At 39.8% G+C, this 144,179-nt stretch overlaps 1 pseudogene; it reads right to left on the reverse strand.

The window, feature by feature from the left end:
• Positions 1 to 47,377: 47,377 nt before the first annotated feature.
• Positions 47,378 to 91,430, reverse strand: LOC129460223 (SHC SH2 domain-binding protein 1-like; annotated as a pseudogene).
• Positions 91,431 to 144,179: the final 52,749 nt, after the last annotated feature.

Raw genomic sequence — 144,179 nt, forward strand, 5'->3', positions numbered from 1 at the left:
ACTGGTGACAGTCTCACATTCTGACTTTTCTGACACTGTAGTCTGGAAAAAACTATCCCCTATATGCAACGCAGCCATTAAAACACACACACACACACACACACACAGAGAGAGAGAGAGAGGAACGTAATACAGTAATATTCAATATCACCGACTTTGCCTGTTACCATGGTAACCAGCAGCATTAAGTCCTGATGCTAAAATTTCAAGAGCAGATGACATGAACTATTTATGTATAATTGCATTTTATAAAGAGAAAGAACTTGTCTTTCATATAAAATATGACTGAGTCTCAGACGAGATGGGTGATTATATCACACTGCTGTCAGAACAAAGGTAGCAAGTCCCTTGTCTCCACGCCCTCTGCCCCAGTGCATGCTACTTCCATATGGAAGTGGAAAGCAAGATGGCAAACAAGGGTTAGCCTCCCACAGAAAGTGCCTGACCTGATTTGAGCTGGCATCACTGCAAAGACGCTCAGGGTTCAAGTGTTCACTTCTCCAAATTGAGTTAAGGGATTCTTTTTCATTTCTACTCTTACAAGCTTATGCACCTGCTGTCTGTCCCCTGTGCTTGGCTTGTCTTGAGCCACAGCCACTTGTATAAGTCATCAGCATGGAGTGGACACAGACCAGGTCAAAAGTCTTCATCTCATAGGTAGAGATTGAGAGTGGTCATAACTGGATGTTTCTGGAGACAGGGTTGTGCTCAGTAGTGGCATCCATTCACCAGCAATAGCACAGGCCTGAACTAGTTCAGCACTGGATCATGTTAATTTTTCCCTCATCCAGGGGTTTTCTGCAGACATTCTAATGTCACTTTCGCAGACCATCATCCTTCCTGAGCCAAGCTATCAAGGAACAAAAACAGTAGGTGTAACCTATGTGGGACAGTTCCCACCCTTGAGCACTGAGCCTTGTTCCTGAGCATTGCAGCACTGTTCACAGCCAAGTGAACTGTCTTCAAGAAGCCTTCATCACTCATGTATTCAGGACCAGGAAAAAAGCTTATTCAATAACTTAGTAAGGTTATGTGATTATCTCTTTAATCACATCTTAAGTAAGTTTTCTGGGAATGGTAGAGGTTTTAAATGAGAACGTATTCAACCAAATAACGTTGAGCTCCTTAAGGGAAGAAACAAATTCAATGTTTTATTCAAGGTGTGATTCCAATTCTGGGTACAGAGCCCCCCCAAAAATGGCTCTGCTCTAATGTTTGTGGGATGGGTGGGAAGATGGACAATGCATGGATGAAAATTCCCAAACAGGAAAATACATCTTGAGTGAATGAAAATACTGATTTTAGAAAGGAGGGGAGGATGGAGAGATTATCAGGGCAGAGAAGATCCTGAAGGAAATGAGCAGGCTTTGCTGAAAGAGTTTCTTGGGCATGGGAAAGACCCAGATGGGGTCGGCCTGCCATTTACCCCTCTGCAGGAAACTCCTCTGGGCCACACCACACCTTCTCTGATTTTCTCAGCTGCCGAACCTTGATTGAGCTGTGTTCCCTGTTACGATGCCAGAATTGAAAAGGAGAAAACAAATGAGAAAATAAATTATGATAATTTCCCCTGCCTTAACAAGACACTTGCATTCACGTGCTGTGTACCTAAGAAGGGCAGTTACCAGTGCAGTTCTGTAGCGAAAAGGTTTCTTGAGCCAGGGAAAGACCCAGAAATGGATCCTTGCTGGCCATCTGGACAAAGCCCTTAATCAGCCATCTATGATGCCCACTTGCTAGTCCTGCATCCAGGTTCATGGGAAGTCTGCAGCCATGACAGGCTCTGCCTGGGGTTGGCCCTCCACAAAAGGGCCTCTGGTCCTTGACTCTTGGGGCACAGACCCCTACTGCCCCCAGCCTACTGATATGCCCCAGGCCCCTGCAGTCTTTATCATCACCGCACCGTGCAGTTTGGGTGGCATCTGGTTCTAAAATGTTCCCAGGCTTCTGCCTTGCTTCTCAGGTGCACCAGTCTTTTCACATATGGCTGGGCTTCTCTGAAGCTGCTGCAGTTACTTCCAGTGGCCAAATCATTTCTTACTTCCCTTAATAAACAAGGCAACAGGGTTTTGATTAAAGTGTTTCTTCTTTGGAGGGCAGAATAGCTTCCTTCCCTTGATTAAAATGTTTGCCAGCTGTTTCTCATTCTGGTCTCAAGGTGGCTTAAACCTTCAGGAAAGTCAGACACTTCACTCACTGGTAATTATTTTTCCTTATTAAAAATCTATTTGCCTTCATGTGACCAACATGCTACTCTCCATCATGATGTTGAGCTATTCCCACCTCTTCCATCCATCTCCATTTCAATTTGGTTTTATCATCTGATCCCACCAGGTAAGGGAAAGCAATTAGCCCTCCGCCCTTGAAGTTTGACCCCTACAAGATTAATCCGGTTCCTCAGAGTGTCTGAGGACCTGGTGAAAACAAGCAGGGCCTTTTGTCAGGTCTCTCCTCACACCTGTGAAGGTCTCTGTTCATGACTCTGGGGCGTGACAGCATTCACAGCACAAAACACTTCACCAACATTTTAAGTATACCCTTGCAGCTAAAAATTGTCAGCACTTGAAGGTTTTCCTCTTCAGAGATGGTCTTATCACAACAGCACTGTGCGGTCATTCTCCTGAGTGCTGCTGCCCTGCAGATAGGTCCAAAGCCCAACTTGCAGAGTCACTTCTTCACCTTGCTGCCCAAGATGCATAGGACTTCTGAGGTGCTGAGGTTGAGGAAAGACCGGATACAAGAACACCTCAAGAATTTTGCACCCAGAGGGCAGAGCCCAGGCATAAATCTTTTAAAAAGAAAGATTTTCCATGATCTTGGAAATTTCTAGGTCAGATTGCTTTCACACCTATTTTGGAAAAGGGGCCTACTCCATCCTTCATCAACCATAGCAAAGAAAGTCAACAAAGACCAAAAATATATCTGAACGAATGGGTTTTCATTTATTCTTTTTTTTTTTTTTTTTTTTGAGACGGAGTCTCACTCTGTTGCCCAGGCTGGAGTGCAGTGGCGCGATCTCAGCTCACTGCAAGCTCTGCCTCCCGGGTTCACGCCATCCTCCTGCCTCAGCCTCTCCAAGTAGCTGGGACTACAGGCGCCCACCACCACGCCCGGCTAATTTTTTGTATTTTTAGTAGAGACGGGGTTTCACTGTGGTCTCGATCTCCTGACCTCGTGATCCGCCTGCCTCGGCCTCCCAAAGTGCTGGGATTACAAGCGTGAGCCACCGCGCCTGGCCCTATTCTTTCAACAATTTATTGGTTGATTACTCTATATCAGGCAAGGTTCTAGATGAAGGCACTAGAGCCTCTATTTAATCTGAATTTATCTTTTCAATACATGAGCCAAATTCTGCTGACTGGGAAGCACTAATGAGACAATTACACAGAAGTCTAATCTAGAGTGACTGGGGCAGTGCTGGTTCAGTTTGGTTAATCAGGGCAGGCTCTCTAAGGAAGCCCTTGAAGACATACATGGGAGGGCCTGCTCTCCCTTGCTGGGCCTGGCCACCTCTACCCCATCCTCCTCTAAAAACAGCGTTTTCAAGATCAGAGAGGCTAAACTGAAACCACTGTCAAAATCTAATTAAAACTTCTCTTCTTCTAGTAAAGATGTTAATACTGGATAAAGCAGATCTTCATCCCCAACAAAAAAAGAACTTGTTTTAATTAAATATCCAATTTTAAGTTGGTTTTATTTCTATTGTTGTGTTTTTGTTTTCATTTGCACCAGACAGAGGACAGGAAGGCGCAATCTCTTACAAAACATATGAACATATGTCCTAGAAGGCAAGATCCCTAGGCATCTTCCTCTGAAGTCAGTCACACTCTCACTCACAGACCTCTGCTAGGGTGGAGGGACTGTCAAAAACTTTTTCAGGTAATCTGGTGAGATGTATTCAAAGACTTAAAAATGTATCTTTTTTTTTTTTTTGCACTTGTCTTTAATTATTTCCTTAATCTCTGGAAATGGAATCTATCTGCAGTGAGGTTCATTATAGTGCCATTTGCAAAGGTGAAGGGCTGGCAACAACCTAACTGTCCAGCCACAGGGGATAATGATGCATTCATCTACTGGGGCATGGGGCACGATCCCACGAGAAGGTGACGTGATTTACAAGAAATCTAGAATGTGCTGTTGAGTGAAATGGTATGGACCAGTATGATCGCATTGTCATTGATTTTTAACTATATATCCATAAGCTCGAAGAAATCCAGACAGTTAAATCTCAAAATGTTCAGAGGAGTGACATTGTGGAAGATTTTTATTTTCTCAGCAATATTTTCTTATTTTACAAACATCACATATATGACTTGAGTAATTTTATAAAGTTAATGTTTAAAAGAGAACAAAATAGTTGCCTAGAGTAACCCTGTCTTCTAAGTATACCTCCTACCCCAAAGTGGGCAGTAACTGGCTTGTCTGGCACCCATGGGTGATCTCGTCTAAGCTTGCTGCCCTGTTCTTATGGTCAGGGACTACCTGGGTATTAACTTGAGTCTGTGGATTGCGGTGAAGTCCTTGAGAAGGAGCACAGGCCTTCCCAGAATGCAGACACACTTGACCATGCAGTGCCCACCCTGCCAGGACTCATGGGAGAACCAGCCATTCTGCTCAGCTCCTGGTTAGTCAGTCCCTTCCCTGCTCAATGTGTCCAAGCACCCACCCTCAGTGCATTCACTGAAAGTCCCCTGACCATCAGACAATGACTGTCCACAGGCTGTGAGGGAGGGAGGGGCGTCACCAAGACTGCTGGGCCTGCTTTCACATTGCCTGTCCGTGGCATGGAGGTTCCTCCCTCCCTGATCCACCCCTTGTTCCTCTGCCCATGTGAACACTGGGATTGGGCCTGAGAAAGAAGGAAAATTGCTTCAGCTTCCAAGACTAGCCTTTCTCATGTTTGTCATGAGTGTACTTCTGGCAGAAAAACAAGCTTCACAAACCTCGTGACCCACCTTCATGTTTTCTGCGTGCTTCCCTCTCCCCTGCCTTGTCACACTGATCCCTTGAGGCTCTCCCTCCCCAGCCCACATTTACTCCATAGCTTCCAGTAGAGTTTCAGGTTCCCTGCAAAGTGCAAATATACACAAATTTCTGTGAGTCAGGCAGTACATTAAAGAGGTTCCATCGCACCTGAAGGTTTGGAGTCACTAGCCTGTTTGTGGCGTCTTCAAGGATGAATGAAAGATTTGAACTCTTCAGCCTTAAAATAATAAATAAAACCTGAAAATGAAAAACCTCACCAAATTAAGCTTCTGCCCATTTTAGAAATCAAGGGCAACCACAGAGGAGATGACTCAGTTCTTAAAGACAAGGTTACCCAAATAGGTGCATTGTGGGGTCCAAGAAGGATGCTTCTGAGCTTGTTGAGCTCAGCATCAGCACAGACATCCAGCTAGTCCGGGAACTCAGACAGGGACCAGGCTCTGTCCTGTCGGGTTAAATCTTAAATCTCTATGCAGCCCATTAGTATCAGCAAATGGATCTTTATTTAAGCTCTGATCTTGTATTGTGTGTATCCTTCTCCCCAGCTCTGAGCTCTCTGAGAGGACAGCCTACAGTTTTTCCATTTCTATCTCCAGGGCCTACTCCCAAAAGACGAACCTTCAGCTGTCTACATTGCACGTCTGGGCCTTCAGCATCGCTGATGCGCCAGCTGGCACCAGCTTCAGCAGCCCAGCGCATCTGCTGTGCTTGCATCTGCCATGTCATCATGGGGTCCTGGGCCCCTGAATGCAGCAGGCCAGCTTATGTGGCCCCATCCTCTGCGTCTCTATCTGCCTCCACAGTGCAGATGGCTCTGAAGTCACACCAGCCTAACTTCCAGGCCCAGACCTGGGGGGAAGCCAGATTGCCATATCATTCCTGTATCCAGATCCAGATTTTTCCTGCTGCCTCTGTTCTTCCTAGGCCACCCCTGTTACTGAGGCCATCTCGTCCCACTGCCAACATGAGCAACAAGAACTACATCATTCCATTGCTTTCAGCATTCCCTCCATCAATGGTGGCACTGTACACAGCTGTGTCTGTGTAAAACAAGAGTTCCCCTGCCTGAAGTATGTGGGGGGCCCTTTGCTGCAATCTCTCTTAACTCAGATTCTTTTAGAAGAAGTTTCATTCTTTTCCATGAGGACTTTTCTTTCATCCACAGGCATCAAAAGCCCGTTAGAAAGTTCTCAGTTTGGCCAGGTGCGGTGGCTCATGCTTGTAATCCCAGCACTTTGGGAGGCTGAGGCGGGCGGATCACGAGGTCAGGAGATCGAGACCACGGTGAAACCCTGTCTCTACTAAAAAATACAAAAAATTAGCCGGGCGTGGTGGCGGGCGCCTGTAGTCCCAGCTACTTGGAGAGGCTGAGGCAGGAGAATGGCGTGAACCCGGGAGGCGGAGCTTGCAGTGAGCCGAGATTGCGCCACTGCACTCCAGCCTGGGTGACAGAGCAAGATTCCGTCTCAAAAAAAAAAAAAAAAAAAGAAAGTTCTCAGTTCTGCCTGCATGTCAATGTTCCTAAACAGTCTCATTTTTATTCCTGTTGTTGTGAAATAAATGCCTTAATGTCCCCCTTGCCCATACTGACTGTTGCAATCTGCCTGGCCATGCCTCGACCTTCCCAGATGCCATGCACCTGTCCTATGCCATAATTAAAATTTACTGCAATCTTAGCTTTGTCATCTGGACTGTGCCATATAAAAAGAAAGGCACAACCTCAGAATGTTTTTCCTTCTAAATTGCTGTAAAATTATGAGTAATGGCAACTACAGTAAAACTTCAATTATTCAGATGCACTAGGTGAACATGACCAAATTTGGAATGAGTGAAGCGGCTTTACAAAAAAGCAGAAGGTGCGTAAGGAAAGAAGCGAAATTCAGAGCTTCCCATTTCTGCTACAGGACAATCAGCCTCGTGCCGCAGCAGAGGACACAAGGAACCCACCTCAGAGTAAATCAGAAAGCACCCTGCAAATCAGCTCCCCTGATAGGGTAGGGTGGAAATACACTACTGGAGGGAGGCCTCTCTCCTGTGCCCATGTGAGATGTTGGCTATAATCCCCATCCTGGCCAGAGCAGTGATTTTCCACTAGGCAAATTTAAATGTGTGTTATTGTCTAGTATGTGAGATAACAAAACTGAAGATAAACTTGCACTCACCAAAAACTTGCCATATCTCAAGCAGAGTGTCCTCCCTCTTTCTTGCCCACATCTCACCTTCCTTCTAGTCATGGGTGCTTTTAAACCCTATTCTGTTAGAGACAGAAAGGGTTAACAAGCACCATGAGCCAACACAAGTTCAAGATATCATATACTTTCGATTGTCTGTTTTGAAAACGTTTATGCTGAGGGAAATGTTAAAGCAGGTGTCCGAATTAGAACAAGTGTCCATGTAATGCAAGAAGATGGATTCTGGCTACCAAGAGTCATAAGAGCAGAGAGGGAACCAAAGGCAAGATGACGTGTCAGGAGTTACAACGAAGCAGAAGGCAAGCCACCCACATCTCTTTTAGTTCTTTAGGCATTTAATCAGCTAGAAAAGCTGGTGCCTGCTGCTCCACTCCCAGTGGCCTCTCCATTATCAGTAAAATAATAAATGACAAATTGAGAAAGGCACAGAGGACAGGCAAATGTGAAGCCAAGTGTTGAAGATGGCAACAGGAGGTGACAACCAGCAGCCCTCAAACACCAGGAGGAGCCAGCATTGGCCTTGGGGGCCTCCTCCTCTGGGGAGCAAAGCCAGCTGTCTACATTCATAGCCCACCAGGAAGGGCAGATGAGACAAGCAGGGCTGCAGGACAGTGACAAAGAATTCAACCCCAGAGCCGCATCAGCCCTAAAGGAGCCTTGCCTCATTTCTGCCTGAGTAAGAGCAAGCCCTGGAATCACAGTGAAGGGATTACGTTAGACAGGATCTACGCTAGACAGGAGCAGGGGCTCTGACGCGTGGGCTTAGCTGGGAGCTAAGGGGAGCCGCCCTCTGCAGGCTGGCTCACCAAGCTCACCTGCAGAGTTGGCCACTCAAATGGCTATCTAGAGCCCAGCCTCTGCAGCTGTCCAGCAGTCCCCTGATTTTGGGTTGCAGACTGTAGCACCCAAATTCCAGAATCCTCTTTTGTCTTATGAGCTCATAGGTTAAGGTACAGCCTGGTTTATTATCCTGCACAAAATCCCAATGACTTAAATTAAAAAACAACAACAAGAAACAGAAAGGCTCACCAAGCACCCAGAACTCCCTGGAGCTCCAGCTTCTTAGGTCCTAAATATCAAAACATCATCTTGTGACTTCATTATTCTCTGTGTTTCCATTCTTCCTATAATTCCCTTCCCAACAACCTTCACCCAGGTAATTCCTGCTACTCCTGCTCTTCTTTAGAGACCACCTCGCATACCACCCCTCCTCTCCCGTTACATTAGAGGCCCAGTTGAGCACTTTATTTTACCTTTGGGACATTTACTCCTTTCTTCACTCACTCAGCAAATATTCATTGTGCATCTACTAGTCATAGGCACAGAGCTAGACACTGGGGATTCTGCCATGACCAAGAAAGAAAGAAACAAACAGTCCATGCCTTCTTGGAGCTTGCCATCTAAAGGGGAAGACATCATTAGCAAGACAAAACAAACATCATATGATAGCATGTGAGGTTTAAATGCTAGAAAGAAACAGCACACTGAGCTATGAGAAAACAGCACATGCAGGACCTGAGGTGAGGCCACTACAACTGAAGCACTACCGTAAACTTATGCAGTTTTCCTTCCCAGCCCCACCACCTCCTGACAGGAAGCACTCTCCAAAAGGCAGGGCCCCGTGACCAGCAGCTCACACTGTAGCACAGGGCACCAGGCACGATGAAGGGCCGGCGACGGCAGGGGCTCTTCACCCAGAAGACTCTGAACTCTGGCTTTCCTTCACCTTCCTCTGCACCCAGTCGCACAATTTGTTCCTCATAATTAATCCATTTGACAAGTGAGAAAACTATTTTCAAAGTAAACAAAATAAATCAAAATGGTGCTAACTTCTCTACCTAATGTCCTCCATCAATCATGGATGACTCCAGCTTTGTAAACAGAGAGACTGGGGGAGTGGAGGGAGTGAAAAAAGCTTTAAACTCAACTGTGCTCCCAGCTCTATAACATTAAGATGCTGGAATTGATTTGTCCTTAAAAGGAGAGTTGCAAGTACTATCTATGCCTAGAAAGAGGAGGGAAAAAAATCAATGGTAAATCATGTAATTGGGAGAGGGGTGAGGAAGTAGAAAAGGATGTATTCCTTATTGACTCAGAGAAAAACGCAACAAAGAATCAAAACACCCTCATTTAATGCCTCACTTAAGGCTGCACAAGAAAGATGTAGAAGAAGGAAGTGTTAACTTGTCGGACCCCACATGACAATTGGGGTCCCTGAAAATGACTCTTACCAGCCTCTAAGGGCAGAAGCTGAACTGTTTGCTGAAAACCAAAAACTCACAAAGGAAAAGTGGGAAAAGAGGAAACAAGGATAGCATAGGTCCTCCAGAGAAACAGAGGAGACAGAGCAGCCAGCCTTCCAAATCGGAAGTCACATGCTCACCTCCACAGTATCTGTCAACAACTTTTTTTTTAAGTTTTTATTTATTTAATTTTGAGACAGGGTCACTTGCTCTATCACCCAGGCTGGAGTGCAGTGGTGTAATCATAGCTCACTGCAGCCTGGAACTCCTGGGCTCAAGGAGTCCTCCTGCTTCAGCCTCCTGAGTAGCTGGGACTATAGGCACATCCCACCATACTAGGCTAATGTTTTAATTTTTTGTAAAGGGCAGGCTTTCTCTATGTTGCTCAGGGTGGTCTCAAACTCATGGCCTAAAATGATTCCACCAACTCAGCCTCCCAACGCATTGATATTACTGGCATGAGCCACCACACCTGGCTCTTTAATTTGTGTACAGTGTATTGCTATGTTGCCCAGACTCAACTTATCCTGGCCTCAAGGTATGCTCCCACCTCAGTCTGTCAAGCACTGGGATGACATTCATGAGCCACCACACCAACCTGCTTAAGATTTTGCCATTCAAATTAAAAATAAAGGTAGGCACACTAGGATGGCTACAGTAAGAAATATGGACAATTGCCAGGTGTTGGCAAAGATGGGAAGAAATCAGTGGGAATGTAAACTGGTGCAATCTCTTTGGGAAACAGTCTGGCAGTTCTTCCAAAAGCTAAACAGAATTCCCATATGATCCCAGCAATTCCATGTCTGGGTATAAACCCAAGAGAACTGAGAACATATGGCCAGAGAAAAACTTGTACATATATATTCATTGCAGCATTATTCATAATAGCCAAAAAGTGGAAATAAACCAAATATCCATCAACAGATGAATGAACCAAATGTGGTGCATGCACACAATGGAATATTCACATATAAAAAGGAATAACGCACTGATACATGCTACAATATGAAGGAACCTTAAAAAATGCTAAGACAGTAGCCTGACATAAAAGACAACATATTGTATGATTCCATTTATATGAAATATGTAGAACAGGCAAATCCATGGATACAGGATTTGGCTTAGTCACTGTCAGGGCTGGAGGAAGGAGACTGGAATGAGAGTGACTGCTAGAAGTACAGGTTTCTTTTGGGGTAATCGACATATTCTGGGATTAAACAGCACTGATGATTGCACTCCTTTGTGAATATACTAAAAACCACTGAATTGCACACTTTAAAAGAATTTTATGATATATGAATTACATTTTAATAAAAAGAAAATAAAGGCAGAACACATATGGTAGGAGGCAGTTAACCTACTTGACAAATTATCTCATCATCATAAATAATGCAGTAATCATCAATAAGATATCTATTTAATAAATCATGCCCAATTTAGCAACACCTTGAAGTAGATGGTTTGAGGTTAAGTATTATGGCCCTGAAAATGGTAAAAATGTTACTTTTGAAACATTTTGTAGTACCAATTTTTTAATAAATTCTATCTGGCTTCCAACAGCTATGTACATTAGGAAGGTATTATGGGCTGAACTGTTTCTCCCACAAAATTCTTATGTTGAAGTCATAACTCCCAGTACCTTAGAATGTGACTGGGTTTGGAGATAGGGCCTTTAATAAAGAGGTAACTACGTAAAATGAGGTCCTGTGGTTGGGCCCTAATCCAATACGAGTGGTGCCCTTATAAGAAGAGATTAGGATGCAAACAGGAAAAGGGAAAGACTACGTAAAGGACAGGGAAAAGACAACATCTACAAGCCAGTAAGAGAGGCCTTGGGAGAAACCACCCTGTCAACACCTTCGTCTCAGACTACCAGCCTCCACGACTGTGAGAAAATAAACCTCTGTGGTTTAAGCCACCCAGTCTGTGGTATTTTGTCATGACAACCCTAGGAAACTAATACAGAAGGCGTTCATGTGTTAAATTCAGATTTAACTTTATATTTATTATATGCTGAAGCATATGATAGTGAACTAATAAAGAGTGAACTAACCACTACAAGAGCTATTCCATTTCCTAAAAGCCATCATCAAGTATTTAACTATAAGGGTCCGCCGCCAAAGTAAAACAATTTTTTTTCTTTTTATTAGAGGCAGGGTTTCACTCTGTCACCCTGCCTGGATTGCAGTGGTGCAATCACAGCCCACTGAAGCCTCGAACTCCTGGGTTCAAGTGACCCTCATGTCTAAGCCTCCCCAGTAGCTAGGACTACAGGTGCATACCACCATGCCCTTCTAATTATTTTTACTTTTTTTCCGTGGAGACACGGTCTTGCTATGCTGCCCAGGCTGGTCTTAAACTTGTGACTTCAAGTGATCCTCCTGCTTTCTCCTCACAAAGTGCTAGTATTACAGACATGAGCCACTATACCTGGCCTAAATTCTTTTTAGAAAATTAAAATACTTTTGTGTGTGTGTATGTATGTGTGTGTGTGTATATGCACGCTTTAAAAGAATTTTCTGATATGTGAATTATATATACATATGTGTTTTATATATATATATATACACACACACACATACACACACACACAATAGAATATTACTCAGGCACAAAAAGAAATAAAGCACTAACAGATAAATAAAGCACAACTTTCCTTTGGTATCAATGCGGGTTGCTACGACCTGGAAGAACCTCAAAAACATTACGGTAAGTGAAAGAAGCCAGCGACAGAAGGGTACATACTGCATTATTCCATTTAGATGCTCTATCAAGAACAAGCAAATCCAGAGACAGAAAGCAGATTAGTGGTTACCAGGAGGTGGAGAAGGCAGAAATAAGGAGTGGTTACTTAATGGGTACAGGATGTTTTTCTGGAATTAAGAAAAAAGTTTTGAAACTAGAGACAATTGGTGCTTGTACAACATTTAGTGAACATCCTAAACGACACTGAATTGTACATTTTGAAATGGCAATTGTATGTTATGTGAATTTCACCTCATTTAAAAAATCACACTGCTACCAGTATAGCAGGATACCTCTTCCCACACAGGGTTTAAGAAAATAATCAGCTAAGTGTACAGTCATGCATGGGTAAAAGTGTTTGTTTTAGCATGTGTACTGTTAAAATGTTTTATAATAGTGAAAATTTGCCTAATGTTCATCAAAGAGTAGATAAATAAATCAGGGTTCATCTATATATTGGAATACTAAACGACCGATAAAAATAATTAGGTAGAACCACACAAAAAAGTCCCTTCACTTAGAAGCACATTAAATTCCTAAGTGCTATTAAAAATGTAACTGTTGGCCAGTCAAAATGATACTACACACCTGAGCACTTGCCACCTGTCAGTAGAAAGCAAAGTTAAACTGTGTTCTGTCCCAGCTTTATTTACATGGCTTTGTTCACGTGGCTACAGTTCCCAGAGCAGTGCCTGGCACATAGTAGGTGTTCAATAAGTCTTGGATGAATATCTAGGAAGAACCATTAAATTTTAAGTTTTAAGAGGGAGTTCTGTAGTTCATATATCACGGATATTGCACTTTGTCAATAAATAGAAGATTACAAACAATGTATCTGGAAAGCTGCCATTCTGAGAAATATAGACATATTTTTACCAAGAAATAAGTCTGGAGACATATACATTAAAAAGTTAACAGTGATTATCTTTACGTGGTGATATTATAAATGATTCAAAAATTTTCCTTTGCATGTTGTCTGAGTTTTTCTTTTAACAATAAGCATAGACTACTTTTTTAATCAGGAAAAAATTGAAAAAGCAATAAAGCTATTTCCATGTAGAAAATAAATTTACTTTATTATCTATAATTCAATTCTGAAGACTGCTAATTGGGCATGCTAGATGCTTTCACTGAACTGCTTTGGTTGTTCTGAGTTCTAAATCCATTTAGTTCTCTAAAATAAACAACTGAAATGCAAACCTGCTCAGGAAATACCAACATTAGTAATGTCCAGCCACACCACAGGCATTGGTGGGCCACTGTTGGTCCAATTATTAAGAATCTGTCTGTTTTGGGTGCAATAAGCAATAAGCTCACTGAGTACCTATCAGGCACCAATAGTACCTGCTACTGACGTTAACTGGCGAAAGCCCCCAGTGTGTCATTAGAGGGGAGAAACCACCCAGTCAGTCAATAATCACAGGTTAATGAAAGAACACTCCACCAGCTTGCTATTCCCAAAGACTAGAAAGCTGCTATGCTCTTCAGAACTCTTAACAAAGACGACAACAACAAAAATTGTTCTCCTTGACTCTCACCTTGGGAACAAAAGACTAAACCCAAGTACAATGACACAATAGAGTTTCTTGTATACTGTTTTCATTTTGGTGTCACTTTTGCTTTCTGTGACTCTTACTTTGGGAGTAAACAAGTCATTTCCTCCAGGATCCTGAACTGGTCATACATAAAATCTTCCCGGCAGGACAAGCCTCAGGTGGGCAGGGAGTCTGTGAAGTGGGGAGTCTCAATCCCACCTCCTGCAGAGGCCAGTGTGGCTCAAACCTGGGGACCTCACTCATCGAAGGGACATGAGGCGAGGGGTGCGGGTGGTTAGCCTGTGCCAGACCTACGGGTCCCGCTGCCTGTCAGCTGCTGAGGTGCCTGACTCAGGGTCCAGGAGCCACATCCTCCAGGCTTTAAGCAGACAATGGAAATTCTGATTTTTATGTAAATGCTTGTTTTTGTTCTCTTAGCCACTAATTAGATTTTTTAAACACTATGCAGTCCAAACCAAGAACATCTATGGGCCACCAGTATGCTACACCTGAGCATTTGACCTTGAGTTTGATACTGACTCCAGGCCTTTCTACTCCTGGCAAGTCACCTAAACAGAGGACAGGTCATTATCTTAGGACCTTTGAATTCCCTTTTCATCTTTATTTCGTGAGTTTCCTCATAAAACTCTGGGGGAGACGCCTCTCTTAAGACTATGCTGTTGTTTGGAAATCACATCGATTACAACCCACAATTTTCCCCTCTAGTCAACTGCAAAATAGGATTATAGGTCCTATTCCTAGAAAGGATGCTTAGAAAACCATTAGCAGATGTTCATGGCCTGCATTCCCTTACCCCACATTATCCTGGATTCCAACAAAGACAGGGGAACCAGGGCAGTTCTGAAACCAGGCCTGCTGGAGCGGGAAGTGAATGACTTCCCTTCAGTAGCCCAAAAACCTGGCAAAGAGGAATGATGCCTTGGCCCCAACAGCCACTGCAGAAGCTGGCTCTTACCCCACTGGAAACCTTCGTGTCCTTCCCCTACATGCCTACCCCTCAGTCTGCTGCCCTGCCTCTCCTGCATTTCTCTCTACTCCAAAGGTTCCCATGCAGAGGGCATGGAGGCAATCCAGACTCCCTCTCCAGCCAGTCCCCCAGGCTTCCACGGCACTAAGGAGCAAACACAAATCTCCCTCTAAGCTAGAAGGACGGGACAGGATGGGTCCACACTGCCCATCTGTACTGGATTTGGTAGAAATGAAGTCCATGCACATGTGCCATCTTCCTCGTAGTAGTCCTCGTAAAAGCTCTGAGAGAGGTTTCATGTCCTTTTTACAGAAAAGGAGATGGAGGCTTAGAGAGGTTACTTTAATAAGAAAGAGAGAAACCTTCTTAGAGAAGGTGAACTTCCAACTAGCATCAGAAGTCCCGGCAAGAACGTGAGGGGCGCACTGAGAGAACAGTGAGTTTCCCCAAACTTATCTTTCCCAAAGCACCCCTACTAGAGCCCACCAAGTCCTCAACACTCCAGCCACAACGGCTACCATGGGAGGCTTTAGGGAGCTTCAGCACAGAGGATAGGCTCCTTATACCACAACCAAAGACTTCAGAGCCGGATGAAAGGCATAATGGGAGAACATGGTCAGCCCCATAGCAGACGGTTGGAGAAGACAGCCTGAAAACCAAAACAGCCCACAGGTGCTTAAAGAACACAGGCCCTGCCTAAAAAGAGTTCATTAGCCCTACTGCTCCTGTCCAGGTTACTTCACACACACATGCACGCAGATGCATGCACATACATGTATGTACACGCACGCACACACAAATACACACTCACACATATTTCTTGCAGCAGGCAAGAAATAAGGGAGACTTGAATGAAGTGCAGCAGGGGGCCTGGGAGAGAGGCCTGCAGGAAATTGCTCAGGGAAGAATGCGTGGGATTCAGCAACCCAGAAAGCTGCAGGTGGAGATTGAGGGGAGGCTGTCCGGGGAGGGAGAATTGACTCTTGTTTAATAACAGCACATCCCTACAGAGCTGTTCTTCCTATGTCATGTTTAGACATCTAGTTTGCCCTTTGTGTGGCTATCTGACCCACAAGCATCTCCATCAAAAGTAGGGGTTTGGAGCTAGATGAAATGTCAGTGCTGGAGACATTGCTCTGAGAATTTTCTGCATAAGAATTATATTTGAAGTTGTACATATAGATGTAATCAGCAAGAAAGAGGGTATAGAGCAGAGGGGGAAAAAAGCAATGAATGATGCCAGCAGCAGAAACAGAGACTGAGTCTGGGAATCTCCTACTGAGTATCTTTCCGGTAAACTCCTTTCTGCTTGTTAACGAAGGCAAAGCGGTCTGAAAGGACAGGACCAGAGTAGCGGTGGAGACCTCAAATCAGAAATCGCTAATAACCACTGCCTTTAGGAGAACCAAACCCCCACCATTTTTATTCTTCAGTCACTCTGCTCAGGAACAAGCTTTCAGGGAGTTTGGCTGGGTGGCTGCGGTGATCCACAGACATGTCACTAGAAGTGCTTCCTTAGATCACAGGAAAGTGGCCAATGATTGTCCCATTTTACACAAGAAAATTAAATGGTCAGACCCAGATGACTTGGCAAGACCAGGGCTAACAAATCTGGTTCCCAGGTTCCACTGCTGAGAAGCAGGTCAAGGGCAGTGCGTGCTTCCTGGCCTGGGCCCTTGGGACACTGCCATAGGCTGCAGAATGGTTCTGTGTTACAGGGCTGGAAGTGCTATGATTTTTGTCTAAAAAAACATTACATAACTTCGCATGCTGTGAAAACACTCATTTATTTTACATCTTCATCTCACATTGTTGCAATTTAATTTTATTATTACGGATATCCTTCTATACATTAATCTAATACTTCATTTGGTCCAAGAAGTCAGACACTGTGAATTACGCCCATCACCCAAAATTTTATCCAATTTAACAACCTTGATATGATTTAGAATATAGCCATAGCCCTATCTTTAAGATAATAATAATAAGAGATAAAAATGTTTGAAAAACCCCAAGAAAAAAGATGCCAGGGTATGTTTGATAGCCTAAGTTTGCATCACCTATCTACCTCTTGGCCAGAAGAGAAAACAAAACCTTCAGTGACCATCTTCCCAACACCGTATCCAATGAGAGAGGAAAGATATTTCCTCTTAGTAAAGGCAGGGTGCTTTACCACGTGACCTTAACCACTCATACAGAGACAGCTATACTGATTTTGGGGCCAGGGTATTATGTGTGAGCTTACCTGTGACTACTTATTCAAGAAAGCATTCTCAGCAGAACCCAGACTGTCTTCTCCTTCCCATCTTCTCAAATCCATGTAGAGACAAGGGAAGGTCAAGTGTAGAGCAAATGCTTAAGGGATGTGTTGGGTGGGGCCATGCTCAAAGTTCAGTGCAAGGCACAAGCAACTCATTAGTGATTGCCAAGTGAATGAGAACAACCAACCACGAACTCAAAATACTCTTGGAAAACTTAAAAAATATACCCCTTGGGAATGAAGGATTCCAAAAAATCTTGGGAGGCAGGAATCCTGCTGGCACCCCCAATGCACTATAGCCATGGCCCACTGCAATAAAAGATGGTCCCTACCATGCATCTGCACTGCCTAAAAGCACCTGGGAGAAGGACTTTCCACCTTTGACAAGAGCAGGTAGGCTTAATGAGTTAATGTTTTCAAATATTTTCTGAGTTCTTTGATGGGAGCAGCTGTGCCACTACAAAGCCGCCTTTCATCTCCAGGACTGAAACAGTTTCTCTCTTTCTACCCCCTCTATCCAGCTAAGCCTAACCAACCTCAGCAAGGCCACCCTCTCCAAGACAAAAGGAAAGGGAACAGCTCACACACAATGTAGCCTCAGATCCTGTCTTCCTTTGCCTAATGCACCCTGGCTAATTTTTCCCTAATGGTATCATCAGTGGCACATGCGGCCCTGCTGCAATGCTCTGTGCCATCTGAACAACAGGAGAAACCCTTCTGCTGGAAAATGAATGCAAATAGATTCTAATCAATAGAAAGAGCTCAATTAGAGCAATTCAGCACACTTCAAAGGTGTTGCTATTTTCTTGCTGGCTTATCCCACTCAGCCATTTTGAGGGGCTCGACCTTGGGAGCTGGCTGGCAACAAGAGCTACTCCAGACAACTCTGTAACTGGACCACCAAACTTCCCACCATACTGGATGTCTTCTGCAAGCCAGAAGAGGGGGAAAACTCCTTATTTCAGTTCAGAGCCACATTTCTCCTCTTGCACACCCCAGCACCTCCATCAGGACACTGAGGGCAACTCAGTGAAGACCTATGCCTTGGCCACTGGTCTGAAAGGCCCTGGGGTATAGCAGTGCCCAGATCATTGCAACCACCTGCAGAAAGTCAGCTGCTTCTTCAATCTGCAAGGAACAGACTCCCAGGAGACCTCAGGTAATGAGGTGTTAAGAGTATAAGAGCCGGGGAAGTGAGGCAGAACAGGAAACATGGCCCAAATGCCAGGCACTGTTTTCTGGGTTCAGATCTTGGCACTAACTACCTATCAGCTGTGCAGTCTTGCAAAGGTTACTTAACAATCCTGTGGCTAGGTGCTATTGTCATCTCTGGTTTATAAGGAAACAACGGCCGAGGTGGGCGGATCACTTCAGGTCAGGAGTACAAGACCTGGCCAACAGAGTGAAACTCCATCTCTACTAAGAATACAAAAAAATCATCCGGGTGTAGTGGTGCACACCTGTAATCCTAGGTACTCGGGAGGCTGAGGTGGGAGGATTGCATGAACTCAGGAGGCAGAAATTACAGTGAGCCGAGATCATAACACTGCACTCCAGCCCAGCTGACAGCGAGAAGACTGTCTTCCAAAGAAAAAAAAAGGACAAAAATCCTCTCAATATCTCAAAGCCTTAGGAAGAAAGAAAACTATTTAGCACAGTGCCAGGTGTACAGTAAGTGTTCGATAAATGCTGGCTAATGATATGCCTTCTGCTGCTGTTAGTAATATCGATGTGTTGGAAAATGTTGAGAGGAACTCTGAAAAAGAGCTAGCGGCCAGAATTTTCAGGAAAAGCTGCCTACATCCTCCTCTGTGAGTTTCATAAGGCACATTTCTGTGGTACTTTTTCAGGACTTTTAATGTGTTGAAGACAAGTTTAACTTTGAGAAACACTGAATTAAATTTATATATTTTTGTTACAAAGAATATCTGCAGATAGATCAAGATGGCCAACTAGAGGAATCTACCACTCATCTCCTTCACAAAAACAACATAAATAACTGCACTTTGAGCAGAGTAACTAAAGGAAAACACTGGAAGTGACAAAAACTCTCTGAAGCATGAAAACTTGGAAAGCTAGCATAGGGAGGGAAGCGAAACACCTGGCCAGGATCTGCTCAGGGCCAAGGGAAAGGTAAGCAGGGGATCCCCCATGGTCTCCATAGTCACTGAGGCTGCCTGCCATCCCAGCTACAGGCTAGCCCCACAGTCCCCATAGGCCCTGAGCCCAGTGGAGGAAACTACCTGGAGTCCACAAGGTCACATTGCTCCAGAGAAGGGACACATGTGCTCCACAGTGGGACAGAGCCACTGCGGGAGCGTATTCTGCCCTGGAGGCCATTAGCCCCTATATATACGTCTCCATGTCCCTGGGTCCCTGCCATCATTCCACTGTGCCCACAAAAAAGGCTGAGTGCTGTGATCCCAGCTAGACCTGATGGTGCAGTCATCATGCCTGCCCCCAAGCCCATGCAGTGCTCTACACTCCAGGGAGCAGGCATAGCACAGAGGGAAGGATGCCCCAGAACTAGGGGAGCCAGTGTACATACTGAGCAGAGACCTAGAGCTGACCACCTCGCATCTGCCGCCACCAACAACCCCTCCAGTGGTGGAGGTGCTGCACATGTGTGCACATCCTCCGGGAACTAAAGTGCAGCCAGTCCAGTGATTGCCATCACAGAAGGCCATACTTCCTCCAGAGGTGGAACTGCGCATGCCATGTGTCCACAAGGAGCGACCCACCTGGTGCCCACCAATGCAAGTAACCCCACCCACTCCAGGGCCAGTGCCACCACATGCCATGCACATCCCCCAGAAACTAAGGAGTGACCTGTTCAGCAGTGCCAGCAGCCCCACCCCCAAAAGAACCAGTGGAACCACTGTGCCAGGCGCATCCCCCCAGGGCCTGAGAACCACCTTGTCCTACAACCCCCCTCAATCACAAGCAATGCTGCACCACTGCCTTTACAAACACCTGCAATTTAAGATTCTGAGGAAATCTCAGACACTGCTGGCATTAATTACGGTCAAAGAAATCGGACAGGGACTACACTATGATGCCCATCTAGAACAAAAGCCAAAGCACCCTACCCAACAGACACCATAGGAAATGTCTACAGGAAAAGGTACTTCTCCACAAAAGTGACTCCATATATTTGGAAGACATGACTGTACTCCACCAGATGTGCAGATATCAACGTAGGAACCAAAGAAACATGAAAAAACAAGTAAACATAGCACGTCCAAAGAGTACAACTCTCCAGTAACAGACCCCATAGAAAAAGAAATCTGTAAAATGCCTGAAAAGGGATTAAAATAATATCAAGGAAACTCAGTGAGATATAAGAGAACAGAAAATCAGAAAAACAATTTACAATCCAAATAAAACATTCAACAAAATGATATAAAAAAGAACCAAGCAGAAATCCTGGAGCTAAATAACTAAATGAATGAGATAATCAAGAGCTTCAAAAATAGACTGAGCAAAAGAAAAAGAATTTCTGAACTTGAAGACGAGTATTCTGAAATAACCTAGTCAGACCAAAGAATAAAAAGGGTGGGAAGGGAATTAAAAGAATGAAGACAGTGAAGAAAGTCTACATGACATATGGGACACCATCAACTAAATAAATATTCAAAATTTAGGAGTTCCAGAAGTAAAAGAGATTTTAAAAAACTATTCAATAAAATAATAGCTAAACTTTTTTTTTTGTTCCCTCAAGATGGTAGATTGGAGGCTTTTAACATGCCTCAGCCACTTGGAAATAGCAAAATAGTGAGTAAAGATCAACCCTGAAGAGTTTTAATTCAAGAAGGAAAATGTGAATTCACCAGAATAGTGAAGGATACCCCGAATCCCATTGAGAAAAAGGTAGGCAAGCAGCCCTTGTGATAGCATTTGGCTGATAAACATGAGTGAAGCCCCCGTACATGAAAAGGGCAAAGAGTTTTCCTCTATGACTCACCTTTCCACTTAGGATCTGTGCAACCCATGCCAAGAAAGGGCACCCTGATTCTCCCAAGCCCTGGAACTACCATGAGGAGAGGCTGGGAGACACTGAGAGGGAAAGACACTGGAAAAAGCTGCATGCATTTTCCCAACCTTGGACCACGGGGAAGATGTCATTTTTAATCCACACTAACGCAAAGTCAGTCATTGTTCAGTGACCTAACAATGCAGCCACGCAGGCATTTTAGTCTCAGACTAGAGACTGGAGCACTTGCTTTGGAGTGGGGTAGAAGGCTCCCAGCCGAGATGGAGCAGCTACTGTGGAAAGTGCCCCAGCAGTAGGCACTGGAATTGGGCAAATCTCCCACCACAGGACTAGAGTGGAAGGAGGGTTGCTGAAACTGGTTTCCTCTGAGAGGTGAGACTTGCAGCCAAGAGCAGCTTTGTGACCTGGAACTGGTCTGTGTCATTGCTTGGAGTCCCAGCATTCTCCCCTGAGACCATGGTGTAGGAGGGCCCTCTATGCTCTATGCCCACGCAGATCTCCAGGCATTTGAAGCACCCACTTCCCTACATTAGCAGCCTAAGCTGCCTCACGCTTGCTAAGCAGAGAATTTGGTACAGTGGGGCTCTGCTTCACACTCAGGCAGGTTTCCAGGCATAAGGAGTACCCATCTGCCTGGATTAGCAGTCTGAGCTACTTCATCCTTTCTATGCAGAGACCACGGTGGAGCAGGGTCAACTCCACTCCTTGCCCAGGCAGATCTCCAGGCATATGGAGCATCCACTTGGCTGGATCAGCAGCCTGAGCCACCCCAACCTTCTTCTGCAGAGACCATGGTGCAGCAGGGCTGTCTCTGCTCCACAGTCAGAGATCTCTAGGCACTCAGAGAACCCACTCACCTGATTTGCTTCTTGAGCTGCCCACCCCACTTTCCTACAAAGACCTTACTGCACAACCAATTACTCCACTCCTCACCAGTAGATATATTTCCAGACAATCAAATACCCACTCACCTAGATTAGTAGCCTGAGCTGTCTCTCCCTCCCCCTGCAAAGACCTTGTTGCAGCAACAGTTTTTCCAGGGCAAACTCCCAAGTATGCAGCATGCTTGCTCCCCTGGAGCCTGAGCCACCCCTCCCTTCCCATGCTGAGATCTTGGCGCAGTGGCACATTCTCTGCCCCATGACTGGACATATCACCAGGACTTCCGTGCACCTGCCCCCTGGAATAGAAGTATGAACTGTTATACTCTTACCACACAAAGAACTTAGTACAGCATCACTCCCTTCACTTCACATTCAGATATAACTCCAGGCATTTGTCACACCTGCTCCCACAGATAAGGAGTTTCAGCCACGCTTTGTCTCATGTAAAGACTTTGTAGTGGCAGCAGTTTATCTGCTCCTTCCCCAGGCATATCATCCGACACGGGGCATACCTGCTTTCCCAGAGTAGGAGCTTGACCCACTCCTCCCATTCCCTGCAAAGACCTTGTTTGAACAGCAGTTTCTCCACTCCCTCCCAGAGCATGTGGCACATCTGCTTGCCTTAATGAAGAGCCTGAGCTGCCCTTCCCTTCAGATGAAGAGACCTTAGTACAATGGCACTCTCTCAGCTTGATGCTCAGACATACCTTCACGCATTTGGAGCACCCACTCTTCTAGATTAGGAGTTTAGGGCATTCCCCTCTCCCTTCCAGAAACTTGGGGCAGGGAAAGTTTTCCAATTCCATGTCTAGACACATCTCTGAGTCCTTGGCAGTCTCCACTGCAAAAGCTGGTGCTTGTAACTGCCATTAGGGGACCTGAACGTTGGTCTGCCTAGTTTGGCCCTGCCCATCTTGGTGCCCCTACCTGGGACTGAGCAGGGAACTCAAATCATAGTGCATTCCAAAGATCAGCCCCTTGCTTGAGGCAAAAGAGAGCTTCCTCCACTAAACAAGGATCAAGTATATTCCTGTCAAGTTTGGATGCAGCCAGCTGTTACCCATAAGCACCACCTACTGGCCTGGAGATTGAAAGATAAAACATAACATGAAATCTGAAACAGGTGCACAGTACTAGGGAATAAGATAAGCTTCCTAAGACCTCTACTACCCTGGCCAGAGAAGGGGGCAATGAGCCTGCTCATATAACCAGTATATAGTTACTGCAACCAGCATTTAGCAAAGTTGCCAAATAAAAGCTATCTAAAGCCAAGGAACTTAAAATAGACTATTTGGTACTGAAGACACCTGGAACCAAAGCCATAGGACCCTACATAACAACATATATTATGGATATCTTCCTCAGGGGTAGAAAAAAGATGCCATCCAAACAAAAGCAAACTCAAGAAAGGAAAGATAGTTTATCCACATGAGAAAAAACCAGAGAAACAATTCTAAAAGTATGAAATAAAAAAGTATTACAACACCCACAGAGTGAAACACTAACTCTCCAGCAACAGATCCTAACCAAGATAAAATCTAAATACCAGGTAAACAATTCAAATTATTTATTTTATTTTGTACTTTTTTGAGATGGAGTCTCACTCTGTTGCCCAGGCTGGAGTGCAGTGGCACAATCTTAGCTCACTGCAACCTCCACCTCCCAGGTTAAAGCGATTCTCTTGCCTCAGCCTCCTAAATAGCTGGGACTACATGCGCACACCACCACACCTGGCCAGTTTTTGTATTTTTAGTAGATACAAGGTTTCACCATGTTGGCCAGGCTGGTCTTGAACTCCTGACCTCAAGTGATCCACCTGCCTCAGCCTCCCAAAGTGCTGGGGTTACAGGCATTAGCCACTGTGCCTGGCCTCAGATTATTGATTTTAAAGAAGCTCAGTGAAATCCAAGAGAAAGCTGAAAACCAACATAAAAGAAATCAGATTAGCAAGTCAAGACATAAAAGAAGAGATAGGCTTCATTAAGGAAAAAACCAAACAGAACTCCTGGAAATAAAAAATTCATTGTAGCAGTTACAACATACAGTTGAAAGCTTTAACAACAGGCTATAACAAGTAGAAGAAATAATTTCTGAGCTGTATGATAGGTCTTTCAAATTAACCCATACAGATGAAAGAAAGAAAGGAAAGAATTTAAACAAATCAGCAAAGCCTTCAAGAAATATGTTATGTAAACCAGCCAAACCTACAAGTTGTAGGTATTACAGAGGAAGAAGAAAAAAAGTTAAAAGTATAAAAAATATATTTGGAGAAATAATTCAAGAAAAATTATCTGGTTTTGTGAGAGATTAAGCCATCCAGGTAAAAGAAGATCAGAAAACTTCTGGAAAACACATTGCAAGAAGAAATACACTAAGACATAAAGTCATAAGACTATCCAAAAGCAATGTGAAGGAAAAAATTCTAAGAGTTGTAAAAGAGAAAGGTCTAATCAGCTATAAAGGAAATGCCAGATTAAAAGCAGACTATTCAGCAGAAACTTTACCAGCCAAAAAAATTGGGGGCCTTTTAGCCTCCTTAAAAAAAAATGAGCTGGGCATGGTGGCGCACGCCTGTAATCCCAGCACTTTTGGAGGCTGAGGAGGGTGGATCACGAGGTCAGGAGATCGAGACCATCCTGGCTAAAACAGTGAAAACTCATCTCTACTAAAAATACAAAAAATTAGCCAGATGTGGTGGCGGGCACCTGTAGTCCCAGCTACTTGGGAAGCTGAGGCAGGAGAATGGCGTGATCCTGGGAGGAGGAGCTTGCAGTGAGCTGAGATCGTGCCACTGCACTCCAGCCTGGGCAACAGAATGAGACTCCAACTCAAAAAAAAAAAAAAAAAATGCCAGCCAAGAATCTTATATCCTGCCAAGCTAACCTTCACAGATGAAGAAATAAAGTATTTCCCAAACAAACACTGAGGAAATTTGTAAAAATTAAAATGGCCTTTCAAGAAATACTCAAAAAGTTCTAGACATGAAAATAAAAGGATACTTGCTATCATAAAAGGCCATATAAGTAAAAATCTCACAGATTCTCTAAAGCAATTACACAATTTAAACCCCAGGGGCAACTAGGCAACAACACTATGACAGAAACAAAACTTCATATATTAATATTAACCTTGATTGTAAATGGCCCAAGTGCTCAACTTAAAAGATACGGAGTGGGAAACTAGATTAAAAAAACAAGATCCAACCACCTGCAGCCTACAAGAGACAACACCTCCTGGCTAAAGACAGCTACAGACTCAAAGTAAATGGGTGGACAAAGATATATCATGCAAAAGGAAAACAAAAGAAAGCAAGAGTAGCCATCCTCATATCAAATAAAAGGACCTTAAACAAACAACAGTTACAAAAAAGACAAGAGCATTATATAATAATAAAGAGCTTAATGCAACAAAAAGATATAACTATCCAAAACACATGTTGATATGACTTGGCTGTGTGCCCACCCAAATCTCATCTTGAATTGTGTAGCTCCCATAACTCCCACATGTTGTGGGAGGGACCCATTCGGAGAAAACTGAATCATGGGGGTGGTTCCCCCATTCTGTTCTTGTGGTAGTGGATAAGTCTCACAAGATCTGATGGTTTTATAAGTGAAAACCCCTTTCGCTTGGTTCTCATTTTCTCTCTTGGCTGCTGCCGTATAAGACAAGCCTTTTGCCTTCCACCATGACTGTGAGGCTCTCCAGCAATGTGAAACTGTGAGTCCATTAAAACTCTTTTTCTTCATAAATTACCCAGTCTTGGGTATGTCTTTATCAGCTGCATGAAAATGGACTAATACACACATACATCCAACACTGGAGCACCTAGATTCATAAAACAAATACTACTACACCTAAGAAAACAGATTGATAGAAATATAATAATAGTGGGGGACTTCAACACCCCACTGACATGACAAGACAGATTACTGAGGCAGAAAATCAACAAAGAAGCTCTGGACTTAAATTGGACTACAGACTAAATGAACCTAATAGTCACTTACAGAACATTATATCCAACGATCGCAGAATATCCATTCTTCTCACTTCTGCATGAATGTTCCAAAACTGACCATGTGCCTGACCACAAAGCAAGTCTCAATAAATTTTAAAAACCTAAAAATCATATCAAGCATCTTCTCAGACCACAGACAAATAAAATTAGGAATCAATACCAAGAGAAATGCTCAATACTACACAAGTACACATAAGCTAAACAACTTGCTCCTGAATAACCTTTGGGTAAACAACAAACTTACGGCAGAAATTGAAATCTTTTTCAAAACAAATGAAAATAGATACAATACACCAAAACCTAGGGCACAGCAAAAGCAGTGCTAACTAGAATGTTTATAATGTTAAACACCTACATCAAAAAAAATAGAAAGATGAAAATTAACAACCTAATGTGGACCTTCAAGGAACTAGAAAAACAAGAACAATCCAAACCAAAATCTAGCAAGAGAAAAGAAAGATCAAGCAGAACTAAATGAGATTGAGATCAATAAAATAATTATACAACGAACATTCCAACTGATAATATACAAAAGAGCATCAGAGACTAGTATGAACACCTCTACGCACATAAACTAGAAAACCTACAGGAAATGGATAGATTCTGGGAAATATACAACCTCCCAAGATACAACCAAGAAGAAATAAAATCCTGATCTGACAATTAATGAGTAATAAAGCTGAATCATTACTTCTAACAACAATAACAAAAAGGCCCAAACTAGACATATTCAAAGCAAATTTTACCAGATATATAAAGAAGAGTTGTTACTAATCTTATTGGAACTATTCCAAAGTATTGAAAAGGAAAGATCCCTCCCTAACTACTTCCATGAATCCAGTAACACTCTGATACCAAAATTAGGCAAGAACACAACAACAACAATAAACACGACAGGTTAATATCCCTGATGAACATAAATGCAAAAATCCTCAACAAAAATACTAGCAAACAAATCCAACAGCACATCACAAAGATAATTCATAATGATCAAGTGAATTTTATTCCAGAGATACAAGGATGGTTCAACACCTGCAAATCAATAAGTGTGATTCTTTATATAAACAGGACTAAAAACAAACACCATATGAAAATCTCAATAGATGGAGAAAAGGCATTCAATAAAATTCAAAATCCCTTCTAAATAATAAATCCTCAACAAATTACACATCAAAGGAACGTATCTCGAAATAATGAGAACCGTCTGTGAAAAATCCACAGCCAACTTTATATTGAATGGAGAGAGGCTGAAAATATTCCCTACTAGAACTGAAGGAAGACAGGATGTCCACTCTTACCACTCCTATTCAATGTGGTACTGGAAGTCATAGCCAGAGCAGTCAAGGTGCAAAAAAATGAATAAAATACAAATTAGAAAAGAGGAAATCAAATTATCTCAGTCCCTTAATGATATGATCATATACCTAAAAAAACATAAAAACTCCTCTATTAGTTTGGTAGATTTCAGAAGTGAAGCTCTCAGGTCCTGGGCTTTTCTTTGCTGGGAAACTTTTTTTGTACCCTGAGGTGCATCACTGTATTATTTGAAAACTTTCTACTGTTTTGATGTATGTGTTAATTGCTATAAAATTCCTTCCTAGTGCTACTTTTACTGTATCCTATAGGTTTTGGTATGTTGACTTTCTATTTTCATTTGTTTCCAATTTTTTTTGATTTCCTTAATTTCTTCATTGACCCAATGATTGTCCAAGAGCACGTTGTTTAATTTCCATGCATTTGTACACTTTCCAAAATACCTTTTGTTATTAATGTCTTTTGTATTCCATTGTGGTCTGAGAAAATACTTGATATGATTTTGATGTTTTAAAATTTGTTGAAACTTGTATTGCGGCCTAACATGTGGCCTATCTTGGAGAATTTTCCATGTGCTGATGAGAAAAATGTGTATTCTGTAGCTGTTGGATAAAATATTCTGTAAATGTCTGTTAGGTCCATTTGGCCTAAAGTAGACTTTAAATTCAAAGTCTATTGATTGTTTGTCTAGAGGGTCTGTCCAATGGTGAGAGTAGGGTGTTGCAGTCCCTAGCTATTATTGTGTTAGAGTCTAACTTCTTTTTTACACCTGTTAATATTTGTTTTATATATCTGGGTGCCCTGGTATTGACTGCATATATCTTTTTGGTGAAATGACTCCTTTATCATTATATAATAGTCTTCTTTGTCTCTTTACAGTTTCTGACTTAAAGTCCATTTTATCTGATATAAGCATGGCTACTTCTGCTTTGTTTTGGTTTCTGTTTGCATATTTATTTCTATCCCTTCAATTCAATCTATGTGTGTCATTAAAGGTGAAGTGACTTTCATGTAGGCAACATGTAGTTGAGTCCTGTTATTTCCTTTTTTAAATCCTTTCATCTAGTCTATATGTTTTAATTGGAAAATTTAATCTGTTTGAAGTCAAGGTTATTATTTACAGGTGAGGACTTACCTCTTTCATTTTGTTAATTATTTTCTGGTTGTTTTGTATATTTTTTGTTCCTTTCTTCCTTTCATTTTATTCTGATAAAAGATTTTTTTAACTACAGATGCAATTCCATGACTTGTTAATGGTCTGATCAGGATTTCTATTTCTTCCTGGTTCAATCTTGGGGGGTTGCATATGTCCTAAAATTTATCTATTTCCTCTGGGTTTTCTAGTCTGTGTGTATAGAGGTATTCATATTAGTCTCTGATGCTCTTTTTTATTTCTGTATTATCAGTTGTGAAGGCCCCTTTATCATTTGATTGTAGTTGGAATCTTTTCTCATTTTTTCTTGATTAACCTGCCCAGTGGTCTCTCAATTTTGCTTACCCTTTCAAAAACCAACTTTTTGTTTCATTGCTTCATTGCATAATAGTTATTTTTTCATCTTAATCTCATTTAGTTCTGCTTGATCTCTTTGCTTTCTTTTCTTTTGCTAGATTTGAGTTTGAATTGTTCTTGTTTTTCTAGTTTCTTAAAAATTTTAAAACTCTGATGAAAGAAACTGAAGAGTTCACAAACACATACAAAAAAAAGAAAACATATCCCATGTCCACGGATTGTAAGAATGTTGTTAAAATAACTATACTACCCCAAAAGATATAAAGATTCAATGTAATTCCAATTGAAATACCAACAACATTCTTCACAGAAATAGAAAAAGCAATCCTAACATCCACATAGGGTTGCAAAAGATCCCAAACAACTAAAGCAATCTTAAGCAAACAAAAACAAAAACAAACAAAAAACAAAGTTGGAGGCATCATACTACTGGACCTCAAAATGTACTACAAAGCTGTACTAACCAAAACAGCATGGTACTTGAATAAAAACAGACACATACACAAATGGAACAGAATAGAGAACCCAGAAATAAATCCATTTATTTACAGCCAGCTGATTTTCAACAAAGGCACCAAGAACATTCAGTGGGGAAGGAACAGTATCTTCAATAAATGGCACTGGGATTATCCATACCCAGAAAAATGAAACTAGACCACTATCTCTCACCATATACAAAATCAACTCAAAATGAATTAATGACCTAAATGTAAGAACTGAAGCTAAAAAACTACTACAAGAAAACATAAGAGAAATACTTCAGGCTAATATCCTTAGAAATAAAACCTCAAAAGCAGAGGCAACAAAAGCAAAGATAAATAGGATTACATAAAACTAAAAAGCTCTGCACAGCAAAGAAAACAATCAACAGAGTGAAGAAACAACCTATAGTATAACAGAAAATGTTTGCAAACTATTTATCCAACAAGGGATTAATATGTAGAATATACACAAGGAACTCAAACTACTCAACAGCAAAATAATAATAATAATAAAAATAATCAAAGTAGTGATACAAATGGACAACTATATGAAAAAATGTACAACATCATAATAAGAGAAATGCAAATCAAAACCACAATGAGATACCATCTTACTCCAGTCAGAATGGTGATTATCAAAAAGACAAAAAAATAACAGTTGCTGATGAGGATATGGAGAAAAGAACTTGTACACACTTTTGGTGGGAATGTGAATTAGCCATCATAAAAAAAGTATGGAAGTTGCTAAAAGAACTAAAAATAGAACTACCATATGATCCAGCAATCCCACTACTGGTCTCACTTATATGTAGAAACTAAACAAATTGATCTCCCAGAAGTAGAGAATAGAATAGTGGCAATTAGCAGCTAGGAAGGGAGGAGAGATAGAGAGAAGGTAGTTAAAGGACACGAAAATTACAGCTTGATAGGAGTAAGTTCTAGGGTTCTACAGCATTGTAGGCTGACCATAATTAACAATAATTTACTCTATATTTTCCAATAGCTAGAAGGGAGGACTTTGAATGTCCCCATAAAGAAATTATAATAGTTTGATGTGATGGATATGCTAATTACCCTGATTTGATCATTATAAATTACATACAGGTATTAAAATGTCACAATATAAGCCATAAATATGTACAGATATCATGTGTCAATTTTAAAAGAATACCTGTAAACATCAAGATATATGAATGTTATGAAGATCAAACTGAGAACCGAGAAATCAGCATATTCTCCACTCAGTTTCCTCTTCTCCCAAATAATAACATACATACCTGACAAGACCTTGTGCAACATGTGAGCAGGAACGGGCAGGTAGGAGGCTGAGGTGTCTGCCCAGCTCAGTACGTGGATATTAACCTCCACTGTATTTCACTTTTTGCTTCCTCTAGACTGGATCATTCCAGGCTAGAGAATATTGTTAATTTATCTTCTATTTGCCTTTGAACTGAGTATATTTCAGGGTTTAGTTTTGTTTTTGTTTTATAATATCTAGCTAAATATTTCATCTCTTTTTTTTATTATTATACTTTAAGTTTTAGGGTACATGTGCACAATGTGCAGATTTGTTACATATGTATCCATGTGCCATGTTGGTTTGCTGCACCCGTTAACTCATCATTAGGTATATCTCCAAATGCTGTCCCTCCTCCGTCCTCCATCGCACAACAGTCCCCAGAGTGTGATGTTCCCCTTCCTGTGTCCATGTGTTCTCATTGTTCAAATCCCACCTATGAGTGAGAACATGGGGTGTTTGGTTTTTTGTCCTTGCGATAGTTTACTGAGAATGATGGTTTCCAGTTTCATCCATGTCCCTACAAAGGACATGAACTCATCATTTTTATGGCTGCATAGTATTCGATGGTGTATATGTGCCACATTTTCTTAATCCAGTCTAGCGTTGTTGGACATTTGGGTTGGTTCCAAGTCTTTGCTATTGTGAATAGTGCCGCAATAAACATACATGTGCATGTGTCTTTATAGCAGCATGATTTATAGTCCTTTGGGTATATACCCAGTAATGGGATGGCTGGGTCAAATGGTATTTCTAGTTCTAGATCCCTGAGGAATCGCCACACTGACTTCCACAATGGTTGAACTAGTTTACAGCCCCACCAACAGTGTAAAAGTGTTCCTATTTCTCCACATCCTCTCCAGCACCTGTTGTTTCCTGACTTTTTAATGATCGCCATTCTAACTGGTGTGAGATGGTATCTCATTGTGGTTTTGATTTGCATTTCTCTGATGGCCAGTGATGATGAGCATTTTTTCATGTGTTTTTTGGCTGCATAAATGTGTTCTTTTGAGAAGTGTCTCTTCAGGTCCTTTGCCCACTTTTTGATGGGGTTGTTCTTTTCTTGTAAATATGTTTGAGTTCATTGTAGATTCTGGATATTAGCCCTTTGTCAGATGAGTAGGTTGTGAAAATTTTCTCCCATTTTGTAGGTTGCCTGTTCACTCTGATGGTAGTTTCTTTTGCTGTGCAGAAGCTCTTTAGTTTAATTAGATCCCATTTGTCAATTTTGGCTTTTGTTGCCATTGCTTTTGATGTTTTAGACATGAAGTCCTTGTCCATGCCTATGTCCTGAATGGTATTGCCTAGGTTTTATTCTAGGGTTTTTATGGTTTTAGGTGTAACATGTAAGTCTTTAATCCATCTTGAATTAATTTTTGTATAAGGTGTAAGGAAGGGATCCAGTTTCAGCTTTCTACATATGGCTTGCCAGTTTTCCCAGCACCATTTATTAAATAGGGAATTCTTTCCCCATTGCTTATTTTTGTCACGTTTGTCAAAGATCAGATAGTTGTAGATATGTGGCATTATTTCTGAGGGCTCTGTTCTGTTCCATTGATCTATGTCTCTGTTTTGGTACCAGTACCATGCTGTTTTGGTTACTGTAGCCTTGTAGTATAGTTTGAAGTCAGGTAGTGTGACGCCTCCAGCTTTGTTCTTTTGGCTTAGATTGACTTGGCGATGCGGGCTCTTTTTTGGTTCCATATGAACTTTAAAGTAGTTTTTTCCAATTCCGTGAAGAAAGTCATTGGTAGCTTGATGGGGATGGCATTGAATCTATAAATTACCTTTGGCAGTATGGCCATTTTCACGATATTGATTCCTCCAACCCATGAGCATGGAATATTCTTCCATTTGTTTGTATTCTCTTTTATTTCATTGAGTAGTGGTTTGTAGTTTTCCTTGAAGAGGTCCTTCATATCCCTTGTAAGTTGGATTCCTAGGTATTTTATTTTCTTTGAAGCAATTGTGAATGGGAGTTCACTCATGATTTGGCTCTCTGTTTGTCTGTTACTGGTGCACAAGAATGCTTGTGATTTTTGTACATTGATTTTGTATCTTGAGACTTTGCTGAAGTTGCTTATCAGCTTGAGGAGATTTTGGACTGAGACAATGGGGTTTTCTAGATATACAATCATGTCATCTGCACAAAGGGAAAGTTTGACTTCCTCTTTTCCTAATTGAATACCCTTTATTTCCTTCTCCTGCCTGATTGCCCTGACCAGAACTTCCAACACTATGTTGAATAGGAGTGGTGAGAGAGGGCATCCCTGTCTTGTGCCAGTTTTCAAAGGGAATGCTTCCAGTTTTTGCCCATTCAGTATGATATTGGCTGTGGGTTTGTCACAGATAGCTCTTATTATTTTGAGATACGTCCCATCAATACCTAATTTATTGAGAGTTTTTAGCATGAAGGGTTGTTGAATTTCTCTTTAAAAAATAAAAAGAAAATTGAGCTGAGACAATTGAGTTGTTAATTCTATCAAAAAACTTTGCAGCCTTAAAAAAAATAAATTGAATCAGTCCATTCACTGTCCTAGTATCTGCAGCCCCAATTTAAAGCCTTCCTTTTTAATTACAAAAATCTAAATTGAGAAAATGCTTCTCCCCAGGAAGATTTTAATATATGGGAACAGGGCAGAGTCACCCTAATACAAAGCCCTAAGCAGCATAAGTGGCCCCCAGGACCCCTATGAAATATTTCTTGCACTGTTTCTCATGTGCAAAAAGTCCCCAGAGATGGCCAGCAAGACTCTGCAACTTTCAATTCATCATTCCATACCTGTCCTTCTAAACCTCTATGCTGGGACCAAAGTCCTACTCTACCTTACCTTACCAGGGATTGTAGGGTTTTCTTATGGTCAAAACAAAACAAAACAAAAAACAAAACAACAACAACAAAAAAAAACCACACACACACAAAAACAAAAACTCTTAGAAGCTTAGGTCCATATCCTATAAAAAGAACGTCACAGTTGCACTTTCAATCCCTATGTCTTGACCATCTGACCTTTCACCCATAGCAGAAACTCAGACTTCTGCCCACATGTGACCTCCCTGAGGATAAGCTGGACTTGTAACAGATAGAGGTATGGTAGAGAGGAAGTCACAATTAGCCCTTCCCTTTTGTCCCCATATGGAGGTAAGGAGACAGTGCTTCAGTTCCTTCCCAGGCTCCAAGATGCCCTCCTACAGCCAGATCTCACTCAAGTGCAAGGCAGTAAAAAGGTTAGGAGTTCAGGCTGTAGAGTCAGCCTGCTCTGGGTTTGACTTCCAGTTGTGTGATCCAAAGAAGTTGGCCTAACATCTCTGAGACTCACTGGCCCAGTTTAATAGATGAAGAAGCTAATAGCCATCTCACAAGCTGTAGTTTGGAGAGAGAGAGAGAGAGAACATAAATGAAGCTCTCAGCTTCTGGAACATAATTAATGCCAGTCAACATTAAGAACTTACCACCATAATTAGTAACTAATTAATGGGCGACAAATGCCCACAAAAAGGAGAGAAAGAAAAAGCACAGAACCAATCAACAGGGAAACAGTTACGTGAACTTGCATGTTGCTTTCGCATTTAGGAAGCACTGGCACAAACATTGCCTCATTTTATTATGGTGAACATGTAAAAGAGGCAGGTACCATTATTCCCACTCCACATGTTGGAAGTAAAGCTCAGAGTCGCAAAGAAAACGAGCACTTAAACAAAGGATTTCTCAGCAAGGCAAGATTTACTTCTGCAGAAGGGTGCTGCTTGCACGTCTGGTCACCACAAGAGCACACCAAACAAAGTGGGGAAGGGGCTTTTATCTCTAATGCAGTTTGTCCCTGCTACTGTGTCCTGCATCCATTAGCTGGAGTTGGACTGCACAATCTAAGCTGAACCCCACTGGCTAACTTGAGAGATGCAGGAATGTGGTTATACCAGTGGGAAGGGCAGTTTTGGCAGGCAGAGCTGTTGTGACAGGAGGGGTAATTCACAGAATGGGTTAGCAGATGTGGTCTTTGCAGATAAGGACTGGCGGGAAAGTTGTTTACTGAAACTAAGACAGGGAGGCATAAGGGATAAGGAAGTTGGTTTGGGCTTGAAGTAGGCAACAAAGAACAAGGGCACTGAACAAGCTAAACCTTTGAAGAGGAACTTCTTTTGTATCTGACACACAGAAAAAGTGTCTTAGGCCAGGCACGGTGGCTCATGCCTGTAATCCCAGCACTTTGGGAGGCTGAGACAGGTGGATCACCTGAGGTCAGGAGTTCGAGGCCAGCCTGGCCAACATGGTGAAACCCCATCTCTACTAAAAATACAAAAAATTAGCTGGGTGTGGTGGTGGGCACCTGCAATCCCAGCTACTTGGGAGGCTGAGGCAGGAGAATCACTTGAACCCAGGAGGCGGAGGTTGCAGTGAGCCGAGATCACGCCATTGTACTCCAGCCTGGGTAATAAGAGTGAAACTCTGCCTCAAAAAAAAAAAAAAAAAGTTATAAAAATGTGGGTGGGTTTGCCGGAGGCCATATGACCAGGAGGCAGAGAATCCAGGACTTGAATCCAGATATTCTGTCCCTAAATCCACTAAGCTAAGCTGTTTCCCACGGAAAACTGAACTCCTTTCTTTATAACCTTCTAAGAGGGCTAGCTTTTTAAGCAACCAGTTCTGAAAGCATGTTCGCTAATGAAGAGCCCTCAGGAAATGACAAAGAAACCTTTGCATGGGTGACCCTCATCTTGCCTCCATGTCCTGGCCACCAAAACTCTGCTGCTCTTCATTATTTTACGTTGAAACAAGATATGCCCCCAAATTTCCTGACACCTTTTCCATCCACCCTACTATATTTAAAACCACCAGCTCTGTGCAGGGGACGGGAACTCTGGAACAAGTTCATGGGACTACTTCTTAAGAAATTAAATGGTAATTTAAAAAAAGCCACACTTGAAGAAAAAAAAACACACACACAAAAACAAAACACCAGTGTAGTAACTTAGATATGAAAAGGCCTGAGTGACTTTTGAGATTAAAAGTGAAACGTTTCTTAGAAAATGATGATTGACTTGATGCCTTAGACTCTCCAGTCCAATTGCTGGCCTGTGGCCTCATTGCTGCTGTGTTCTCGAGCTTGGGTCCTTTCTGGCTCACCCACAGACCACAGCGATGCCTCCTAATTAAGACTTACCTCTTCTTGCCCTGCCAAGTCACTGTGCACCCAATAAAGTCTCTTTAGAATACTTTCAGCGTCATTGCCTTGTGTTCAACGTATTTTGCATCGTATTCAACACTCACTATAGCCTAATCTCAAACTAACTCTTGGCTCTCTCTCTTACTGCTTCACTACACATACCATACTGTGGCCAGACAGCTCTCCAAGGGAAAACCTCTGCTTAAATGGCAGAGTGAAGTGTTTCCTAAAGTCCTCTAAAATTCTCTCTGTCCTCCCAATCCCCTTCCTAAAAATCTGTGGTCAAGTTAAGAAATATTGCTTGGTAATCCTTGATCTAGTTTCCTCACAGTTGTTACATTACTGCCTGGTGGCCATATTTGCAGAAAGCCCAGAACTCTGAATATTTAGAGTTGTGTGAAATTTTTTTTCCTGACCTCTACCACCTACTAGTCATATGATCTTGAACATGTAAAAACTCATCTGTGAATATTTTCTCATGTAAAAAATGGGAGTAATACAGCTTTGCCTATATGCTTAGAGTCCACTTCAGAAGGGTTCCTTAATGTCTAGGTCTCTTAACATTCTTATGAGAATGCCTGAGCATTCCCCAGTGGCATATCTGGACAGTGCTCTGTAGAAGGCATTCTACTGGGTGTGTGGGAGAGTGAAAGATATGTAAGATCTAGCTCCTGTTCCAATGAACCTTGTAGGTGAGGAGACTCCTACCAAAAAAGTCTGTACTACTGCACATTAATAAGTCAAATGATAAACTATGAAGTACAGAGAGAAGAGAAGGCACTGTAGACTGAGTGGTAGGGGGATCAGCTCATCTTGATCTGTCTGGGACTTCCCTTGTGTTAGCACTGAAAGTTCCATGTCCTAGGAAACCCTTCAGTTGTGGGCAAACCAGGAGGGCCGGTCACCCTACAATGGTTAAGGAAGGCTTGGCAGTGACTGGAGTGTGTCTCAGAGGGGCATTTTAGGTGGTGGGAAACACACAAGTTGCCTCTCTACTAAACAAACATACACCCACCCTATGACTCCGCAATTCTAGCGATATAACTGTGAGAGACAAGTTCATGGCAGCATTATTTATAATAGCCCCATTGCAACCAAGCAGATGTCCACCAATAGAAGAAAGGATATATAATTGTGCATTTATAGACTGGACTATTAAATACAACACAGGTGAATTTCTCAGGTATAATGTTGAGTGAAAGAAGCCAGACTTATGAAAATCAGAATCTGTATGACTTCTTCCATATGACAAGAAGAGAGAATAATTAGGAGCTATTGATTAGAAGGGGACACAACGGAGATTTGCTGTGCTAGAGAGGTTCTATGCCACGATCTGGGTGGTGGTTATATGGGTGTGTACATATATATATATAAGTTAATCAAGCTGTTTACTTAAAATTTGTGCACTTTATTGCATGTATTATTCCTCAAAAAAAATTTTAAGCTGCCACTTATTAAGCCTGTGTGCTCTGCACAGTGTTAAACGTTTTTATCCTCACAATCCTGTGAGGCGTAGACATCGGCCATTTTATAGATTAGGCCCAGAAAAAGAAAAAGAAAATTTCTCATGACCAAGTGTTTCTCAAAAAGTGTTTCAAGCAATAGCAGTTCTGCAGGTGTTATCTGGGGGGGGAAAAAAAAAAAAGGCTTGTGTTCAACTATGTTTGGGGAACTCTGGGATTAAGTGGGTTAAATGTACCTTTTTACTGCAGGATTAATATGCCCATGTGCATACCTGATCTCTTTTGTAAAGCCTCCAAGGTGTAGTAAATACTACGGAGAAATACCTGTAGACCAACATTTACATTTTAAGAAAATGATTTAGCTTTATATTGTCAATATTTGCTTTAATATTCTGAGATTTTTTCCCTATGACATTATGCAGTTAATTTTATAGTATAAGTGCTGTGCTCATCTAACATTACCAGCTCATATCAGCCCCTCCTCCAGAAAAGCTTTTAGGTGATAGTGTTCTTCCCTCATCACAGCATAATGCCATCAGCAAATTAGTTATTACATTCCACAGAGCCTAGTGGAAACCTCTCCTGCCAATTACTGAGTAGTCAATTACAATCTAGACATATGCATTTTACACTGATTAAAAAAAGAATTACAGCCGTTGATTTTGCTTTTCAAATTAAGAGATAACATCTATGTAATATAGAATTACAGTGACTTGACTCAATAAAATAGTGATCTAAAAGAAAAAAAAATGGGATTTAGAGAAAAACTGTGACCAACACATTATCCAAAAACAAGGAATAAGAAATGTTATTAGCCTTTGTAAGCCCCAAAGACTGAAAGACCTCAGGGAACTGTAAGCTCTAACCTAATACTAATACTACCTTGAAAAGCCAAAATGTTAATTTCCTCCAGCACTGAAGAGGATTTGTCTCACTAGAAAATTTTAGATATAAACACCAAGTCAAAAATAATTCTTCAGTGACTCTGAGCATTCTGCTAATGACAACAGATTTGAAATGCATTTTAGAAGCAATGACAGAGAATTAAATAGATTTCTAGTGCTATAAAGCTTAATATTACTTCACAAAGTGTTAAAGTGTCTGATCTTCCCTCAGCTCATTTGGTACCTTGTGAGCATTGAAGAAAAGCTAAGTGCAGGGGCACTTTATTAATGTATTAGAAGCCACATCAATGGTAGTATGCCTAACACCTTCCAAAAAGTTTTGAGAAATCTAAAGTAAAACGGCATGTGAGTTCCTAAAAGCTTTAATGGAAAATATTGGCAGCTATCACCTACAAAGCTGCCTCTAGCTAAGGGCCAGCTATAAATTAGAGATATTTAATTTTGCAGTAACACTCACAAGAAACAGCACACCAACATGGCACATGGATACATATGTAACAAACCTGCACATTGTGCACATGTACCCTAAAACTTAAAGTATCATAATAATAACAAAAAAAAGAAACTACAATGCATTATGCTTCCCCTGAAAATAATGCAAAGATTCTAATTAGTTTTTAATTCCTTGCTAAATTGTTCAATTTTATTCAAAATGGCCTTTAAAGAGCTATGCACCAAAAATACTTCCAATATTTCTGTGAGAAAGTTGTCAGCCCTCCCGGCCTGAAGGCAGCGGAAACTGAACTCCACAAGTGCACACGCATGGGGGGCTCACATGCTTTTTAGTAAGGGAGGATTTTATTTCAACCACCTGTGACCTCACCCAAACAAACAGGTCTGAGTGCAGAAAACAACTTGATGTAAGCAAATGGAGTCTGGGTTGCCTGCGATTCTGGGATGTGAATGCGTTCACCTGGAAGAGATAATGTCCTGGGAGGTGACTCTACCCAGACTCTCCTTTATCTAAATATTCTCAAATGTTTCTATGGTCAAACACCAAACATTTTAGTTAAGATTTATACAGAAATGAGCCAGAGAAACTCTTAGAAATTTGGCCTGGTTACCAATTGGCTACTAACAGAGTCATCCACTTCCTTTGGAAATGGTTCCAATCTTGAAGATTCAAGACAACTTCAGCTTTTAGTCAAGATTGAGTTAACAGGTATCAGATTTACCCTCCTGTCTTAAATAACTACAAAAGTGGACAAAACATATGAAGCAATGGTTTTCTGAACATTAGGTATCAGGCAACACAGGACTGTGATACGTAAGAAGGGAAATAGAAAAGGTGAACTCTACAATTATACCAGCTTCCTACCTGAAGGCAGTTTCCAGGCCTTAGTACAGGGAGGGGAAATGAAGCTCGGCTGATTCACCAATACAGGGAGACAGAGCCAGAGTTCAGAGGACAAGGCAGCCAGAATTTGTAAGGCAGAGCACACGAGATGAGGGAAATGCAGAGCCAGAGAGCACCAGAAACCTGCAGAGGGTCCCTTCAAGGATTATTTGAGTTCCAATCTGTATGGTGTGAGAAGATAATACTCGGGGCTGGGAAAGAGCCACCAGAAAGGAATAAGCAGGAAAAATCTCACTCCTACCAGCCAGAGTGAAAAGACCACATAATACATGAAGGACCAGACAGATTTCTTTAAAATAAAGGGTAATCATATGAGGTATCTAAATAAGTCAAAATCATAGAAACAGAGGTTGGAAGATGGTTGCCGGGATTGTTGAGAGGAGACAGAATTAGTGTCTAAGGGGCATAGAGTTTCAGTTCTGCAAGCTGAAGCTCTGGAAACCTGTTGCACAACAATGTAAATATACTAACATTACTGAACTGTACACATAAAAATAGTTAAGGTGGCAAATTTAACTTTATGGGTTTATAACCATAATTAAAAATAAAATTTAAACATAAACAAACATAAAAATGAATAAAAGGGAAAGGAGGGCCTAAATTAGCCTGAGACTGCTCTGCATGTGCCCAACGAAGCTTACAAGCAAGCACTGAAAGGATCCAACTAATCCCAAATAACTACTCCACAAAGAAGCCACATTACTTAAAGAAATAAAACCAATCACAGCAATAATATGAAATTCTTCGTATTCATCATCCAGTCAGAAACAAGACAGCAAAGAAATGGAAAAATATGACCCATATCCAAGAGAAAAAGCAATCAATAGAAACAGAGCCAGAGGCAAGAGAGGTAATAAAAAGGGCAAATAAATATACTAAAATGGCTACTATAAATATATTCAATATGGTCAGGAGAGAAAAACATCATCATGATGAAGAGAGAAAGAGAGTAAAAACTATTTAGAAATGAAAAATACAATGTCTGAAATAAAAAAATTCACTGAATGGGATTAACAGTGATGTAAATAGTGCAGAGGAAAAGAGAGCAAACTTGAAAACATGGTACTAGACATTATCCAAAAAGAAAAAAACGACAGAAGAATGAATAAAGCACCAGTGACCTGTGGGACAAAATGAAAGAAGTAACACGCATGCAATTACAGTCAAGGAAGAAGAAAAAAGAGAAGATGGAATCGAATAAAAATATGAAGAAATAAACTCATATGATGAAGTACAATAAACTCCTTGCAGAATAAAAATGAAGAAAACCACACAAAGACACAATAATGAAATTGCTGACCAGTAATAAAATGAAAATTTGAAAAAACATCCAAGAGAAAAAGATATATGACAGCAGCATTGTCAGAAATTATGCGAGCCAAATGACAGTGGAGGAACGCCCTTAAAGTACTGAAATAAACTGTCGATTCAGGATTCTCTACCCAGCAAAAGTCATCTTTCAAAATTAAAGACGCTTTTCAAATTAAAGCTGGGAGAATTCAGTTGTCAGCAGAACTTAAGCAAAAGAAATGAATAAGATACTAAATAGAAGGCTGGGCGCGGTGGCTCACGCTTGTAATCCCAGCACTTTGGGAGGCCGAGGCAGGCGGATCACGAGGTCAGGAGATCGAGACCATGGTGAAACCCCGTCTCTACTAAAAATACAAAAAAATTAGCCGGGCGTGGTGGTGGGCGCCTGTAGTCCCAGCTACTCAGAGAGGCTGAGGCGGGAGAATGGCGTGAACCCGGGAGGCGGAGCTTGCAGTGAGCCGAGATTACGCCACTGCACTCCAGCCTGGGCGACAGAGCGAGACTCCGTCTCAAAAAAAAAAAAAAAAAAAAAAAAAAAAGAAAAAAAGATACTAAATAGAAATTTGAGCCTTTACAAAAGAATAAAGAGCACTGGAAGTGGTCATTATATTAACACTATTAAAAAATTCTAAATCTTTTTAAAGGATAATAGTTTCAAACAAAAATAACAACAACATCTTGAGAAGTTTATAAACATATGTAAAGAGTACAATGTATGACAACAGCACAAACGATAGGTGGGAAATGGACCTGACACAGAAGGGGATAAAATATTATTTGCAGGTAGTAGGTGCATGTTGTTAACCCTGAAGCAGGGGTTGGCAAACTCTGGCACAGGCTAAATCCAGCCTGTTATTTTTGAATAGTTCAGAAGCTAAGAATGGTTTTTACATTTTGGAAGAGGTGGGAGGGAAAGGAAATATGAAATCATCTACGTCACACAAAATCTAAAATATTTGCTACCTGGTTCTTTACAGAAAAAGTTGCTAAGCCCTGTCCTAGAATAAAATTTCTCTACCTTGGCGCTACTGACATTTTGAGCCAGATAATCCCTTGTTGTGGGGGTTGTCCTGTGCACTGTAAGGTGTTTAGTGGGACCCCTGGCCTCTATCCAATAGATGCCATGAACACTCACCCCCAGTAGTGACAATCAAATATGTCTCCAGACACTGACAAACATCCTGGGGGTGAGAGAGAAACCTGACTGCAATTGAGAACTACTGCACTAGAGTACACCTCTTTTTTTTTTTTTTTTTTAAATAAAAAAGAGGTAGAGCTGGGCCAGGCATGGTGGCTCACGCCTGTAATCCCAGCACTTCTGGAGGCCAAGGAGGGTGGATCACCTGAGGTCAGGAGTTCAAGATAAGCCTGGTCAACGTGGTAAAACTCTGTCTCTACTAAAAATACAAAAATTAGCTGGGCATGGTGGCACCTGACTGTAGTCCCACTTACTTGGGACGACGAGGCAGGAGAATCACTTGAAACCAGGGGGGAGAGGTTGCAGTGAGCCGAGATTGCGCTACTGCACTCCAGCCTGGGTGACACAGTGAGACTCCATCTCAAAAAAATAAACAAATAAATAAATAAATAAATAAAGGTAGAGGTGATAAGCCAATAGTAGAAATAAAATGAATTCCTCAAAAAAAATTTTTTAACTCTCATTCCAAAAGAAGTCAGAAAAATAAAAAAGATTTTTCAGATAAGGCATAAGTATAAACCAGCGAAAAAATATTGATAAATTAGACTGGATCAAAATTTAAACTTCTGCTCCTCAAAAGACACTGCTAAAAAAATTAAAAAACAAGCCACAGACAGAAGGAAAATACCTGCAAAACACACATTTGATAAAGTATTATTTTTCCCTCGCTGCCCAAAAAAAAAAAAAATATATATATATATATATATGACTCAAGACAACCTGATTTGGCAACAATATAAAAAGAAGGCAAAAGATTTAAATAGACACTTTACCAGAGATATAAATGGCAAATATGCATATGAAAATATATTAAACATCATTAATAAGAGAAATCCAAATTAAAACCAAAATGAACTACCACGACACATCCACAGAACACTGAAGATTTAAGAGATGGAAAATAGCAAGTGCTGACAAAGATGAGGAGCAACTAAAATTCTCAGGCACGGCTGGTAAGACTACAAAATGGGACAGCCACTTTGGAAAACAATTTGAAACTTTACAATGAAATAAAGGTGCACTCACTATATAGCCCAGCAATCTCATAGGTATTTACCCCAAGAGAAATGAAATATATGTTCAGCCAAAAATTGTTGACCAAATATTCTTAGCAACTTTATCCATGATAACCAAAGAGCATGAACAACCCAAGTGGTCCATCAACTGGTAAATGAACAGACAAATAGAAAGAAACAAAATACTGATACAGGGAACAACACATGAATTCATTTTAAGGGCATTATGCAAAGTGTAAGAGCAACAGCAAAGACTATATACTGACTCATTTCTTTTCTATATAATTCAAGAAGAGGCAAAACTATAGTGACAGAAAGCACATCAATGGTTGCTAGGTCGAAGTATGGGCAGAGGAACTTGCCTGCAAAAGAAAATGAGGGGACTTTTGGAGGTGATACAAACATTCAATATTATGATTGTGATAGTTACACAACTGCATATATTTGTCAAGACCCACAGAATCACTTAAAATTGGTGATTTTTTTATTGTATCAAAAAAGATGATATAAGCTGATTTAAAACAAAAATAGCCAGGAAGCCTTTAGAAATAAGAATGGAGTAAGAGTGAGACTACATTTTCCCCTAGTCATTAGTAGGAAAAACAACTTGCTACATTCAGGATGTCCGAGAAATAGTCCTTCTGGTCAAATTTGGTAGGGTGCTAGTGCTTTGGGTCCTTGTATCAGAATATACATTTAACTAAAATACTGGTTGGGAGTATTTAGGCCACAGGGTTAACAGTAGGCACACATGGGAATTTAGTATTATTCCCAGTAAATGGGAAAATAATCAACTCTTCAATAGACAGTATTGTGAGAACTCCTGAGGCATTTAGAGAAAAATAGTTCCATATCATGCAGTACACAAAATCAAATTACAGATGGAATACAAAGGTAAATTTAAACAAGATTATAAAGTCACTAGAAGATAATATTAAATTTTTAAAATCTTGTGATAGATAAGGCCTATGTAAACAAGTCACAAGACCCAGAAGAGTAGATCTGACTACAATTAAAACTTAAATAAAATACCGTAAACCAAGTTCACAAGCTCAGACAGCCCAAGAGATACTTCATACTTGAAAGTATAAACATTTCTATAAATATGAGTATAGGCTACTTATATATATACTTATATATATATGATGCATTTGTTTAAATACTAAACGATTAAAAGCCACACTGTATACAATACCTATAAATCAATTTAAAAACTCAAATCCAATAGAACAGGCAAAAGATGAACTGACAATTTTCAGTAAAATAAACCTGTGAAAATATAGTAAATGATGAGATAATCAAATCAAATAACAGTAATCAAATAAATACAAATTACAATGTTTTTTCATTCATCAGAGAAGCATTTTTTAAAGTTGCTAATATTCAGTGTTATGAAAGTATGTCAAACTGCCACTCCCATATACTGTGGGTAGGAGTATAAACCAGTGCTCTGTTGTTCAAGACACTCTGGCAAAAGCTATCAAAATTTTAAATCCACAGCCCTCAACCCAAAAAGTCTTCATCCAATAATCTAAACATAGACTATCTTAAAGAAGACACAAAGTGTTGCATTTTGAATCCTTTTTATGTATCTATTTATAATAATGAAAAACTGGAAATTTGAATACCCATCAATACCAGGGAATAGGTTAAGTAATGACTCATCCATCCACAGCAGACACTGATGTTTTTGCCTGCAAAGCAGTTCTTCCACCTTCTTCTAGCAACAGAACCACCCCCTTTCCCCTAGAAACTGCCCTTCTATCACCTGGAAGGCATCATTCACAAGGCTCTACCCGCTCTCTATCAGGATAGAAACGTGATTTAATGGGAACAGATGACTCCATTTCTCTGGTTGTATAGTGAGTGGTCAAAAAACAAGCAGAAAATACGGCCAGACCCAAGCAGATGCTAGAAGAAAGGAGTCTCTCTCTCCGAGTCCATAAAAACTGGGGCCATCTTTGGCACCACATCGAACAAAGCCAACCTGAGAGTGACAGCCACACCAGAAAAGGCAGAACTAAAAAGATGGATCCACCAACCATGCCTAAAATCAGCTCTTGTTCTCAGACTTCCTAGTTCCAGGACCGACCCTCATAAGGCCTGATTGAGCTGAGTTTCTGTCACTTATAACTGAAAGAACTCTGGCAATGGAGTAGAACACGAATACACAGGGATGAGGTGGATTGTATATACAGACACAATTTTCCACAAGGTGTTAAGGGAAAACAGCAATAGCAATTTTCAGAGCATTATTATATTATGCCTGGTTTGATGTTTTTAAAAGATATATATTTTTCTGTTAATAGTGAGAGCTGGCAAAAGAGGAGAATATTCACTTTAACACTAACACATAAAGACCTTGAAAAATATTATTTATACACATTTTTAAATATCACACAATAAAATAAAACATCATGCATAAAATTTGCATCAAAGCCCAGTCATCAAATTTACCTTAACTTCTAAAGAAGCCTATGGAATATTTTTCCTAGAAAGGAGAAGAAATAGCAGCAGCAAACTGAATTATAAAGACACAAAAGTGGTATTGCTCCCATGAGGTCATCAGTGTTTGATATATAACTTTCTTCATCTCCCTCTGGAAAGCCAAATCCAGAAAATAAATATTTCAACATCCTTCTATAACTCCAGGAAAGGGGGATATACTTGAGGTCAAATGATCTCTGGGCAGTTTTTAAAAACATATTCATGTTTACATCTATGTTGCAATGACAGAATAAGAAACCTAGGAAAGGTGATACTTGTGAAACTCAAATGTAGTCAATTAACGTACCGAATTTTGCTACCTGTCATATTCAGGTTACACTAAGAGAAGACCAGAAGGACAGGACACAGGGTAACTCAATCAACACAGAAGACTATCCTTTTTCCATCAGTGTTTTCATCTAAAATGCCAAATCCATACCACTCCAGGGTGCTCTCAGTACTCCCTACACAATGCTGAGATGTGTGACTCCCCATGACTGAGAAAAAAATCTACTCTCTGTAACTTAAGAACGCATAAGGCCTATTCACTAATAACTAATAACGTGAACAAAAATTAATATTAGCTTAGATTTAAACTAAAATCAAAATAAACTCTGAAAAACTATCATGCTATAAACAGGAACAAGGATGGTATTAACTTCACTGACCTATCTGTGTATTGTCTTGACACTCTAGAAAGGTACAAAATAATACACAAAATCTAAACTCCAAGATAAAGTGAAAATTCAATTGAAAAACCAACATGATTCTTTAGGATGAATAAACGGCATTATCCTGAGGCATCATATCTAGAGGGAAAAAGAAAAAAGAATAAATGGTTTTTAAATCAATATTTGGCTGAAGCTGATGTAGAATTAATCAGTATTACATTTTAAAACTCTTTGCAACAGGATTTTTAAAAAGAAGTAAAAAAGAAACCTTTCAATGATTAAACAATAAATCTAACATATATCCTTCTACATTTAGTAGCATCTTAAAAATAAGACTTTTTTTTTCAAATTTAAGAAACAAACATAACCACACTTAGGGGGAAAAAAGCAATACTCTTTCTGAAACACCCAAAAGATAAAATACTGTGGGTTCTTAAGATAATCACATATGCTACACTGGCACTATGGTCCATAATGGGTTTGAAAAAATAACAAGATTTGATTTTATTATTTCATCACTATAATCTTAATCATTAGGCATATTAATGTTACATATACTTTTTTAATACATATTTTTAAAAGCTATGTCTCAACAATATGATACCAAAAACACAAGCTGATACAGGCTGTATAGGTAATCATTCTGACTGTGAAAAAATATGATCAGAACACTGTTACAATAAAGGAAAAATACCTTCTTTTTAATCATTCTCATAAATAGTAAAAATGCTCTGTGTACACGGTAGCTCTGAAGAACACATTTCATCTCTTTTTCAGACCTGCTGTGCTATCTATTGCTGTTTTGATGATTACACAGTTCAACATGAAAATGCGTCCCATTCAGATTCTCAATAATAAGTCTGATTAGGCAGATAACTTTCCAATCATAAAAGCTTTTATTTTAGGACAACTATTATGCAAATCTAGGGTGGAAATTGGACTCACTGTAATTGGGATAGGAAGACACTCTGAGAAAAAGGCTGTACATGTGACACTTACTGCATTTGGTGCACTCTTCTTGCATTCTCTTCCTTTCTTCCTCCTCTTTGAAGCGCCAGATTAAAGTATAATTACATTAGAGAGTTACAAATGGGCTTATTACAAGAGAACTATATGTTTAAGAAAGCGAAGCTTTCAGATAAGAAATCTCCAAATATTTTCTGTTATATGTTTTTACAATCTTTCTTATAAAGAAAGAGTGTTTGATGCACAACACCTGCTAACAGAAATAAATCTACACTCAAGCCCAGTAGAATAATCAAATATAAAATACAGACATAAAGCAAACTACAATGGCAACAGTGATTCTTGGGGCAGCATGTGAAAAATATAGTATTTTGCTATCTAATATCATTGTGATCAGAAAAGAAATGTGCCAAAACACTCTTTCTCATTCCACTTGAACTGGATCCCCATAATTCCAACAAACATCACTTGCGACATTACGTTGTCATCAGCTTGCATGATCCCCAGTTCACTTAACCTTTTCTTCTTCATCTGGCCTTTTTGTGTAAAGGCAGAAACCAGTTCATTTACAATTTCCCTCAACTTGCTCAGAAAGGTCAGATCTTGCATAAAGCTCCATTTTAGCAGGTGCACATTGCATCAGCTCCTCTGGATCTACTCTTTCAGCTACATCTGCCTTTCTACTTGTCTGAATTTTAAGTGCTTTATTTTCTGGATAAACAAACTATGACAAAGTTCAGTATACAAGCTAGCCCAACTAAAACATACATATTTCTACACAGTTTGTTAGAGCTTTCAAGTGTTTTCTGCCAACTATTCCTGCTGTCATCTAACTGGAGTTTACAAATTCCTTGCCATAAGAATCTCAATGAGTAGTTTTTTCCAATTCTGTGAAGAAAGTCATTGGTAGCTTGATGGGGATGGCATTCAATCTATAAATTACTTTGGGCAGTATGACCATTTTCACAATATTGATTCTTCCTATCCATGAGCATGGAATGTTCTTCCATTTGTTTGTGTCCTCTTTTATTTTGTTGAGCAGTGGCTTGTAGTTCTCCTTGAAGAGGTCCTTCACATCCCTCGTAAGTTGGATTCCTAGGTATTTTATTCTCTGAAGCAATTGTGAATGGGAGTTCACTCATGATTTGGCTCTCTGTTTGTCTGTTATTGCTGTATAAGAATGCTTGTGATTTTTGCACATTGATTTTGTATCCTGAGACTTTGCTGAAGTTGCTTATCAGCTTAAGGAGATTTTGGGCTGAGACGATGAGGTTTTCTAAATATACAATCATGTCACATCTGCAAACAGGGACAATTTGACTTCCTTTTTCCCTAATTGAATACCCTTTCTTTCTTTCTCCTGCCTGATTGCCCTGGCCAGAACTTCCAACACTATGTTGAATAGGAGTGGTGAAGGTTCATATGGAACCGAAAAAGAGCCTGCATTGCTAAGACAATCCTAAGCCAAAAGAACAAAGCTGGAGGCATCACACTACCTGACTTCAAACTATACTAAAAGTCTACAGTAACCAAAACAGCATGGTACTGGTACCAAAACAGAGATATAGACCAATGGAACAGAACAGAGCCCTCAGAAATAATACCACACATCTACACACATCTGATCTTTGACAAACCTGACAAAAACAAGAAATAGGGAAGGGATTCCCTATTTAATAAATGGTGCTGGCAAAACTGGCAAGCCATATGTAGAAAGCTGAAACTGGATCCCTTCCTTACACCTTATACAAAAATTATTTCGAGATGGATTAAAGACTTAAATGTTAGACATAAAACCATAAAAACCCCAGAAGAAAACCTAGGCAATACCATTCAGGACATAGGCATGGGCAAGGACTTCATGTCTAAAACACCAAAAGCAATGGCAACAAAAGCCAAAATTGACAAATGGGATCTAATTAAACTAAAGAGCTTCTGCACAGCAAAAGAAACTACCATCAGAGTGAACAGGCAACCCTACAGAATGTGAGAAAATTTTTGCAATCTATCCATCTGACAAAGGGCTAATATCCAGAATCTACAAAGAACTCAAACAAATTTACAAGAAAAAAAACAAACAACCCCATCAACAAGTGGGCGAAGGATATGAACAGACACTTCTCCAAAGAAGACATTTATGCAGCCAACAGACACATGAATACGTGCTCATCATCACTGGCCATCAGAGAAATGCAAATCAAAACCACAATGAGATACTATCTCACACCAGTTAGAATGGCGATCATTAAAAAGTCAGGAAACAACAGGTGCTGGAGAGGATGTGGAGAAATAGGAACACTTTTACACTGTTGGTGGGACTGTAAACTAGTTCAACCATTGTGGAAGTAAGTGTGGCGATTCCTCAAGGATCTAGAACTAGAAATACCATTTGACCCAGCCATCCCATTACTGGGCATATACCTGAAGGATTATAAATCAGGCTGCTATAAAGACACATGCACACATTTATTGTGGCACTATTCACCATAGCAAAGACTTGGAACCAACCCAAATGTCCATCAATGATAGACTGGATTAAGAAAATGTGGCACATATACACCATGGAATACTATGCAACCATAAAAAAGCATGAGTTCATGTCCTTTGTAGGGACATGGATGAAGCTGGAAACCATCATTCTCAGCAAACTATCACAACGACAAAAAACCAAACATCCCATGTTCTCACTCATAGGTGGCAATTGAACAATGAGAATACTTGGACACAGGAAGGGGAACGTCACACACCAGGGCCTGTTGTGGGGTGGGGGGAGGGGGAGGGATAGCATTAGGAGATATACCTCACGTAAATGAGGAGTTAATGGGTGCAGCACACCAACATGGCACATGTATACAGATGTAACAGACCTTCACGTTGTGCACATGTACCCTAGAACTTAAAGCATAATAATAATAATAATAAAAAGAAAAAAAAAGAATCTCAATGAGTGACTGTCTTGCTCTTTATGCCAGGGTTTCCTGATCTTCACACAGGATCACAAATTTTGAACTATTTGTCTATCCTTTTCATCCTAGAATCTTCCCCACTCAACAGATATTTATTGGATATTTACTATCTGTTAAGCATTGTGTTAGGAACTAGGATGCAGATTGGTAAGACAGTGCTACTTTCCTTTAACTCCAAATCTAGCAGCAAACTCTAGATGAGCCCCATGATCCCAGCCCTCTGGTATTATTTTCATGACGATTAAATGGCAAAAGGACTTTGCACTGCAATTTGCAATGTAATTAAGGTTCCTAATCAGTTTTCTCCAGTTGGTTGCAAAAGAGGAAAAGAGGAAGTCAGCGAGATTCAAAGCATGAAAGGTTTGCCTTGAGGGAGGTTCTCTTCTGCTGAGATAGAGGGGACCATGTGGCAAGAATCTGAGAGCAGCCCCAAGAATGTTAAGTGCGAGCCCCAGCAAATAGCCAACAAGAAAACAGAGACCTCAGTCCTACAACCTACAGAAATGAATTTCTGTTGATGAATAACACGAATGTATTTGGAAGTAGGTTCTTCCAACTGAGCTTTTCTTCTTTTTTCTTTTTCTTTTTCTTTTTTTTTTTTTTTTTTGAGATGGAGTTTCATTCTTGTTGCCCAGGCTGGAGTGCAATGGCACAATCTCGGCTCACTGCAACCTCTGCTTCCCGGGTTCAAGCGATTCTCTTGCCTCAGCCTCACGAGTAGCTGGGATTACAGGCATGCACCACCACATTGGCTAATTTTGTATTTTTAGTAGAGATGGTGTTTCTCCATGTTGGTCAGGCTGGTCTCAAACTCCCAACCTCAGGTGATCCGCCCGACTCAGCCTCCCAAAGTGTTGGGATTACAGGCGTGAGCCACTGCATCCAGCCCCAGCTGAGCTTTCAAACCAGAGCACTGTGCAGCTGACACCTTGACTTCACCCTTCAGACCTGTGAAGAAATAAAGAACTTGCTCTTCAGGAGTGGACCCTGAAGGATGACAAGGAGTACTCTTGAAACTGCTTTAAACTTTCCTTAACTCGGTCAGTGCTTAATTCTTCTCTATGACCGAGATTTAGTAGACTGAGATCTATGTCATCGCTTTGGAGTTCACAAATATCCAGGGAGTTAGCTCAGCTTTGCTGCCAAGAAAGGCAGATGACAGGGAGGCATTTCCTTCTACCAATAAAAAATGGAGGCAAACTCCACTATTGGCTCCAGTAAACACAGCCCTCAACCTGGCACATGGATTTCCCCACCTCCAACCTCAACAGATGCCAGCCGGAGCCACCACTGCTATCACACACCCATCCTCATTCTATACGTTTATAGAAAGCCAACCACGGTAAGAAGGGAACTGCAGGACCACAGAAACCACAATGTCAAGGTTTTGAACGAACAGTAGAACTAGTTGACTTTGAAAGTTCCTTTCTCCCTCAGATTCTATAATGTTATAGCTTTACCAAAACTTCTCTTTCTCCATGCCCAAACATCATATTCTGGCAATCTTAAAAAAAAAAAAAAAAAAAAAAAAAAAAAAAAACAGCAGGAAGACTCAGATCCTTAGTTGGATTTTAATGCTGAAAAAAAAAGTAAATTAGGTCTGATTTTTCTATCTAAAATTCCTAAATATCGCATACCTTCAGTTTCATCTTGGGCACTTTCTTGCAGGTTAAACTGTAGCTTTCACCAAGAAAACACCATAACCTTCATTTTATGATATTACTCACCAAGGATATTTTGGGAATGTCATAATGCTCATCTAAGAAGACCTGTGACACTGAAAACAAATGTTTCAAGGAACTGTCTTTTCAACACTGCCTGCTTAAAAAATCATAGCTTTTTTCACACTACTCTAAAAATAAAGCAGAAAAGCTATGCTGATTCACATGCTGTAGCACAGTGTGATGCAGCATTCCTCTGTCATTTCTGCAGATCCATAGGCAACAAAGCATTCTTGCAAAAGACTTTCAATCATTAGCTACTGATATTATTAGAATTTATATACTACTTAAGCCTTTCAAAGTTAGAAAACAATAGGACCCAACATGGGAATGTAATAAAGCATAATTTCTTAGGTGAAATCATTCCAACCTTTAGAAAGCAAGTGTCTTGGCCGATGCTCAGCTTAATGAGGAGCGCTTCCTTGCAACAGCAGGTCCATTCTCACTCAGGGAACCCGAACTTACTCCCAGGATATATTTCTACGCCAGCACCCTGCAAGTTACAATTTGAGATAATAACAATCAGTATCAAAAAGGCAGGAAGAATTTTATTACAATCACTTTTTAGCCTTTTACACAGTGCAAATGTAAAGCACAAAGATAAAGTGTTTTACAGATAAGCTTTATTAGGTATTTTAAACCAACACTTCATTTGTTCCAGATTAGCAAGTCATTAGCATATATCATTATCAAACCACCCGCACCCCACCCCAACATACAGGCTGAGTGTCAACATTCAATTCCTGTTCCACTGTCTTTCATTCTAGGTAAATCGGTTTTCAGATTCTGCCAAAAGTAGAAATCCTTTAACAATTTTGTTGAAAGATGCACTTAATCAAAATGACCATTCTCTCATCTACTCAATTAGTGAAGAACAGTATTTGAGTTTAGTAAAATATTGTAATTTGAGACTAGAAACAAGGCCCTATATTTTAAAAATGCCAGTTATAAGATACCCCAATCCACCTTAAAAATCACTTCTACGAATTAAGCAATGGCCTTCACTGCTACACAGGTTAAAATTAACAACTAGTTCAAGTGTAATTTATATAGAGTAACCAGAAAGATTCAAACCTGGTCTGATTCTCTCACACTGTCTCCTCACACCACATGGCACCAACAAAAAAGAAACAGTAATAGGAATAATTTATTTCCTAATGTTATGCAAGGCACTTTAAAAAGCAAAATGAGTCACTCAAACCTCTATAGTTATTTAGGAAACCACTTAGGAATAATTTAATACACAAAATCATAGGTGAAGAAGAGCTGGTATAACTAGTCATGACACATCTACTGCATGTATGTTACTTTTCTAAGAGCAGTCATATACCATGAGAAAACATTTATTATTACTTTTCCCTTTGCATATGCCTGAACCATATATGTACACACTAACTTATCTCTTCTGTAGAAATGTTTTCAAAAATCTGCTAACTGGGACTTCCGCTAAAAAATTTTCAGCTTGGGGTTATGTGCAAAAAAGACACAGGAGTGATTATATTAAAAATACATATACAAATAGTTAAATATCAAACTATCAGGAATCAAAATTTAAAAAGAATGGGAACAGCAGCTGTCTGGCAAATGATACGATCATATTCAAACTTAGTTATAAAGATGAACAAATAATTTGGCAATTAAAAAGTAACTGCCACTTGTGAAACAACAGAGATGTCTCTATTTTTTCTGCTAGGTATAACCAAAAACCATGGGCATTATATATAAAATAAACATAAGATAACTGAAAAATGGAGAGAAGGTGGCAGACCAGCAACAGACCTCAAGACCCAAGAAAGAACACCAACACAGTGGGAAGTTCCCAGGGTTTTCTTTTCACTTCATAATCCCCAGACTTGGAGCTTATGTAGCTGGCAATCCAGTACACAAACAGACAAAGACCAAAAAAGCCCCCAAAATACTGCTTTGTCTAGTCAAAGAACTAGGCAACCTAGAAAGACAGAAAACAGACAATAATACCTCCATTCCAGCCAAACAGCACAAAATAAAAAAGCGACCCCATTCCCATCATGCCAGTCAAGGTCGAGAGGAACCTGGACTTTTGCCCTCTGAAGGCTGTAACCAGGTATCCCAACACTCCCACTGGGGTGGAATCAGTGAAAGCAAAACAGGGAGCCAGGACTTTCATCCCCACTAACTGGTTACAAGGCCCTCTCTGCAGCAGTATCAGTGAAGACTGAGGAGCCTGGGCTTGTACCCCCACCTAGCAGCAACAAGATGTGTGCCCCCTCCCCACTGGGGTGGTGTCAGAGTAAGCCTAGTGGAGATTACAACTTTCATAATTGGCCAGTGGTAAGAAGACCAGCCCCATATACCACAGTGTCAGCAGAGACCAAATGGGAAACAAGAATTCCCACCCTTACCCAGCAGTAACAAGGAGCTCCTCCACCCAGCTTGAGTATCAACAGAGGCCAAGGGGAAACTATGACTTCTACCTCAACAAGGTGATGGCCACCTACCCCCATCTTTTATCTTCCTGCAGGAATGTCAGAGAAGTTAGAGAAGATCCAGACTTTCATAATGTAATACAAAAAATGTCAAGGATTCAAATGAAAATCACTTGTCATACCAAGAACCCAGAAGGTGTCAAATTGTATAAGACAATCAACTGATGCCAAAACCAAGATGTCAGAGACAACAGAATTAGCTGACAATAATTTGAAAGCAGCCAGGATAAAAATGCTTCAACGAGCAATTATGAACATACTTCAAACAAATGAAAAATGAGTCTCAGCAAAGAAACAGAACATAGAAAGAACCCAATTAAAATTTTATTTTTATTTTTTATTTCAATAGCTTTAGGAGTGTAATATAGTTTGGATATTTGTCCCCACCCAAATCTCATATTGAATTGTAATCTCCGATGCTGAGGGTAGGGTTTGGTGGGTGGTGTTTGGGTCATGGGGGCAAATCTCTCTTGGCTTGGTTCCATCTTTTCAATAATAAGTGAGTTCTTGTGAGACGTGGTCATTTAAGTGTGTGCCCCCTCCTACCCCCTTTCACTTGCTCCTGCTTTTGCCATGTGAGGTACCTGCTCCCTCTTTGCCTTCCACCATGATTGTAAGCTCCCTGAAGACTCCATAGAAGCTAAGCAAATGCCAGCATCATGCTTCCTCTAAAGCCTGCAGAACCATGAGCCAATTAAACCTCTTTTCTTTTTAAATTACCCAGTATCAGTCATTTCATTATAGCAATGCAAGAACAGCCTAATATAGAAAACTGCTACCAAGGAGTGGGGCATTGCTTTAAAAACACCTGAAAATGTGGAGCCAGCTTTGGAACTGGGTAATAGCAGAGGTTAGAAAAAGTGTGGAGGTCTCCAAAAAAGACAAGAAGATGAGAAAAAGTTTGGAATTTCTTAGAGATGGGTTAAATGGTTGTGACCAAAATGCTGATAGTGATATGGACAATGAAGTCCAGCCTCAGATGGACATGAGAAACTTACTCGAAACTGGAGAAAAGGTCACATGTGTTATGCCTTGGTGAAGCTTGGCTGCATTCTATTAATGCCCTAGGGATCTGTGGAAGTTTGCACTACAGAGCAATGACTTAGGGTATCTGGCAGAAGAGATTTCTAAGCCACAAAGCACTTAAAAAGTGGCCTGGCTGCTGCTTCTAACAATCTATGCCCAGATGCAAGAGCAAAGGAATGACTTTAAGCTGGAGCTTTAAAGGGGGAGCAGAGCATAAAAGTTTAGAAAATTTGCAGCCTGGCCATGTGGCAGAGAAAGAAAAAGCTTTCTGGGGGAGAAGAATTCAAGCACGCTATGGAACAACTACTTGTTAGATATTTGCATAACTAAAAGGGATCCAAGTGCTAATATCCAAGACTCTGGGGAAAAGGTCTTCAATGCATTTCAGAGCTCTTCTCAGCAGTCCCTCCTATTACAAGACCAAAGGCCTAGGAGGGAAGAATTGTTTGGGTGGCCAGGGCAAGGTTCCCAAGGCCTGCACAACCTCAGGACAGTGCTCCCCACATTCTGGCTGCTCTGGCTCCAGCTGTGGCTCAAAAAGTCACAGATACTGCTTGTGCAACCAATCCAAAGTGGGTAAGCCACCACAGCCTTTGGCAGCTTCCACATGGTGTTAAGCCTGTGAGTGCACAGAGCATAAGAGTGAATGAGGTTTGGTACTGTCTACATAGATTTCAGAGGACATACAGAAAAGCCTGGGTGTCCAGACAGAAGCCTGCTGTAGGAGAAGAGCCCCCATGGAGAACCTCTACTAAGGCAGTGGCTAGAGGAAATGTGGGGATGGAACCCCTAGAGTCCCCACTGGAGCACTGCCTAGTGGAGCTGTGAGAAGCAGGTGGCCAAACTCCAGATCTGAGAATGGTAGATCCACCATCAGCTTGCACCCCGAGCATGGAAAAGCCACAGGCACTCAACAGCCAGTGAGAGCAGCTGCAGGAGCTGAACTCTGGAAAGGCACAGGGGAAGAGCTGCCCAAGGCCTCAGGAGCTCACCCCTTCCATCATTGTAACCTGGGTGTGGGACAAGGAGTCAACGGAGATTATTTTGGAGCTTTAAGATTTCATGACTTTCCTGCTGGGTTTTAAACCTGTATGAGGCCTGTAACCCCTTTCTTTTGGCTGGTTCCTGCCTTGTGGAATGGGAATGTTTACCCAATGCCTATAGCTCCATTCTATCTTGGAAGTACATTGCTTCCTTTTGACTTGCCTTGTTCAGATGAGACTCAGATGACATTTTGAACCTTAAACTTTTGAATTAATGCTGGAATAAGTTAAGACTTTAGGGGACTATTGGGAAGGCATGATTGTATTTTGCAATGTGAGAGAGACGCGAGATTTGGGAGGGTCCGGGGCAGAATGATATAGTTTGGATATACATTTTTCCCTGCCCAAATCTCATCTTGAATTGTAATTCCCAGTGCTGAAGGTGGGGCCTGGTGGGAAGTTTTTGAATGATGGGGGCAGTTCCCTCATGGCCTGATGCTGTCTTCATGATAATGAGTGAGATATTGTGAGATCTGGTCATTTAAAAGTGTATGACACCTGCGACCCCTCTATCTCTCTTGCTCCTGGTCCAGCCAGGAGCCACAATGTGCCAGCTCCACCTCTACCTTCTGCCATAATAGTAAGCTTCCTGAGACCTCCCTAGAAGCAGATGCCACCATGCTTCCTATATAGCCTGCAGAACCATTAGCCAATTAAACCCCTATTCCTATAAACTACCCAGCCTCACATATTTCTTTATAGCAGTGCGAGAACATCCTAATACAGAGTACACATGCTTTTTGGTTACAGGATGAATTATAGAGTGGTGGAGAGTCTGAGATTTTAGAATATCCATCACCCAAATAGTACACATTGTACCCAACAGGTGGTTTTTCATCCTTCACCCTCCTTCTAACCTTGCCTATTCTGAGCCTCCAATGTTTGTGATACTAGTTTGTAAGCCTTTGTACACCTAAAGCTTAGCTCCCACTTGTAAGTGACAACATGTATTATTTGATTTTCCACTCCTGAGTTACTTCCTGTAGAATAATGGCCTCCAGTTTGATCTAAGTTGCTGCAAAAGACAGTATTTATTTTTCATAGTTCATTATTTTCTGAGTAGTATTTCATGGTATATATATATATATATATCACAAAAATAAAAATTTTAGAACTGAAGAATTAAAATAAATAGCTCAATGATAAGTTCAACAGCAGAATGAAAAGAACAGAGGAAAGAAACAGTGCATGGAAAGATAGAACAATAAAAATTATCCTATCTGAACAATAGAGAGAAATTAAACTGAAAAATAAATGTAAACAGAGCTTCAAGGACCTACTGGACTATAAGAAAAGATCCAATATTTGTGTCACTACGGACCTGGAAGGAGAGGAGAAAGAAGGTGAGGCTGAAAAGGTAATTGAGGAAATAATGACTAAAAGCTCCCATATTTGGTAAGACACAATAAGCCCACAGAGTCAAGAAGCTGAGCAAAATCCACACAGGATAAACTCAAATAAATCCATGAAAAGACATATCATAATTAAATTACTGAAAGCTAATGGCAAAAACAAAAAAAAATATTGAAAGCATCAGTCAAAATTTTACACCTTAGCCATTGGAGAGAAATTGTGATTGACAGCATCAGAAACCATGGATGCCAGACAAAAGAGGCCCAGTATTATTTAAGGGTGGAAAGAAAAGAACTGTCAATCCAGAATCCTATACCCAATAAAGATATTCTTCAGGAATGAAGGAATCAAAACATTCTGAGAAGATGAGAAACTAAGATAATTAGCAACCAGTAGATCTACTCTAATGGAATGGGTAAAGAAAGTTCTCTGAACAAAGGAGAAATAATAAAAGGGAATCTTGGAACATCAGAAAGGAAAAAGGAGCAAAAGCAAGCAAAAATACTGGTAAATAGGCTTTGCTTCCCCTCTTGAGTTTAAATTATGTTTGAAATTTGAAATGCAAATATTAGTATCGTCTAATGTGGTTCTAGATGTACATAAAGGAGATATTTAAGACAATTACAAAAAGAAGAAAAAGAAATTGCAGGGAGCCGAAGGCTCGTGGGACGTGACCAACTCAGCATTCCTCTGGAGGCTATACGATCAAACAACAAACTGTTTTTCATGAAGGCAGGATGTGGGCAAACTCACGACTGCTCCTGCTGACAGAAGGTTTGCTGGAGGCCATCACTCCCTGGTGCTGAGGTTATCTACTGTGACATCTACAGCATGTTGTTCAAAGACTGCATTCTTGCAAGCCTACTCTGGACCAGGCAGCTGACCCCTTCTTCCATCCCCCTTCTCACTCTCTCTTTTGCCTAATAAATACGGAAGACAGTGTAAAGCTCAGGGCCCTTGTCCACTAGACGCAAGGTACTCCCTGACCCCTTCTTCCAAATATACTCTTTCGTCTCTTGTCTTTTATTCCCACGTTTGCCAGGCTTTGTTTCGTCCCCCAGGTCCGTGCAGGTTACATAGTGGTGCCCCGTTCAGCGACAAAATCGGGCGGTCCACAAGAGATGTAAAGAAAAGCAGAGTTTCTCTACTTCACTTGAACCGGTGAATGAAGACACCAGTTAACTGTGAGGCTATGTACATATATTACCTGAAGCAATCACTAAAAAATAGCTATACAAAAAGATATATTCAAAAACAAATAAAACTATGAAAACTGCTCAGGTAATCCACAGGATGGCAGAAAAATGTAAAGCAAGAAATAAAAAAAGCAGAACAAACAGAAAACAACAAATAAAATAGACTAACAACTAAACATCAATAATTAAATGTAAATGGTCTAAAGACACTAAAAGACACAGATTGGAAAAGTGGATTAAAGACATGACTCAACTATATGCTGTCTACAGCGAAATTTAAACAGAATAATATAGGCAAGTTGAAAGTAAAATAGTGCAAAAAGATATATCATGCAAACATTAATCAAGGGAAGGCAAGTGTGGTTATATTAATGTCAGATAAGGTAGACTTTGCAGCAAACAAAATTACCAGAGACAGATAATAACATTATATAATGAGAAATATGTTTCACCAAAATGACAACATAGCAATCCTAAATGGGCATACAACAAATAACAGAACTGCAAAAAATTGAAGCAAAAACTAACAGAACTGAAAAGACAAACATATCCATACTTGTGCTTAGAGATTTTAGCAACCCTATCTCAAAAATTGACAGAATTACTAAACAGAAAATCAGAAAGAATACAGAAAAACCCAATAATACCACCAACCAATTTGACCTAGTTGACATTTATGGAATGAAATACCCAACAACAGTAGAATACATATTCTTTTCATAGGGCTACTTTACACATAACAAGACAGACCACATCTTGGGCCATGAAACAAACCTCAAAAAATTTCAAAACATTGAAATCATACACGGTGTTTTCTTAAAACCATGGAATCAAACTAGGAATCAACAAAAAGATAACAGTAAAACTCCCAATACTTAGAAACTAACACTTCTAAATTCTGCATGGGTCAAAGAATGAAAATACAAAATATAAAAATTTGTGGAACACAGCTAAAGTAATGCTGAGAGAGAAGTTTGTTAACACTAAGTGCGCACATTAGAAAAGAGGAAAAGTCTCAGATCAGTAAACTATGCTTTCATGTGGAAAACATAGAAAAAGCAAAACAAACCCAAAACAAGCAGAAGGAATGAAATCATAAAAACAACAAAAACAAAGGAAATTGAAAACAGAACAATTTTTAAACATCAATGAAACAGGGTTGGTTCTTAAGAGAGAGAACAAACGAACTACCAGTATAGATTACAAAACAGAGATTATCACTACAGACCTTGCCGACATCAAAAGAATAAGGAAATACTACAAAAAATTCAATATATGTAAATTTGACAACTTAGAAGAAATGGTCCAACATTGCTAAAAGCAAAAACTACCAAAATTTACTCTATATAAAATAGGTCATTCGAATAGCTCTTTACCTATTAAGAAAATTGAATTCATAATTTTAAAAATTCCAAAAGATAAATCTCCTGGCCCAGATGGTTTCATTGGAGAAATCTATTAAACATTTAAAGAATTAACAGTAATTCTACAAAATCTCTTCTAGAAAATAAAAGAGAAAAAAATACTTCAGAGTTCTTCATTTTATGAAGCTAATATTAGTGATACCCAAACCAGACAAAGACAGGAGTACAAAAAACCAAAACTACAGATGAATATTCTTTATGAATATAGATGCAAAATTTCCTCACAAAACATTAGCAAGTACAATTCATCAAAATATAAAAAGATTATACACTACGGCAAAGTGGGATTTATGCCATTGAGGCAAGGCTGGTTCAAAATTTGAAAGTCAACCAGTATAACCCATCATTACTTTTTTTTCTAATAATAAAAATCAGGTGATCATCTCAGGAAATGCAGAAAAATACTTGATAAAGAACTTGATAAAGAATATCCATAAAAAAACTTGATAAAGAATATTCATAAAAACCTAGTTAACCTCATTCTTAATGATGAAATATTGAATACACTCCCCATAACATGAAAAATAAAGTTATCTACTCTTATTCAAAATAGTGCTAGAAGTTCTAGCCAGTGCAATAAGGCAAGAAATTTAAAAAAAAAAAAAAAAAAAAAGAAAAGCATACTAATCAGAAAAAAAAAAAAAAAAACACAACTTTTGATACTTACAGACAACATGATTGTCTACATAGAAAATCCCAAGGAATCTACAAAAACACTTTTATAACTAATAGGTAACGTTCAGCAAGGTCACAAAATACAAAATGAACATACAGAAATCAATTATATTTCTATATACTAGCAATAAACATATGAACATTGAACTTAAAAATATAGTATGACAACCTAATAATAACAAGCAATGGAGAAAAAGCTCCCTATTCAGTGAGTGGTGCTGGGATAACTGGCTAGCCATATGCAGAAGATGGAAACTGAACCTCTTCCTTTCACCATATTAAAAAATAAACTGAAAATGGATTAAAGACTTAAAAGTAAGATCCAAAAGTATAAAAACCCTAGAAGAAAAACTAAAGAGCTACTGCAGAGTATCAGCAGAGTAAACAACCTACAGAATGAGAGTAAATATTTGTAAGCTATGCATCTGACAAAAGTCTTAATGGCTAGAATCTATAAGTAAAAAAAAAAAAAACAGGCAAAAAACAAACAAACCCATTTAAAAATGGGCAGCGGACAGAGACACTTCTGAAAAGAAGATATACACATGGCCAACAAGCATATGAAAAAATGCTCAATATCAGTAATCATTAAAGAAATGCAAATAAAAGCCACAATGAGATACCATCTCATACCAGTCAGAATGGCCATAATTAAAGTCAAAAAATAGCAGATGTTGGTGATGTTACAGAAAAGGGCATGCTTAAACATTCTTGGTGGTACTGTAAATTAATTCAGCCATTATGGAAAGCAGTTTCAAGATTTTTCAGTGAACTTAAAACGCAACTACCATTTGACCTAACAATCTTATTACTGGATATATACTCAAAGGAATATAAATCATTCTACCAAAAAGACACACAAACTCGTATGTTCATCGCAGCACTAGTCACAATAGCAAAGACATGGAAACAACCTAGATGCCCATCAAGCGTGGACTGGATAAAGAAAATGTGGTAAATATATACCGTAGAATACTAGCCAGACATAAAAAATTCATGTCCCTTGAAGCAACATGGATGCAAATGGAGGTCATTATCCTAAGCAAATTAACACTGGAACAGAAAACCAAATACTGCATGTTCTCACTTATAGATGGGAGCTAAGTACTCATTACACATGGACACAAAGATGAGAATAACAGACAACAGAACCTACTTTAGCGGGGAGAGTGGGAGGTGGATAAAGGTCAAAAAACTACCTATTGGGTACTGTGCTCACTACTTGAGTGGCTAAATCATTTGCACATCAAACCCCAGTGACATAAAATTTACCCATGTAATGAACCTGCACATGTACCTCAAGAATCTAAAATAAAGTTGAAAAAAAAATACAAAACACAAACAACAATTTTATGCTGAAGACTACATAATGTTGATGAAAGAAATCAAAGATCTAAATAAACAGAGAAATATGTTCACAGATTGGAAGACTCAACATAATAGAGATGTCAATTCTTCCCAAGTTTACATACGAGTTTATTAAAATTCCTTTCAAAATTTCAGCATGATTTCTTGTGGATATAAAATTATTCTAAAATTTATATTGAAAGGCAAAGAACTTGGGTAGCTGAAACAATTTTCATTGAAACCAAGTGGGAGAAATGACTCTATTTGATTTCAAGACGTAAATACAGCTACAGGTATTAGTGAAGAAACAGGACACTGATCAGTGAAACAGAATAGAGAACACAGAAATAGACCTATACAAATATGTCCAAACAATATTTGAAAAAAATGTAAAACCAACTTATTGGAGGAAGGACAATCTTTTCAAGAAATGGTAAAGGAGCAACTGGACATCCACAGGCAAAAAAATGAACCTTGACCTAAACCTCACATCTTACAGCAAAATTAACTAAGAACTGGATTACAACTTTATATAAAATGTAAAACTCTAAAAATTTTAGAAAAAAATAGGAGAAAATATTTGGAAATCTACAGCTAGGCAAAGAGTTCTTAAACTTAACACTGAAAAGCTCAATCCATAAAAGGAAAAATTGATGAATTGGACTTCATAAAAAAATAAAAACTTTGCTCTGTAAAAGCCCATATTAAGAAGATAAAAAGACTAGCTACAGCGCAGCAGAAAGTATCCGCAAACCACATACCTGGCAAAGGACTAGTATCTAGAATATATATAGAACTCGCAAAACTACAGTAAAAAAGGACAAACAATCCAATTAGAAAATAGGCAAAAGTCACAAATAGACATCTCACTAAAGAGGATAGAAGAATGGCAAATAAGCTTATGAAAAAATGTTCAACACCATTAACCACTACAGAAATAATTAAAACCACAGTTAGACAGTACTACACAACTATCAGAATGGCTAAAACAAAAAATAGTGAAAACACCAAATGCTTTCAGGATACAAAGAAACTGGATCACTCAAACATTGCTAGTGGGAATCGAAAATTGTACAACCACTCTGGAGAACAGTCTGGCAGTTTCCTTAAAAAACTAAACATGCAACTGCCATAGGACCTACAGTTGTATTCCTGGGCATTTACCCCTAAGAAATAAAAAGTATATTGTCAGCAAAATCTGTACACAAATGCTTATAGCAGCTTTAGTGACAATAGGCAAAAACTGAAAATAATCTTGATGTCCTCCAGTGGGTGAATAAACAAACTATAGAACCACCACACATTGGACTACTACCCAACAATAAAAAGGAACAAATTACTGGTACATACAGCAACTGGGATGAGGCTCCAGAGAATTGTGTTAAGTGAAAAATGCCAATCCCACAGGTCATATCCCAAAAGGAATGTGATTTCATTTTAAAAACTTTTTTGAAATGATGAAATAGTAGAAACGGAAAACAGATTAAGGTTTGCCAGCAGTTAAGGAAGAGACTGATGGGAGAGGAAAGTAAGTGAGTGTGGCTATAAAAGGGCAACTGGAGGAATCGCTGTGGTGACGGACGTGCTTCTCAGCCTAACTGAATGTCGGCACTCTGGCTGTGCTACGATACTGTGGTTTCATAAGATGTCATCACTGGGCCAAACTGGTAAAGAGTGTACATACGGGATCTCTCTGTGTTATCTCTTATAACAGTAGTGAATCTATAATTACCTCAAAATAAAAAGTAATTAAATAAAAGCAACTGAGCTTTGACTGTTACAAAATTCTTTACAAAGTTATAATTTTAAGAGTCTAAAATTCTCTGAAAGTTACAGTAAATTGTGAGATTTATTATTTTTCTTACTAATCTATGTTTTGAAAATGCCACATAAGAACCTTGTACAATTGAGCTTGCATGACTTAGTAGATATAAATGTCTGAACTTCTTTGAAGAAAGAGAATAGGAGTCTGCACTTATATCTTGGTCTCATATTTTATATATTTATTTACAACTTAAACTCAAACTATTTCCCAAAAAGAGCTCATCATATCTTGTCACCGTGTAAATCCAAGTTCTTCATTAAAAATTCTACTGATGTGCGTGCTGTGCCTCATGCTACTTCACATGGCAGCACAATTTTCTGATGGAGTCTCCTTATGGTGAGTGCCTGTGATGAAAACATACAGCTGACTGCTTTAAGAAGTAATGTACCTTTTCCAGTATCAGGGACAGTCTGGAGCTGACATTAGATATAGTCTAAATATTTAATAGCTTCCATTTAAACTTGAATTAGAAATTCATAAAATACAAAACAATGACCATTTTGAGTTATTTTCTAAAATCTAAAAGCCACATTCTTAAAAAAAAATGACTTGACCTCAGAAATGCAAAAGCACTTTCCATTACCACAAAAGAATGTCAGAGAGCAACTTTGCTCAGTATCTTGGGAAAAAAAAAGATCTTATTCAAGAAAGAAGACACAGATCTTAGGAAACAAATACTACTGCAATGTGAAGACAGCCAGTTTCAGTCTAGTGCTAAACTGAAAACAATGAATACAGACCACCACGCTGGAAAGTATTAAAAGAAAAAGATGACTGCACTGAGAAGAAATTAATATTAAACTAACACATTTTCAAGAACAGGTGGAACTATTTTTCACTTCAGGGTAAGATTCCTAAGTTGTCATGCTGTGTACATAAATAAATAATCAGCCTTCCACGTACAGACATACCTTGGAAATACTGTAGTGTAGTTTCCAGACCACTGCAATAAAGCAAATATTGCAACAGAATGAGTCATACCAATTTTTTGGTTTCTTAATGCATATAAAAGTTATTTTTATGAAAGAACAAGGCAGAAGGATTCCTTAAGCCCAGGAGTTTGACACCAGCTTGGCTACATAGTGAGACCCTATCTCTAGAAAGAAATAAAAATATTAGCCTGGTGTGGTGGTACATGCCTGTAGTCTCAGTTACTCAAAAGGCTGAGGCGGAAGGATCACTTGACCCCAGGAGATTGAGGCTGTAGTGAGCTAGGACTGCACCACTGCTCTCCAGCCTGGTTGACAGAGCGAGACCCTCTCTCGAAAAAAAAAAAAAAAAAGTTATGTTTATATAATATTGTAGCCTAAGTGTACAAAAGCACTATGTTTAAAAAAAAAGTACAAACCTTAATTTAAAAATACTTTATTTTGCTAAAACATACTAAGGATCATCCGACCTTCAGCAAATCATGAACTTTTTTGCTGGTGGAGGGTCTTGCCTCAACGCTGACAGCTGCTGACTGATCAGGATAGTGGTTGCTGAAGGTTGGGGTGGCTGTGGCAATTTCTTAAAATAAGACAAACAGTTTGCCACATTGACCCCTCCTTTCATAAAAGATTTCTCAGTACCATGTAATGAGATGTTATGATAGCATTTTACTCACAGAAGAATGTTTTTCAAAATAGGAGTTGATCATCGCAAAGCCTTCCCCTGCTTTATCAACTACCTTGATGTACTATTCTAAATCCTTTGTTGTCATTTCAACAATATTCATTCTCTTTACCAGGAGTAGATTCCATCTCAAGAAATCATCTTCTTTGCTCATCCGTAAGAAGCAACTCCTCACCTGTTCAAGTTTTGTCATAAGATTGTAGCAACTCAGTCTCATCACCAGGCTCCACTTCTAATTCTCTTACTATTTCCACTCATCTGCAGTTACTTCCTCCACTAACGTCTTGACCCTCAAAGAGTTTGGGAGTGTTGGAATCAACTTCTCTCAAACTCATGTTAATGTTGACATTCTGACCTCCTCTCATGAGTCTTGAATGTTCTTAATGACATCTAAGTGGTGAATCCTTCCCAGAAGGTTTTCAATTGACTTTGCCCAGATCCATCAGAGAAATCACTATCAATTGAAGCTATAGTTTATGAAGTCTATTTCTTAAATATTAAGACTTGAAAGTCGAAATTACTCCTTGATCCATGGGCTGCAGAATGGATGTTGCGTTAGCACGAAAAGAACATTAATCTCCTTGCACATTTCCGTCAGAGCTCTCAGGTGACCAGGTGCATTGTTCAGTAAGCAATAATATTTTGGCAGGATTTTTTTTTCTGAGCAGTACATCTCAACAGTGGGCTTGAAATATTCAGCAAACAATGCAATAAACGGATTTGCTACCACCCAGGCTTTATTGTTTCATTTCTGGAGCACAGGCGGAATAGATATAGTGTAATTCTTAAGGGCCCTAAGATTTTCAGAATTGTGAATGAGCACTGATTCAACTTAAAGTCACCAGTAAGAGAGCTGGCCTGTCTTTTGAAGCTTTGAAGCCAACTAATGACTTTTCTCTAGTTATGAAAAGTCCTAGATGCATCTTCTTCCAATAGAAGGCCGTTTCATCTACACTGAAAATCTGCTGTTTAGTGTAGCCACCTTCATCAGTGATTTCAGCTAGCTCTTCTGGATAGCTTTCCGCAGCTTCTACAATTGAAACTGCTGCTTCACCTTGCACTTTTATGTTACAGGGATGGCTTCTTTCCTTAAACCTCATGGACCAACCTCTGCTAGCCAACTTTTTCTTCTGTAGCTCTCTTGACTCTCTCAGCCTTCATAGAATTAAAAAGAGTTAGGACCTTGCTGTGTGGGCTTATGCTTAAGGGAATGTTGTAGTTGATTTAATCTTGTATCCTGACGACTAAAACTTTCTCCATATTAGTAAGAAGGCTGTTTTGCTTTCTTATTCATGTGTTTGGCTTTTGATGTGCCTTTCTCACCAGGCTTAATCATTTCTAGACTTTGTTTAACATGACAGACATGCAACTCTTCTTTTCACTTGAACACATAGATGCCATTGTAAGGTTATTAATTGGTCTCCTTTCAATATTGCTTTGTCTCAGAATAGAGAAGCCCAAGAAGAGGGAGAGAGAAGGGAGCATGGCTGATTGTTGGAACAGTCAGAACACACACAACATTTACTAAGTTCACCATTTTCTATGGTGATGCAGTTCACGTCACCCCAAGACAATTACAGTGGTAATATCAAAGACCACTGGTCACAGATCAGCATAACAAATGTAATAATAATAAAAATGTTTGAAATATTGTGAGAATTACCAAAATGTCACATAAAGGCATAAAGTGAGCACCAGTTATTGGAAAAATGAGGCCAAGTAGACTTACTTGAAGCAGGGTTACCACAAACCTTCATTGTATAAAACATTCAATATCTGTGAAGCACAATACAACTAGGTATTCCTGTACTCAACAGTGGCATTTCATTAAATTCTATCTTCCATAGAAAGTAAAGTTTTCCTTCAAAGCCTAGAATAAGTAAATACACCAAACAGTCAGATACTTACTTAAGATTTCTTTTACAACACCATGCTGAACAAATCTGAGATGTTAATATCCTCATTCATGCAGTCCACAGAAGTGTCACCTTTTTCCCTCTTTTCTATCACAATATCAATTGGTAGACCATATCCTAAGGAAGAGAACAGAAACATTTAAGGTGGGTGAGGGAAAATGTCCAAATACAAAAATGTAGAACACATTTCTGTAGTGCAAGGGACTTGAAATGATAATGAGACCAGTCAACCCAGATGCATTTAAATAAAGTCGATCTCCCCACATATCCTATTTAAACCAGGGCATAATTTTTAACAATAACAACTTCCCAATGTGTCCGCATATTAGCAAGACTACTCTATCAGCCGTCTCAGACCAGTCCAGCACAAAATTCACATACAAAGGTGCCATGAAAGTTAAAAAATAATCCTAAGGACCTACAGCTGGGTCAAAGGGCTTTAAAGCATTCAGCTCTCTTAAGCTTTTTTCTAACTGCATGGGTGCTGTAGAAGGAAACTTAAGTATCTGAGATTCTATGATTCTAATATAAATTACATTTGAATAAACCTAAGCAGTTCTCAAGATTACCTAATTTTAATATTCTCGTAGAAAGAATGACTTAAAATCTGACAAACTGACTTATGACAGTTTAGCTACAGGAAAAAACAGTCTATTTCATTAATCAACAAAAACCATTAGCTCTCCATAAATCTTAATCAAATCAGTAATACAGGCCAAGCCTCTGAGTGGGCTTACAAAAACCTGGAATATCAGAAAACTAAAGAACTCACTTGACTTTCATTATAAAACAGAAGGCAAACACATAGATAAAGCTGTAAGAAAGAAAGACCTCATTGTCTAATGATAAGTCCTTGAGTACATGAAAGCAGTAACTGCAGTAAACAGGCAAAGCCACTGAACTTATCCATACTTGAAGGGTACAGACAAGCCTTTGGGGGCACTAGAGAAGGCAAGACGACTCCATACACTAGAATGCTACCAGGGGTGGACTAGAAATGACTGAACAGTGAGTAATTTTGTTTCTGATTCTGTATGTGTCTGCCTGTACTTTGAATATTTTCTACAATAATCATTTTTTTTACCATTAGAAAAATTAAAAATAGAAAAAGAATTGCATATTGAAGAAAAAACAGATTTTTACACAAATTATGTATTCTTACCAACTTAAAACATAAAGCCATTACCTAAAGTGAACAGATTTTCTAAAGAAGAAGGAGAAGCCCAACCATAAGTACTATTAATACCCTGCACATAGTAGTTATTCAATATATCTCTTGTTTTAAGTGTTAGCTATAGATTACTATCAGATAAGCTTTAATTTACTCATAAGCTAGTGCTCCATATATTCACACCAGAGATACCATTTGATTCCTCAATTGGTATCTACTAAGCAATTTATAATATCAATGTTATTTTTACTCTGCCAAAAAATAAAGTGTTTTTATTGCAGTGATTTATCCTGCAGATGTGTTACTTATACATACACATCTATTATAAATCAAGTATTGGAAAGGAGACAGAACAAAATTAACAAACATAAAACAAAAAAGGGAGTGAGATGATGTACTAGTGAACAGCAGGAAATTAAACTCCCAGCCTTGCTTCCATTAAGAAGTTTGGACAAGATAAAGATCAAGAACACAGCTTAAGCAGTTAGTGAACAGCTGCACAAGTCCCAAAATGATATATGATTTTTTTGCATTACAAGCTTCATTGCTAACTTGTGGCAGTTTTGGTAAATAGTTGAATAGCTACAACTAAATTTGACACATTATGGAAATATACAGGACCAAGACAAACAATTGTAAAGTAACCTAAACTTAGGAATTACTCCAAATGAACAAAAAGATTATAACTGGAAAACTTATTTTTAATAGATATTAAAAATATCAAAGCAGATAATAGTTATCTATTAACTATTATATATTTATTTTAATATTAATCTTTCAACATTAATGTTTTCAAAAGTATACTGTATCAAGACACAAAGTGTAGCATTTGTGACACTCAGCAGACTTTCAGAGAATTAAGATAATTTTTGATACCAATTTCAAGTAAAACACCCTTCACCATATCTCTCACAAAAATAAGCTAAATTTAAAACAAAAAACAGCCATGCACTAAGATATCACAATACCTATGAGATAAGAGCAAGCAACAAACTAAAAAATACTGAAATTAAAAAATATATTGTTGGGAATTTTTTTTTAATTCTAGAAATTTGACATCCTTTCCATAAATCATCTGCAATCTGTGAAGTTTGCTTCTTCCTCATGGTCTTTTTTCTATATAGGCCTGTAAGTATCTTCCCAACATATACACTGCTACAAAAAACCACAAGTCCACTTACTCAAAAACGGAGTCAACTCCTTTTAAGCTTCCAATGCCTTTAATGTTTCAAGGCAATTCAATAATTCATTTGAAGTCAAATAGGTTGAAATCACATTCTTGGAGCTTTGACAAGAACAGTCATTTATTGTTTACTTAATCATGTCATGCATGAGAGTTTGGTTGTGTCTTCCACACCCACCTTCCAACTCGATGGAGTCAACACTGCACTCCATTATGCCATGTACCACGAAATGGTCAGGACAAACGATAACAGTGTCACCTTCATAGCAGGCATTTATAACAGATAATGGATCGCTACAGAACTAGAAAACAACAACGTATTTGCAAATATACACCCTCATATGGTTTGGATCTGTGTCCCCACCCAAGTCTCATGTTCAATTATAATCCCCAATGTTGGATGTGGGGCCTAGTGGGAGGTGACTGGGTCACGGGGACAGTTTCTAATGGTTTAGTGCCATCCTCCAGTGCTGTCTCACGAGATCCGGTTGTTTAAAAGTATGTAGCACCTACCCTCATTCTCTCTCTTCCTCCTCCTCCAGCCATTTAAGGCGTGCCTGCTTCCCCTGCACCTTCCACAACGATTGTAAGTTTCCTGAGGCCTCCCTGCCGTGTGTCCTTATAACCTGCAGAACTGTGAGCCAATTAAACCTCTTTTCTTTATAAGTTACCCAGTTTCAGGTATTTATAGGCAGTGTGCAAAGTGACAAATATACAACCCCACAAAGCAACTCGAGTATTTTTCCAAGTGCTTTCATGTCTCACTCTGAAAATAGAGCCAACACTGCACACTGAAGCATCTCCTTTGGTAGTGGACTGAACCTCATGCACGCCTGGTAAGTGACTACTGCTGATGAAAGGCAGGGTTCTCATTACTTCCTATTTAACAGAAAACCATCTCTGGGAAGCTCTGTGTAGAATTCATGAATACGTATGGTGAATCAGAAGGAAAAAAGCCACTTGCAGCAAGAAACTCTCCTTTTACCTGAATTTCTATCTCTTCCCCCAAGGCACCTGGCAAAGCCTGTCCGTGAGTAGGGTCCACGGCCGACCAGTTATCATGATGGAGGAGATCTCATGGGTGGAAATTCTGACCACTGGATGGACACCCTGTGCTTAGATGTTAGAATTCTGATAACCAAACACATACCATGAAGAAACCAAACAGACCTATCAGTTCTCAGTAAGACAGCGAGGAAGAACAGATGCTAACTAGCTAAGAATTACAAAGGCACATATATCTCAACAAGGGATTCTCCATGAGTTTTAGCTTTTGCTTCACCTGTTCAATCTCTGAATACAGTTTTAACCCTTCAACCATGGAGATATTTTCCTGCTCAGAGCTACAATTTGACAAACTGCTTCTCAGATTAAAAAATTTGCTGTAACTCTCCTCACATTGAGACAACAGATTGTGGTAGTCACGTCCCGAAGGAACTCAGTTCTCAAGAATGTCATAATGACTGAGAGTTTAAAAGCAAACTGAAATCCACTGCCTTTCAGACACATTTTTTCTCATTAAGAAAGCCCATGGAGTCCTCAAAGCCCCACTAAGAAAAGTGCTTTATAACTCAGGTACATGTTAAGTCTCTCTGAATAGTACTCTAAGTGGTAGCTGTTGAAAGTTTCAAACACCATTTCATCAAAGTCACTAATTTTTCTTCTTTTGAGGAATTGTTTTTTCTTAGATCCAAACATTTGTGCTTTAGAATTACCTAAAGTTCATATTGTACAATTTGTAATCATTATTTAATAAGAAATTATTTTCTTCTCATATATTAGATTCAAAATCTTAATAAGGAGTGGGTGGCAAGGGCCAACAGGGGAGTGGGGTATAGAGGGAAGTAATTTGTTTCACAGTGATTAAGACTGCCATGTTTTTCAGAGATCTGAATGTGATTTAAAAATGTTTTAAAAGATTATCATATTTATAGGATCAAAAATTAGAAATGACTCAAATTGTCTAGTCCTTCCTTGCATTTAAAGCACTATATAGGCACAAAATTATGTTGAATATTCCCTGAGAAAGATCAGGGGATTTCAAAAAAATAAACCTTCAAGATTCTGAGGGGAAACAAATGCTGTCATTATTACAGAATGATTAACACAAAATAACCTTGTACTGGACAACCTCACTGGCACTTGAAATTTATTCATTTACATAAATTCTCAATATAATGACAGAACAAAAAGTATGTCTCAATGAAATAAAATAATTTATAAATGTACAGTCAATAGATATTAAACTAATGGGTTTAACAACAAAATAAAATATTGCCATTACCTGTAGTTTTAAAATAATTGCTTTATTTTTCAGTTAAACGTATATCAACTAGCTGCGCCTTAGGTTAGAGCTTCTCAATTCTGATGAATATTAGAATCACCTAGGATCTTTCAAAAATACAGATGCTCAGGCCAACATCCAGAGCAATAAAAACTGGTCTCTGAAAGTGGAGAGCTATTTTTTAAAGTTCCCTAGGGATGTAATGTGTAGCCAAGGTTGAGAACTATTGTCTTAGATTATTTTTTTTTTAACTTAGTCATGCTCTTAAGAAGAGGGGGGGAAAAAGCAGAACAAAACCCTAATTTGTATCAAATTATGGTGAACACTCAATATTTAAAATGAACAGAAGATTTTATTTTCTTGCTTTTCCAAGTAAATAGATTGGGTAAAGCTTGAAAAAGTAAGGATTTTTTCTACTTTGATTATCCACACTCATTTAAAGATATTCTAGAAATCTACCTTGCAAATAAGAAATTATGAGCCAAACCACTGGTCTATTAAGCTGTGAAGATTAAGACTAAAATTTTAAAATAAGTTTCTTAGCATTTCCAATATCCATGCAAGTTAGCTTATTTCTTCTCATTAGATTGATACTTTATAGTCTAGAACCAGTGAACCAACATCATCTTCAGACCCCGAAGTTCTGAAGCAGTGTGTTTTGAATTAGAAAGGAAAAATGTTTGCCACACGGTGCAAAATCAAGACAGTGATTTGATCTTGCCTGCTGATAGCTCTACTTCTATCTTAGCCCAGGAACCTTTTCAGAGTCTGCCTACATTTGATAACATTCCAGTCTCTCCATCAAGTGCCACAGTTTCTTCTCCGTAACTAAAAACAATTCCTCCCTTATGCTGTCCCATCTGCCAGTGATGTACAAGGCATGTATGAAGATCATTACTTGTTCACACATGCAAGGCTTTCAAATCAGAATACAATTTTTTTTGTCCACATACAGATCGAATTTTCCAGATATGCATTATATTCACCTACCATTACATTCCACTTCAATCAAAATCAATCACTGCTCTTTAAGAGCAAGTGTATCAAACCTAGAATATATTCAAGCTTTTTGATGTTCTGGTATTGCACTGAACACACTATAGAAAAACAGGAAATGCCCAATGGAAAAATTAGAAAGATAGAAATCACAGTCAACTTATGAAAGCTGAAATCAGACATACATAATTGTAAACCAGGTAGAACCATTAACCAGATTTTCATTTTTAAAAAAATTTTGTTATTATTTACTATTTAAACCAAAAGAAACTTACTAAATCAAATCAAACTGCATGAAAATGTGAAGGCCTTGTCTTATATAGTCAAATCCTCTTTCACATAGGAAAAACAAATTACCTTCTACAATTTTTTTTAGTGTGAGTTCTAATTTTATTGCAGCATTACCTATTTACTACTCAGAAATACAGGAGAAAATTACTGGTCTTAGGGCACCATCTAGTGGAAAGATAAGTGTCGCATGTAACAAGATCAGCATAAAAGAACTACTTAATTTAGGTTGCATGATTAATTTTGGTATTTTTGTATGGAAGGGCTTTTCTTTGTCAAAATATGATAAATTAGAAGACTGTGTTTAGGTATTTTGGATTCATCTGTTAGTTTAACCTAGTATGTTTTACCATAGGAACTTAGAGTAAAGCCATATACTTCAAACAATTGTCATTGAATAGATGTTCACAAACCTCCTGATTTTAGACTCAGTTTATAAATAGTAAAAGCAGGTCTCTCTGCACTTGTTCGTTTCATTTAATAACTTGAAAAGGGGTTGCACTATTTGTATATTGGTCTATTTCTGTCTATAGGCCCTTGGAGTAAGAATGTGTGCGTGCGTGTGTGTGTGTGTGTATGTGTATGTGTGCACATGTGCATGTGTGTGTGTCTCACAAGGTAAAATTAAGCCATGGTAACTATTTTTTCAATATGTACAAGGTCAGCAATAAACACAATCTCAATTGAGGTTCAACACATCTGACAAAACAATCATATGCATCATCCTTTTCTTCATCCCAACTCTTCCAAATGTTTTAGTAGAAAAACCTGAAAAATAACTTAATATCATTCAAATTTAATCACTGGCTCCAAATGTTAGGATTCTGGAAGGATGAGAGCTAAAGAATAAATCAAAGCAATTCTCATATCTCAGAGAATGCTGCATATTTGCTATGGTTATTAGTTGAGTCACACAAGATAAAGACCTTCTTTGGATCAGCTAGAGGGGTTTTTCTACAACATTCATTTTTTTAAAACTTTCTTTTTATCAGAAGTAGTATTTATTGACCATCTGTAACTGGGCAGATAGTAGTTCCATTTGTTGAGACAGAAAACACTGGGAGAGAAACAGGTTTGGGGTTGAAAATGAAGAGTTGTGTCTTTGCCATGTTCAGGTTGAGGTGCCTATCTGACCTCCCAGTAATGATGTCAAGTGTGCAGAGGAATATACAAGCTCAGAGATCCAGGGAAAGGTCAGGGCTAGAGACATAAATCTGGGAGGTGTCAGCATATTAATAGTTTTAAAGTAGTAAATGAGATCATCTAGGGACATAATATAAAGCAGCAGCTCTCAAACCTGGTTGCACATTAGAGTCCCCCGGGACACTTTAAAAAATTGATTCCCTATCCCAGACCAATAAATCAGGTATCTGTGGAGGGAAGAGGGTTGGCATCCACATGTTTCTTAAAGCTCTCTAAGTACTTTAACAAATTTTTATTACAAAAAATTCTAAGCATACAACAGATAAAATAGTATCATGAATATCATGTATCCATCAGCCAACTTCATTAATTACCCACTTAGGAGCAATCTTATTTCATCTCTACCTCACCAACCTACCCTCTGCTCCTCTCCTCCCACCATCCTGACCCTGGCTTATTTTGAAGCAAATCTCAGATATATCAAATATTCACATAAAATAAATATTTATGCCAAAAAAGTTTTAATTTCTTAATATTACCAAATATCCAGTCAGTACTCAAATTTTCCTAATTTTCTCTTTTGCTGTTGTTGTTTTACAGTTGACTTGTTCAAATTAGGATCCAAACAAGGCCAGCTGTGGCCCTTAATGGATGCATCTCTTAAATCACTTTTATTCTATACATTACCCCTTGCTCTTTTTACTCTTGTAATTTATTTAATAGTTTCCCACACACTAAATTTTGTTGATTACTTATCCATGGGGTCATTTAACATGTTTTTCTGCTTCTTTTCTTTCTAGTAAACTGATAGTAAGATCTAGAGCTTGATGGGCTTCAGGAAAGATTTTTTGGCAGGAATACTTCAAGTGAGGTATGATGTACTTGCATCGGGAAGCGCATACAGCAAGTCCTCTAATGTCAGCCTTTCATTCAATGCCTTTCACTATATAAGGGAATAAACACCAATTCCTGGCCATAGTCACAGTCTGTGTGGAGTTTTCATGTTTTTTCCATGTCTGCATGGGTTTTCTACAGGTACCCTGGCTTCCCACATCATAAAGATGTGCATGCTAGCTGAACTGGTGTGTCGACATCGTCCCAGTCTGAGTGTGGGTGTGAGTGAGCCCTGGATTGAAATGGCATTGTGTCTCATGCTGGTTCCTATCTTGCACCCTAAGCTGCCGTGATAAGTTTTGGCCACCTGCATCCCTGAACTGGAATAAGCAGGTTGGAAAATGAAAGAATGAATATGAATTACTGTCAAATAAAAAATCTTAAATTAGACAATAATCATACAAATGCACAACAATGCAGTACGAAATTGCTCAGCAAGTCCATCAAGTTTGTGACTGGTTTGAACCACGTGGTGGTAAGGGTACTCCTTATAATTTTTACTTTGCCGACATTTATTCCTCAATTTGACCAACCACCGCCATGACTGCCGTGACTCACTGATTCACCAAAAATTGGGTAAATAATTATTTTGTTTTTATTAATCTTTCTTACATGTATACAGGATTCACATTTACTTCAAGGTTCAAGATTAAAATTGTTTTCGGTCTTTATTTAGAAGTTTGGTGATGTTTTTGTGACCAGAAATAGGCCATAGGCACTTTAACTTTTGTTTATATCTATTAGCCTATGGTAACATTGGTTTTGTAATTTCGCTTAAAGTTGAAGTTTCCAAGAACCTGTCGACAACAGTAAGTGAAGCCTTCTATAACGCCTAGCCATCTCTTTTTGTGAGGTTAAGACTGATCAATGGATTCAGGTGTTGTCAGCCTGATTCATCCACTACAAAGTTCTCTATTAGTTTTTCACCCAAAGATTATAGCAGTCATTGAGGATCACTGCCTAAAACCTTTATTAGTGGTTACAAAATATGGATATTCTATCATTCCTTCTCCGTGTAGTGGTTGGATATGTCTATAGGGAAAATCCCCAAGTTATTATAATGTGCTTCCAAGGTAGAGTAGATTAGAAAAAGAAGAGTAATAGGATTGATCCCTTGGTAACTCGAACACTCTAAAAAGTTAGAGCATGAGAGAAGAGCTAGGCAAGATGACTAGAAAACCAAGCCAGTGAGACACCAAATGAACAGTGCTGTCACAGAGGCAGAGGAGAGTGTGTTAAGATGGGAATGGAGGAGGCGGAGCAAGGTAGTGGAAAAGAAGGCTCCTCTGATCATCCTCCGTGCAAGGACACCAATTTAACAACTTTCCACATAAAAAAACAACCTGGTAAGAATTAAAAATCACGTCAGCACGTATAGCACCTGGTTTTAACTTCATATCACTGAAAAGAGGCATGGAAGAGATAGGAAAAACAGTCTTGAATCGCCAATGCCACCCCTCACCCACCATCCTGTGTGGTACAGAGAGCATATCTGGGCGCTGGTGGAGGGAGAGCACTGCAATTGTGAGGCATTAAACTGAGCTGTCCTGCTACAGCAGAAAGGAAAACTAGACCAAACTCAGCTGACGCTCACCTGTGGAGGTGGCATTTAGACCAGCCCCAGCCAGAGCGGAATCACTCATCCCAGCAGTCCAAACTTGAGATCCTGCAAACCTCGCCACTGAGGGCTAAAGCACTTTGTGTCTCTAAGTAAACTTGACAGGCAGACTAGGCCATAAGGACTGCGACTCTTAGGTGAGTCCTAGGGCTGAACTGGGCCCAGAGACACAGTGGACTTGGTGGGGGCACACAACCTACTGAGACATCAGCTGTGGTGTCTACGGGAGTGCTGGCATCACCCCTCCCCTAAACCCAGACTGCACAGCTCACAGCTCTAAAGGAGACCCCTTCCCTTCACTTGAGAAGAGGAAGGGGAAGAGTGGGGAGGTCTTCATCTTCCATCTTGGATACCAGCTCAGCCACAGCAGGATAGGTCACCAGCCAGAGTTGTGAGGCTTCCCCACCCCGCATTCCAGGCCCTAACTCCCAACCCCCAATGACATTTCTAGACACATCCTCGGTTACAAGGAACCCACTGCTTTGAAGGAAAGGACCCAGTCCTGCCAGCATTCATCGCCTGCCAACTGAAGACCCCTTGGACCCTGAATAACCAGCAGCGATACCCAGGTACTACGTCAAGGGCCTTGGTGAGCCACTGAGACTTGCTGGCTTCAGGGGAGACTCGGCACATTCCCAGCTGTGGTGGGCCACAGGCCAAGACTCTCAGCTTGAGAAAAGCAGAGGGAAAAGTAAAGGGGACTTCGTCTTGCACCTTAGGTACTAGCACAGCCACAGTGGGGTAGAGTACCCAGCAGGCTATTAGTGTCCCTAATTCTGGGTCTTGATTCTTGGATGGCATTTCTGGACCCGTCCTGGGTCAGAGGGAGGGAAGCCCACTGCCCTGAAGGGTAAGTCCCAGGCTAGGCAGCATTCACCACCAACTGAGTCGAGAGACCTGGGGCCTTACGGGAACATCAGCAACAGTCTGGCAGTAGTCTTTGTGGCCTGGGATGGTGGTAGCTATGGGTTGAGGCTCCTCTGCTTTTGGAAAGCGGACAGAAGAGTGGGAAGGACTGCACCTTGTGGTTTGAGTGTCAGCTCAGCCACAGTACAACAGAACACCAGGTAGACATCTAAGGCTTTGACTCTAGTCCCTGACTTCAGGACGACACCTCTGGATCTATCTGGAGCCTGGGGGACCTCATCACCCTGAAGGGAAGGACACAGGCCTGGCTGGCTTCGTCACTTGCTGATTGTTAAGCCCCAGATTCTTGAGCAAACATAGGCAGTAGCCAGGATGTGGTTACAGTAGGCCTTGGGTGAGACTCAGTGCTGTGCTGGCTTCAGGTCTGAACCAGTGCGGTCACAGTGGTGGTGGCCACAGGGGTGGTTGTGTCACTCCACCCCCAACTTTAGATGACTCAGAAGAGAAACTCTGCTTGGGAGAAAGTAAGGGAAAAGAACAAGAGTCTCTGCCTGGTAATCCAGAGAATTCTCCCTGATCTTGCCCAAGACCATAAAGGCAGTACCTCTATGAGTCTTCAAGAACCATAGTGTTACTGGACTTGGAGTACCCCCTAAAGCAGGTACAGCCTTCCCAAGAAAGAAACCTAGAAAATGAAGACTACAATTAAGTACCTAACTCTTCAAAGCCCAGACACAGATGAACACCTACAAGAATCAAGACATTCCAGGAAAAAAATACCTCACCAGATGAACTAAATAAGGCACCAGGGCTCTTCCTGGAAAAAACAGCGATACATGACCTTTCAGACAGAGAATTCAAAATAGCTTCTTGGAGAAAACTCGAGAAAATTCAAGGCAACACAGAAAAGAAATGCAGAATTCTATCAGATAAATTTAACAAAGAGACTGAAATAATTAAAAAGAATCGAGCAGAAATTATGGAGCTGAAAAATGCAATTGGCATACTGAAGAATGCAACAGAGTCCATTAATACCAGAATTGATCAAGCAGAAGAAAGAATAGTGAGCTTGAATACAAGCTATTTGAAAATACACAGTCAGAGGAGAAGAAAGAATAAACAATGAAGCATATCTACAGGATGTAGAAAATAGCTTCAAAAGGGTAATTCTAAGAGTTATTGGTCTTAAAGCGCAGGTAGGGAAAGAAATGGAGGTTGCAAGTTTATTCAAATCCTTCTTAAGGATAGGTTATATGTTAGGTATCAAAACAAATCTTCAAACATTCAAAAAAAAACTAAGATATTATCAAGCATCTTCTCTGACCACAATAGAATAAAACTAGAAATCAATAACAAGAGAAATTTTGGAAACTATGCAAATACATGGAAATTAAAAAATATGCACCAAAATGACCAGTGAGTTAATGAAGAAATTAAGAAGAAAATTGAACAATTTCTTGAAACAAATCATAATGGAAATACAGTATAGCAAAACCTATGGGATACAGTAAAAGCAGTACTCAAAGGAAAGTTTATAGCTATAAGTGCCTACATCAAAAAGAGGAAGAACTCCATATAAATAATCTAACAATGCATCTTAAAGAACTAGAAAAGCAAGAGCAAACCAAACCCAAAATTAGAAGAAAATAAATAATAAAGATCAGCACAGACATAAAACTGAAATGAAAATACAAAACATCAATGAAACAAAAGGTTGTTTTTTAAAAAGTTACACAAAATTGACATAGCCAAACTAAAAAAAAAAAAAGATACAAATAAATAAAATCAAAAATGAAAAAGGAGATATTACAACTGATATCACAGAAATTCAAAGAATTTGATTCCTAGTATCACTGGTGGATAGTATAGGCAACTATATACCAATAAATCAGAAAATGCGGAAGAAATGGACAAATTCTTAGATATATACAACCAATCAAGATTCAATCAGGAAGAAATCTAAAACCTGAATGGACCAATAACAAGTAACAATATTGAAGCTATAATAAAAAGTCTCCCAGTAAAGAAAAGCTCGGGACTGATGGCTTTACTGCTGAGTTTTACCAATCCTCCTCAAACTATTCCAAAAAATAGAGGAGGAGGGAATACTTCCAAACTCATTCTACAAGACCAATATTACCCTGATATCAAAATCAGACAAAGACACATCAAAAAAAAAAAAAAAAGAAAAGAAAAGAAAAAAAAAGAAAGAAAACTACAGGCCAATATCTCTGATGAATATTGATTGAAAAATTCTCAACATTACCAAACCAAATTCGCTAATATATTAGATCATTCATCATGACAAAATGCAATTTATCCCCACGATGCAAGGATGGTTCAACATACACAAATCAATGTGACATATCATACCAACAGAATGAAGGATAAAAACCATATGATCGTTTCAATTGATGCTGAAAAGGCATTTCACAAAATTCAACATCCCTTCATGATAAAAACTCTCAAAAAGCTGGGTATAGAAGGAACATATCTCAACATAATAAAAGCCATATACAGCAGACCCATAGCTCTTACCATACTGAATGTGGAGAACTGAAAGTCTTTTCCTCTAAGATTTGGAACACAAGGATGCCCACTTTCACCACTGTTATTCACCATAGTACTATAAGTCCTAGCTACAGCAATCAGACAAGAGAAGGATATAAAGGGCATCCAAATTGGAATGGAAGAAGTCAAATTATCCTTGTTTGCAGATGATATGATCTTATATTTCAAAAAAACCTAAAGACTCCACCCAAAAACTACTAGAAGTGATGAATTCAGTCAAGCCACAGAATACAAAATCAATATATAAAAATCAGTAGCATTTTTATATGCCAACAGTGAACAATATGAAAAAAATTAACCCCATTTGAAATAGTTACACATAAAATTAAATACCTAGGAACTACCCAAAGAAGTGAAAGATTATAATGAAAACTATAAAACAGTGATAAAAGAAAGAGAACACCAAAAAAGGACAAATATTCCATGTTCATGGAATGGAAGAAACAGTTTTGTTAAAATGTCCATACTACCCAAAGCAATCTACAGATTCAATGCTATCATAAGGAAAAAGAACAAAACTGGAAGAATCACATTACCTGAATTTAAAATTATATTACAGAGCTATAGTAACCAAACTGCAGGGACTGGCATAAAAACAGACACATAGACCAATGATAAAGAATAGAGAACCAAAAAACAAATCCCCACACATACAGTGAACTCATTTTCACAAAGGTGCCAAGGACGTACACTGGGAAAAAGACAGCTTCTTCAATAACTCGTGCTGGGAAAACTGGTTATCTATATGCAGAAGAAGGAAACTAGATTCCTATCTCTCACTATCCACACAAATCAAATCAAAATGAAGACTTAAATCTAAAACCTTAAATTATAAAAATAGACCCTTAAACTATAAAACTACTACAAGAAAACATGAGGGTTTTCTTTAGAACATTGGTCTGGGCAAAAACTTATTGAGTAATACCCTACAAGCACAGGTGACCAAAGCAGAAATGGACAGATGGGATCACATCAAGTTAAAAAGCTTCTGCATAGCAAAGGATACAATCAACAAAGTGAAGAGACAACCCACGGAATGGGAGAAAATATTTGCAAACCACCCATCTGACAAGAAATTAATAACCAGAATATACACGGGGCTACAAACAACTCTATAGGAAAAAATCTAATAATCAAAAAATGGGCAAAAGATTTGAATAGCCATTTCTCAAAAGAAGACATACAAATGGCAAACAGGCATATGAAAAGGTACTCAACATCATTGCTCACCACAGCAATGCAAATTAAAACTACAATGAGATATCACCTCACCCTAGTTAAAATGGCTTATATCCAAAAGACAGGCAATAACAAATGCTGGCAAAGATGTTAAGAAAAGGGAACCAGGCCAGGCACGGTGGCTCATGCCTGTAATCTCAGCACTTTGGGAGTCCAAGGCAGGTAGATCACTGGAGGTTGGAAGTTCGAGAACAGCCTGACCAACATGGAGAAACCCCATCTCTACTAAAAATACAAAATTAGCTGGGCATGGTGGCGCATGCCTATAATCCCAGCTACTCAGGAGGCTGAGGCAGGAGAATCGCTTGAACCCAGAAGGCGGAGGTTGTGGTGAGCAGAGATCGCGCCATTGCACTACAGCCTGGGCAACAGGAACGAAACTCCATCTCAAAAAAAAAAAAAAAAAAGATAGGAAAGAAAAAAAAAGAAAAGGGAACCATCCTACACTGTTGGTGAGAATGTAAATTAGTAAAATAACTATGGAGAACAGTTTGGAAGTTCCTCAAAAAACTAAAAATGGAGCTACCACATCATCCAGCAATACCACTCCTGGGTATATATCCAAAAGAAGGAAAATCAGTATACTGAAAAGATACCTGCACTCCTACGTTTATTTGCAGCACTGTTTACAATAGCTGGGATCTGGCAGCAATCTAAGTGTCCATCAACAGACGAATGGATAAAGAAAATGTGGGACTTCTACACAATGGAATACTATTCAGCCATAAAAAAGAATGAATCATTTGCAACAACATGGATGAAACTGGAGATCATTATGTTAAGTGAAATAAGCCAGGCACAGAAACACAAACATTGCATGTTCTCACTTATTTGTGGGATCTAATAATCAAAACAACTGAGCTTATGGAGAGAGAGAGAAAAAGGATGGTTACTACAGGCTAAAAGGGTAGTGGGGGGATGAGGGGAATGTGGGGATGGTTAATTAGAAAGAATGAATAGAACCTATTAGTTGACAGTATAACAGAGTGACTATAGTCAATAATAACATAATTGTACATTTTAAAAGAACAAAAAGAGTCTAATTGGACTGTTTATAACACAAAGGATAAGCACTTGAAGGAAGGATACATCATTCTCCATAATGTGATTATTTCACATTGCATGCCTGTGTCTAAAACATCTCATGTAACCCATAAATATATAAACCTACTATGTACCCACAAAAATTAAAAATAAAAAGATAGAAATGATCAAATACCTAGAATACAGTCAAGAGGTCAAGCAGGATGAGATCAGAGAAGTGTCAACTGGATTTGAGAACATGGAAGTCCTTGGTAATCTTGAGCACAATTTTCATGGTGAAGTCAGAGTGGAAATGCTACTGGGATGCCAAGAAGTACAGACTGTCTGTCTGTGACTATATTAAACTCTTTCAAAAAGTTCTGTGTGAAAAGAAAGGAGCACTAAAAATGAAGCCAGCCATCTTTTAATTCTTATGGATTGGGCTGTCAGTCTCTTCACTCTCTAGAGTCTATTTTAATTTTTTTTAAATGAATCTAAGCATGCCTTTACTCAATTCAAAAAAACCTCTGCCAGGTCTTTTGCTGCCCTCAAAATGAAGTCATAAATGTGGTAATATAACATGGATTCATAATTTAACTCCAATTACCTCTCTTGCCTCAGAGCCCTTGTGGGTAAACTCTCAATTTCACAAGCTCTTTCAAACCTCCATGTAACATGCTGGTCAGGCTGCCGGAAGTGTCTTCCTTCTCCACCTAGTAAGCCTGTAATTACATCCCATGACTCAGCTCAGATATCCTCCTCACCAGTACCATGGCAGGCACTTACACATCTCATTCACATCTGCATCTCCCCAGTCTTTATTCCTTTAAGCCAGAAACATGGATACCAGCCTTGACTTCCACATCCACTCATGTCTCATCCCCCATAACCACTCGATGACCAAGGCCCATCTATTCTACTTTCTCAATAAGCCTTCATCCCCACTCTAGACCCCTCCATATCCCTACTCCAGACACCCTCCATGTCCCCACTCTAGACCCCTCCATATCCCTACTCCAGACACCCTCCATGTCCCCACTCTAGACCCCTCCATATCCCCACCATAGACCCCTCTGTGTCCCCATTCTAGACCTCTCCATATCCCCACTCTGGACCTCTCCATATCCCCCACACCTCCCTCCATAGATCCACTCTAGACCCCTCCATATCCCCACTCTAGACCCCTCCATATACCCACACTAGACTCCTCCATATCCTCACACTAGACCCCTCCATATCCCCACTCTAGACCCCTCCATATCCCCACTCTAGATCCCTCCATATCCCCACTCTAGACCCCTCCATATCCCCACTCTAGACCCCTCCATATCCCCCACTCTAGAGCTCTCTGTATCCTGACTCTAGACCCCTCCATATCCACCACTCTAGATCTCTCCATATCCCCTCTCTAGACCCCTCCATATTCCCACTCTAGACCCCTCCGTATCCCCACCTTCCTATTCCATCTCCCTCCATTTGTTTTCCACACAACAGCCAGAATAAACCTTTTAAAACACAAAGCAAGTCATACTGACCCCAAAATAAAAACCCCTCAATGGCTTTTCATGCTCTTACAAAACGATTCACTGGTTGACAGAGCCCTACACCATCTGAGCCCTGCCAACCTCTCTACCCTGGCTTCCTACGTCTCTCCCAGCACTGTGTTCTGGCCACAATGACCTTGCAGCTCCTTAAACCCACTGAGTTCCTGAACCTGTTCCTCCATCTCTGCCACCCCTTTCACCTGCTACTCCTTTCACCTTTTAGACCCAAATTCAAATGTCCTTTCCTCAGGAAATAGGCACAGAACAGCAACCTGATCCAGTCTTAGGACACTCTGCAGTTCTTCATGGTGCTCACGGCCGCCTCCAATCGCATCTGCATCCTTATGTGACTATTCCATAAAGCTTCACCTCCCACCTTTAGACTGGCAGCTCCCTGACGAGGGTGTTGGTTTTGTGCACCAGTCATACCCCACCCTCAACTGAGAACCCAGCACTTCACACTTATTGAATCCATGGGCAAATGAAAACCCTCATAATTTGACCTTCTCTAGGCACTGACCAGAATCTGAGTTCTCAACATGGAGAGTAAATGTAATCAGCCTCCTCTTCCTTAACAGGAACTCTTACCAGTTCCAGGTGCTTGTTTTTCTACCAACTTCTATACCCAAGAGATTGGCACCCTCTCTCCTAATTTCCTAAACTCATCAATTATCCCTTCACCTTCAAATGCTTTGACTGACAGACTATTTTAAAGCAAGAGAAACATAAGGGAGTTATTTTGGTCCTGGACAGAAACCAGTTCTTTAGATTTATATTGCTTGGCTTAATACTGAACACCCAGGGTTAAATGTTCTTGCATGCAATTAGAGATTGTCCATAAGATGTCAGAAGTGGCATCTGAGGCACTCTGCTTCTTTATCAAGTATTTAAGCTTGGCAAAACCAAGTTAACTGACTAATGGTATAGAAACAGGAAAGTACTTTCAAAACTACAAAACACCAAGCAACATTATTAACATTATGATCATTGCATTAGCCAGTCTTCCAGTTACTAGAGGAATATAAGTCCATTTTTACATGGCTAAAAGTAGCCGTCTTCAGTGAATATACTTATATATAGAAAATCCAAAAGAACTATCTGTATCAGGTACTATCTGATAGAAGATTTATCTGAAAAAAATTTTAAATCATACCTATTAATATGATTCCAGGTGTGGGCTTTCTTTTTCACATAAGGGACAAAGGGTCTGCTTGCACAAGTGGAAATAACTGCCAAAAAGGCTGAATGGCAGGAACACAACCCCTAGGGATCCAGGAAGCAGCCTCAGAAAACACCTTCTCTAACCAGATACCTCCTTGAAGAAAATGTGTATTAGTTTAATCAGTGCGTACATCATCATCATGGTATACAAACTTCTTCGCTTTCTTTCCTTTCCTCTTTCTGTGCTTTTAGACTCAAATATACCAACCATAAGCCTTAGCATCTATAACTTTTAAGTCAGTTTCTAAATATACACAAACCAAATTAAGAATCCTCTACCTTTTGTTAACATTTGGGGATACTAGGTAAAAGACAAACAGGAATGCTTTGTACTGTACTATTTTTGTTAACTTTTCTGTGAGTTTGAAATTATCCCAAATGATTTAAAACTTTTTTTTAATTTAAAAAAGATTATCCTATCATTGAATATTTTAAAATATTGCCATGATCAAGTTTACAGTTTGAATTTTAAAGCTGGGTCTAACACAGAACAGAATTACTTCAATTCATCCAAAGTTTCTGGCCACAAAGTTATTTTTATCAGCTTACCTTCCTACCTGGCATGCTCATTTGCAAGTGCTGCCTGGTCAAACACTCCAGAATCATCAAACACCACCCAGCTCCTGCAGGGGCAACTGATGTTGCTTCAGCTTGAGAAGCTCTTTCACACACTCCAAGGTGAAAGTGCTCCCTCAAGATTCACAGAAGTATGGCTCAGCAAGCTGTACCACTGCCTTCAAGGCTGAAATGTTCACATCTGTGGCCTAAAATGTAAAATAATGTGACTTAACATGTGGAAATCAAAATTAAGTTCCATGTATAAAACAATAATGACAGCCTGATTCTTTGTAAGCATGCAATAGGGGCAGGGATTCTTCTTCCATTATGGAAGTCTATCCTTCCATAAAAGATAAACAAGAAAGGCCTGACTTTTAGCCTCATGGAACTTACATTGTAATCAAGGGGGTAAATAAACAAGATAGTGATGAGTAGGTGACAGAGAGTAACTAGCAGGGGTGGTGATCTGGTTTTGCTGGGATGGCCAGGGTAAGTCACCTCTGAGCTGAGAATGAAAAGGAAGCAGCCATCCAAAGAGCAGGGAAGACACAAAAGACCTGTGGCAGAGATAGGCTTGGCCACTGAAACAGCAGAAAGGCAGTCCTTCTTGCTAGAGCCAAAGGGAGGAAACTGGGAGCAGGGCAGAAATAGTAAGAGATGAGGTGGGAGAGAAAGGCAAAAAGACCAGGACATATAGAGCATCAGGCGCTTGGATTTTACATGTTCTCCAGCACAATGAGAAGCCATAAAGCCAACACGGGGTCCTTAGTAAATGCAATGCATTAGTAGTTTTAAGCAGAGAAACTGCACACTTCTCTTTTAAAACAATGACTTTGACTGCTTTTAGAGAAGTGATGGGGGCAGGAGGGGTGGGCACTATCATAACCCAATGAAAAGGCCTGAACTTCAACTGAAGATATCAGCATAATCCAACACTTAAAAACTCACAAGGAACAGCTGCAACCCACTGCCTCGTTCATAATCACTGCAGTATGCAATGCCATTTTCTAAAGGAGCTGCAACAACAACTTGTATTCACACTCCCTGGTTTAACATTTTAGCTTAACAGGACTTTTTGTGGTTCAGTTAACAAACACTGAGAAAAATTCACGCTGTAATTGGAGTGCAAATTTAATGTAAAAGGCCCAGTCAGTTGAAAAATAAGATTGTTTTTACTTTCTGCAATGAGAGACATTATCAAGAGATTAACCACATATCTACAAATTTACTAGCAAAAATGGGATAGTTTTAAAATGCCTCTTTGGTTTGAGCTACTTAATGGGCTACAACTAAGAAGGTAAAAAATTAATGGAAACTGTTGACTTCATAATTAGGCCTCCTCATTTTTTAAACGATCTCAAATACTTCCTCCACTTCATAGGTTTATAATCCAGTTCCCCTTGTCAAAGGACACTGAAACTTAGGCCACTTTAATTCCCTGGTAGCTCCTCCTCAGTTGCCTTTAAAATTTGCGGAACACTTCCTACACCATGGCAATTAGATGTGAAAAACATGCTACTTCAATCAGCTCATAAACTTTAATTAAAAATAAGCACTTTGGCTCTAAGAGTCTGAAGTAAAGTGCTTATAGCTTGAGACAAATGTCTTAACACAAAATTAACTTTACCTCAAGCAGCACCTTGAGCACATTATGTGCCAGACTGCCTGCCATCCAGATGGCTCAAGGACCTTCTCCAAGAACTCAGCTGTGAATTCCCGTGCCTCAGAGGCCATGCAGTCAGCTACAGACAAATTAAACACAGGAAGAAGTGAGAATGCATAAAGCAGAGGGAAGTTAATAAATCCACTTAAATCCATTTTCTCAGAACCAACAACTGGCAATCTGAGGGACTGAGATAGGCAATCTACTTATAAACTAAAAAGATAAAAGGAGCAAAAAAGGCCAGGCACGGTGGCTCACGCCTGTAATCTCAGCACTTTGGGAGGCCGAGGTGGGCAGATCACTAGAGCTCAGGAGTTTGAGACCAGCCTGGGCAACATGGCAAAACCCTCTCTCTAGAAAAAATACAAAAATTAGCCAGGTATAGTGGTGCATGCCTGTAGTCCCAGCTGCTCAAGAGGCTGAGGTGGGAGGATGGCTTGAACCAAGAAGCAGAGGTTGCAGTCAGCCAAGATCATGCCACTGCCCTCCAGCCTCGGTGACAGAGCAAGCCTCTATCACCAAAAAAAAAAAAAAAAAATAGCAGAAAAGAAACAAAAAAAAAGAATCTACTCACCTAAAATGTAGTCTTGATAGGCCCTGGATTACTCACAGAGCAAAAGTTGATTTGTTTGGAAAATTTCTAGGTGAAGTGGCTTTTTTCCTTCTGGAATAAAACTTTGTAAACTAGAACCTGGCTTATCAAGACAGCTACAATCACTGCGTAAATCTTCATTTTGAAAGAAACCTAAAAAAAACAAAAACAATAAGCAGGCACAAGTATCCCAGATACTTCCAGTGCTCGTAGAGTGCTTCTGTCTTCACATCCTTGCTTGAAATTCCAAACCAACAAGAATTTGAGTATGAATGCTCTACTTATCTCTATTATTGTCAGAAGAAACAGCTTTACAAACTTAAAAAATATCTGAAAATCCAAGTTCTACTTAAAAACAGTAAGAGCTTAAGATCTTTCACAAGTTAGGTTTTTGTTGTTATGTGGGGATTTGGGGGAAAGCAGAGAAATAAGGTTGTTTTTTAATCCAGTGGAAACCACCTAAGTTCTTCTAGGGATCTTTACTATAGTTAGCAAGTTATAACAGTCAAGTATCTGTTATTTTTTTTCTCCGGAACACTTCCATAAAGCAGCACTAAAAGAGAGAGCTGATTTTCTATACTCCCTCTCCAACGGGTTGAAGCCTCTCTTTATTTTCTACAATATCAGTCTGCCAATGGCTCCTCAATAAACAGGGATGAGAGATTCTTAATAATGCATAAGGTTTACTTCACTAAGACTACTAGGTTCCTCCTCATTAATTTCAATGACTGTGTCTAAGGAAAAGATCAGAAAATGCAAACCACATTAGGTTTGGGCTGCATGTAATTATGTTTCATAAAGCATGATTCAGCCAGTGGCATGTCTAATTCTGTGTAATAAGATGTTTTTAAAAAACGAAATGACGGCCGGGCGGGGTGGCTCACGTCTGTAATCCCAGCACTTTGGGAGGCCGAGGCGGGCGGATTACGAGGTCAGGAGATGGAGACCATCTTGGCTAACACGGTGAAACTCCGCCTCTACTAAAAACACAAAAAATACAAAAAATTAGCTGGGCGTGGTGGCGGGCGCCTGTAGCCCCAGCTACTCGGGAGGCTGAGGCAGGAGAATGGCATGAACCCGGGAGGCGGAGCTTGCAATGAACCGAGATCGTGCCACTGCACTCCAGCCTGGGCGACAGAGCGAGGCTCCGTCTCAGAAAAAAAAAAAAAAACAAACGAAATGACTACTAAATAAGCAATGCTGAAGGTAGCACTTAGACTGGCAGAGTAGTTTCCGAAGGTGGTTTCAAGGAAGATGTCTGCGATGGTAATTAGCAGCAGTCTTTCTTCCCCCACCACCTTTGATTTTCTCCTTTCCCTTTCTCCTTCCTTCCATTCCTTTGTCCTGGCTCAGGCCCCCAGAATTACTTGATCCCAAAGATGAGATGATCAAAGCAGGCAAGGGTCTACTACTGTTCACGAACACTGACGCGCATGAGCCTTGGAGGGCATCAACACCTTACTGGCTGTGTGACAATCTTTCTGTGCCTCAGTCTTCTTGCCTATAAAGAGAAGATAAAAATTGTATGCCTACTTCAATTAAATTAAGAGAATCAAATAAATTACTTCTTAACCATTTATTACAGTGCCAATTACACAGTATATATTTGTTAAATATACCTTACTTCAGCACCACTCTTTACAGCTATTTTGTTTTTCCAGCTTTACTGAAGTAAATAAGAATACTGTATAATCTAAGGTGTACAATGTGATGTTTTGATATACATTATGAAATGATTGCCACCATAAAGCAAATTAACATTTCCATCACCTCGCATTTGTGCGCTGAGAACACTTGTTTCAATCTCGGCAAATTTCAAGTAAACTGTAGTGTCATTAACTACAGTTACCAAGCTGCACACTAGATCCCCAGAACTTACTCAACTTTGTACCCTTTGACCCACATCTTCCCCATTTCTCCCACTTCCAGCCCCTAGCAACCACCGCGCTGCTCTTTTTCTCTCAGTTCTGCTTTATTTTTCACATAGGTGATATTATTTAGAATTTTTCTTTCTTTACAGCCACCGCAAAAATATTCCCCTCCACACAGTGTTTCACTGCGTCTTCACCACAAGGACAGCCACTGGCTCCGTCTTTAGATGGGAAAACTGCGGCCCGGCGACTTTTGCTAGTTGGAAAGGTAGGTCAGTGGTGGAATTAAGTCACACTTATACCTTCTAACTTTGCGGCGGCTCTTTACATGATACAACTGAACGTGTTAAAGTAAAAACGTGACCCAGTTTAAAATGTCGGGGGCGGGGGAACGGGACGGGGAAGGAATCTGCCTGAGGAGTGAGGAGGCTGAAAGGACCGAGAACGAGGGTCCCGGTTCCATTTCTGGACCCGGTCCGCAGGCTGCTCGCCCGACTTGGGGTCGCTCTGCCCCGAGCGATCAGGACAGCTGTGTGGGCCCAGGGTTCCAGCTGCCTTTTTCTTCGGCAGAGCGAATGGCTCAGATCTCCGTGGAGATGGAGCTGGAAAAGCGGAGCCCTCGCTCCACAGCTCGCGGCAGTTCCTTGAAGCCCACCCAGGTGGGGAGCCCCTGGCGCAGCCCAGCTCCCTGAAGTCTCGGGGAAGCTGAGGCAGAGAGGGAAGCCCCGCCTTGGGTCCTTCCAGACCTCGACGTCCTGGCCCGCTGGGTCCCGAGGCCCCGGCCTGGGCGCCCCCCGAGGGTCCCGACGCCCAAGCCTCGCTCAGGAGCGGCTCCTGGCCCGGCCCGGCGGGCGCTCACCTTCCTCCCGGGCACTGGGGCCTCCTCGGCCGCCCAGGTGCACGCGACCCCGACCCTCCGTCTCCCGGCCACCCAGTCAGCCACTTCAAATTCCCGCGGACAGTCCCCTGGACAGGGACGTGACGGCGCGGCGCCTCTGATTGGACGGGCGGCCGAGCTCGTACCCATGAGAGCCCCGCCCCGCCGCCCCGCCGAGCGCCCCCTCCCGGCAGGCGGACTGCTGCTCTCGCTAAAGCTCTGGCGTGGGGCTGCGCGGGACGAACTGGGGCGAAGTTGAACTGGGACGTCATTGGAGATGATTTTTGAAAAACGAGCAAGCCATGCCTGGAAATGAGAGAGAGTGGGAAAGACACTGGATTGAGAGTCAGAAGACATGGTGTTTAGAAGGGCATTGGCCATTCCTAGGGGCACTGCCTTGGGCAAATCATTTCCCCTTTCAGGCGCACCTCACGTGTGCCAGGATGCTGGCCCCATGGCTAGAAAATTCCAGCACCAAAATCAGTCTCTCTCTCCTCTCAACACACACACGCACACGCACAGTGTATTTTCAAAGAATGTCAAATGTAGTATTTTATTATTGATCAAAGGCAGCTGTAGCCTCCAATAATAATGGCTACCATTTACCGAGTACTGCGTGCGAGACACCCTCCTGCATGCGTTACCTGAATTATCTTATTTAATCTTCAAAAACCATCCCATGAGAGAGGAACTATTATTATACCCATTTTACAGAGAACTAATGGAGTCAACGAGAAGTGAAGTGACTTCTCCGATCTAACTAGGCAAAGCCAGGAGGTAAAATCAGCCAGACTCCAGAAGAAACCCTTTGGTGCCTCTGTCAGGCCCTCACTGCCACGCTAATGAGGGCAGCCTGAGATAGCCCAGGTCACCAGGACACCAGGCGGGGTGAGTCCACAGGAGGCCAGGAGCCTGGACATGACACCCAGTGCAGGCTTGTCGTAGGGAAATATTTCCACTTACTGCTTCGACGGAAAACCTGGGCTGCAGTCTCTCAGATCCCCTACAGCTGAAATAAAACGGAGCCAGGAGAGGTGATTGTGGAAACCTGCACTTAATTCAGCTAGCTTTGCCAGGAAACAAGATTTCTTTGACTTGTGTGCAGAGTCTGACCTTACATTTATTTGTTCACTGAACAAATATTTATTGAGCACCATAAGGTGAAAACACAGAAAACAATAAAATTAGGACTAACAACGGGTCTTGAGAACTAAGGTAGCTTTTTCATAATTTTCCCATTTAACCCTCCCGCCCATAAACATCACAAGCGGCAGCATTTATCCTTACCCATTTTCATCATCACTGGAGACAACACAGCTCTCTTCTTATTCAATTACCAAATATTTCTTCAAACATCAAGATATTACTCAAACCGGTGCTTCTAGAAAATTATTTGAAAGCAACAGGAGGCAACAGGGTCAGACAAAATACCAATGCTATTGTGAACTCCATTAAGGAGAAACTATTCATTACATGGGATACATTTGCTAGACACAGCCCTTCTCATTTCCAAACCGGTGTCACCACATATTCCCTACTTGTTCAGATTCTGTCAGAGGTTTTTAGAGTCTCTCCCTAAGTGGAGGCCTGTTAGAAGTACATATTTCTTGGGAGTTTTCTTTCCCTGCCCTTCCATATCCTAAAGAAAGGATTTTTCTTCTTCCTCCTTTTCAATCTCTTCCCTTGTAGCCTCTCACAACCTTCTACTCGCCCTAAGGTGGACATCACCTACTGCTATTCCGTCTTTTTTATATCTTTGCTCTTTTTATCACTACTGGGTCCTTACTCTGTTTAAACATGGGCTCACAAATATCTGCGCTCCCCCTAAAACCTTCCCAAAGCCCAACTTCAACCCTGAGAAACTGCCCTCTTGCTTCCCTTCTTGGTAGCCCCAGACTTTTCAGTACAGTGCCTCCCTCTCCTGCTTTCTTGAAGGCCAGCAGCCCCTCCTGAGGCCCCTAACCTCCACCCCACAGCACTGACCTGGCTGACCACCCACCCTATGCTCTTTTCTCCCTTGCCCTCTGCGTCCTCTCCCTTGATCTCCATTCTAGTTCCCTGACTACAGTACCTGGGTCATCTGTGATCTGAAAGGATGGAATGGAAAATTCCAGAAATAAGTTATAAGTTTCAAATTGTGAGCTGTTCTGAGTAGCAAGACTCATTCCTTTGTCCACAAGTGCCCACACTGTATACACTACCCATCTGGTAGTCACTGTCAAGGCCGAAGGAAAACTTCTCCTTCACCCTTGAAGGTTTGCTGAAAATCAACCAAAAAAAGGCAGATTAATAAGAGAAAAGGCATACAAATGTGTTCATATGCACAGGGTTGGGGATATCACACAGGATGACTGCACAAGGCAGTGGGGTAGAGGTGGTTGTACACCCTTCTTCTTAGGGCAAAGGGAGGTGAGGAAGTGTGGATGATTGAGGGGTAGTAAATTATTTGGGGGGAGAATTCCATGGGCTTAAAGAACATACAATAGCCTGGGACAAAGTCTGTTGAGCCCACAGAGCAGTCAATGGTTTATGACAAAAGTCCATCCAGGGGTATTGGAAAACTCCCATCTTTCTTCCTGCAATATAAATTCAGTTAATTAAAATTCGGGGAAGAAACCCAAGGTAATTGTTTCCTTCTTTCGTGAGTCAGACTTTAGGCAGAAAAAGGAACTTTAGAGAACTTCATCTGTGCTTTGTGAGAGACAGAGGATTGGAAGACAGGATAGTGAAGGTCAGAGAGACCTTGAGGCTGCTTCTTCAGCTCACCATGACAAACCACTGTGGTTTGTGGTGTCAGTTTCTGGGCCCCAGTATCACTCAGTGACCATCTCAATTATCGGATCAAAAAAGTATAGTATAGTATATACAGGGTTTGGTGGGTTTGGTACTATTTGTAATTTCAGGCATTCATCACTGGGGGTCTTGGAATAGCACAGTGGGAGTACAGTAGTGTCCCCAAGGATAAGGGGGCCCTTGTTTTTCTTTCTGTCTCTCAGATTCTCTAAACCTAGGTGATTCCCAGGGGCATATACTACAGAAGGCCTAGTGCAAGTTATGGTGATTCATGCAAGAAAGTAGATTTGCTCATTCATTTGTCAAATAATAAATATATATAGAATAGAGTGTGTGCCAGACATTGTTCTACATTCTGGGATAACAGGGCAAATAAGACAGCCAACGTCCCAACCTGCACATGATGAAAAAGTAAAAAAAAAAAAAAAAATCAATTCACAAGCAAATTTCAATTATAAGAAAATGCAAAAAATAAAAGAAAATTCAATGATGTGACAGAAAATGAAGGGGGAACAAATTCAGATTTTACGCAAAACACATGATTTTAAACTGTTAGCAACTAATTTTTTAAAAAATTAAATACCATGTAAGCCAGAGAAACTTTACTTCCTGGGCCAAATTGGCCCATGGCCCACCAGATTGTAATTTCTGTTCCAAGCCCCAACTACTGAAAATGTAGTCCAGGAACTAGGAGCTTGTTAGAAATACAGAGCTCCTCTCTTCCTCCCCAACCCATCCCCCAGAGCTACTGGATCAGAATCTGTGTTTCACAAGTTCCACAGTCCCCAAGTGACATCATTCACATTTGATGCAAAGGCCTTCAGAACTCATGTCTCTCCTGAGGCTGTTTCAATTTTCATATTCCTGCTGGAAAACTTGACCTGGGGTTCTTACCTGTGGTTCACCTCCACCTCCACTATGCTGCAAAGCCACATCTAAGCACAACCCATCCTCCAGTTTAGATGTCTCTCACCATGCCCCACTCCCCAACCACGGCCTGTGTGGGCCGCCACCATCTCCCCTAGGGCTTCTGGGACAGCATCTAGGAAGTCACACTCAAGCTTCCACCTGCCCCAGCCCTTCAGAATTGACTGCTCTCCTCTTGCTGCTCCTGGTCTAGGAGTCTCAAACTTAAATATCCAAAGTCTAGACCAAAGACACAAAGCTGAGAAGTGAGTGCTGCTGTTTCTCCAGTGGGTAGGAGATGAGCCAATGTTGCCACATGGGCCTTCCAAGAGAAGCCATAAAGCTAAATGTAATGAGACAATTTCCATATTAAAATGTTAACATCTAGTTTTTAAAAATTCACACAGTATGCCTGCCAAATAAAACCTATCTGCAGACCACCAGTTTGAGACATCTAAGACCTAGTCTGCATGGTGCATTGTCACAGAGGCTGTGCACTCTTTGAAGGCAAGAAATGTGTCATGTTCCTCATTGTGTTGCTGGCACCTACCACTAGGACAGATTTAGTAAAGGGAAAAACTAAATTAATACTGTTTGTTTCTGTGTGTGTGTCTGTCCATTTTCTTTTAAATTTTAGATTCAAGGGCACAGATGTGGGATTCTTGCAAGGACATATTGCATGATGCTGAGGTTTGGGTTTCTATTGATCCCGACACCCAAATAGTGAACATAGTACCTGTATTTTTCAGCTTTCACACTGCTATAAATAACCACTTGAGACTGGGTAATTTATAAAGAAAAGAGGTTTAATTGACTCACAGTTCTGCATGACTGGGGAGGCCTCAGGAAAGTTACAATCATGGAGGAAGGCAAAGGGGAAGCAACTCACATCTTACATGGTGGCAGGAGAGAGAGAGAGAGGAAGAAGGAGAAGGAGAAAGAAGAAGAAAGAAGAGGAAGAAAGGAAGAAGAAGGAGAAGGAGAAGGGGAAGGGGAAGAAGAAGAAGAGGAAGAGGAAGAGGAGGAGGAAGAAGAGGAAGAGGAAGGAAAGAAAGAAAGAAGAGAAGAAAGAAGAAAGAAGGAAGAAGGAAGAAAGAAGATACTTTTAAACAACCAGATCTCGTGAGGACACACTATCATGAGAACAGCAAAAGGGAAATCTGCCCCTATGATCCAATCACCTCCCACCAGGTCCCTCTCTTGACACATGGAGATTACAATTCCACATGAGATTTGGATGGGGACACAGAGTCAAACCGTACCAGTACCCAACAGGTAGTTTTTCAACCCTTGCCCTCCTCCTTTTCTTCCACCTTTTGGAGTCACCAATGTCTATTGTTCTCATCTTTATGTCCATGTAAACCCAATGTTTAGCTCCCACTTATAAGTGAGAACATGCAATATATGCATTTCTATTTCTGCATTAGTTTGCTTAGGATAATGGCCTCCAGCTGCATTCATACTGCTGCAAAGGGGATGATTTAATTCTTTTTTATTGCTGTGTAGTATTCCATGGTATATATGCAGTACATTTTCTTTATCCAGTCCACCACTGATAGGCACCTAGGTTGATTCCATGTCTTTCCTTTTGTGAACAGTGCTGCAATGAACATACGAGTGCAGGTGTCTTTTAGGTAGAATGATTGCTTTTGCTTTGGGTATATACCCGATAATAGGACTGCTGGGTTGAATGACTGTTTTATATTTAGTCCTTTGAGAAATCTCTAAACTGTTTCCCAAAGTAGCCAAACAAACATTCCTACCAACAGTGGATAAGTGTTCTCTCTCTTTTTTTTTTTTTTTTTTTTGCAACCATGCCAACATCTGTTATTTTTTTACTTTTTAATTAATAGCATTTTGATTGGAATGAGATGGTCTCTCATGGTGATTTTGATTTGCATTTTTCTGATGATTAGTATACTAAGCATTTTTTTCATATGCTTGTTGGCCACATGTATGTCTTCTTTTGAGAAGTGTCTGTTCATGTTCACATCGTTTGCTTACTTTTCAATGGGGTGATATTTGTTGTTGCTGATTCATTTAAGTTCCTTATAGATATTGGATACCAGTTCTTTGTTGGATGCATAGTTTACAAATATTTTTTCCATTCTGTAGGCATTCTGTATACTCGGTTAACAGTTTATTTTGCTGTGCAGAAACTCTTTTAGTTTAATTAGGTCCCAATTGTCAATTTTTGTTTTTGTTACATTTGCTTTTGAGGACTTAGTCATAATTTCTTTGCCCAGGCCAATGTCTAGAGAGTGTTTTTTAAAGTTTTCTCTAGGAATTTTATAGTTTGAGATCTTACATTTAGTCTTTAATACATCTTTAGCTAACTGTTATATGTGGTAATAGATAGAGGTCCAGTTTCATTCTTCTACCTATAGTTAGACAGTTTTCCCAGCATCATATATTGAATAAGGTATCTCTACCCATTACTTTATTGTTGTTGTTGTTACCTGTGTTGAAGATCAGTTGTTTGTAGGTGCGCATCTTTATTTCTGAATTATCTATTCTGTTTCATTAGCATCAGTAACATATTGTTTTTGTTACTGTAGCCTTGTAGTAGTTTGAAATCAGGTGATGCGATGCCTCTGGCCTTGTTCTTTTTACTTAGGATTGCTTTGGGTATTCAGGCACTTTGTTGGTTCCACACGAAATTTAGAATAGTTTTTCCTAGTTTTGTGGAAAATGAAGTTGGTAATTTGATACGAATAGCGTTGAATTTGTAGGCTGCTTTGGGAAGTATGGCTATCTTAATGATATTCACTTTTCCAATCCATGAGTATGGAATGTTTTCCATTTGTTTGTGTCATTTATGCTTTCTTTCAGCAATGTTTTGTAATTCTCCTTGTAGAGCTCTTTCACCTTCTTGGTTAGATATATTACTAGGTATTTTATTTTTTTGTGGCTATTGTAAATAAGATTACAGTCTTTACTTGGTAATCGGCTTGAATATTATTAGTGTATAGAAATGTTACTGATGTTTGTATGTTGATTTTCTATCCTGAAACTTTATTGAAGTCATTTATTGGGTCTAGAGATATTTTGATGGAGTCTTTGGGTTTTTTTAGGTGCAGGATTATATCATCAGTAAAGAGAGAAAACATGACCACTTTTTTTCCTATTTTAATGCCTTTTACTTCTTGTTCTTTCCTTGTTGCTCTGGCTAGGACATCCAGTACTGTGTTGAATAAAAGTGGTGAAACTGAATATCCTTGTTGTGTTCCAGTTCCGAGGGGAAATGGCCCAGCTTTTGGCCATTCAATATGATGTTGGCTGTTGCTTTATCATAGATAGCTCTTATTATTTTGATGTAAGTTCCTTTTATGCCTAGTTATTTGAGGGTTTTTCTCATGAACAAATGCTGAATTTTATTGAATGCTTTTTCTGCATCTATTAGATAATCCTATAGTTTTTGTTTTTAATTCTGTTTATAGGTTACATCACATTTATTAATTTGCATATATTAAACTAACCTTGCATTCCAGAAGTAAAGCCCATTTGATCATGTGTGAACTAAGTTTCTGATGTGCTGCTACATTTAGTTTGCTAGTATTTTGTTGAGGACTTTTGAGTGTATGTTCATCAGCAATATGGGCCTGTAGTTTTATTTTTTGGTTGTGTCTTTGCCAGATTTTGATATCAGGATGATACTGGTTTCATGGAATGTTTTAGGAAAGAATCCCTCCTCTTCGATTTTGTTTGAATAGTTTCAGTGGGATTGGTACTAGCTATTTTTTCTGTGTCTGGTAAAATTCAGCTGTAGTCCAGGGCTTTTTTTTGGTGAGTAGTTTTTTTGTTGTTGTTGTTGTTGTTTGTTTGTTTGGTAGTGAGTATCATTCTTTTATTTCCATGTTTAGAACTTCCTTAAGCATCTCTTGTAGGCCTGGTCTGATGGTGATAGATTCCCTTAGCTATTGTTTGTCTGGGACTTTATTTCTGCTTTATGAAGCTTAGTTTGTCAGTATATAAAATTCTTGGCTGGCATTTCTTTTCTTTAAGGATGCTAAATATGGGCCTCAATCTATTCTGGCTTGTAAGGTTTTTGCTGAGAAGTCTGCTGTTCATCTGCTGGGTTTCCCCTCGTAGTTAACATGACCCTTTTCTTTAGCTGACTTTAAGATTCTTTTCTTTCACACTGACCTTGGATAGTCTGACTATGCACCTTGGGGATAGGTGTCTTTTATAGTATCTTACAGGAGTTCTCTGGATTTCTTATATCTGCATGCTGACCTCTATAGAAAAGTTGGGGAAACTTTCCTGAATTATATTCTCAAATATCTTTTCCAAGCTGCTTACTTTCTCTTCTTCTCTCTCAAGAGTGCCAATATGTCATAGATTTTTATTGCTTTACATAATCTCATGTTTCTCACAAGCTTTGTTCATTAAAAATGTTTTCTTTATTTTTGTCTGGGTTGATTCAAAGAACCAATATTTGAACTCTGAGATTCTTTCATCTGCTTGGTCTATTCTGTTGCTAAGGTTTCTAGTGTATTTTGAAGTTCCTGTAGTGAATTTTTAAAATTTTCAATTCCAGAAATTCTGTTTGTTTATTTCATAATATAACTATGTTGTGTTTCAAATCCTGAATCACTTTTCTGTTTCCTTTGTGTTGGATTTCAACTTTGTCTTAGATCTTGTTGAGTTTCTTTGCCACCCATACTCTGAATTATATTTCTGTCATTTCAGACATTTCTTTCTGGTTAGAATCCATTTCTTGGGAGCTAGTAAGATACGTTGGAGGTGACAAAACACTCTGGCTTTTTGTATTACTGGAGTTCTTGTGCTGATTTCTTCTCATCTGAGAAAGTTGATGCTTTATTTTTCAAATGTGCTATCATTTGGATGGGGCATTTTGATTTCTTATTTTTTTTCCTTTGAGGATTTGACTGTGGTTTATGTTGTGTATGATCAATTGGCTTTATGTCTGAGGGCTATCTGAGGGCCTGGGTTCCTTGGTTGCAGACAGACTCATATGGTGGCTTTCTCGGAAACTGCTTGGTGTAGCAATGTGTTTTCATTTGGTGCTATAATTCAGACTGCAGTCAAGTCGATGGCACTTCAGGGCAAGAGCCAGCAGGAGGGTCTCACTTTGCCTGTGCTCACTCTCAGCAGGGGTGGAGGCAATAGAGACATATGAGAGCACCCTCCCCCAGCACTGCCGTTCTTCGGCAGAAGTAGAGGCCCTTAAGAAGCTCGAGAAGTGCCTCTTTCAGCCCACGCTTCCCAGGACCCAACAGGAAGATCTGTGGCTGCATCCACAGCAGTGCACTGAGGAGAGACAGGGGCAATTAGACGACCTCTCCAAGCTTGTTTATAGGCTTTGGTGTTGCCCCCTCCAGTGGTTGGCACTGTGCTTGCATTTCCTTTGACCCAAGGGAAGCTTTGACAGGCTGTGTTCTTAACTTCCCTTATAGGCTGTCCTCACCAAGGGTTAGGTCTCCAGGGCAGGGGTGCGGGGTGGGGGCGGCGGGGGGACCGCCTCCTTTCCACTCCTCAAAGTTGGTGAGTCACACCTCGTCAGCTGATCAAGGGAGCAAACTGGGGCACCCAGCAAGGATACACACTGACTGGTTCCAGATCGTAAAGCTGTCCTTGGCTGCAAGTCCTACTGCTAAGGAGAAACCTCTTCTTCAGCACTTCTCCTCCTGCAGCAGCCCTGTAACAAGACAGTCTAATTTCACTGCATGCTCCTGGAGAACTCTCCACACTTAACACTCAATTCTGGCTGTGGGGGCCCTTCCCCTGCCAGAGGGCAAATTCTCTACTCTCTGGCCTGAAACTAAAATGTCTGCAGAAGACACTATTGCCAGGTTGCCACACAATGACTGCTTTGGTATGAGCCCAGATTAAAAATAGTGTCATCCTCTCAGTCCCAAATCTGGGAAAATGCCAGCAGCTTTTCCCAGTGTCTTCCCTCTCTCCATCTCTCGGCCTCCCCCAAGCTAGCTCCAGGGCTTGGGAAAAAAGGGGTGCTGTCTTGGCCTGGGTTGCACAGAACCCTAACAGAAGGGTGAGACACAGAGGGAGACAGGCTGCCACCCTTGCAGACAAGGGCTTCACTCACTGATCAGCCAAACGCTGTCATGGAAGCTGCTTGTGCATCTTTCCCTCCCCAGAGTCTGATGTGTCCTTCACTAGTCTGGTGAATTCCTGTCTTCCTTCTTGAGTGAAGGTTCACAGAGTTGATCTTTAAGCACTATTTTTCTATTTCCCTGTGGCTGTGGCATGCAGAAAGCCTTACATCTGCCATCTTCATCATTACCAGATTCTCTAATTTACTGCTTATTTTCCCTTCCTTCCTTCCTTCCTTTCTTCCTTCCTTCCTTCCTTCCCTCTTTCCTTCTCTTGCATTCTCTTTTCATCACCAACATGGTCTCTAACCCCTAGTGGACCTTTCAGATAGTGGTTTGCCTATGGTTCTTTTTATATATAGCAATACAATGTCATTAGCTGAATAACTTGGGTTTAGAGTCCAGCAGCCAGGGCTGGGGCCATGCTGGCTGCTTCTGCCCAGATGCTTCCAGGAAGCAGATTCAACATTGACATCATCACCCGAGTCAGGGTCAGTGAAGGCTGATTGTATTGGTGACCCTCCTTTGCCTGCAAATCATCTCAACAGCTTCCCTAAAAACAGGAACAGCCTTTCGGGAGGTAACTAACAGCATGGCTAAGGGCTTTGATTCCCTAGGAGACAAGTACTACTGTAAGTCATTATTGGACATTCATGTGAATGAATTTCAGACAGCAGATATGGACCAGACAGAGAGCACATATTCTGAACAGCAGAGAAAGGGAAAGAGTGCCCCTGATTGTAGGAGGGGTCCCATTGGGGTAAGGCTTGTCTCTCTATCTGCAGCTGTATGGAGCTCCACATGAGCCCAGGGTGGGCCTGACCTTCCATAAGAAAGAAAGGTAGCCCACAACTCCCATCGGCTTCAGGGAGAGAAGAGATACTAGCTCGCTGCTACTGATTTGAGTATCTAGGGCTCCCCATAATGAAAACAAAACCAAAGAAAAGCCAGGCCCAAATCTTGGCATGTATTTTCCACTAGAGGGCAGCTTAAACTTTCATAATAAAATAAATTGTGCACACTTTGTAAAGTACTATATATAAAATTTGTATGTACACATCATGTAAAACTAGTGTTCATATTCTAGTCTTTGCAAGCCTGTACAAGCAGGTCAAGTGTTTAATTCCATATGTCTGAATGTATGTATCCCAGGAAACTAGTCTAGGATACAATTGAAAAATTCTGAAGAAAGTTAAGAAGTGCCAAAGCCCAGTGATCTGCCCTCTCAGTCCAAGACTCAGGCACCACCCACCCTGCACGACTCAGTGTTTATGTTTTTATCAGGCCTATGGAGAGAACGCAGGTCACTGTGTCTGCTTCTAGCTATGATGAGGAACTGAAGTTAAATTTACCTTCCCACTATAAGCAACTAGAAAACCAGACAAAATATATGAAACAACCATTTTTAAACAATGTTCGCGGCAGGGCTGTGATCCCTAAGAGAAGACAAACAAAAGTTGTGAGTGCTGTAATCCCCCTGGCTTTCTGCCTGCAGGCGCTTCTGGACTGCAGAACTGGAAGGGGGCGTTTGAACAGAGCATAGCATCTCACAGAGTTAGGGAAAGAGAGATCAGAGTTTGGAGAGACAGAAGTGGCTGGAATTTTTAAAAAGAAGTACCAGGAGAAAGAGCTGATTTCAAAAAGAGCTTGAGAAATCATTAGAAGGTTGCCACTCTAGTCTGATTCTGAATACCGAGCCACATGTTACTAGAGTGAAACTGCATGGGCTGAACCAAGAGTTAAACGATGACCACAACTTACACGGGGATGGGAGATATGGAGTTCAGACAAGCCAGAGCGGTGACCCCTCAAAGACAACTATCTAAAGTGTGTAAAGCACTCACAAACCTCTGAAAACAACAAGCAATGAAAGACAAAATAGGCAAAAAACATAAATAGACATTTCACTGAAGAGGATATAAGGATGCCAAATAAATACATGAAAAATGTTCAACTTCATTAACATAAGGGAAATGACAAATGAAACCTGATGGCTCACGCCTGTAATCCTAGCACTTTGGGAGGCTGAGGCTGCTGGATCACCCGAGGTCAGGAGTTCAAGACCAGCCTGGCCAACAAGGGGGAAACCCCATGTTTAATAAAAATACGAAAAAATTAGCCGGGCATTGTGGTGCATGCCTGTAATCCCAGCTACTCAGGAGGCTCAGGCAGGAGAATTACTTGAACCCGGGAGGCGGAGGTTGCAGTGAGCGGAGATCGCACCCCTGCACTCCAGCCTTGGTGACACAGCAAGATTCTATCTCAAATAAATAAATAAATAAAACCATAATGAGATATTACTACACACATATCAGAATGATTAGAATAAAAATGAACAGAAGTAGCATAATGCTGCTAAGGATACAGAGAAACTGGATTACTCAAACATTGATGGTGAAATGTAAAATGGTACAAACACTCTGAAAAATAGTTTGGCACTTTCTAAAAAAAAAAAAGGAAACATATAAGTACCATAAGACACATAGCTGTATTCCTGGGCATTTATCCCTGAGAAATGAAAATTATGTTTCTACAATCACCTGTATGCTAATGTTTATAGCAACATTAGTCATAATAGCCCCAAACTGGAAACAACCCAGACGTCCTTCAATAGGTGAACTGTCAGACAAATTGTGATGCCTTCAAGCCCTGTGTATAAATTAGACGTCTCCAGAAAAATATAATTAATACAAGATTATATATAGTGGGGGCGGGGGGAGAGAGAGAGAGAGAAGGGGGAAATTTTTAGAAATTGGCTCACACAATTGTAGGAGCTGGCATTTTTAAACTTTGTAGACCAAACAGGCATACTGAAAACTCAGGTAGGAGTGGATGCTGAAGTCTTGAGGCAAAATTTCTTTTTCTTTGGAAAACCAGTCTTTTCTATTAAGGCCTTCAACTATTTATATGAGGCCCATGACATTATTGAGAGTCATGTCTTTTACTTAAAGTCAACTGATTATAGATGTTAACCATGTCTACAAAATACCTTCACAGCAACACCTATATTAGTGTTTAATTAAATAACTGGGTACTATGGCTTAATCATATGGACACTTAAAACTGACCATCACACCATATTCAGCAATTAAGAGGAGCAAACTATTGCTGTACGTAAGAAACTGGGCAACTCTCCAGTGAATTTTGCTGAGCAAAAAAGCCATTTCTAAAAGGTTACATACTGTATAATTCCATTTATATGACATTTTTGAAATGACAAAATTTTAGAAATACAAGAGTAATTAGTGGTAGCCAGAGTGGGAGGAAGAGGTGGGAGTAGATAAGAAGAAGAAGAAGGAGGGTGTGTTTATGAAATTACAACATAAGGGATCCTTGTGATACTGGAACTGACCAGTATCTGAACTGTGGTGTTGAAAACATGAACTTATACAGATTCTAAAATAATATAATACTTAATACACACACACAATGAGCACAGCAAAATTAGGGAAATTGGATTAAGGTCAGTAGATTATATCAATGTCAATATCCCGGTATAATAGATACTATATTATACTATATTATAGTGTATAATGAGCATAATTTTCATTTCTCAGGGATAAATGCCCGGGAGAACAGTTGTGGGTCACATGGTAGTTACATGTTTTATTTGTTTTTAAGAAAGTGACAAACTGCTTTTCAGTGTAGTTGCACCATTTTGCATTTCCAGCAGCAATGTTTGAGTGATCCAGTTTCTCTGTATCCTTGGCAGCATAACACTATGCTATAACATAGTATCTGTTATACTGTATTATAGTATATTGTATATACACTACAGTATAGTATATATTAATGTATACTGTATTATACTATAGTTTTCAAATGTTACAACTGGAGGAAACAACACAAAGTGAGAGGAAAACTGTATTATTTTTTAACATCAACTTTATTCTTATAATTTACATAAATAAAACGCAGTCACTTTAAGTATACACTTTAAAAGTTTCAACAAATATATACAATTGTACAATCATCACCACAACAAAGATATAAAATATTTTCATCATCCCAAAAGAGTCCCTTGTGTCACTTCCCAGTCAACTGCCTTCTCCTAAAACCCCTGTTTCCAGCCCCCAGTAAACACTGATCTGCTATCATTATAAATTTGTCTTTTCTAGGTTTCATATATGTAGAATCATGGAGTGTGCATACTGTATAATTCCAACTATATGTCATTCTGGAAAAGGCAAAACTATGGAGACAGTAAAAAGATCAGTGGTTGCTGAGAGTTACGGGCAGAGAGTGGGATGAATAGGCAGAGTAGAGAGGATTTTTAGAGTAGTGAAATTCTTTGTATGACGCTATAATACCGGATACATATAATTACAGTATACCTTTGTCGAAACCTATAGAATGTACAACATCAAGACCGAACCCTAATATAAATTATAAACTTTAGGTGATAATGATGTGGCAATGTAGGCTCAGTTGTAACAAACGTACCACTCTGGCAGACAATGTTGATAACGAGGGAGGCTGTGGAGGATGTATTAATACAAGGGAACTATCTGTACTCTCCACTTAATTTTGCTCTAAAAAAAAAAAAAGTATTTTTAAAAAGAAAAAGTAAGAAAAGCTCAGAGCCTACCAGACTCATAAATGTTAGTATTCTTCAGGGATGGCCTCACTTCTTTTATGTCTCTGTTCTTTCACTAAATAATTTTATCCAGTCAACCCAGCAATCTCCTTGCTGGGTATATGCCCAAAGCAACATACACTGTTCTACCAGAATGCATGCCCACCCCGGCATTCACCATAGAGGAGACAAGGAATCAACCAAGGCACCCATTAATAGTGGACTGGATAAAGAAAATATGGTAAATATATACCACGCAATACTACACAACATAGAAAATAATGAAATTATGTCCTTTGCAGCTGGAGGCCATTATCCTTAGTGAAACAGTGTAGAAAGAGAAAACCAAATACCACATGTTTTCACTTATAAGTGGGATCTAAACATTGAGTACACATGAACATAAAGATGGGAACAACAGACACTGGTTGCTACAAGGGGAGAGAGGGTTAGATGGGGGGCAAAGTTTTAAAAACTACCTATCAGGTACTATGCTCACTAACTGGGTGATGGTATTCATACCCCAAACCTCAGTGACATGCAATTTACCCATGTAACAAACCTGCACACATATCCCCTGAACCTAAAAGTTGAAGAAAAAAAAGCCAAAAAGTGTGTTATTATTGAATAAAAGAATAATTTTGAAATGACTTATAGCACTCTTTCTAAGTTTTGGTCCCCTGTGTTAGAACTTAAGGTATCGATTTGCTCTTGATATTATAAGAAGTTTTGATTTTTAACTCAGAGAAGTTCAACTTTTGTTGTGTCTTGCTGCTTTCAGCTTTCTATCCTCTTGGGAAGGCCTGAGAGGATAACTTTCTCTTTGTAACTTTTTCATCAGTGTTTGTAACTTTTTTTTCCCCTATAACTCTAAATGCTGTTGAGGCCTGATGCTAAAATATTTTATCTTAAAGGTCTCAAAGGCAATGGTTTCCTCCAGTATAACTTGATTCTGCACTCTTGTTTTTTCTTAATATATCTAAATTGTTTCATGAACAGGAAAACTTAACTCATGACTCAGAGTAATTTGAGTATTCTTTCCATCAGGTTTGACTTCCAGGTGATCCGAATGGACTGCTCATAAGGGGAGGCCCTCACTGCAGAGGGTCTTCCTTTGACTTTTGATAACTGGCCTAAGAAACAGATCTTATGTTTTATTGAGATAATTCCTATGTCATCATTATTAAATTTTTTATTTGCTTAGGAAAACTGAGATTTAAAGAAAAATTAAGGCTTTTACACCTATATCATTCTGTATTGATTTTAAAATCCTTGTGCTGTTAAGTTACAGGACTTTGACTCCTAGGTCTTGAAAAGGCACAAATTCCTGTTAAATCTTGAACATTTAAAATGCATTTGTGAGACACAGGGCCAGAAATTAAATTTATTCAATCTCTCTCAGCCCAGGGACTACTATGAAAGAGTTGGGCATGTAAGACTATAGGGGCTTATTTTGAGAGATAAAATTAGTTCAGAGTTTCTCTGTAAATTAAACATTATTATCAAAAGCACATTGATGCAAGGTCAGCATATAGGTCCCGGTGTTGGAACAGCAGAACAGCAAGGTTTCCTTGAGGCATTAATCTGCTCCTTAACTGAAAAAAAAAAAAAAAAAAAAAAAAGCTTATAAAAGATTTATGGAAATTATATCTTATCAAGCTGACTAAAATTAGATTTGTTCATAAGGCTTACTTATATTAGCTTAAATATTAGTAATACATTACATGAAGGTAAATTTTAGTTTTCTCTTTTGAACAAAATGTTTGTGTAATATTAATAGTAAAAGGTTTTTGTTTGCCCTTTGAGTGAACTACAAAACAAAACAAAACAACAACAACAAAAAAACAAGAAGGGGGAGAGAGACAGACAGACCCAGTTGGCCTCATGATGTCTTTATTAGATCTTATTATTTGGGAACCTGAGTCTCTTCTATGTTAAGAGTAAAAATTTCTGCCTTTTTGAAATCTTGAGTTATCACTTTGGCTAACTGAATAATTATTTTCAGTGACATATAATTCCATTTTGTGATTTTAAGTGTTTTAAACCTTTGTTATTTGACAAACACTCCAAAATCAAATTCTAAATTCAGTCTTTTGGCCTTAAACTAACTTTTTAGAAGTCCAGCAAAGACATATTTGTCTTATTTGGTATAATAAAATCATACAGGAAGCATTGTCAAATATACAAAAGTGTTTAACTTTCTTTGAGTTATATTTATATAAATGTCTTATTAGTATGTGCTTCAAAATCGTATGATTCCCACAGTTCTAACATGTTTGAGTATATGTTATCAGTAATAATTATAATTATTATGTTAAATTGTTGTATGTTACAAAATAATCACATTTCCTTGTCAATTGTATCTCTGACAATGACAGTTCTAAGATTCTGCCGTCCACAAATATTGTATTACTTTAATCCTTTTCAAAAAGTGGTTTTTAACTTTAGTGAGTGCTCTTAAACACGGGTTTCTGATAATTTTGGAGACTGTGTTGTTGGAATAGAAAAATATAACTTCCAGGACTCTAATTAAAAAGTTAATGTGTTCATGAGAATTGCCAACACAATATCAACTGGAATGAGTTAATTGGGCTTGATGGTTTGAAAAAATCTAACCTAAGATTTATTGTATTAAAATGTTCCAGTAAAGCCAATTTAAAAAAGAAGACTATATGGAGGATAGTTTTTCTTGCTGGAATTTATGCAAATAATCAGGCCAAGTATAATAAAACTAAAACTTTTATTTTTTTTTCAAATAAATTAGTCCTGCTATGAGTTGTCTTTGGTAAAAATGGAGAACTGAAAGATAAAAATTATCTTTCAAAAGAAACTATAGTATATGTGTTATTACATTCTAGTCTTGTTCAGTGTTTTTTCGGTTTTTATTATTTTCTACAATTTGAACCAAATCCTAAAGTTTTCCTGGCTACAAGTTTTCCAAACTAATGTTTTTAATTTTTTCCTTTCTTTTTTTTCTCTCCAATATGTCTAATTTGAAATCACTAGAAATTAAAGCTGTGGGCCGGGCGCGGTGGCTCACGCCTGTAATCCCAGCACTTTGGGAGGCCGAGGTGGGCAGATCACGAGGTCAGGAGATTGAGACCATCCTGGCTAACACAGTGAAACCCCGTCTCTACTAAAAATACAAAAAATTAGCCAGGCGAGATGGCGGGCACCTGTAGTCCCAGCTACTCGGGAGGCTGAGGCAGGAGAATGGCGTGAACCTGGGAGGCGGAGCTTGCAGTGAGCCCAGATCGCGCCACTGCACTCCAGCCTGGGCGACAGCGAGACTCTGTCTCAAAAAAAAAAAAAAAAAGAAAGAAAGAAATTAAAGCTGTGTTTTCCTCAAAGCCCTGTGAACTAAAGCTGAACAACTTAGGAAGAAATAACAACCTATTTATATGTCCTAAATCGGTTTTCCAGGATTCTTTTCCCCTTTTGTTGTTATGATCTTTCCTTCCTCCTTTTTTTCCCCATTTTATTTCTCTGTTCGTCTCAATGGAATGTGAGAATTCACAACCTGAATGAGCCTTCCTAACAATGTGGACTTATCCATCTAGGAATGAACTATTCAAGTGGTGAGAGATCAGACAAAACCCAATACCACAGATTCATTTTCATCTGAAATGCTTTCTTCGAAAGATCCTTTTAAATAGGCGGGAAGAGGCCGGGCGCGGTGGCTCACGCTTGTAATCCCAGCACTTTGGGAGGCCAAGGCGGGCGGATCACGAGGTCAGGAGATCGAGACCACGGTGAAACCCCGTCTCTACTAAAAATACAAAAAATTAGCCGGGCGTGGTGGCGGGCGCCTGTAGTCCCAGCTACTCAGAGAGGCTGAGGCAGGAGAATGGCGTGAACCCGGGAGGCGGAGGTTGCAGTGAGCCGAGATCACGCCACTGCACTCCAGCCTGGGTGACAGAGCGAGACTCCGTCTCAAAAAATAAATAAATAAATAAATAGGGGGGAAGTGATAAAAAATAGAATGTCGGGACCCCAAATTAATTATGCCAAAAGGGAAAAGTTAGAGCCTAGAAGCTGAGTTTATTAAAAACAAAACAAAACAAAACAAAAAACTGCCTTTCCTTTTGTTCCTAAACCGATTGCTACTGATAGAATGCCACATGTCTCCACAAAGGGCCTCCCTCATCCTGACAATGTAAATTAACAGCTTATCTTCATGGATACAAAACAAGAGGAGACTGGAAACTGTCCCACCACCCACCCCAAGACAAACGCATACTTGACTGCTTCCTCTATTCAATGTTTACTTTATCTTATGTAAAGTGTACATTTACTGAACACAAGATGAATGCATAATTGACTTTTCCCTCTGTGTCTGCCTTTTCATGCGCGACAGGTGGATTCAGTTAACCTAATAGAAGCCTCACAATAATGTGACCATATCCAACTCTTCTTTCTTTCCCTTTTTCCCTTCTGCCATATTTACCCTTTAAATATTGAAGCCATCAAAATCTTCTTCAGAAAAAGCACAGGCCCCAGATCCTATTGTAGCTTGTGTCTGTTTTTCCCAGGTACATCGTCAACCTTGACAAAATACATCTCTAAAATGACTAAGACTCACCTCATTTTTTTCTGATACATATGAAAAGAGGATCTATATTTACATTATTCTCTGAGTGTTCTTGGCCTCATTGAAGACCCACTTCCAAAAATTAGACACCATCTCAGAAATTGGGAGGAATATAATTTTTTGCTTCAATTCTCACCAAACTGCCCAGAAACTTCCTGATATCTTGGAATGTCTTTTAAGAATACCAGCTATCCCAGTAACCATTTCCACATAAAACACAGCTGGACTGGCTGGTTCATGATGTAACCTGTTCTGTCACCCCTACTCCACACTGCTGTCACACAGACATTCCTCCTCCCATTCTAAGGAAAGGTCTTTATAATGTGACAACACCTTCCTCAGGAAGTCTCTCAGTCCTTATTTCTGAGTAAGCTTCATATTTCATTATTTTTGGAGGATATTCCTGACCAGCTGGGGTGATGGTACCCTAGGAGAAGGTATCATTCCATACTACTCTTGAGCTCAGAGGCAGATCCAGGAGGAATTGTCCCCTAAGCACTAAGGGTTTCTACTCTTCAACCCATATTCATTCCTTAGTTTATCCCACCCAGTCTCATGGCTTTAAACTCCATCTACATTTTCACTTTTTAAAGCATGCTCTGTGGACCAGTAGCAGCATCTGGAAGCTGGTTGGAAGTGCAGCTTTCCAGACCCTGCCCCCGTCCTACAAAATCAGAAGCTGCATGTTAACAAATCCCCAGATGACTTACCAGCATGTGGTGGTGTGTTGCTCCACACCTGGTACCTCCCAAGTTATATCCTGTCCTGAAATCTGCCCCAGCCACCCTTCAGCTGCTTACATCACAGTTCAACTTGAAGGTCTACCAGACATATTAAACATTTCCAAAACCAGATTCTTAGTTCCTGCTCCCTAACCCTGCCCCACCCCCAGCCTTCCCCACTCCAGCAATTACCCTTATCCAGTTGTTCAGAACAGCAATCTTGTCATTATCCCTGAAGACTTCCTCTCATACGCTATCCAATCCCCCAGAAACTGCTTCCATCCACTTATTACCACTTGCCCTGCTCTCTGTCCAAGGCAACATGGCGTCTGACATAAAATGATACAATTTCCTCCATCTTGCTACTTCCAGTCTTACCACCACAGCAGCCATCATGACCCTTCTAAAACGCAAGTAAGAGCAGTTGCTCCCAGGATCCCATCTCATGTTTTGGAGTGCTGGTCACAGGCTTCACCATGGCCTCCAGGGCTCTGCAGGATCTGATTATGCCCCCAGCCCAGCTCATGGCCAGCCATTCTCCCATGACTCACAGCTCACCAGCCAAACCAGCTGCTTCGTGCTCCTTGAAGTGTGAACACATGGACACACTCCTGGCCACAGTGCCAGTGTGGCTCATGCTTCATCTGCTCATGTTTCTTCTTCACGGAGGTTTTCCTCACCACCTCATCAAAACAATGCTTCTGCCTATCCTCTAGTCCCATTTTCTGTTATTTTTTTCACAGCAGTTCTTGCCACCTGACATTTTTCACATTTACTTACCTATTTATTTATTTTCTGTTTTCCCAACTAAAGTGAAAGTGGGGCTTTGTGGTTTTGCTGTCTCCAGTGCCTAGCTCAATGTCTGAAACATAGTAGATTTTTCTTAAATATTTGCTTAATAAATGAATTTTACTGCTCAGTAGGCACCGCTCTTAACCCTGAGAAAGAGTCCTATCATTTTTCTAAATAGGCCAGAAGAAGAGGTCCTGACTGGTATCATTAATCACTAGTTAGTCCACTAGTTTTGCCTAACGGAGTAAACATATCCTAATAACTTTTTCCCAATGTTTGCTTACAAAGTCCCTTCTGGATCAAATTCTTATGTTACAGAAAGAAAACAGTGTAAGATGCATTTGAAAGAAAGCATAATTCCATTTGCCTTTTATTGCCACATATCACTATAGGCCTATGGAGTGACCAATACAAAATGAAAAATATTCTCCTAACATTTGTAAACTTTCACTTAGAAAAACTTCTCATTCCCTGAACTCTTTTCATACCCCAAGAAAAAAATACTTAATGGTAAGTGTTTTAAAAAGCAAGCTTACATTTACTTTTTATGAGTGGATTTATCTAGAAGTCTTAGTATATATCAGAGAAAAAAATATGTTCTAAAACGTCTCAATGTTTGCTAACAAATTCCTTTCTGTGTTAAACCCTTCCAATCACTAAAAAGAAAACAGTTTATAATTCTTTTGATCAAAGTATAATTTCTTACAAATGTTTTTCTATATAAAAATTTTTCATTCACTTTAATAAAAGTTAATGATATATCCTAAGAAAAACTCTTTCTTACATTTGTCTTTTATTGCTGGATGTCTTTATTGGTAGATGAAGGCCAGAAGAAGTAAAAAGAAGTTCAAATTATATATATATAAAAAATTGATTAGAAAATAGTTTTATTGTACAACTCATTCATGCACTGAAAGAAAACAGTTAATAATAAATTTTGATAAAAGCAAGCTTGACATTGACTATTTATAGGTGGATTGCTCTATCGTCCTCTAGGCCAGGGGTCCCCAATCCCTGGGCCATGGACCACTACTGCTCTGTGGCCTGTTAGGAACTGGGCTGCAAAGCAGGAGGTGAGTGGAGGGTCAGTGAGCAAAGCTGAACTCCAACTCTTACTGCGAACTGCCCCTGCGAGGGTTCTAGGTTGCACACTCCTTATGAGATTCTAATATCTAATGGTCTGTCACTGTCTCCCATCACCCCCAGACAAGACCATCTAGTTGCAGGAAAACAATCTCAGGGCTCCCACTGATTCTACATTATGGTGAGTATGTAATGATAATAGAAATAAAGTGCACAATAAATGTAATGAGTTTGAATTATTCCGAAATTATCTCTCCACCATATGTGGAAAAATTTTCTCCCAAGAAACTGGTCCCTGGTGACAAAAAGTTTGGGGACCACTACTCTAGATGGCTATTAGCAAAAGGAATATGTTCTAATACATATTCTTCAATATTTGCTTACAAATGCCATTTTGTGACAAATTCTATTCACTAACAGGAAACAGTACATGATGAATCCTAGGGGGAGGATGATTAGAAATTTATTTTATATCTAAATATCTCTCTAGGTCTATAAGCACTGAATGAGAAAAAAATATATTCATATAACATGTTCTAAACTTTCACTTTGAAAACCATCTTATTCATCCAACTTTTCTATTAACTGAAAGAAAAGTTAACAAAGAATCATGAAGAATGCCAGCTTACATTTACTTTGTATGTACAGATTTCTCTATTGGCCTTCTGGCATAAATGGACAAGGACACATGTTCTAATAACCTATTTTCCAAATTTGCCTAAATATGCCTTCCTGTGTCAAACTCTTCTAAGCACTGAAAACAAAATAATTTACGATGCATCCTCAAACAAGAATAATTACATTTTCCTTTTATTGCTGGGCATCTGTGTTGGCTGATGAGGACTCCAAAAACCCAGAAATATATTAGAATACTGTATTAGTCCATTTTCACACTGCTGATAAAGACTATCTGAGACTGGGAAAAAGAAAGGTTTAATTGGACTTACAGTTCCACATGGCTGGGGAGGCCTCAAAATCATGGCAGGAGGTGAAAGGCATTTCTTATTATATCGTGGTGGCAAGAAAAAATGAGAAAGAAGCAAAAGTGGAAACCCCTGATGAACCCATCAGATCTCATGAGACTTATTCACTATCATGAGAATAGCATGAGAAAGACCAGCCCCCATGATTCAATTACCTCCCCCTGGGTCCCTCCCACACATGTGGGAATTCTGGGAGATACAATTCAAGTTGAGATTTGAGTGGGGACACAGCCACACCATATCATTCCACCCCTGGACCCCTCCAAATCCCATGTCCTCAAATTTCAAAACCAATCATGCCTTCCTAACAGTCCCCCAAAGTCTTAACTCATTTCAGTATTAACTCAAAAGTCCACAGTCCAAAGTCTCATTGGAGAAAAGGCAAGTCCCTTATGCCTATGAGCCTGTAAAATCAAAAGCAAGTTAGCTACTTCCTAGATACAACAGGGGTATAGGCATTGGATAAATACAGCCATTCCAAATGAGAGAAATTGGCAAAAACAAAGGGGATGCAGGCCCCATACAAGTCCAAAATCCAGCAAGGCAGCCAAATCTTAAAGTTTCAAAATGACCTCCTTTGACTCCATGTTTCACATCCAGTTCATGCTGATGCAAAAGGTGGGTTTACATGGGCTTGGGCAGCTCTGCCCCTGTGGTTTGGCAGGGTACAGCCTCCCTCCCAGATGCTTTTAGGGGCTGGTGTTGAGTGTCTGTGGCTTTTCCAGGTGCACGGTGCAAGCTGTCGGTGGATCTACCATTCTGGGGTCTTAGGATGGTGGCTCTATTCTCATAGCTCCACTAGGCAGCACCCCAGTGGGGACTCTCTGTGGGGTCTCCCACCCCACATTTCCCTTCCGTACTGCCCTAGCAGAGGTTTTCCATGAGGGCCCCAGCCCTGCAGCAAACTTCTGACGGGACATCTAGTTACTTCCAAACGTCCTCTGAAACCTAGGTGGAGGTTCCCAAACCTGAATTCCTGACTTCTGTGCACCCACAGGCTCAACACCACATGGAAGCTGCAAGGCTTGAGGCTTGCACCCACTGAAGCCACAGCCTGAGCTCTATGTTGGCCTCTTTCAGTCATAGCTGGAGTGGCTGGGACACAGGGCACCAAGTCCCTAGAATGTACACAGCATAGGGACCCTGGGCCTGGCCCAGGAAACCATCTTTTCCTCCTAGGCCTCCGAGCCTGTTATGGGAGAGACTGCTGTGAAGACCTCTGACATGCCCTGGAGACATTTTTTCCATTGCCTTGGGTATTAACATTACTTATGCAAATTTCTCGCAGCTGACTTGAATTTCTCCTCAGAAAATGGGTTTTTCTTTTCTATTGCATTGTCAGGCTGCAAATTTTCCAAACTTTTATGCTCTGTTTCCCTTTTGAAACTGAATGCCTTTAATAGCACCCAAGTCACCTCTTGAATGCTTTGCTGCTTAGAAATTTCTTTCACCAGATACCTAAATCATCTCTCTCAAGTTCAAAGTTCCACAAATCTCTAGGGCAGGAGAAAAATGCTGCCAGTCTCTTTGCTAAAATGTAACAAGGGTCACCTTTACTTCAGTTCCCAACAAGTTATTCATCTCCATCTGAGACCACCTCAGCCTGGACCTTATTGTTCATATCACTATCAGTATTTTTGTCAAAGCCATTGAACAAGTCTCTAGGAAGTTCCAAACTTTCCCATATTTTCCTGTCTTCTTCTGTGACCTCCAAACCGTTCCAATATCTGCCTGTTACGTAGTTCAAAAGTCGCTTCCACATTCTCAGGTATCTTTTCAGCAATACCCACTTTGGGTATCAATTTACTGTATTAGTCTGTTTTCACACTGCTGATAAAGACATACCTGAGACTGGGAACAAGAGAGGTTTAATTGGACTTACAGTTCCACATGGCTGGGGAGGCCTCATAATCATGGCGGGAGGTGAAATGCATTTCTTATGTGGCAGCAGCAAGAGAAAATGAGGAAGAAGCAAAAGCAGAAACCTCCAATAAACCCATTAGATCTCGTGAGACTTATTCACTATCACAAGAATAGCATGGGAAAGACCGGCCCCCATGATTCAATTTCCTCCCCCTGGGTCCCTCCCACAACACATGGGAATTCTGAGAGATATAATTCCAGCTGAGATTTGTGTGGAAACACAGTCAAATCATATAAAATACCATATACTAAATTTTTAGTTAAAAAAATTATCTCATTCCTCCAACTATTTTATTCACTGAAATAAAGCAGTTAGTGATAGATCTTGAAAAAAGTTAACCTACATTTACTGTTTAAATTTATGAATATCTTTTCTGGCTGTTGGTGTCTATTGGAGAAAGAAACGTGTCCTAATAATGTCTTCTCAGTGCCTAATTACAAATTATTTTTGTGTTAAACTCATCTATTCCTGAGACTTTGCTGAAGTTGCTAATCAGCTTAAGGAGATTTTGGGCTGAGACAATGGGGTTTTCTAGATATACAATCACGTCATCTGCAAACAGGGACAATTTGACTTCCTCTTTTCCTAATTGAATATCCTTTATTTCCTTCTCCTGCCTGATTGCTCTGGCCAGAACTTCCAGCACTATGTTGAATAGGAGCGGTGAGAGAGGGCATCCCTGTCTTGTGCCAGTTTTCAGAGGGAATGCTTCCAGTTTTTGCCCATTCAGTATGATATTGGCTGTGGGTTTGTTGTAGATAGCTCTTATTATTTTGAGATACGTCCCATCAATACCTAATTTATTGAGAGTTTTTAGCATGAAGGGTTGTTGAATTTTGTCAAAGGCCTTTTCTGCATCTATTGAGATAATCATGTGGTTTTTGTCTTTGGTTCTGTTTATATGCTGGATTACATTTATTGATTTGCGTATGTTGAACCAGCCTTGCATCCCAGGGATGAAGCCCACTTGATCATGGTGGATAAGCTTTTTGATGTGCTGCTGGATTCGGTTTGCCAGTATTTTATTGAGGATTTTTGCATCAATGTTCATCAAGGATATTGGTCTGAAATTCTCTTTTTTGGTTATGTCTCTGCCAGGTTTTGGTATCAGGAAAATGCTGGCTTCGTAAAATGTGTTAGGGAGGATTCCCTCTTTTTCTATCGATTGGAATAGTTTCAGAAGGAATGGTACCAGTTCCTCCTTGTACCTCTGGTAGAATTCAGCTGTGAATCCATCAGGTCCTGGACTCTTTTTGGTTGGTAAGCTATTGATTATTGCCACAATTTCAGAACCTGTTATTGGTCTATTCAGAGATTCAACTTCTTCCTGATTTAGTCTTGGGAGGGTGTATTTGTCGAGGAATTTATCCATTTCTTCTAGATTTTCTAGTTTATTTGCATAGAGGTGTTTGTAGTATTCTCTGATGGTAGATTGTATTTCTGTGGGATCGGTGGTGATATCCCCTTTTTCGTTTTTTATTGCATCTATTTGATTCTTCTCTCTTTTCTTCTTTATTAGTCTTGCTAGCGGTCCATCAATTTTGTTGATCTTTTCAAAAAAACCAGCTCCTGGATTCATTAATTTTTTGAAGGGTTTTTTGTGTCTCTATTTCCTTCAGTTCTGCTCTGATTTTAGTTATTTCTAGCCTTCTGCTAGCTTTTGAATTCAAAGTCTCAGGATACAAAATTAATGTACAAAAATCACAAGCATTCTTGTACACCAATAACAGACAAACAGAGAGCCAAATCATGAGTGAACTCCCATTCACAATTGCTTCAAAAAGAATAAAATACCTAGGAATCCAACTTACAAGGGATGTGAAGGACCTCTTCAAGGAGAACTACAAACCACTGCTCAATGAAATAAAAGAGGATACAAACAAATGGAAGAACATTCCATGCTCATGGGTTGGAAGAATCAATATTGTGAAAATGGCCATACTGCCCAAGGTAATTTATAGATTCAATGCCATCCCCATCAAGCTACCAATGACTTTCTTCACAGAATTGGAAAAAACTACTTGAAAGTTCATATGGAACCAAAAAAGAGCCCACATCGCCAAGTCAATCCTAAGCCAAAAGAACAAAGCCAGAGGCATCACGCTACCTGACTTTAAACTATACTACAAGGCTACAGTAACCAAAACAGCATGGTACTGGTACCACAACAGAGACATAGATCAATGGAACAGAACAGAGCCCTCAGAAATGATGCCACATAGCTACAACTCTCTGATCTTTGACAAACCTGACAAAAACAAGAAATGGGGAAAGGATTCCCTATTTAATAAATGGTGCTGGGAAAACTGGCTAGCCATATGTAGAAAGCTGCAACTGGATCCCTTCCTTACACCTTATACAAAAATTAATTCAAGATGGATTAAAGACTTATATGTTAGACCTAAAACCATTAAAATCCTACAAGAAAACCTAGGCAATACCATTCAGGACATAGGCGTGGGCAAGGACTTCATGTCTAAAACACCAAAAGCAATGGCAACAAAAGCCAAAATCGACAAATGGGATCTCATTAAACTAAAGAGCTTCTGCACAGCAAAAGAAACTATCATCAGAGTGAACAGGCAACCTACAGAATGGGAGAAAATTTTTGCAACCTACTCATCTGACAAAGGGCTAATATCCAGAATCTACAATGAACTCAAACAAATTTACAAGAAAAAAACAAACAACCCCATCAAAAAGTGGGCAGAGGACATGAACAGACACTTCTCAAAAGAAGACATTTATGCAGCCAAAAAACACATGAAGAAATGCTCCTCATCACTGGCCATCAGAGAAATGCAAATCAAAACCACAGTGAGATACCATCTCACACCAGTTAGAATGGCCATCATTAAAAAATCAGGAAACAGGTGCTGGAGAGGATGTGGAGAAATAGGAACACTTTTACACTGTTGGTGGGACTGTAAACTAGTTCAACCATTGTGGAAGTCAGTGTGGCGATTCCTCAGGGATCTAGAACTAGAAATACCATTTGACCCAGCCATCCCATTACTGGGTATATACCCAAAGGACTATAAATCATGCTGCTATAAAGACACATGCACACGTATGTTTATTGCGGCACTATTCACAATAGCAAAGAGTTGGAACCAACCCAAATGTCCAACAACGATAGACTGGATTAAGAAAATGTGGCACATATACACCATGGAATACTATGCAGCCATAAAAAATGATGAGTTCGTGTCCTTTGTAGGGACATGGATGAGACTGGAAACCATCATTCTCAGTAAACTATCGCAAGGACAAAAAACCAAACACCGCATGTTCTCACTCATAGGTGGGAATTGAACAATGAGAACTCATGGACACAGGAAGGGGAACATCACGCTCCGGGGACTGTTGTGGGGTGGGGGGAGGGGGGAGGGACAGCATTAGGAGATACACCTAATGCTAAATGACGAGTTAATGGGTGCAGGAAATCAACATGGCACATGGATACATATGTAACAAACCTGCACATTGTGCACATGTACCCTAAAACCCTAAAGTATAATAAAAAAAAAAAAACTCATCTATTCATTATTTTAAAAAGCAGTTCTTGATGCATCTTATGGAAAGCATGCTTACATTTGCCTCTGATTGCTTGACATCTCTATAAGCCCATAAAAGCCCAATAGGGAATAAAAATGTTCAAATTATATAACACAAACCTTTACTTAGAAAAGGATCTTCTTCTTCAAGCTCTTTCATTCACTGAAAGAAAACAGTTAATTATGAATCTTAAAGAAAGCAAGCTTACATTTATTCTTTATAGGTGGATTTCTATTGGCCTCTTGCTGTCTACTAGAAAAAGAAACATGTTATAATAATTTCTTCTTTGTGTTTGCTTAAAGATGATTTTTTTCAAACTCTCCCATTTATAGAATGAAAGAATACTGTGATGCATCTTAAGGAAATCATAATTAAATTTGCTATTTTTTCTTTTCTGGATGGCTCTACTGGCCAATGAGGGCCCAAAGAAGAAAGAAAAATGTTTCAATAACATCGTTCTCAGTTTTCACTTAGAAAATTATCTTATTCATAAAAATCTTAGACTTACTGAAAGAAACAGTGAACGATGAATCATAAAGAAATAAGCTTACATTTACTTTTTATACGTGTATTTTTCTATTGGCCTATTGGTGCCTACTGGAGACAGAAATATGTTCTAATAACTTCTCAGTATTTGCTTACAAACACCTTTCTTTTTGAAACACTTCAATAAAAAAAGAGTTTATTATGCATTCTAAGAAAACCACACTTACACTTCTCTTTTGTTGCTAAAAATGTCTTTAGGCCTACGTGGATACAATGGGCATAGAAAAATGTTCAAATAACGTGCTCTAAACTTCTGGTTAGAAATGCATCTCATTTATCAAATTCTTCTATTCACTGAAAGAAAACAGTTAATGATTAATCTTGCAGAAAATAAGCTTACATTTACTTTTTATAGGTGGATTTCTCTATCAGCCTCTTGGTGCTCATTGGAGAAAAACCATGTTCTAATACTTTCTTCTAAATGTTTACTTACAAATGCCTTTTAATGTCAAACTCTTTTATTCACTGAATGAAAACAGTTTACAATGTTTCTTATGGGAAGCATGATTACATTTGCCTTTTGTTGCTGGATATTTCTGTATGTCTATGAAATCTCAGTGGAAAGAGAAAAATGTTCAATAACATGTTCTAAACTTCATTGAGAAAAGCATCGCAGTCACCAAACATTTCAGTTCATTCAAATAAAACAGTAAATAATCAATCTTGCAGAAAGCAAGGGTACCTTTATTTTCTATGGGTGGAGGTTTTTGTTTTTTGTTTTTTTTTGGACTTGGCACCTGTTAGGGAAAGAAACATGACCTTCTCAACATTTGCTTATAAGCTCCTTTTTTGTCAAACTATCATTCATGGAAAGAAACAGTTTATAATGCTTTTTATGGAAAGTATGTTTCCACTTGCCTCTTATTACTGCATATCTCTATAGGCCTATGAGGTGTCAGTAGGAAGAATAAATGTTAAAATAATATGTTCTACAATGAGAACACATGGACATAGGGTGGGAACATCACACACCAGGGCATGTCGGTGGCTGGGGGGCTGGGGGAGGGATAGCATTAGGAGAAATAACTCATGGAAATGATGAGTTGATGAGTGCAGCAAACCAACATGTCACATGTATACCTATGTAACAAACCTTCATGTTGTGCACATGTACCCAAGGACTTAAAGTATTTTATATATATGTTCTAAACTTAACTGAGTAAAAAAATCTCATTTGTCAAGTGTTTCCATTTGTGGAAAGAAAACAGTTAATGGTAAATCTTGAACAAAGTAAGCTTACATTTACTGTTTTTTGGTAACTTTTTTTGAATCTTGGCATCTATTACAAAAAGACACAAGTACTAATAACTTATTCTCAATATTTGTTTACAAACTCCTTTTCTTTCCAGCTCTTCTATGCACCAGAAAAAAGGAGTTAATCATGTACCCTCAAAAAGCATTATTACTTTTTTTTTTTTTGGAGTCTCGCTCTGTTGCCCAGGCTGGAGTGCAGTGGCACTATCTCAGCTCACTGCAAACTCTGCCTCCCGGATCCAAGTGATTCTTCCACCTCACCCTCCCGAGTAGCTGGGACCACAGGCTCACAATGCCATGCCTGGCTAATTTTTCGTATTTTTTTTTTTTTTTAGTAAAGATGGGGGTTTCACCGTGTTGCCCAGGCCGGTCTCGACCTCCTGAACTGAGGCAATCCACCTGCTTCGGCCTCCCAAAGTGCTAGGATTACAGGCGTGAGCCACTGCACCCAGCCTCATTATTACATTTTTTAAAAGCTGGATATATCCATAGGTCCACGAAGGCCCAAATGGAAAAAAAAATGTTCAAATAACATGTTCAAATTTTTTTAAAAAAGATATTGGAGAGGAGAAAAGCCAAGACGGATGAACTGACATAGTGAGAAAGAACTTCTCCCTGGGAGACCAGACAATCAAGAAGACCAGTACTCCAAGCAGATTATCAGAAAGAACACATTGAGACTATGTGGAGGAAGGACACAGACACTGGGCTGAAGAGAGAGAAATGTGGAAACCCTGCAAAGGGTTGCCAAGCACCAGGACTTGTTCCTAGCCTAATGCAGCTCTTGGGGAAAGGGTGAGTTAAATAGGCATGGAGTGGTTCACTCTTACCATGGACCTCCAGAATCCTAGCTGCAGAAGACCCCATGATCCCTTGGACATTTCAGATGGCAGAGAAAGCTGTTTGAAGAGGTGGCAGAGAGGGGACTCCAGCCTTTGTGGAGGCCAAAGGGTTTGGCATGGGAACAACTGCAGTGCAGCATGGCCAGGGATGCCCATCCCCCAAGGCTAACCACACTCATTCAGGTAGCTTTGGCCTTTCTTGGCTGTTGGATCTGAGTAGAACAGAGCTACCTTGTCCGTGGCATGCAGCCACTCTGATCTGAACACCCCCCGGTCTGCCAGTCTCTCCTAGAGTCCCTGCCTGGCCATACCCACTAACAGTGTGACCTCAGATGCTCAAACAAGGTGCTTCCCAGTGTCCACCACCATAGGTCCTTCACTGGAAGACCACACCTAACTATCAGAGAGCTTCTGTTCAAGGGACCCCACCAGCTCACAACTGCTCACAGCCTCCCCAGACTGCTTCACTGGCATACACTTGCCTGCAGCATCCTCTCACGACTTTAATGGCATGCAATTGCTCCAAATCTGCCAACTGCTTTGCTGGTGCATGTCAGTGTGTGGGCCTCACCATCCTGGTGCTATCAGTGTAAATGTATGCACAGACCCTGCTGAGCCACCACCCTGCCACTACTGGTGCACATGTGGACCCTGCTGCACCACTGTCCCACTGCCACCAGTGTATGAACACGTGTGGACCCTGCCATGCTGCTGCCACTTGTGTACATACAGGCATGCAAACGAATGCTGCCATACCATTGCCCTGTTGCTGCTGGAATGTACAAGTGCACACCCTGCTGCCATTACTCTGATGAAGCCCTTTTAACAGCACCCCCATCAAAGTGTTGTTGCCAGCAGACCCAGAACGCCTTGCTACCTCCAGTGAAGTGGATGCTTAACATTGAGGAGATTGAGAACAAAGTTATGGGCCTGGTCCCAGGCCCCCAGTGTTAGAATATACCGTGCAGGAGTACTGAGCTGAGCCTCAGCCCCCTGAAATTTTCCAGCTAAATATCCAGGCAACTGAACCCAGCTGTCACCACAGTAAAGTCCTCAAGGATATCAAAGAATATAAAAGCAAAAAGCTCCATCCAAAGAATAGCAACTTCAAAAATTAAAGAAACATCACCCCACATAGATAAGAAAATCAGTGCTAGAACTCTGGCAACTGAAAGAGCAGACCTGTCTTCCTACCTTCAAATCCTCAAGCTAGCTCCTCACTGATGATTGTTAACCAGACAAAAATTACTGAAATGTCAGACATATAATGCAGAATTTATATAGCAATGAAGATCACTGAGATTCAGGAAAAAGTTGAAACCCAGTCCAAGAAATCTAAGGAAATCAACAAAATGATACAAGAGCTGAGATATAAGATAAAGCCATTTTAATGCAGAACCAAACTGATCTAATGGAGCTGAAAAAATCACTACAAGAATTTTATAAAACATTAACAGCAGAATAGACCAAGCTGAGGAAAGAATTTCAGAGCTTCAAGACTGATTCTTCGAACTGACTCAGTCAGACACAAATTAAAAAAAAGAATTTTAGCCAGGTGCCGTGGCTTACACCTGTAATCCCAGTACTTTGGGAGGCCGAGGTGGGCATATCACAAGGTCAGCAGATTGAGATCATCCTGATTTAACTCGGTGAAACCCTGTCTCTACTATAAATACAAAAAATTAGCCGGGTGTGGTGGTGGTCGCCTGTGGTCCCAGCTACTTGGGAGGCTGAGGCAGGAGAATGGCATGAACCCGGCAGGTGGAGCTTGCAGTGAGCCGAGATCACGCCACTGCACTCCAGCCTGGGCGACAGAGTGAGACTCCATCTCAAAAAAAAAAAAAAAAAAAAAAGAATTTTAAAAATAAACAAAATCTCTGAGAAATAATACAATTACGTAAATGGCCTAAATCTATCATGCATTGGTGTCCCTGAAATAGAAAGCAAGCAACTTGGAAAACATATTTGAGAACATTGTTGATGAAAAATTTCTCAACTTTGCTAGCAAAGTCACTATTCATAGTCAGAAAATTTAGAGAACCCCTTCAAGATACTAGACAAGAAGATCCTCCTCAAGACACAGAGTCAGCATATTCTTCAGGGTGAATGCAAAATAAAAAATATTAAAGGCAAGTGGAGAGAAAGGGCAGGCCACAAACAAAGGGAATCCCATCAGCCTAACAGGAGACTTTTCAGCAGAAATCCTATAAACCAGAAGAGATCGAAGGCCTATATTCTGTATCCTTAATAAAAAATTCCAACCAAGAATTTCATATCCAGCCAAACTAAGCTTCATAAGAAAAAAAAAATCCCTAATTCTTTTCAGATATGTGGATGCTAAGGCAATGACCACCAGATCTTCTTTATGGATGCTAAGGCAATGACCACCAGATCTTCTTTATAAGAGGTCCTTAGGAAGTGCTAAACATGGAAATGAATGACTGTTACTAGCCACCAGAAAGCACATTTATGTACATTGACCAAGGACACTATAAATCAACTACAAAATTAAGTCTACATAAAAACCAGCTAACAATATGGTGACATGATTAAATGCATACATATCAATAAATTTTGAATGTGAATGGAATAAATGCACCACTTAAAAGTCACAGAATGGCAAGTTGGATAAAGAAGCAAGACTCAACTGCATGCTCTATTGAAAATGCCCATCTTACTTGCTATGACACGCATAGGCTCAAATTATAGGAATATATAAAAATTTACTAACTAACCAAAAAAAGCAGAATTTGCTATTCTTATTTCAGACAAAATAGACTTTAATCGACAGTAATGAGAAAGGACAAAGAAAGGCATTACATAATGATAAAGGGTTAAATTCAAGAAGCAGACTTAACTATCTTAAATATGTATGCACTCGACACTGCAGCACCCAGATTCATAAAGCAAGTTCTTAGAAACCTACAAAGAGACTTAGATAACCACATAACAATACCAAACAACTTCAACATCCCACTGACAGAACATCGAGGCAGAAAAGTGAAAAAAAGATATTCAGGAGAATACCCCACTAAGATGGCCAAATAGGAACAACTCCAGTCTGCAGCTTCCAGTGTGAGCAATGCAGAATGAGTGATTTCTGCATTTCCAACTGAGGTACTGGGTTCATCTCACTGGGGCTTGTCAGACAGTGGGTGCAGCCCACAGAGCCGGGGGAGCATCGCCTCACCCGGGAAGCACAAGGGGTTGGGGAATTCCCTTTCCAAGCAAAGGGAAACTGTGACAGATGGTACCTGGAAAACCGGGACACTCCCACCCTAATACTGCACTTTTCCAATGGCCTTAGCAAATGGCACACCAGGAAATTATATCCTGCACCTGGCTCATAGGGTTCCATGCCCACAGAGCCTCGCTCACTTCTGGAACAGCAGTCTCAGATCAAACTTCAAGGTGGCAGTGAGGCTTGGGGAGGGGCGTCCTCCATTGCTGAGGCTTGAGTAGGTAAACAAAGCAGCCAGGGAGCTTTAACTGGGTGGAGCCCACCACAACACAAGGAGGCCTGCCTGCCCCTGTAGACTCCACCTCTGGGGGCAGGGCATAGCTGTACAAAAGGGAGCAGAAACTTCTGCAGACTTAAACGTCCCCGTCTGACAGCTTTGAAGAGAGAAGTGGTTCTCCCAGCATGGAGCTTGAGATCTGAGAACAGACAGACTGCCTCCTCAAGTGGGTCCCTGACTCCCGAGTAGCCTAACTGGGAGACATCTCCCAGTAGGGGCTGACTGATACCTCGTACAGCCAGGTACCCCTCTGAGACGAAGCTTCCAGAGGAAGGATCAGGCAGCAACAACTCCCATTCTGCAATATTTGCTGTTCTACAGCTTCTGCTGGTGATACCCAGGCAAACAGGGTCTGCAGTGGACCTCCAGCAAATTCCAACAGACCTGCAGCTGAGGGTCCTGACTGTTAGAAGGAAAACTAACAAACAAAAAGGACACCCACACCAAAACCCCATCTGTACGTCACCATCATCAAAGACCAAAGGTAGATAAAACCACAAAGATGAAGAGAAACCAGAGCAGAAAAGCTGAAAATTATAAATATCAGAGCTCCTCTTCTCCTCCAAAGGAACGCAGCCCGTGCCATCAATGGAACAAAGCTGGACAGAGAATGACTGATGAGTTGAGAGAAGAAGGCTTCAAATGGTTGGTAATAACAAACTTCTCTGAGCTAAAGAAGGATGTTTGAATCCATCGTAAAGAAGCTGAAAACCTTGAAAAAAGATTAGACGAATGGCTAACTAGAATAAACAGTGTACAAAAGTCCTTAAATGACCTGATAGAGCTGAAAAACATAACACAAGAACTACGTGATGAATGCACAAGCTTTAGTAGCCGATTCGATCAAGTGGAAGAAAGGGTATCAGTGATGGAAGATCAAATGAATGAAATGAAGCGAGAAGAGAAGTTTAGAGAAAAAAAGAGTAAAAAGAAATGAACAAACCATCCAATAAATATGGGACTATGTGAAAAGGCCAAATCTACATCTGATTGGTGTACCTGAAAATGACTGGGAGAATGGAACCAAGTTGGAAAACACTCTTCAGGATATTATCCATGAGAACTTCCCCCAACCTAGTGAGGCAGGCCAACATTCAAATTTGGGAAATATGGAGAATGCCACAAAGATACTCGTCGAGAAGAGCAACTCCAAGACACATAATTGTCAGATACACCAAAGTTGAAATGAAGGAAAAAATGTTAAGGGCAGCCACAGAGAAAGGTCGGATTACCCACAAAGGGAAGCCCATCAGACTAACAGCGCATCTCTTGGCAGGAACTCTACAAGCCAGAAGACAGTGAGGGCCAATATTCAACATTCTTAAAGAAAAGAATTTTCAACCCAGAATTTCACATCCAGGCAAACTAAGCTCCATAAGTGAAGGTGAAATAAAATCCTTTACAGACAAACAAATGCTGAGAGATTTTGTCACCACAAAGCCTGCCTAACAAGAGCTCCTGAAGGAAGCACTAAACATGGAAAGGAACAACTGGTACAAGCCACTGCAAAAACATGCCAAATGGAAAGACCATCAATGGTAGGAAGAAACTGCATCAACTAATGAACAAAATAACCAGCTAACATCATAATGACAGGATCAAACTCACACATAACAATATTAACCTTAAATGTAAATGGCTAAATTCTCCAATTAAAAGACACAGACAGGTAAACTGGATAGAGCAAAGACCCATCAGTGTGCTGTATTCAGGAGACCCATCTCAAATGCAGAGACACACATAGGCTCAAAACAAAGGGATGGAGGAAGATCTATCAAGCAAATGGAAAACAAAAAAAAAGCAGGGGTTGCAATCCTACTCTCTGATAAAACAGAATTTAAACCAACAAAGATCAAAAGAGACAAAGAAGGCCATTACTTAATGGTAAAGGGATCAATTCAACAAGAAGAGCTAACTATCCTAAATATATATGCACCCAATACAGGAACACCCAGATTCATAAAGCAAGTCCTCAGAGATCTATGAAGAGACTTAGACTCCCACACAATAATAATGGGAGAATTTAACACCCCACTGTCAACATTAGACACATCAACGAGACAGAAAGTTAACAAGGATATCCAGGAATTGAACTCAGCTCTACACCAAGTGTAACTAATAGACATCTACAAATCTCTCCACCCCAAATCAACAGAATATACATTCTTCTCAGCACCACATCACACTTATTCAAAAATTGACCACATATTCAGAAGTAAAGCACTCCTCAGCAAATGTAAAAGAACAGAAATTATAACAAACTGTCTCTCAGACCACAGTGCAATCAAACTAGAACTCAGGATTAAGAAACTCACTCAAAACAAGTCAACTACATGGAAACTGAACAACCTGCTCCTGAATGACTAGTGGGTACATAACAAAATGAAGACAGAAATAAAGATGTTCTTTGAACCAATGAGAACAAAGACACAACATACCAGAATCTCCAGGACACATTTAAAGCAGTGTGCAGAGGGAAATTTATAGCACGAAATGCCCATAAGAGAAAGCAGGAAAGATCTAAAATTGACACCCTAACATCACAATTAAAAGAACTAGAGAAGCAAGAGCAAACACATTCAAAAGCTAGCAGAAGGCAAGAAATAACTAAGATCAGAGCAGAACTGAAGGAGATAGAGATATAAAAAAAACCTTCAAAAAATCAATGAATTTAGCAGCTGGTTTTTTGAAAAGACCAACAAAATTGATAGACTGCTAGCAAGACTAATAAAGAAAAGAGAGAAAAATCAAATAGATGCAATAAAAAATGATGAAGGGGATATCACCACCAATCCTACAGAAATACAATCTACCATCAGAGAATACTATAAACACCTCTATGCAAATAAACTAGAAAATCTAGAAGAAATGGATAAATTCCTGGACACATACACCCTCCCAGGACTAAACCAGGAAGAAATTGAATCCCTGAATAGACCAATAACAGGTTCTGAAATTGAGGCAATAATTAATAGCCTACCAACCAAAAAAAGTCCAGGACAAGACGGATTCACACCCAAATTCTACCAGAGGTATGAAGAGGAGCTGGTACCATTCCTTCTGAAGCTATTCCAATCAATAGAAAAAGAGAGAATGCTCCCTAATTCATTTTATGAGGCCAACATCTCCTGATACCAAAGCCTGGCAGAGACACAACCAAAAAAGAGAATTTTAGACCAATATCCCTGATGAACATCCATGCAAAAATCCTCAGTAAAATACTGGAAAACCGAATCCAGCAGCACATCAAAAAGCTTATCCACCACGATCAGGTGGGCTTCATCCCTAGGATGCAAGGCTGGTTCAACATAGGCAAATCAATAAACATAATCCATCATACAAACAGAACCAATGACAAAAACCACACGATTATCTCAATAGATGCAGAAAAGGCCTTTGACAAAATTCAACAGCCTTTCATGCTAAAAACTCTCAATAAATTAGGTATTGATGGGACATAACTCAAAATAATAAGAGCTATCTATGACAAACCCACAGCCAACATATACTGAATGGGCAAGAATTGGAAGCATTCCCTTTGAAAATTGGCACAAGACAGGGATGCCCTCTCTCTCCACTCCTATTAAACATAGTGTTGGAAGTTCTGGCCAGGGCAATCAGGCAAGAGAAAGAAATAAAGGGTAATCGATTAGGAAAAGAGGAAGTCAAATTGTCCCTGTTTGCAGATGACATGATTGTATATGTAAAAAACCCCATTGTCTCAGCCGAAAATCTCCATAAGCTGATAAGCAACTTCAGCAAAGTTTCAGGATACAAAATCAATGTGCAAAAATCACAAGCATTCCTATACATCAATAACAGACAAACAGAAAGCCAAATCATTAGGGAACTCCCGTTCACAATTGCTTCAAAGAGAAAAAAATACCTAGGAATCCAACTTACAAGGGATGTGAAGGACCTCTTCAAGGAGAACTACAAACCACTGCTCAAAGAAATAAAAGAGGACACAAACAAATGGAAGAACATTTCTTGCTCATGGATAGGAAAAATCAATATTGTGAAAATGGCCATACTGCCCAAGGTAATTTATAGATTCAAGCCATCCCCATCAAGTTACCAATGACTTTCTTCAGAGAATTGGAAAAAAACTACTTTAAAGTTCATATGGAACCAAAAAAGAGCCTGCATTGCTAAGACAATATTAAGCCAAAAGAACAAAGCTGGAGGCATCACACTATCTGACTTCAAACTATACTACAAGGCTACAGTAACCAAAACAGCATGGTACTGGTACCAAAAGAGAGATATAGACCAATGGAACAGAACAGAGCCCTCAGAAATAATACCACACATCTCCAACCATCTGATGTTTGACAAACCTGACAAAAACAAGAAATGGGAAAAGGATTCCCTGTTTAATAAATGGTGCTGGGAAAACTGACTAGCCATATGTAGAAAGCTGAAACTGGATCCCTTCCTTACTCCTTCTACAAAAATTAATTCGAGATGGATTAAAGACTTAAATGTTAGAAATGTTATACCTAAAACCATATAAACCCTAGAAGAAAACCTAGGCCATACCATTCAGGACATAGGCATGGGGAAGGCCTTCATGACTAAAACACCAAAAGCAATGGTAAAAAAAAGCCAAAATTGACAAATGGGACCTAATTAAACTAAAGAGCTTCTGCACAGCAAAAAAACTACCATCATAGTGAACAGGCAACCTATAGAATGGGAAAATTTTTACAATCTACTCGTCTGGCAAAGGGCTAATATCCAGAATCTACAAAAAACTTAACCAAAGTTAAAAGAAAAAAATCAAACAACCCCATCAAAAAGTGGGCAAAGGATATGAACAGACACTTCTCAAAAGAAGACATTTAAGCAGCCAACAGACACATGAAAAAATGCTCATCATCACCGGCCATCAGAAAAATGCAAATCAAAACCACAATGAGATACCATCTCACACCAGTTAGAATGGTGATCATTAAAAAGTCAGGAAACAACAGGTGCTGGAGAGGATGTGGAGAAACAGGAAAACTTTTACACTGTTGGTGGGACTGTAAACTGGTTCAACCATTCTGGAAGACAGTGTTGTAATTCCTCAAGGATCTAGAACTAGAAATACCATTTGACCCAGCCATCCCATTACTGGGCAAATACCCAAAGGATTATAAATCATGCTGCTATAAAGACACATGAACACATATATTTATTGCAGCACTATTCATGATAGAAAAGACTTAGAACCAACCCAAATGTCCATCAATGATAGACTGGATTAAGAAAATGTTGCGCATATACATCATGGAATACTATGCTGCCACAAAAAAGGATGAGTTCATGTCCATTGTAGGGACATGGATGAAGCTGAAAACCATCATTCTGAGCAAATCGTCAGAAGGACAGAAAACCAAACACCGCACGTTCTCACTCATAGGTGGGAATTGAACAATGAGAACACTTGGACACAGGGTGGGGAACATCACACACCGGGGCCTGTCGTGGGGTGGGATGAGGGGGAGGGATAGCATTAGAAGATATACCTAATGTAAATGACGAGTTAACAGGTGCAGCACACCAACATGGCACATGTATACATATGTAACGAACCTGCACGTTGTGCACATGTACCCTAGAACTTAAAGTATAATAGTAGTAAAAAAAGATATTCAGGACTAAAACTTGACACTTGATAAAAGAGACCAGAGAGACATCTACAGATTACTCCACCAAAAAACCAACAGAATATATATTATTTTCATCTGCATATGAAACATTATCCGAAATCAACTGCATGCTCAACCATAATGCAAATCTCAACAAATTCAAAAAGCAGAAATCATACCAACCACACTCTTGGACCACAGAAAAATATAATTAGAAATCAATATCAAGAAGATATCTCAAAAACTAGAGAGAATCAGAGCTGAACTAAATAAAACTAAGATACGAAAAATCATACAAAATGTCAAATGAAACCAAAAGTTGGTTCTTTTAAAGAATACATAAGATTGATAGACCACTAGCTAGACTAATGAAAAAAAGAGAGAAGATCCAAACAAGCACAATCAGAAATGACAAATGGTATATTACTCCTGGCCCAACAGAAATACAGAAAACCCTCAGAGATGATTACAAACACCTCTATGCACACAAATTAGAAAATCTGGAAGAAATGGACACACTCCTGGAAACATACAACCTCTTGTGATTAAACCAAAAGGATTTTAAAACCCTCAACACACCAATAATGAGTTCGGAAATTGAATAAGTAATAAAAAAATCCTACCAACCAGAAGAAGCACTGGACGAGACAGATTTACAGCTCGATACTACCAGATGTATAATAAAAAGCTGGCACTAATTGTGCTGAAACTGTCTCAAAAAACTGAGGAGTAGGGACTCCTCCTTAACTTATTCTGTAAGAACAGCATCATTTATGATACCAAAACCTGACAAGAACACAATATAAAAAGAAAACTTCATGACAATATCCCTGGTGAATGTACATGCAAACATCCTTAACAAATACAAGCAAGCTGAATCCCAGATAATATAAAAAGTGAATCCACCACAATCACATAGTCTTTATTCCAGGGATGAAAGGTTGGTTTAATATACACAAATCAATAAATGTGATCCATCAAATAAACATAACTAAGAACGGAAAACACATGATCAACTCCATAAATGTAGGACAAGTTTTTGATAAATTTCAACATCTCTTCATGTTAAAAACCTTCAAAAAAACTAAGCATCAAAGAAACATACCTCAAAATAATAAGAGCCATCTAACGCAAACCCACAGCAAACATCATACTGAATGAGCAAGAGCTGGAAGCATTCCCCTTGAAAACTGGAACAACACAAGGATGCTCATTTTCACCACTCCTGTTCGTTATATTAATAGTACTGAAAGTCCTAGACAGCGCAATCAGGTAAAAGAAAGAAATAAAAGGCAAGGAATAGAAAGAGAAGTCAAATTATCTTTTTACAGACAATATAATTCTACACCTAAAAAATCCCGTATTCTCGGCCCAAAGGCTGCTAGATCTAATACACTATTTCAGGAAAGTTTAAGCATACAAAATCATTATACAAAAATCAATAGCATTTCTGTTTACCAATAACATCTAAGATGAGAGCCAAATCAAGAACACAATTTCATTCATAAAAGACATAAAAACAATAAAATATCTAAGATTACAGCTAACAAGGGAGTTGAAAGATCTCTACAAGAAGAATTACAAAACACTGCTGAAAGAAATCAGAGATTACACAACAAAATAGAAAAACATTCCATGTTCATGAATAGGAAGAACCAATAACAGTAAAATGTCCACACAACACAAAGCAATTTACAGAATCAATGCTATTCCTATCAAACTACCAAATCATTTTTCAAATAACTAGAAATAACTACTTTAAAAATCATCAACTGTTCACATGAATCCAAAGAACCAAAATACTAAAGCAACCCTAAAGAAAAAGAACAAAACTGAAGGAATCACAATACCTGTCAACCTATTATACTACAAGGCTACTGTACCCAAAATAGCATAACACTGGTCCAAAAAGAGACCCATGGACAAATTGAACAGTTTACAGAACTCAGAAATAAAGCTCCCCACCTACAACCATCTTATATTTGAAAAATTTTATAAGAAGCAATGGTGATAGGGCTCCCTTTTCAATAAATGTTGCTAAGACAACTGGATACTCATGCAGAAGACTAAAAATGGACACTTTCTTTACATCTTATATAGAAATCAACTCATGGTGCATTAAAGACTTAAATGTAAGACCTAAAATTATTTTCAAAAATCAATTAGAAATCTTAGGATACAGCATTCTGGACAGAGGTCTCAGCAAAAATTTTATGGCGAAGCCTCCAAAAGCAATTGCAACAACAACAAAAATAGACAAATGGTACCTAATTAAAATACAGATCTTCCACACAGCAAAAACAAAACAAAAACCTTAACAGAGTGAACAGACAACCTACAGAATGGTTAAAGTATTTACAAAACGGTAGAAAATATCTGACAAAGTCAATACCCAGAATCTATGAGAAATTTAAACAAATCAACAAGTAAAAAATAAACAACCCCATTAATAAATGGGCAAAGAACATGAACAGACACTTCTCAAAAGAAGACAACACGTGGCCAAGAAGCATGAAAAAAAAAATCAACATCACTAATGATTAGAGAAATACAAATTCAAATGCAGCAGGTCAGAATGGCTATAATTGAAAACACACACACACAAAACACAAGTTGGTGAGGTTGTGGAGAAAAAGGAATGCTTATACATTGCCAGTGGGAATGTGAATTAGTTCAGCCACCGTGGAAACATTTTAAGAATTCTCAAATAACTTAAAATAGAACTACCATTCAAGCCAGTAATCCCATTTTGGTTATATACCAAAATAAATAAAAATGATTTTCCCCAAAAGACACTTATTTGTTTTTGTTCATTGCAGCAATATTCACAATAGCAAAGACATGCAATCAAACCTAGGTGCCCATCAACTGTAGCCTGGATAAGGAAAATGTGGTACATACACACTATGAAATACTATGCAGTCATAAGAAAAGAATGAAATCTTGTATTTTTCCTACCAACATGGATGCAGGTGGAGGCCATTACCTCAAGTGAATTAATTCAGGAACAGAAAAATCAAATACTGTGTGTTCGCATGTATAAGTGTGACCTAAACTTTGCGTACACATAAGCACAAAAAGGAAAACCATAAATGCCAGGGTGTACTTGATGGTGGAGGGTGAAAGGAGAGTTAGAATCAGAAAACTACCTATTGGGTACTATGCTCACTACCTGTGTGATAAAATCATTTTTTACACCAAACCCCAGTGACACACAATTTACTCATGTAAGAAACATGCACATGAACCCCTGAACTTAAAAGTTGAAAAAAAATTGTGGTCTTCTCTTAAAATTACTGGGTTTCTTTTGGAGAGACTATAATAAGAGATTATAAAAGGCCTTTTTTAAAACCCTCTTTACACAAACTTCTTGAGGAAAAAAAACAATTCTGTGTTTAATCAAAATAATTTATTATGCTCCATATTTCATTAGGTCTTCTGATTAGTAAGAAAATCGAGTCTTCTTAAAATTAAAAAAAATTAGAGTTTTTTTGAGAACTATGTAACTTCTGTATTTGCCCCTTTTTTCATAATAAAGCGATTCTATTAAGTGTTTTAAATATTTTGTTTGACATTTTTTACAAACTTCTCAAAAGAAAGTTTTAATTAAGTCTTTCTGACCTTGAATTACAATAGTTACAGAGGGTCCCTGAGACATCTCAGAGATTTGAAAAAGAGAGATATTAAGCTAGTTTGAATTATTTGGTATGTAAAATTATATGTGAAGAAATGTCAAATAAGAAATGTTTAATTTTTTTTCAATATGACATGTTGGAGGCAAGGTTAGCATGTGTCTCCCATGTAGAAAGGCAAAATATTTGTAAATGCTGTGAACCTTTTTCCAAGATGCAACACAGACATTTATCAGAAAAACTGAAAGAAAGCATAGACTGTTTGAATGAAGTGGTGGGCTGCAGCCTACACTGTGAGCCAGGCAGAAAACATCCAACAAGAGACAATGGACCTATTCATGCAACCAGCACATCACTACTACAACCAGAGTCTCAGAAAGCCATCACGCAAAAATCTCTATCACCAAGAAATTCATACAGAGTCTTTGCCACTGAAAGCACTCAGAGCTGAAGCTAGGTGACAATAATCCATAAACATTAATGTCAAATTCTTGGCTGTGTGCGGTGGTTCACGCTTGCAATCCCAGCACTTTGGAAGGCAGAGGTGGGTGCATCACTTGAGGTCAGGAGTTCAAGACCAGCCAGGCCAACATCATGAAACCCCGTCTCTACCAAAAATACAAAAATTAGCCAGATGTGGTGGCATGTGCCTGTAATCCCAGCTACTCAGGAGGCTGAGGCAGGAGAATCACTTGGGCCCGGAAGGCGAAGGTTGCAGTGAACTGAGATCATGCCATTGCACTCCAGGCTGGGTGACACGGTGAGACTTTGTCTTAAAAAAAAAAAAAAAAAAAAAATCACATTCTGAAGAAAAAAAAAAAAAAAGTATAATCAACCACAAATTCAAAAGTAATTACAAGAGATAGTCTACCCCAAATAAAGAGAACCAAAAAACCAATTCTGGCAATTAAAAAAAAAAAAAAACTAGCATTTTTAAATCCTCTACAAAGATCACACTAACTGTCCAGCAGTGGATCCAAACTAAGATAAAATCCTTGAAATACCAGATAAAAAATTCAAAAAGTTCATTAATTTCTTCAAGGAGATACAAAACAAAGGTAAAACCAACATAAAAAAATTTTAAACATTCAGGATATTAATGAAACTTTTCTAAAGAGATAGATATTTTATTTTGTTATTTTTTTAAATTATACATTAAGTTCCAGGGTACATATGGACAACGTGCAGATTTGTTACATATGTATACATGTGCCATGTTGGTGTGCTGCACCCATTAACTCATCATTTACATTAGGTACACCTTCTAATGCTATCCCTCCCCCCTACCCTCACCCCACGACAGGCTCCGGTGTGTGATATTCCCCATCCTGTGTCCAAGTGTTCCCATTGTTCAATTCCCATCTATGAGTGAGAAGATGCGGTGTTTGGTTTTCTGTCCTTGTGATAGTTTGCTCAGAATGATGGTTTTCAGCTTCATCCATGTCCCTACAAAGGACATGAACTCATCCTTCTTTTATGGCTGCATAGTATTTCATAGTGTATATGTGACATATTTTCCTAATTCAGTCTATCATTGATGGACATTTGGGTTGGTTCCAAGTCTTTGCTATTGTGAATAGTGCTGCAATAAACATATGCATGCATGTGTCTTTATAGCAGCATGATTTATAATCCTTTGGGTATACACCCAGTAATGGGATGGCTGGGTCAAATGGTATTTCTTTTTTTTTTTTTTTATTATACTTTAGGTTTTAGGGTACATGTGCACAATGTACACGTTTGTTACATATGTATCCATGTGCCATGTTGATTTCCTGCACCCATTAACTCGTCATTTAGCATTAGGTATATCTCCTAAAGCTGTCCCTCCCCCCTCCCCCAACCCCACAACTGTCCCTGGAGTGTAATGTTCCCCTTCCTGTGTCCATGAGTTCTCATTGTTCAATTCCCACCTATGAGTGAGAACATGCGGTGTTTGGTTTTTTGTCCTGGCGATAGTTTACTGAGAATGATGTTTTCCAGTTTCATCCATGTCCCTACAAAGGGGATGAACTCATCATTTTTTATGGCTGCATAGTATTCCATGGTGTATATGTGCCACATTTTCTTAATCCAGTCTATCGTTGTTGGACATTTGGGTTGGTTCCAACTCTTTGCTATTGTGAATAGTGCCGCAATAAACATACGTGTGCATGTGTCTTTATAGCAGCATGATTTATAGTCCTTTGGGTATATACCCAGTAATGGGATGGCTGGGTCAAATGGTATTTCTAGTTCTAGATCCCTGAAGAATTGCCACACTGACTTCCACAATGGTTGAACTAGTTGACAGTCCCACCAACAGTGTAAAAGTGTTCCTATTTCTCCACAACCTCTTCAGCACCTGTTGTTTCCTGATTTTTTAATGATCACCATTCTAACTGGTGTGAGATGGTATCTCACTGTGTTTCTGATTTGCATTTCTCTGATGGCCAGTGATGATGAGCATTTCTTCATGTGTTTTTTGGCTGCATAAAGGTCTTCTTTTGAGAAGTGTCTGTTCATGTCCTTTGCCCACTTTTTGATGGGGTTGTTTGTTTTTTACTTGTAAATTTGTTTGAGTTCATTGTAGATTCTGGATATTAGCCCTTTGTCAGATGAGTAGGTTGCAAAAATTTTCTCCCATTCTGTAGGTTACCTGTTCACTCTGATGGTAGTTTCTTTTGCTGTGCAGAAGCTCTTTAGTTTAATGAGATCCCATTTGTCAATTTTGGCTTTTGTTGCCATTGCTTTTGGTGTTTTAGACATGAAGTCGTTGCCCATGCCTATGTCCTGAATGGTATTGCCTAGGATTTCTTGTAGGATTTTAATGCTTTTACGTCTAACATTTAAGTCTTTAATCCATCTTGAATTAATTTTTGTATAAGGTGTAAGGAAGGGATCCAGTTGCAGCTTTCTACATATGGCTAGCCAGTTTTCCCAGCACCATTTATTAAATAGGGAATCCTTTCCCCATTTCTTGTTTTTGTCAGGTTTGTCAAAGATCAGATAGTTGTAGATATGCGGCATCATTTCTGAGGGCTCTGTTCTGTTCCATTGATCTATGTCTCTGTTGTGGTACCAGTATCATGCTGTTTTGGTTACCGTAGCCTTGTAGTATAGTTTAAAGTCAGGTAGCGTGATGCCTCCAGCTTTGTTCTTTTGGCTTAGGATTGACTTGGCGATGTGGGCTCTTTTTTGGTTCCATATGAACTTTCAAGTAGTTTTTTCCAATTCTGTGAAGAAAGTCATTGGTAGCTTGATGGGGATGGCATTGAATCTATAAATTACCTTGGGCAGTATGGCCATTTTCACGATATTGATTCTTCCAACCCATGAGCATGGAATGTTCTTCCATTTGTTTGTATCCTCTTTTATTTCATTGAGTAGTGGTTTGTAGTTCTCCTTGAAGAGGTCCTTCACATCCCTTGTAAGTTGGATTCCTAGGTATTTTATTCTTTTTGAAGCAATTGTGAATGGGAGTTCACTCATGATTTGGCTTTCTGTTTGTCTGTGATTGGTGTAAAAGAATGCTTGTGATTTTTGTACATTGATTTTGTATCCTGAGACTTTGCTGAAGTTGCTAATCAGCTTAAGGAGATTTTGGGCTGAGACAGTGGGGTTTTCTAGATATACAATCATGTCATCTGCAAAAAGTGACAATTTGACTTCCTCTTTTCCTAATTGAATATCCTTTATTTCCTTCCCCTGCCGGATTGCTCTGGCCAGAAATTCCAGCACTATGTTGAATAGGAGCGGTGAGAGAGGGCATCCCTGTCTTGTGCCAGTTTTCAGAGGGAATGCTTCCAGTTTTTGCCCATTCAGTATGATATTGGCTATGGGTTTGTCATAGATAGCTCTTATTATTTTGAGATACGTCCCATCATTACCTAATTTATTGAGAGTTTTTAGCATGAAGGGTTGTTGAATTTTGTCAAAGGCCTTTTCTGCATCTATTGAGATAATCATGTGGTTTTTGTCTTTGGTTCTGTTTATATGCTGGATTACATTTATTGATTTGCGTATGTTGAACCAGCCTTGCATCCCAGGGATGAAGCCCACTTGATCATGGTGGATAAGCTTTTTGATGTGCTGCTGGATTCGGTTTGCCAGTATTTTATTGAGGATTTTTGCATCAGTGTTCATCAAGGATATTGGTCTGAAATTCTCTTTTGGTTATGTCTCTGCCAGGCTTCGGTATCGGGATGATGCTGGCTTCATAAAATGTGTTAGGGAGGATTCCCTCTTTTTCTATCGATTGGAATAGTTTCAGAAGGAATGGTACCAGTTCCTCCTTGTACCTCTAGTAGAATTCGGCTGTGAATCCATCAGGTCATGGAATCTTTTTGGTTGGTAAGCTATTGATTATTGCCACAATTTCAGAACCTGTTATTGGTCTATTCAGAGATTCAACTTCTTCCTGGTTTAGTCTTGGGAGGGTGTATTTGTCAAGGAATTTATCCATTTCTTCTAGATTTTCTAGTTTATTTGCATAGAGGTGTTTGTAGTATTCTCTGATGGTAGATTGTATTTCTGTGGGATCGTTGGTGATATCTCCTTTTTCATTTTTTATTGCATCTATTTGATTCTTCTCTCTTTTCTTCTTTATTATTCTTGCCAGCGGTCTATCAATTTTGTTGATCTTTTCAAAAAATCAGCTCCTGGATTCATTAATTTTTTGAAGGGTTTTTTGTGTCTCTATTTCCTTCAGTTCTGCTCTGATTTTAGTTATTTCTAGCCTTCTGCTAGCTTTTGAATGTGTTTGCTCTTGCTTTTCTAGTTCTTTTAATTGTGATGTTAGGGTGTCAATTTTGGATCGTTCCTGCTTTCTCTTGTGGGCATTTAGTGCTATAAATTTCCCTCTACACACTGCGTTGAACGTGTTCCAGAGTTTCTGGTATGTTGTGTCTTTGTTCTCGTTGGTTTCAAAGAACATCTTTATTTCTGCCTTCATTTCATTATGTACTCAATAGTCATTCAGGAGCAGGTTGTTCAGTTTCCATGTAGTTGAGCGGTTTTGAGTGAGTTTCTTAATCCTGAGTTCTAGTTTGATTGCACTGTGGTCTGAGAGAGAGTTTCTTATAATTTCTGTTCTTTTACATTTGCTGAGGAGAGCTTTACTTCCAGCTATGTGGTCAATTTTGGAATAGGTGTGGTGTGGTGCTGAAAAAAATGTATATTCTGTTGATTTGGGTTGGAGAGTTCTGTAGATGTCTATTAGGTCCACTTTATGTAGAGCTGAGTTCAATTCCTGGATATCCTTTTTAACTTTCTGTCTCGTTGATGTGTCTAATGTTGACAGTGGGGTGTTAAAATCTCCCATTATTATTGTGTGGGAGTTTAAGTCCCTTTGTAGGTCATTCAGGACTTGCTTTATGAATCTGGGTGCTCCTGTGTTGGGTGCATATATATTTAGGATAGTTAGCTCTTCTTGTTGAATTGATCCCTTTACCATTATGTAATGGCCTTCTTTGTCTCTTTTGATCTTTGTTGGTTTAAAGTCTATTTTATCAGAGACTAGGATTGCAACCCCTGCCTTTTTTTGTTTTCCATTTGCTTGATAGATCTTCCTCCATCCCTTTATTTTGAGTCTATGTGTGCCTCTGCAAGTGAGATGGGTTTCCTGAATACAGCACAATGATGGGTCCTGATTCCTTATCCAGTTTGCCAGTCTGTGTCTTTTAATTGGAGCATTTAGCCCATTTACATTTAATGTTAATATTGTTATGTGTGAATCTGATCCTGTCATTATGATGTTAGTTGGTTATTTTGCTCGTTAGTTGATGCAGTTTCTTCCTAGCCTCGATGGTCTTTACAATTTGGCATGTTTTTGCAGTGGCTGGTACCAGTTGTTCCTTTCCATGTTTAGTGCTTCCTTCAGGAGCTCTTTCAGGGCAGGCCTGGTGGTGACAAAATCACTCAGCATTTGCTTGTCTGTTAAGTATTTTATTTCTCCTTCACTTATGAAGCTTAGTTTGGCTGGATATGAAATTCTGGGTTGAAAATTCTTTTCTTTAAGAATGTTGAATATCAGCCCCCACTCTCTTCTGGCTTGTAGAGTTTCTGCCGAGAGATCAGCTGTTAGTCTGATGGGCTTCCCTTTGTGGGTAACCCGACCTTTCTCTCTGGCTGCGCTTAACATTTTTTCCTTCATTTCAACTTTGGTGAATCTGACAATTATGTGTCTTGGAGTTGCTCTTCTCGAGGAGTATCTTTGTGGCGTTCTCTGTATTTCCTGAATCTGAATGTTGGCCTGCCTTGCTAGATTGGGGAAGTTCTCCTGGATAATATCTTGCAGAGTGTTTTCCAACTTGGTTCCATTCTCCCCATCATTTTCAGGTACACCAATCAGACGTAGGTTTGGTCTTTTCACATAGTCCCAAATTTCTTGGAGTCTTTGTTCATTTCTTTTTATTTTTTTTTCTCTAACCTTCCCTTCTCCCTTCATTTCATTCATTTCATCTTCCATCAGCGATACCCTTTCTTCCAGTTGATTGCATCTGCTACTGAGGCTTTTGCAATCTTTGCGTAGTTCTCGAAACTTGGCTTTCAGCTCCATCAGCTCCTTTAAGCCCTTCTCTCCATTGGTTATTCTAGTTATCCATTCTTCTAATTTTTTTTCAAAGTTTTTAACTTCTTTGCTGTTGTTTTGAATTTCCTCCCATTGCTCAGAGTAGTTTGATCGTCTGAAGCCTTCTTCTCTCAACTCGACAAAGTCATCTTCCATCCAGCTTTGTTCCGTTGCTGGTGAGGAACTGCATTCCTTTGGAGGAGGAGAGGTGCTCTGCTTTTTAGAGTTTCCAGTTTTTCTGCTCTGTTTTTTCCCCATCTTTGTGGTTTTATCTACTTTTGGTCTTCGATGATGGTGATCTACAGATGGGATTTTGGTGTGGATGTCCTTTCTGTTTGTTAGTTTTCCTTCTACCAGACAGGACCCTCAGCTGCAGGTCTGTTGGAGTTTACTAGAGGTCCACTCCAGACCCTGTTTGGCTGGGTGTCAGCAGTAGTGGCTGCAGAACAGTGGATTTTCGTGAGACCGCAAATTCAGCTGTCTGATAGTTCCTCTGGAAGTTTTGTCTCAGAGGAGTACCTGGCCGAGTGAGGTGTCAGTCTGTCCCTACTGGGGGGGTGCCTCCCAGTTAGGCTGCTCAGGGGTGAGGGACCCACTTTAGGAGGCAGTCTGTCTATTCTCAGATCTCCAGCTGCATGCTGGGAGAAGCACTACTCTCTTCAAAGCTGTCAGACAGGGATATTTAAGTCTGTGGAGGTTCCTGCTGACTTTTTGTTCGTCTATGCCCTGCCCCAAGGGGTGGAGCCTACAGAGGCAGGCAGGCCTCCTTGAGCTGTGGTGGTCTCCACCCAGTTCGAGCTTCCTAGCTGCTTTGTTTACCTAAGCAAGCCTGGGCAATGGTGGGCGCCCCTCCCCCAGCCTCACTGCCATCTTGCAGCTTGATCTCAGACTGCTGTGCTAGCAATCAGCGAGACTCCGTGGGCATAGGACCCTCCAAGCCAGGTGCGGGACACAATCTCCTAGTGTGCCGTTTTCCAGGCCCGTTGGAAAAGCGCAGCATTAGGGTGGGACTGACCCGATATTCCAAGTGCCGTCTGTTACCCCTTTCTTTGACTAGGAAAGGGAACTCCCTGACCCCTTGTGCTTCCCGAGTGAGGCAATGCCTCGCCCTGCTTCGGCTCACACACAGTGCACTTCACCGACTGTCCTGCACCCACTGTTTGGCACTCCCTAGTGAGATGAAACCGGTACCTCAAGCAGAAATGCAGAAATCACCCATCTTCTGTGTCGCTCAGGCTGGGAGCTGGAGACCAGAGCTGTTCCTATTCGGCCATCTTGGCTCCACCCAAATGGTATTTCTAGTTCTAGATCCTTGAGGAATTGCCACACTGTCTTCCACAATGGTTGAACTAGTTTACAGTCCCACCAACAGTGTAAAAGTGTTCCTATTTCTCCACATCCTCTCCAGCACCTGTTGTTTCCTGACTTTTTAATGATCGCCATTCTAACTGGTGTGAGATGGTATCTCACTGTGGTTTTGATTTGCATTTTTCTGATGGCCAATGATGATGAGCATTTTTTCATGTGTCTGTTGGCTGCATAAATATCTTCTTTTGAGAAGTGTCTGTTCATATCCTTTGTCCATTTTTTGATGGGGTTCTTTGATTTTTTGTTGTAAATTTGTTTAAGTTCTTTGTACATTCTGGATATTAGCCCTTTGTCAGATGGGTAGATTGTAAAAATTTTCTCTCATTCTGTAGGTTGCCTGTTCACTGTGATGGCGGTTTCTTAAGAGATAGATATTTTAAAGAAAACCTATTGCGGGATCTGGCCAGCAGCCCACAATGCAACGGGGCTCTCTCTTTGTTCCCAGGCAGATTGGCAGGTCGAGAAATAATAGACACACACAAGATATTGAAAGCTGGGTCCAGGGGGGTCACCACCTTCTGGTCCTGTGGTGCCGCCAATGCACTAGATATGCCAGCATTAAGTTTAGTGAGGGCACGGGTTGGTTAGTGAGGGATTTAGGGTCATTTGATTATGAGGTGAGATGGTCACAGGGGGATGAAGTAATTCTTTAACATAACATCAATATGCAGAAGTACAGTACACAGAGGTTAAGAATTTACAATATAGTGTGTGCATCAGTAATTTCTAACAGAGGCTTAAAACAGAAACACTGTCTTTCCATAACCTATGATTAGCAAGATATTAATCAGCAGTAACAGTTGCAGGAAAAGCTGGTTACAAACAATCCACAGAAACAGGATGTGAAGCTACACAACTGGTTAGACAGAAATTCTCAGAAGGGAGTATGCCTTAACCCTAAAGAGGCCTAGAAGAGCCATGGCAAGATGAGGGCGTTTATAGCCCTTTCTTATCCATATGGACAGGCGCCCCTCATGCGTCCACTTACAGGCTCTACACAAGGGTCACATTCCATTCCCAGAGCTATGAACATCTGCTTTTCTGGGATAGGAATCTTGGTGATGTGAAACCTCCCTGACTGCATGTCCATTCATAGGCTCTCTGCAGGGGGAAGCACATCATGCACTGTTATCTCATTCTGGCAGTCCAACCTGGCATTGTCCTTACACAATCCTGCATGCAACTTTGTATTTACTATAATCAGGAACATTTCATCTTTTATTCCATAGCAATAGTTTCAGGGGGTCTCCCTACAAAAACCCAATCAGAACTTATTGTGGGATCTGGCCAGCAGCCCACAATGCAATGGGGCTTGTTCTTTCTTCCCAGGCAGATCAGCAGGTTGAGAAATAAAAAACACACACAAGATAGTGAAAGCTGGGTCCAGAGGGGTCACTGCCTTCTGGTCCTGTGATGCCACCAATGCACTGGATATACCAGCATTTATTATTAAGTTTAGTGAGGGCAGGGGTAGGTTAGTAAGGGATTTAGGGTCATTTGATTATGAGGTGAGATGATCACATGGGGATGAAGAAATTCTTTAACATAACATCAGTATGCAGCAGTACAGTATACAGAGATAAGAATTTACAATATAGTGTGTGCATCAGCAATTTCTAACAGGGCCTTAAAACAGAAACACAGTCTATCCATAACCTATGTTTAGTAAG

Source organism: Symphalangus syndactylus, chromosome 13 (assembly GCF_028878055.3).
Source record: "Symphalangus syndactylus isolate Jambi chromosome 13, NHGRI_mSymSyn1-v2.1_pri, whole genome shotgun sequence".
NCBI classification, from domain to species: Eukaryota; Metazoa; Chordata; class Mammalia; order Primates; family Hylobatidae; genus Symphalangus; species Symphalangus syndactylus.